The sequence below is a fragment of the Hyla sarda genome, chromosome 12 (assembly GCF_029499605.1).
Source record: "Hyla sarda isolate aHylSar1 chromosome 12, aHylSar1.hap1, whole genome shotgun sequence".
NCBI lineage: Eukaryota > Metazoa > Chordata > Amphibia > Anura > Hylidae > Hyla > Hyla sarda.
In genome coordinates, this window is record NC_079200.1 from 66,913,276 (window position 1) to 67,057,454 (window position 144,179).

The 144,179-nt window shown below is 44.1% G+C and overlaps 2 protein-coding genes, 1 long non-coding RNA gene and 1 other non-coding gene across 7 annotated transcripts in view; 1 reads left to right on the forward strand and 3 right to left on the reverse strand.

Moving 5' to 3' along the window:
• Positions 1-11,449, forward strand: part of UCKL1 (uridine-cytidine kinase 1 like 1) — a 59,753-nt gene extending 48,304 nt beyond the window's left edge. For 2 of the 4 annotated variants that reach the window (XM_056547770.1, XM_056547769.1), the window contains exons 9-15: positions 231-329; positions 786-879; positions 2,750-2,812; positions 3,308-3,430; positions 9,493-9,600; positions 9,709-9,865; positions 11,284-11,449. In XM_056547770.1, coding sequence (XP_056403745.1) covers positions 231-329; positions 786-879; positions 2,750-2,812; positions 3,308-3,430; positions 9,493-9,600; positions 9,709-9,865; positions 11,284-11,354 — 715 coding nt within the window. In that variant the 3' untranslated portion in view covers positions 11,355-11,449. Of the gene's footprint in view, positions 1-230; positions 330-785; positions 880-2,749; positions 2,813-3,307; positions 3,431-4,626; positions 5,535-9,492; positions 9,601-9,708; positions 9,866-11,283 lie in introns of those variants that run through there. The other 2 variants (XR_008849182.1, XM_056547771.1) reach the window with 2 other exon arrangements.
• Positions 11,450-60,816: 49,367 nt separating this feature from the next.
• Positions 60,817-63,230, reverse strand: LOC130296427 (uncharacterized). The gene is made up of 2 exons (XR_008849211.1): positions 61,759-63,230; positions 60,817-61,676 (listed from the first exon to the last, which is right to left on the reverse strand). It is a non-coding gene; the product is annotated as an uncharacterized LOC130296427 (long non-coding RNA).
• Positions 63,231-64,446: 1,216 nt separating this feature from the next.
• On the reverse strand, positions 64,447-110,721 carry DNAJC5 (DnaJ heat shock protein family (Hsp40) member C5). The gene is made up of 5 exons (XM_056548449.1): positions 110,575-110,721; positions 75,666-75,781; positions 72,419-72,632; positions 68,508-68,679; positions 64,447-66,553 (listed from the first exon to the last, which is right to left on the reverse strand). The coding sequence occupies exons 2-5, from the start codon at positions 75,770-75,772 to the stop codon at positions 66,447-66,449; spliced, it is 600 nt and encodes a 199-aa protein (XP_056404424.1). The 5' UTR covers positions 75,773-75,781; positions 110,575-110,721; the 3' UTR covers positions 64,447-66,446.
• A 33,192-nt stretch (positions 110,722-143,913) lies between these two features.
• TRNAE-CUC (transfer RNA glutamic acid (anticodon CUC)) lies at positions 143,914-143,985 on the reverse strand. The gene has a single exon. It is a non-coding gene; the product is annotated as a tRNA-Glu (tRNA).
• Positions 143,986-144,179: the final 194 nt, after the last annotated feature.

A 144,179-nucleotide genomic window follows, 5' to 3' on the forward strand; every position in this document is an offset into this window, starting at 1 on the left:
TTGTAGACAGGTCATTGGTGTAAGACTGTGATACATCAGCTGAGACTCTTCCTATTCAGTTGCTTCCATGTAAGCAATGGGGCCTTGCATGTATTGAGGAGCGTGTTGCCTACTACTGAATGAGGGGTGGCTTGCTTGGCATGGTGGATGGCAGGCTTGGCACTAATACACACATACAGGTAGACTTCTAGATGTCTCTCATCTCATTTTGTTTCTTCTTCTGACACTAGGGCTGCCCTGGCCTCCGCCCATCAATCGCAGCCACTGCCTAGGACACTCTGCGTCTTGAAGGAAACTCCTCAAGTAAGCGTCATGCACACCATTATAAGGTAGGTAATAGCAATTTAGGGTTGCGAGATTCTGTTCCTTCACTTTCTTTGATCACTAGTAAAGTGGACTTTTTGTTTTAACTGGACTGCATTGAAACCCTCACGGACAAGGAGAGATTCTTTGGGTGTTGGGATTTACTCCCTTTACATTTGTTTATTTAAAAAAAAAATAAAAGGACCATTATTTTTCCTTGACATTGTCAATTACTCTAGAATTGTATTTCTTGTGTATTTTCAGTTTTTTCACTGACCTATTATTTGTACTGCTTTTATTGGTGATTAATCAGAGTAGGTAATACGTCTTAATCTGCCACTCAGTACTCAGTTTACCTTCTCTCTTTTAATGGGGAATGTTTCCCTAAATATGAAGGGTGCCCATTCAGAACATACCAGGGGATAGATCAGAATACTCATGTATCTCTAGTCTGGTTCACATCCTCACGTGTCATCTTTCAGGAACAAGGAAACAAGCCGGGACGAATTCATCTTCTATTCTCGTCGGCTCATGAGGCTTCTGATAGAACATGCACTTTCCTTTCTTCCATTCAGGGTGAGTGAACTCTGAAGAATCAGTAGAAGAGAATCATATAAAATAGAACTACTTAGAACTCACATCTGCCCATCCACCATTTATCTGCCTGTAACAAATAACTAAGCTAAGCACCTATTGGGGGAATGCTCTGAATAGATTAAAGGGGTTAACAAGGAAAAAGCTTTTTATATATCAACTGACTCCAGAAAGTTAAACAGATTTGTAAATTATTTCTATAAAAAAATCTTAATCCTTTCAGTACTTATGAACTGCTGAAGTTGAGTTGTTCTTTTCTGTCTAGGTGCTCTCTGATGACACCTGTCTCGGGAACTGTCCAGAGTAGAAGCAAATCCCCATAGCAATCCCTCTTCTACTCTGTGCAGTTCCTGAGACAAGCAGAGATGTCAGCAGAGAGCACTGTTGCCAGACAGAAAAGAACAACTCAACCTCAGCAGCTGATAATTAATGGAAGGATTAAGATTTTTTAATAGAAGTAATTTACAAATCTGTTTAACTTTCTGGATCCAGTTGATTTTAATTGTATTACTTTTATGTGAAAATAGCAAAAAAAATCCTCTGGGTTGAGATCAAAGGAAAAGAATGTGGTAGTTCATTAAAAACTATTTGTTCTCTTTTTTTTTTTTTTTTTTTTTACTGATGCTGAAATCGCTCAGGTGGTGGCACCTTTTAGAGAAACCACTTTGTACCTTAGAAGGGGGTTGGGGGGATCTCTGGGTCGACTGCAAGTTGGGGAGATTTATTATTAATTATCCAAATCTAGGATAGGGAGCTGGAAAGTGGACTTGGTTGGTGGTTGTTTTGTGGCTTTAAGGGGGAGGGCACAGTTTTTGGTCGCAGTTCTTTTTCTACTGCTTTTCAACCCACCTATGTTCTGGGACTACTAGTATATAGGGTACATGAGAAGGGGGATACAAGTTTTGAATTGTGATCTGGACAATTGTCTTCATGCCGGGGATTGTCCCGGCTCATGTTTCTAATGTAAAAATTTTTTTAAAATTTAATGAAATATTCTTTAAAAAAAAAAAAAAATTATAATAATTTATTAGCAATTATAAGATCTTAGATATGATCTTTCTTAGAACACATATATAGCATGTTTGGGGGTCAAGATGTCAACATTAGCCACAGGGCCCTTGTGGTTATAGAGAAAGCACAACCAGACAAATGAAAACTAAAAAGGATGCATATTAAACATACAAGTAAAATGTACAAATCCAAATAGTCTTCACAGTGTGAAAAAAAGTATGCATTAAAATCAGGTGTCGATGTATAATCAGCAAGATCAATAGGTTTGTATATCCATATGATCATCAAGGGTTAAATCCATACAATTCAATATTACGTCACTAGTTTATAAATACAGTTCATGCAAATAGTAGCAGAGTTAATACACAGTTGTTACTGTAATTAAGATTGTTTCCATAGTAGATGTGCTTAGTAATTAAGTTCATGGGGTTAATTGAAATAGAGGTTAGATTAGATGTCCATGGCCTGTTTCTGAACGGGTTGTGCCGCTTCCTCCTCATCCAAGGGAAGTTCTGGCATGTCATCAGAACTGCAATGCTTTCCGTGCCGGTGTTCAGTAGTATATTCTAGCGTGTCCCTGCACCTGCCTAGTGTGCATTGGAGGATGCTGGATCTAAAAGGCAGCCAGACGGTAAGGGGTGATACCTGATCGGGCTGCACATTTGAAAACCCAGTTGTTGTTTGTATCTTTCAGCTTGCACTTAAAAGTAGAATTGATTGTTTTATGAAATGCGCTTTAAGGCTACCTGGACCCTTCCTCACTGACTGCTGGATAAATTATTGGTGGAGCTTAACCTTTATATATTGCACTTCAAAGTTTTTATTGTTGCTCTTTCCATAGAGTTGCACTGTGCAGACCCCACAAGAACATGACTACCATGGAAAGACCTATGATGGCAAGAGGGTGAGTTAGGATGATAAAAGGCTGTGTTTATAAACACCTAGGGTGATCAGAACAGCCCTCTTTCAATCTGTTTATGAGTAATCTTTTGGGAGCACATGAAAGTCCCCTCCAGATCACAAGCTACTAATACGGACATATTTCTAGGTCTGTAGTATGGGAGCAAGATCTGCAAATCTGATGACCCAGACGGACGACTGTCAGCGTGGGTCATCAGACATGCCATAATACTGAAAAAAATCTACCACTTCTTTTTGCGATAGTGGCATATGTTGAGTCTATCTCTGGGCTTATCGCTATGCTCTACAAACACTTTTTGCATTTCTTTCTCAAAGCCTTCCCAATAATGGTTAAAGCTAAGTGAGAGTGAGACCTAGGTTCTCTTAGAGGAAACATGGAAGGAAATGCGGAGTTACCTACCTTTACTGTCCTTAGTAAAAGTATCCAGCTTGTGATGTGCACATTATCTCCAGTTGAGTTATCTCTTTTCTCATATAGATAACTGGAGTTTCTATACTAAGAGCTGGAGAGACTATGGAACCTGCGCTTAGAGCCGTATGTAAAGACGTGAGGATTGGAACCATTCTCATCCAGACCAACCCCAGCACTGGTGAGCCAGAGGTGAGAGATTGTGTCACCACCCTGGGTTAAAAAAAATGGGGGCAAGATTAAGAAAAAACTCCAAACAGGAGATCACGGGGGGGGGGGGGGGGTGCAGCGCTAGGAACCCCCACATAAATAGCAGGAGAGGGAAAAAAATAATTCGGGGGTGCACATGACGGAAAAAAACAGCAAGTGATACAAAAAAGGTAGAAAAAAATGTAAATGGCACTCACCCTAAAACTTCATCTTTATTAAATCACATACAAATTCGACATCCTGACAGAGAGAGTAGGTTTGGGAAGCCACAGCAGCAGCACTGCACGGTAAGGATTCAGGCAACTATCACTATAATTACTATAATACTGCCCTTATGTACAAGAATATAACTACTATAATACTGCCCCCTATGTACAAGAATATAACTGCTATAATACTGCTCCTATGTACAAGAATATAACTACTATAATACTGCCTCCTATGTACAAGAATATAACTACTATAATACTGCCTCCTATGTGCAAGAATATAACTACTATATACTGCCTTCTATGTACAAGAATATAAATACTATAATACTGCCTCCTATGTACAAGAATATAAATACTATAATACTGCCCTTATGTACAAGAATATAACTACTATAATACCCCCCCTATGTACAAGAATATAACTGCTATAATACTGCTCCTATGTACAAGAATATAACTACTATAATACTCCCCCTATGTACAAGAATTGAACTACTATAATACTGCCTCCTATGTACAAGAATTTAGCTACTATAATACTGCTCCTATGTTCAAGAATATAAATACTATAATACTGCCCTTATGTACAAGTATATGACTACTATAATACCCCCCCTATGTACAAGAATATAACTGCTATAATACTGCTCCTGTGTACAAGAATATAACTACTATAATACTCCCCCTATGTACAAGAATAGAACTACTATAATACTGCCTCCTATGTACAAGAATTTAGCTACTATAATACTGCTCCTATGTTCAAGAATATAACTATTATAATATTGCCCTCTATGTACAAGAATATACAGGGACAGCGCCACCTATGGGCCAGGTAGGCATCCACCTATAGCGCACAGTGGATGAGGGTGCTGCAGCTGATCATCACAGCTGCGCACCCGTAAGTCCAAAACGTCCTGCTTGTTGTTGTAACATGCTTGTTAACACCATAACATCCCTCAATAGCTGCATAGAGCTGAGCCGGGATGTCAACATAGAGATCACATGACCTGCCCCCCCAATCCCCTCAGAGCCTGAAGCAGGAGTCCAGGGGAGTACTGAACTCACCAGCTCCTTGTGGCAGCAGACAGCATGGAGGAAGAAGCAGAGGAAACTTGACCTGTAGTTCTGGAATTGTGGAGCTCCTGATAAGGATTTCTTGTCTGTAGGGGGAGAGTTAAACCACTTTTTCTCTGCCCTTCATAATATTTTACTCTGAAGCACACACTCCTCTTGTTTCAGTTTGAGTCAGGCTCTTGAATACAATGACAGCAGTGTACACTGATACTGCACACTACAACTGTCCTTACACAGTACATTATCCCAGTTTTTGCAACCAGTGTGCATCCAGCTGTTGCAAAACTACTACTCCAAGCATGTTGGGAGTTGTAGCTTTACAACAGCACTACCCCAATGCATTATCCCCCTTCTCACTGCAGCATTATGCATTTTTCTTTATCTAAGAGCCCGTGACCCCGCGTCATATCGGGTTGGTCCCGGCGGCTAACGGACCCGTGGCTAATACCAGACATCTCAGATCATGGTGATGTCCGGTATTAACCACTTAGAAGCGGCGATCAAAGTTGATCGCCGCATCTAAAATGGGAAAAAACACATCCCGGCAGCTCAGTCCGGCTGATTGGGACCACTGTGGTGAAACCGCGGTGTCCCGATCAGCTGAGGACACATGAGGAGGGTCCCTACCTTTCTCCTCGGCGTCCGATCGGCGATTGATTGCTCCAAGCCTTAGATCCAGGCTTGAGCAATCGACCTCCGAAAAGCCTGATCAATGCAATGCTATGGGCATAGCATTGATCAGTGCCTGCAATCAATATAATGCATGTTATAGTCCCCTATAGAGGCTATAACAGTGCAAAAAAAAAAAGTTAATAAAGATGATTTAACCCCTTCCCTAATAAAAGTTAGAATTTTGTTGCACAATTATTTATTTATTTATTTTTTTTTTTTGGGGGGGGGGGGGGTGTTCACTGTCGATTTTTGGGTAAAATAACTTAAAAAGGAGTCATTGTCCCCGTTCCTCCAGGGGGACATTTTCGTGGTTTCTATTCCAATCTTTTTGTAGTCTCCAAGAGGGGCGGTTCTGTGCGGCCATTCTTGGATCTCAAGCGTCTCAACCGTCATCTTCTCATCCGATACTTCTGAATGGAATCTCTCCGTTCAGTAGTGGCATCCATGGAACAAGGGGAGTTTCTTTCTTCGGTTGACATCAAGGATGCCTACCTCCATGTTCCAATATTTCCCGTCCATCAGCGGTACCTCCGCTTTGCGGTTCCGGAGGGGCATTTTCATTTCGTAGCCCTCCCCTTTGGTCTGGCCACTGCTCCTCGGGTCTTTACCAAGATCCTTGTGCCAGTGATAGCCCTGTTGCGGTTGAGAGGAGTCTCAGTGATCCCTTACCTGGACGACCTTCTCATCAAGGCTCCCACCAGTGTCCAGACTCTGGAGAATGTGGATCTCACTCTCCAGACCTTGGATCGCTTCGGGTGGATGGTCAACCAGGACAAGTCTGTCCTCTCTCCCACCCAGTCTCTGATCTTCTTAGGACTTCAAATCAACACGGCCTCTGCCCGGATTTGCCTTCCGCTGGACAAATGTCTGACTCTCCTGTCAGGAGTCCGCTCCCTTCGGGCCCAGGTCCCAGTTTCCATCCGCATTTGCATGGAAGTCTTGGGTCGGATGGTAGCGGCCATGGAGGCCGTACCTTTTGCCAAGTTTCATTACCGCCCCCTTCAACTGGCGATTCTCTCTCGATGGGACAGATCTCCTCTGTCTCTCGATCGCAAGATTTCTCTCCCTCAACGGATCCGTCAGTCTCTGCTCTGGTGGTTCCGCTCCCCCTTTCTTCTTCAGGGGCGATCATTTCTTCCCCTCCACTGGCAGGTGGTTACAACAGATGCCAGTCTGTCGGGCTGGGGCGGTGTGTTCAGGGACTGGACAGTTCAAGGCCTCTGGTCTCCCCGGGAAACCCTTCTTCCGATAAACATCTTGGAACTGAGGGCGATTCTTCTTTGCCTTCTTCATTGGAAGTCCCTGCTTCAGAACCGCCCTGTCCGCATCCAGTCGGACAACGCCACGGTCGTAGCTTACATCAATCGGCAAGGCGGCACTCGCAGCTCGGCAGCCATGGCCGAGGTGACAAAGATTCTCCTCTGGGCGGAAAACAAGGTTCCGGACATTTCAGCAATTCACATTCCGGGTGTGCTCAACTGGGAAGCAGACTTCCTCAGCCGACCCTGGCGAGTGGTCTCTACATCCAGAGGTCTTCGCGTAGATCTGTGACCTCTGGGGCATTCCAGATGTGGACCTCTTTGCATCTCGGCACAATCGGAAGATTCTTCCATTTGTTTCAAAGTTCCGGGACCCTCTGGCTCTAGCCGTGGAGGCCCTAGTGATTCCTTGGGCGGGGTTTACCCTGCCCTATCTGTTCCCTCCCCTTCCGCTCCTTCCCAGGGTTCTGAGGAAGCTCAAAGCAGAGGGCGTTCCCACCATACTGGTAGCTCCAGATTGGCCCCGAAGGACGTGGTACGCCGACCTAGTCAGGCTCCTGGACGACGCTCCGTTGCGCCTTCCACTTCGTCCGGACCTGCTGTCTCAGGGTCCTCTTTGCCACCCCAATTTACAGTCGCTGCATTTGACGGCGTGGCGGTTAAGACCGCGGTTTTGCGAGCCTGCGGTTTCTCTTCCCAAGTCATTCACACCATGCTCAGGGCTCGTAAGCCCTCCTCGGCGAAAATTTACCACCGTACCTTGCGGTCATATTTTCGTTGGTGTGAAGGTCTTGTCTCCTGTTATTTCTTCCGTTCCCCTTCTTCTCTCCTTCTTGCAGTCAAGATTGGAACAGGGGTTGTCTCTCAATTCCCTTAAGGGTCAAGTTTCGTCCCTTTCTATTCTTTTTCAGCGTCCTCTGGCTTCTAATTCTCATGTCCGGACCTTCCTTCAAGGAGTGGCGCACGCTGCCCCTCCTTATCTGTCACCACCTCCCCCTTGGGACTTAAACCTGGTTCTGGGTGTCCTCCAAGGTGCCCCCTTTGAACCCCTTAGGGAGGTGTCCCTGCGCCTCCTTTCTTGGAAAGTGGCATTTCTTGTTGCTATCACCTCCATTCGGAGTGTGTCTGAATTGGCAGCTCTCTCCTGCCGTTCTCTGTTTCCGGTGATTCACCAGGACAAGGTTGTCTTCCGGCCAGATCCTTCCTTTTTGCCTAAGGTCGTTTCGGCCTTTCATCTCAATGAGGACATTGTCCTTCCGTTCTTTTGTCCCGCTCCTTCTCATCCTAAGGAGCGTTTGCTCCACATACTGGATGTGGTTCGGGCTGTTAGGTCCTACCTCTCTATCACCTCTTCCTTTCGTCAGTGCGATTCCTTTTTTCGTCCTTACAGAAGGTCATCGTAAGGAACAAATGAATAAGAAATAAAGTTCTCTCAGCTCACCTCCTCCACGGTCTGCAAGGACTCGAGCCCGGCCTGAAGTTTTAAGGTACACAAAGGGTGTTTATATAAGTCTTCTTGAAGTAAGTGCTCCTCCCTCTTGAACTTAGCATTTAAGATTTTGAGGAACACACAGGTGGTGTGGTGATCAAGAACGCGCATGCGTTCGAAACGCGTCCATAGGAGCAGTTTGCTGACCAGGTGAAGGTGCATGGTGTGTGCTCTGTATTTTTAAAGAACAAGTGCAATAAAGGATCTAAGTTTTTAAGGGACTGCTGGACTACCTTTCTTCATTTACTCATCGTAAGGGACAACCTGCTTCCAAGGCCACCATTTCTCGGTGGATCCGGTCTGCCATTTCGGAAGCCTATCGCTGTAGCGGGAAGATCCCTCCCTTCAGGGTTTTGGCTCATTCTACATGTTCTGTTGGTTCATCCTGGGCTCTTCAGAACAAAGCCTCGGCCTCGCAGATTTGCAAAGCGGCTACCTGGTCGTCTTTGCACACTTTCTCGAGGTTCTACCGGGTTCATACCTTCGCATCGGCTGATGCTAGTCTGGGCCGTAAAGTGCTGCAGGTGGCAGTGGAACAGCCGTCTGCCTGACTGATTATCTGCCCACCCAAGGGACGGCTTTGGTACGTCCCATGGTCTGTGTCCCCCAATGGAGCCGATCGTAAAATCTCTTTCTTGAAGGATCCATTGGGGGACACAGCTCCCGCCCTTTTTGGGTTCCTCTTTGGTTCTCTGTCCGAGGGTGTGTTCAGTTATACTTCTGGTTCTTGGACAGTTCGTGTTTTTTCCTTGACCTGTCGGTCCTCTCCTATTGCTCTGGAACTAAAACTGATTAGCTCAGGGACTGGAGGCGAGTATATCCTGCTGGAAGGAGCCGACTTTTTTAGTTGCCATAGTGTCAAACCTCCTGGTGACAGCAGCATACACCCATGGTCTGTGTCCCCCAATGGATCCTTCGAGAAAGAGATTTTACGGTAAGCATTAAAAAATCTCCTTTTTTGGGTGACACCTACATACTGCAGCCAACACACTAGCATGTCGTGACAGACATTTTGGAATGTCTACAGAGCGATGTGACCCTCATTTTTTTTGCATTATGATCTGTAGTTTTTCTCTGAACCATTTTAGGGTAAATTAGAGTTTTTGTTAGGTTTTTTTTATTCTACGTTTAGTAGAGGTTGAATAAAATTTTTACTTTTCATTTTTTTACCCAAGGGGTGGCAAAATTAGGTTTTGCCTAGGGTGCCAAAAATCCTTGCACCAGCCCTGAGAATATAACTACTATAATACTGCTTCCTAAGGACAATAATATGAGTACTGTAGGTAGGGTAGGAGAACGTGTTTTATCTGGTTTGTCTTTTTTTTTTTTTCTCAGCTGCATTACCTCAGACTCCCGAAGGATATCAGTGAGGACCATGTTATTCTGATGGATTGTACTGTGTCCACTGGTGCAGCAGCCATGATGGCCGTTCGCGTTCTGCTGGTAAGTGAATGGGAATGTTAGATCCTATAACTATTGCTATAACTATATACCTCCTATAAGATTAGTGACTTGCAATCTCATTCCTTCCATTATATCTCCCCTTGACAGGACCATGAGGTTCCAGAGGACAAGATCTTCCTGCTGTCGCTGCTCATGGCAGAGCTAGGGGTGCACTCCGTGGCCTATGCTTTCCCCCATGTACGTATCCTAACCACAGCAGTGGACAAGAAAGTTAATGACATGTTCCGGATCATCCCTGGGATTGGTAAGTCCTGCAGGATAAGTCTACTGTTGTCATTAATATTGTAATTTTATCTATGTCTGAGATATGCATTAGGATAACTGCAAAAAGGTAATCTGATGTATACTGTGGTGTAAGTGCTGTAGGCATATTCCCTAGAATAGACGGAGTATAGTCTACTAGTGACTACTTTGGACTGTTTCCGGAGTATGTTCTTTGTCAATGAGCCAGCTATACCTTTAGGTCAGTATGTCCATCTCAGAAAAGTGAAGTGAATGGGGTCATTGATGTATGCCATATGAACAGTCCCGGGATATAACGCGGGGTCACGCGGTGACCCCACGTCATATCGGGTCGGTCCCGGCGGCCATCAATGGTCGGGACCTACGGCGAATACCGGACATCACTGATCATGGTGATGCCCGGTATTAACCCTTCAGACGCGGCGATCAAAGTTGATCACCGCATCTGAAGTGAAAGTAAAACCTTTCCGACAGCTCAGTCAGGCTGATCCGATCCGGACCACCGCGGTGTCCCGATCAGCTGTACGGACTCGAGGAGGATCCCTACCTTGCCTCCTCCTTGTCTGATCGTCTATTCACTGCTCCATGCCTGAGATCCAGGCAGGAGCAGTAGAGCGCCGTTAGCACTGATCAATGCAATGCTGTGACATACCATTAATCAGTTTATTGAATCAGTGTAATGCATGTTATAGTCCCCTATGGGGATCTAGAACTATGCAAAAAAAAGTTTAAAAAAAAATAGTTAATAAATGTCATTTAACCCCTTCCCTAATAAGTTTAAATCACCCCCCTTTTCCCATAAAAAAAAAACTATGTAAATAAATATAAACATATGTGGTATCGCCGCGTGTGTAAATGTCCGAACTATAAAAATATATCATTGACGTACACGTAAAAAAATTCCAAAATAGCGTATTTTTGGTCACTTTTTATACCATAAAGAATTAATAAAAAGCAATCAAAAAGTCCTATCAAAACAAAAATGGTACCAATAAAAACTTCAGATCAAGGCGCAAAAAATTAGCTCTCATACATCCCCATATGCAGAAAAATAAAAAAAGTTATAGGGGTCAGAATAGGACTTTTTTAAACGTATTAATTTCCGTGCGTGCAGTAATGATTTTTTTTCCAGAAGTAAGACAAAATCAAACCTATATAAGTAGGGTATCATTTTAATCGTTTCGACCTACAGAATAAAGATAAGGTGTCATTTTTACGGAAAAATGTACTGCGTAGAAACGTAAGCCCCCAAAATTTACAAAATGAGTCTGTGGGGAAATTAGTCCTTAAGGGGCTATTCTTGGGCTAATTGGGTCCCCAGAAGATCCCCCCCCCCAAACAAACATCAAACTTTTATGGCTTAGTTTGTGAAAGTTTCTATGTATCATTTCCCAAATAACATTTCTTCTTTCTGTGCAGGTAATTTTGGGGATCGCTATTTTGGGACAGATGCCCCAGCAGATTGGAGCGATGAGGATGATCCTGTCTGATAGGTCCTTACCTTCCTTATTCTTCTCATCATTGTTCCTTATTTAGCGCCGTGGACTAAATCCTATTTTTTTTAAGTAATTAAAAAAAAAAATCTGACAAACCTCAGTTATCTGTCTGATTATTTTGGGAGGAGTTATTGACGTGTGGCCAGTGCAGTGCAGGAATCATGCAGTGCAAATTACCGTACAGCTGGCAGTGTGGGGACTGTGTAGTGTGGATGAAACAGACGGTACTAAATGTGTGCATGAAGGTAAAGAAAAAACTCAGCAACTCACCACTGCTGCAACAACGAAAGGCTTTATTCCAGAGCTTGGTTCATGGCACACATTGTGGCAAGGGAGGGGAAGGAAAGAGGCAGGGGGGGTACCTGTGGAAGAGCGCAGTTTCGTGCCTTGCTGGCACTTCAAGTCCTGCAGAGGCTTGATCCAAGCTCACCTGCTAGTGAACTAGGTGATACCAGGGCGGGGCCACATACCGGTATACAAACAAATAACAATAGCAAAAGATAAATCTATACAAAACATCATAAAAAGTCATTGAAACCTGATTTTATAAGCTTTATATCTGATTCATTATGTTTCATTCTCACCCATAACACCTTCCAGTTCCAGTACGGATGGTATCTGCAGGAGACCGGCACGGCAATGGGCACGCTGGTCTCCTGAACGTATGCCAATCTGTTCCTTGCATCCTTCGGAGGAAGATGGGTATTTTCAGAGTGTAATCCATATGTCCGCCACATAAAATCTTTTTTACGTTACATGGATGACGTTTTTGTGGTGTGGAAAGGCTCGGAAGACTTCTTCAAAGAATTTATATAATACCTGAATGTGAGTAACAAAGAAAACATGCTGTTTACATACAGTTATGGAGATGTTTTAGAATTTTTAGATATCCAGATCTCAATGGTTAATAACAACATCATTACCTCTAATTTTCGCAAGAATACAGCTAAGGCCCATTTCACACTACAGGTATCATCCTGTAAAAAACCTCCGTTATTACTCCAAGCAAAAAAGTCCTGAAAACGGCCGTCAAAAAATCCCATTCATGTCAATAGGATTTTTTGAACATCCTTTTGCATTAGGCATGTCCATTTTTACTAATGTCAGTTATTTTTTTCTGGCACAAAAGACGTTGCATGCACAAATTTTAGGCCCGGCGAAAAAAAATTGTGAAAAAACGGACATTCAAATTTAACATTATTTAAGTCTATGGGAACCGGATGTTCAAAAAAACATCCGTTATCGTTAGTTATTGTCAGGTTTTTTAACATCCATTTTTTGTACTGAGCATGCTCAGTGCAGTTTTACAAAAAAGGGTTTAAAACCTGATTTTAAAAAAACTGATGTATCTGGTAAAAACGGATGATAACTGATTAACAACATCAGGTTTTTTAAGAAAAAATCTTTTATTACCAGTTATTACATCCTTTTTTTTTCATCCCTTATTGTAAAATAACGGCAGTAAAAAAGCAGGATGATACCTGTAGTGTGAAAGGGGCCTAAAAATGCCCTTTTACAGTATTCTAGCTCCCACCCTCCACAGTGTAAAAACGCTATTCCCTACTCACAATTCCTCAGACTCAAACGTAACAATTCAGATGAAACTAAATATTTAGAACAAGTAAACTACCTCAAAAATAGACTCAGAGCTAGGGGTTACCCCAATGAGATTATTAATAAAGCCTTTGATAAAGCTGAAAAAGTGGATCGTACTACTCTTCTCTCCCATAAACTAAAACGAAATCTCTTCAGGATAATACACGCTTCATGTTCTCTTTTTCTAATCCCAATCTGAACCAGACTATCAGAACTGCTATTCTCAAGAGCTGGTTCATTCTGGAATCTGACCCCCGATCTCAAAGATATAGCGAAAACTAAGCCAATCATTGCTTACAGAAAAAACTTCACACTAGGGGACAAATTAAAATCTACGACCCCGAACAAAGATAGGACAACATGAAAACTGGTTAACCAAGACAGCCCCAAAAACCTTGTGGACACTGTTCATTCTGTTCGTTAAATACCAATAGTAGAGTGACATGCATTGGCGGCCACGAACAGTTTATTACTTACCTGATTACTTGCCGCACCACTTACGTGGTCTACGCCCTCATTTGTCCCTGTGGACTCTTATATAGGGAAGACTAAGGCTCAGTTTCCACTTTTTTTTCTGGCAGTTTTTGGATATCTGCCACTGCAGTTTTTGAGCCAAAGTCAGAAGTGGATCCATAAGGGAGAAGTATAAGTCCTTCCTTTATATGTCCTATTCCTTTTGAATACATTTCTGGCTTTGGCTTAAAAACTGCAGTGGCTGTATTCCAAAAACTACCAGAAAAAAACCCAAGTGGAAACTTAGTCTAAAAGATGTTTATTTATGAGGATTAGAGAACATATACGCTCCATCGTCACAGGACACGGAGCGCCAAGATTTATAGCCCACATAAAGGAAATCCACGGGGGGAATGGCCTGTGTATCAGGTTTGCCGGACTGGAAACAGTTAAGATTCCGATACGGGGAGGGGATAGATACCGTATGCTGTTGCAAAAGGAATCTTTGTGGATTATGAAGCTGAACGCCTTGTTTTGTACATATTTATCTTTTGCTATTGTTACGTGTTTGTATACCAATATGTGGCCCCGCTTGTTGGATCAAGCGTCCGCGTGGCTTGAAGAAGTGCCAGCAAGGCACAAAACTGCGCTGTTCCACAGGTACCCCCTGCCTCTTTCCTTCCCCTCCCTTGCCACGATGTGTGCCATGAGCCAAGCTCTGGGATAAAGCCTTTCGTTGTTGCAGCAGTGGTGAGTTGCCGAGTTTTTTCTTTACCTTCATGCACCTGTATATGGACTCTGCTATGCTCTGAGCACCGTCAGGCTGCTTTTTCCAAGATCCGGTTTGCAATACTTCCAAGACTTACATGCAGGAATAGAGGTTCAGTAGCGCTAGTCTACATTTTTCTTCACGAACGTGGTACTAAATGTGTGCGGTGTACATGACAATGGTGCAGGAAGTGTGTGGGTGGTTGATAGTCGAGCTTACAGTGTAATGTCTGTGAATGAAGCTGGCAGTGTGCGGTCCATGCAGTGTAGAGCAGTGTTTCCCAACCAGGGTGCCTCCAGCTGTTTCAAAACTACAACTCCCAGCATGCCCGGGAGTTGTAGTTTTGAAACAGCTGGAGGCACCCTGGTTGGGAAACAATGGTGTAGAGTCTTTGGAACGTGGGAGACAATAATGCTGGCAGTGTAATTTTAATGCAGTGTGGGGTGAAAATGGATCCTGTGGGCTGAGGATGAGAATAGAATCTGAATGAAGCTGGCAGGGCGCAGTCCATTCAATGTTGGAATCGGCATTGTGTGCTCCATGCAGTGTAGAGTCGGGAGTGTGGGCGACAATACTGCTGGCACTGTAATTTTGATGCAATATGAGTGAGAATGGAGCTGTCATTGTGGTATGTTTTCAGTGTAGATAAGAATGGCGCTGGCAGATTGATTTAGTGCAGTATGGGTGAGAAAAGAGCTGGCAGGGTACAGTCTGTGCAGTGTGAATGAGAATGAAGCTGCCAGTGTGATTTTGGTGCATTGTGGTTGAAACTAGATCTGGCAGTGAGGGGTCTGTGTAGCATAGAGAGAATGGAGCTGTTAGTTTGGTATGTTTACAGTGTACATAAGAATGAAACTGGCAGTGTGGTTGTGGTACAGTGTGGGCTACAATGGAGCTGGCAGGGTGATTTCAGTGTGGGGTCTGTGCAGCATACATGAGAGTGGATCTAGCAGTGTAGGATCAGTGCAGCATACATGAGAATGGATCTAGCAGTGTGGGGTCTGTGCAGCATATATGAGAGTGGATCTAGCAGTGTGGGGTCTGTGCAGCATTCATGAGAGTGGATCTAGCAGTGTGGGGTCTGTGCAGCATACATGAGAGTGGATCTAGCAGTGTAGGATCAGTGCAGCATACATGAGAATGGATCTAGCAGTGTGGGGTCTGTGCAGCATACATGAGAGTGGATCTAGCAGTGTGGGGTCTGTGCAGCATACATGAGAGTGGATCTGGCAGTGTGGGGTCTGTGCAGCATTCATGAGAGTGGATCTAGCAGTGTGGGGTCTGTGCAGCATACATGAGAATGGATCTAGCAGTGTGGGGTTTGTGCAGCATTCATGAGAATGGATCTAGCAGTGTGGGGTCTGTGCAGCATATATGAGAGTGGATCTAGCAGTGTGGGGTCTGTGCAGCATTCATGAGAGTGGATCTAGCAGTGTGGGGTCTGTGCAGCATACATGAGAGTGGATCTAGCAGTGTAGGATCAGTGCAGCATACATGAGAATGGATCTAGCAGTGTGGGGTCTGTGCAGCATACATGAGAGTGGATCTAGCAGTGTGGGGTCTGTGCAGCATACATGAGAGTGGATCTGGCAGTGTGGGGTCTGTGCAGCATTCATGAGAGTGGATCTAGCAGTGTGGGGTCTGTGCAGCATACATGAGAATGGATCTAGCAGTGTGGGGTTTGTGCAGCATTCATGAGAATGGATCTAGCAGTGTGGGGTCTGTGCAGCATATATGAGAGTGGATCTAGCAGTGTGGGGTCTGTGCAGCATTCATGAGAGTGGATCTAGGAGTGTGGGGTCTGTGCAGCATACATGAGAGTGGATCTAGCAGTGTGGGGTCTGTGCAGCATACATGAGAGTGGTTCTGGCAGTGTGGGGTCTGTGCAGCATTCATGAGAGTGGATCTAGCAGTGGGGTCTGTGCAGCATACATGAGAGTGGATCTAGCAGTGTGGAGTCTGTGCAGCATTCATGAGAGTGGATCTAGCAGTGTGGGGTCTGTGCAGCACACATGAGAGTGGATCTAGCAGTGTGGAGTCTGTGCAGCATACATGAGAGTGGATCTAGCAGTGTGGGGTCTGTGCAGCATACATGAAAATAGATTTGGCAGTGTGGGATCTGTGCAGCATACATGAGTGGATCTAGCAGTGTAGGATCTGTGCAGCATACATGAGAGTGGATCTAGCAGTGTGGAGTCTGTGCAGCATACATGAGAGTGGATCTAGCAGTGTAGGATCTGTGCAGCATACATGAGAGTGGATCTAGCAGTGGGGTCTGTGCAGCATACATGAGAGTGGATCTAGCAGTGTGGGGTCTGTGCAGCATACATGAGAGTGGATCTAGCAGTGTGGGGTCTGTGCAGCATACATGAAAATAGATTTGGCAGTGTGGGATCTGTGCAGCATACATGAGTGGATCTGGCAGTGTGGGGTCTGTGCAGCATACATGAGAGTGGATCTAGCAGTGTAGGATCTGTGCAGCATACATGAGAGTGGATCTAGCAGTGTGGAGTCTGTGCAGCAAACATGAGAGTGGATCTAGCAGTGTAGGATCTGTGCAGCATACATGAGAGTGGATCTAGCAGTGTGGGGTCTGTGCAGCATACATGAGAGTGGATCTGGCAGTGTGGGGTCTGTGCAGCATTCATGAGAGTGGATCTAGCAGTGGGGTCTGTGCAGCATACATGAGAGTGGATCTAGCAGTGTGGAGTCTGTGCAGCATACATGAGAGTGGATCTAGCAGTGTGGGGTCTGTGCAGCATACATGAGAGTGGATCTAGCAGTGTGGGGTCTGTGCAGCATACATGAAAATAGATTTGGCAGTGTGGGATCTGTGCAGCATACATGAGTGGATCTGGCAGTGTGGGGTCTGTGCAGCATACATGAGAGTGGATCTAGCAGTGTAGGATCTGTGCAGCATACATGAGAGTGGATCTAGCAGTGTGGAGTCTGTGCAGCATACATGAGAGTGGATCTAGCAGTGTAGGATCTGTGCAGCATACATGAGAGTGGATCTAGCAGTGGGGTCTGTGCAGCATACATGAGAGTGGATCTAGCAGTGTGGAGTCTGTGCAGCATACATGAGAGTGGATCTAGCAGTGTGGGGTCTGTGCAGCATACATGAGTGGATCTAGCAGTGTGGGGTCTGTGCAGCATACATGAAAATAGATTTGGCAGTGTGGGATCTGTGCAGCATACATGAGTGGATCTGGCAGTGTGGGGTCTGTGCAGCATACATGAGAGTGGATCTAGCAGTGTAGGATCTGTGCAGCATACATGAGAGTGGATCTAGCAGTGTGGAGTCTGTGCAGCATACATGAGAGTGGATCTAGCAGTGTAGGATCTGTGCAGCATACATGAGAGTGGATCTAGCAGTGTGGGGTCTGTGCAGCATACATGAGTGGATCTAGCAGTGTGGGGTCTGTGCAGCATACATGAGAGTGGATCTAGCAGTGTGGGGTCTGTGCAGCATACATGAGTGGATCTGGCAGTGTGGGGTCTGTGCAGCATACATGAGAGTGGATCTAGCAGTGTAGGATCAGTGCAGCATACATGAGAATGGATCTAGCAGTGTGGGGTCTGTGCAGCATACATGAGAGTGGATCTAGCAGTGTGGGGTCTGTGCAGCATACATGAGAGTGGATCTGGCAGTGTGGGGTCTGTGCAGCATTCATGAGAGTGGGTCTAGCAGTGTGGGGTCTGTGCAGCATACATGAGAATGGATCTAGCAGTGTGGGGTTTGTGCAGCATTCATGAGAATGGATCTAGCAGTGTGGGGTCTGTGCAGCATATATGAGAGTGGATCTAGCAGTGTGGGGTCTGTGCAGCATTCATGAGAGTGGATCTAGCAGTGTGGGGTCTGTGCAGCATACATGAGAGTGGATCTAGCAGTGTAGGATCAGTGCAGCATACATGAGAATGGATCTAGCAGTGTGGGGTCTGTGCAGCATACATGAGAGTGGATCTAGCAGTGTGGGGTCTGTGCAGCATACATGAGAGTGGATCTGGCAGTGTGGGGTCTGTGCAGCATTCATGAGAGTGGATCTAGCAGTGGGGTCTGTGCAGCATACATGAGAGTGGATCTAGCAGTGTGGAGTCTGTGCAGCATTCATGAGAGTGGATCTAGCAGTGTGGGGTCTGTGCAGCACACATGAGAGTGGATCTAGCAGTGTGGAGTCTGTGCAGCATACATGAGAGTGGATCTAGCAGTGTGGGGTCTGTGCAGCATACATGAAAATAGATTTGGCAGTGTGGGATCTGTGCAGCATACATGAGTGGATCTAGCAGTGTAGGATCTGTGCAGCATACATGAGAGTGGATCTAGCAGTGTGGAGTCTGTGCAGCATACATGAGAGTGGATCTAGCAGTGTAGGATCTGTGCAGCATACATGAGAGTCGATCTAGCAGTGGGGTCTGTGCAGCATACATGAGAGTGGATCTAGCAGTGTGGAGTCTGTGCAGCATACATGAGAGTGGATCTAGCAGTGTGGGGTCTGTGCAGCATACATGAGAGTGGATCTAGCAGTGTGGGGTCTGTGCAGCATACATGAAAATAGATTTGGCAGTGTGGGATCTGTGCAGCATACATGAGTGGATCTGGCAGTGTGGGGTCTGTGCAGCATACATGAGAGTGGATCTAGCAGTGTAGGATCTGTGCAGCATACATGAGAGTGGATCTAGCAGTGTGGAGTCTGTGCAGCAAACATGAGAGTGGATCTAGCAGTGTAGGATCTGTGCAGCATACATGAGAGTGGATCTAGCAGTGTGGGGTCTGTGCAGCATACATGAGAGTGGATCTGGCAGTGTGGGGTCTGTGCAGCATTCATGAGAGTGGATCTAGCAGTGGGGTCTGTGCAGCATACATGAGAGTGGATCTAGCAGTGTGGAGTCTGTGCAGCATACATGAGAGTGGATCTAGCAGTGTGGGGTCTGTGCAGCATACATGAGAGTGGATCTAGCAGTGTGGGGTCTGTGCAGCATACATGAAAATAGATTTGGCAGTGTGGGATCTGTGCAGCATACATGAGTGGATCTGGCAGTGTGGGGTCTGTGCAGCATACATGAGAGTGGATCTAGCAGTGTAGGATCTGTGCAGCATACATGAGAGTGGATCTAGCAGTGTGGAGTCTGTGCAGCATACATGAGAGTGGATCTAGCAGTGTAGGATCTGTGCAGCATACATGAGAGTGGATCTAGCAGTGGGGTCTGTGCAGCATACATGAGAGTGGATCTAGCAGTGTGGAGTCTGTGCAGCATACATGAGAGTGGATCTAGCAGTGTGGGGTCTGTGCAGCATACATGAAAATAGATTTGGCAGTGTGGGATCTGTGCAGCATACATGAGTGGATCTGGCAGTGTGGGGTCTGTGCAGCATACATGAGAGTGGATCTAGCAGTGTAGGATCTGTGCAGCATACATGAGAGTGGATCTAGCAGTGTGGAGTCTGTGCAGCATACATGAGAGTGGATCTAACAGTGTAGGATCTGTGCAGCATACATGAGAGTGGATCTAGCAGTGTGGGGTCTGTGCAGCATACATGAGAGTGGATCTAGCAGTGTGGGGTCTGTGCAGCATACATGAGAGTGGATCTAGCAGTGTGGGGTCTGTGCAGCATACATGAGAGTGGATCTAGCAGTGTGGGTCCAGTGCAGCATACATGAGAATGGATCTAGCAGTGTGGAGTCTGTGCAGCATACATGAGAGTGGATCTAGCAGTGTGGAGTCTGTGCAGCATACATGAGAGTGGATCTAGCAGTGTGGGGTCTGTGCAGCATACATGAGAGTGGATCTAGCAGTGTGGGGCCAGTGCAGCATACATGAGAATGGATCTAGCAGTGTGGAGTCTGTGCAGCATTCATGAGAGTGGATCTAGCAGTGTGGGGTCTGTGCAGCACACATGAGAGTGGATCTAGCAGTGTGGAGTCTGTGCAGCATACATGAGAGTGGATCTGGCAGTGTGGGATCTGTGCAGCATACATGAGAGTGGATCTGGCAGTGTGGGGTCTGTGCAGCATACATGAGAGTGGATCTAGCAGTGTGGGGTCTGTGCAGCATACATGAGTGGATCTAGCAGTGTGGGGTCTGTGCAGCATACATGAGAGTGGATCTAGCAGTGTGGGTCCAGTGCAGCATACATGAGAATGGATCTAGCAGTGTGGAGTCTGTGCAGCATACATGAGAGTGGATCTAGCAGTGTGGGGTCTGTGCAGCATACATGAGAATGGATCTAGCAGTGTGGAGTCTGTGCAGCATACATGAGAGTGGATCTAGCAGTGTGGGGCCAGTGCAGCATACATGAGAATGGATCTAGCAGTGTGGGGTCTGTGCAGCATACATGAGAGTGGATCTAGCAGTGTGGGGTCTGTGCAGCATACATGAGAGTGGATCTAGCAGTGTGGGGTCTGTGCAGCATACATGAGAGTGGATCTAGCAGTGTGGAGTCTGTGCAGCATACATGAGAGTGGATCTAGCAGTGAGGGGTCTGTGCAGCATACATGAGAGTGGATCTAGCAGTGAGGGGTCTGTGCAGCATACATGAGAGTGGATCTAGCAGTGAGGGGTCTGTGCAGCATACATGAGAGTGGATCTAGCAGTGTGGAGTCTGTGCAGCATTCATGAGAGTGGATCTAGCAGTGTGGGGTCTGTGCAGCATACATGAGAGTGGATCTAGCAGTGAGGGGTCTGTGCAGCATACATGAGAGTGGATCTAGCAGTGAGGGGTCTGTGCAGCATACATGAGAGTGGATCTAGCAGTGTGGAGTCTGTGCAGCATTCATGAGAGTGGATCTAGCAGTGTGGAGTCTGTGCAGCATACATGAGAGTGGATCTAGCAGTGTGGGGTCTGTGCAGCATACATGAAAATAGATTTGGCAGTGTGGGATCTGTGCAGCATACATGAGTGGATCTGGCAGTGTGGGGTCTGTGCAGCATACATGAGAGTGGATCTAGCAGTGTAGGATCTGTGCAGCATACATGAGAGTGGATCTAGCAGTGTGGAGTCTGTGCAGCATACATGAGAGTGGATTTAACAGTGTAGGATCTGTGCAGCATACATGAGAGTGGATCTAGCAGTGTGGGGTCTGTGCAGCATACATGAGAGTGGATCTAGCAGTGTGGGGTCTGTGCAGCATACATGAGAGTGGATCTAGCAGTGTGGGGTCTGTGCAGCATACATGAGAGTGGATCTAGCAGTGTGGGTCCAGTGCAGCATACATGAGAATGGATCTAGCAGTGTGGAGTCTGTGCAGCATACATGAGAGTGGATCTAGCAGTGTGGAGTCTGTGCAGCATACATGAGAGTGGATCTAGCAGTGTGGGGTCTGTGCAGCATACATGAGAGTGGATCTAGCAGTGTGGGGCCAGTGCAGCATACATGAGAATGGATCTAGCAGTGTGGAGTCTGTGCAGCATTCATGAGAGTGGATCTAGCAGTGTGGGGTCTGTGCAGCACACATGAGAGTGGATCTAGCAGTGTGGAGTCTGTGCAGCATACATGAGAGTGGATCTGGCAGTGTGGGATCTGTGCAGCATACATGAGAGTGGATCTGGCAGTGTGGGGTCTGTGCAGCATACATGAGAGTGGATCTAGCAGTGTGGGGTCCGTGCAGCATACATGAGTGGATCTAGCAGTGTGGGGTCTGTGCAGCATACATGAGAGTGGATCTAGCAGTGTGGGTCCAGTGCAGCATACATGAGAATGGATCTAGCAGTGTGGAGTCTGTGCAGCATACATGAGAGTGGATCTAGCAGTGTGGGGTCTGTGCAGCATACATGAGAATGGATCTAGCAGTGTGGAGTCTGTGCAGCATACATGAGAGTGGATCTAGCAGTGTGGGGCCAGTGCAGCATACATGAGAATGGATCTAGCAGTGTGGGGTCTGTGCAGCATACATGAGAGTGGATCTAGCAGTGTGGGGTCTGTGCAGCATACATGAGAGTGGATCTAGCAGTGTGGGGTCTGTGCAGCATACATGAGAGTGGATCTAGCAGTGTGGAGTCTGTGCAGCATACATGAGAGTGGATCTAGCAGTGAGGGGTCTGTGCAGCATACATGAGAGTGGATCTAGCAGTGAGGGGTCTGTGCAGCATACATGAGAGTGGATCTAGCAGTGAGGGGTCTGTGCAGCATACATGAGAGTGGATCTAGCAGTGTGGAGTCTGTGCAGCATTCATGAGAGTGGATCTAGCAGTGTGGGGTCTGTGCAGCATACATGAGAGTGGATCTAGCAGTGAGGGGTCTGTGCAGCATACATGAGAGTGGATCTAGCAGTGAGGGGTCTGTGCAGCATACATGAGAGTGGATCTAGCAGTGTGGAGTCTGTGCAGCATTCATGAGAGTGGATCTAGCAGTGTGGGGTCTGTGCAGCATACATGAGAGTGGATCTAGCAGTGAGGGGTCTGTGTTTCTTCTGCGTGGAGACATTTGTGCACTGACCTTTACACTGCCCCCCATTTGACTGCTCCTTTCTGTTTGTATTTGTGAGCTGTAGTGTGTTAGGAGATGCCAGCCTGCAGCTTTGTGATTACAGCCTCTATGTATAGAGATGGTTACTGTGCCCACACTGCAAAAGAGGGAGACACTCCGGGAACATGAAGATGAGGAACCGGGGAAGAAGCATCACTCTCCAGGTGAGGATTCTGGTGCAGTTTTTGCTGCAGCTAAAGTAAGTGCATTCAGACTAAGGGGGCAGATACTTTAGAATAACTTGAAGTAATCCAGTAATAATAAGAGACAACTCTTAAATGATGGGTCATCATCTCATCTGACATTCTACATGTCACCTACATTTTTAGTATGGTAACATAGTTTAGGAGAGGGGGGGGGGGGGTAGTCTGAACTCTCAGACATTGCCGATATGGCTTCAGCTGCTGCTTCTGTCCAGTTGACAGGAACCCCCCCCCCCCCCTCCCTCCTTCCCCCCTGACCATACACAGGAAGCCCTGAATAGCAGAACGGGTAGTAGCCAATAATACTGCACCCATTCTGAGATGGGGGGTGGAGGTGTATTGGGTGAGACTATTAGTTCTGACTGAGATCTTCTATATTGACGATGGGACCTGTAGTGCACCTGCCAGGTGAGTGATGTCCTCCTGCATCATACGAATATGCATTGTAGATTAGATAAACAGGGTTATACATAAAGTTTATTGAAACAAGCACTATCCCACCTGGGCCATCCTGTAGGCTTCAGTATGACCATTTACTTTGCTTGCTTCAATAAACTTGCTGAAAAACTCGGAGAGCTCCTTTAATCGAGACTTTACTGTTCATAAGGGACTTTGTAGAAGTGACAGGTCTTCAAACCATAGCCGGGCTCCAGCTGTTATGACAGTACAAATCCCCGCATGCCCGGACAGTACTGAGTTCTATGCTATGAGTTGTAGTTCAGAAACAGAGCAACATTGTAAACGGATTCAAGAATTGTAACTGATAAAGAATTTAACTAGGCAATAAAGACATGAAAAAACATATCAGCACTCACTGCAGGGTACCCAACTCGATGCTCCTCATACCGGGACAAACTGTAGACTCTGGCGGCAGAATAGCATGGCGCTCAGAGGCGAACTACCGGTGTTTTCGCACACTTAGTGCTTCATCCGGCCTTAGGCCTCTGTGCCCTAGTTCGCCTCTGAGCGCCATGCTATTCTGCCACCCGAGTCCACGGTTTGTCCTAGTCTGAGGAGCATCGAGATGGGTACCCTGCGGTGAGTGCGGACATGTTTTTTCAAGTCTTTATTGCCTAGTTCATTGATTTGCTGCAATCTATTATATCCTAGCACCCCCACCAACTCATACACTGGATAGGAAGACTGTTCATCTAGCCCTGAGTCTCCCATCTGTGAATTCTACTGAATGATGCTGAGCGGTGCCGTCTCCAATGGCTACAACATTTATTCCGTCACCACTTCTATGATCTTTGCTGGTCGAACCTCTGCTACTATTGTTTCCAGTCTATGTACTCCTATATGATGGGAACACTGAGCTAGTTTTAGAAAAGGTTACACATATGTCCCTGTGTAAACAGGTGATGTGCAGCCAATAATGATGATGGGCAGTATAAATGAGAATGCATAACTTATCGAGCATTGTGAACGCTTTGTAAACTCGTGTACTGCCGTTAGTCGGCCCATGTAAAAGAGCCCTACCACATTGTCGGGACAAAAGAAAGATTTGTGCTGCTGATGTACATTATCTAGATTGGAAACAATTGTAGCAAACTCTATAGCTGTATAAATAATGTAAACAGTAATATTCCAGATGATCAGCCGTCTGATGTGCTTGCTTACTACCTATCCTTGCTCACGATCCAGATGTTCCTTTTTACATCATTCGTATCAAAATCACAAGTCTCAAGATGATTTAAAAAAAAATCATTAGTATCTTGAGGGTACGTTCACACGGAAAATCCGCCTCAAGCCCCATAGAAGTCAGTAGGGACTGTGGCGGATTTTCCGCAGCGTAAATTCCGCCGCGGAAAATCTGCTGCGGACAGCCGAGAAGAGCCCGCCCACTTTCAAATACGCAACGGAAAACCCGCTAAAAAATCTGCGCGTGAGACATATTTTTTAGCTTTTTAACTTTTGGTTGAAGTCATGAATCCACGAGGATCCAGAGCGGCTGTAACAGGAAGGCTGATCCTAATATGATCTGTCTCCCTGGTGGCCAATCTCGATCCTTATGGACCATGGGAAATGTATAGAACACAGATACCCTAGGGGAATCCGAAATAAGTGTCCTAGCCAGTTTTTCAGTGTTTATCGGGATTGGCTTCCCTGTTACAGCCGCTCTCGATCCTTGTGGATTCATACCTTCAACCAGGAGTTAAAAAGCTAAAAAGAGGTCTTCAAGATACTAATGATTTTTTAAATCATCTTGAGAATTGTGATTTTGAAGGTACCACGTTCCCCTGTATGATAGACATGCAGAGTTTATATACTAATATTCCGCAGAATGAAGGTATGCAATGTATACATGAACTGTTATCCAGAAATAGTAGAAAATTAAGTTTTCTTATGACGTTGTTGGATTATGCTTTGTCTAAAAATTGTAGATTTGATAATGAGTTCTATCTCCAAATTATGGGGTCTTCTGTCGCACCCAGTTTGGCTAATGCCTTTATGGTAAATAAATTAAAAAAACTGTGTGTTTGGGAAAATAGGTTTGGAAGAATCAACAACGTGGTTACGGTATGTGGATGATAGTTTTCCTTCTATGGAAAAAAGATGAACCATCGCTTTTGTCATTTGTGGATCAGTTAAATAATTGTCACGATACGACTAAATTTACACTGTCTTATATCCCTGATATTACACACATTTTTAGATGTAGAAATTCAAAAAAATGAAGGAAGTTTTGTTACTACACTTCATAACAAATCAACAGATAAAACAATATGTTACGTTGATCTAGGTTTCATTCCTCCACAGTATTCTAAGGGCTACCGAAAAGTCAGTTTATCCGGGCCCATAGAATTGCAAGTACAGATAATGAATATCAAAAATAAAGAAAAGATTATTGAAAAATTTGTGTCTAAAGGATATAAAAGTATTCTAAAGTAGGGGAAGAAATTGGAAAGACAAGTAGAGAAGGGTTTAAAAAAAAAAGCAAGACGGATCGCATAATGTACACAGGGAGATATGACAAAAGATCTAAAATAGTGCAGCAGACAATCAAAAAATATTGGAAATGATTAGCAACAGACCCAAAGTATGGTTCTTTGTTCAAAAGTCCTCCAATATATGCATATAAGAAAGTGAAAACAATCGGTAAACATTTGACTTGGAGCGATGTAGTAATTAAAAAGAAAGATAAACATTTCTTGCTACAAATAGTAAAGGTACATTCCCATGTCTTTCATGTTTTCATTGTAACGGAATTATTAAAGGTGAAGTAATACATCATCCTAGTAGGGGGGAATAAAATTAAAGTGAAGGGATTCCACACTTGTCTGAGCTCCAATGAGCTATTGAAGTGCCCGTGTGGCAAAGGGTATGTTGGCCAAACCGCACGTAGTATTAAGATTGGAATAGGTGAGCACAAATCTTTAATTAGATGGTATTCACATTGTGAGCTTGGAACAAGTGGGCAATGGGGGAAATTTATCAAAACCTGTGCAGAGGAAAAGTTGCCCATAGCAACCAATCAGATCGCTTCTTTCATTTTTAAAAGGGCCTGTGCAAAATTAAAGAAGTCATCTAATTGGTTGCTATTGGCAACTGGGCAACTTTTCCTCTGCACAGGTTTTGATAAATCTCCCCTAATATGGTAAAACAAGCGTGGCACGTCATTTTAAGCAATGCGGTAACAAAGTATCTGATCTAAGAGGGCAAATAATAGGAGAGGTAGCTGTTAATAGAAGTAAGGAAAGAAATAGGAAAAATCTTCTACGTCGTGAGGCATATTGGATCACAGAACTCGAAACGCTGGACTTGAGAGTATTAAATGAAATGTGTAGTTATAAAGTATTTTTATAATTGTGTTGTAGTAATTGGTGTAGGCATAGGAATTAACATTTTAGGTAGAAGTCTTCAGCACGACTATGCATGACTAAGGGGGGTTTCCCCTAAAAACGTAGCGCGGCAGGTTGTTTGTAACATCTGACCAGAGAAAAAATGTACATCTTGGCATTTAAATGAAGTCATGTAAAGTATCATCACGAGAAACAAAAATATTGAAATAAAGGATTTATGAAAATCGAATCTACCGATGTCCCTGAATAATGTTTTTATCGACACTATTGTTTATGCTTACTAGCTGAGTACACGGCAATGCCCGGTCTTTCCTTCCTAATACTTGTTGGGGAGGAAAATCAATAAAGTAGGAAGCTTTTGACTTCATATCCCTTCCTCATATATTGTTGTCATATCCCAACCCCATATCCCGTCCTCATATCTCAACTTCCTATCCCGACCTTATATCCCATCCTCATATCCCGACATCATATCCCGACCTTATGTCCCATCCTCATATCTTGTCCTCAGGTGGGACTGATTTGTGATGAAGATATTGTAAGCTGAAAATAGAAGGGGGCGTAGCTTTGTGGGACTGGGCGTGATTTGCAAGCCAGACCGATGCACAAAAAGGGTAGAGAATTAAAGGGGTGTGGCTTAACAGTGGGCGTGTCTTTGTGAGATAGGGTGTGGCTTGCAAGCCAGACTGACACATTCACCAGGAGATGCAGAGCGGAGCTTGTGGAGTAAGGTACTGAAAGTCCCATATACTTGCATGGGACTTGAAACAAAAAACCCATCTTTTATATAAGGGGGTAGTTAAGAGTTAAATTAACTATCCTATATTCTAAGTGGACATATAAATAACATGTGACAAAGTATTATCGAAATATCTCCAGCCATTTGGACGTTATGCAGTAACATATATTTCCCATAGACTTGTATGGGACTTTAAACAAAAACCCCGACAAATGGGAGTGAGTAAGGGTTAAATTACCTATCCTATGTTTGTTGCTGACATATAAGCAACATGTGGCCAAGTTTCATGTTAATATCTTTAGCCGTTTGGACGTGATGCTGGAACACACATACGTACATACTCACACACATTGAGTTTTACACATACACAAATATATATATATATATCACTTGCCTAACCAACGGTGCAGCCCAGGTACACATGTATATAAGATTGTCTAAAAAGGTTTGGATGGAACCTTGTACCTGTTTGCTAAATGTATGAACAAAACGGAAAGAAGTGTGGAGCAGTGGTAACATATGTATTACTAAAATAAATGTGTATTTATTTATTTTATTTTTTATATGTATGTACATTTAGTTTTTCCTTTTGCATTAAAATAGAAAAAAAATTGTCTATAAAAAAATGTATATACCATCTATGAGATCTGTGATAATATTCTATCTATGCTCTGTTACATGTACATGTGAGCCATCTACTTTTTATCCTGTGATAATTCTTGCAAATTAATAGAAAATAATTTAAAATATGCTTATAGCTAAATTTAGAGAACAAAAACATTTTAAATCTAATTTTAGCAGACTTGAGGAAAAAAAATAATAATTAAAAAAAGACAAAGATGTTAGATAATTTTTAGATATTTTCAAATTACAGAAAAATGTTGGATCATTTTGTAAAGATTCTAAAAATACAGAAACAGCTTTTGATAATTTTGTAAAAATATGAAATTATTCTAAATTTATATAGGAATGTAACAATCTACAAAATTATCCAGCATGTTATTGTAATTTAGGAATCTTTACAAAATTATCCAAATTTTTTTCAGAAATTTAAGAGAAATATTTAAACTACAACCACAATTTGGATTATTTTGTAGAATTTCATACACCCTGGTAACTGGGGGCATAAATTCAGACTGAGCACAGCCATTTTGGATAGTCAGCGGGAGTGCCCGTGGGGGCCACATGTGCGGCTACTTACAAGAATTCTGGCATTCAATTTTGGCATGTAGCATTTTTAACTTTTAGCAAATTTGGAAAGTGACTATAAAAATGGGTAAAAATTGTGCAATGTTTGGGGGCAAATCTACATGTTCTCATAGATGGTTTAGATTTCCTTACTGCCCGATAAAAGGGTGCCAGATTTATTAAAGGGGTATTTCCATCTTAAAAAGTGATGACATCACTAGAATATGTTGTCACCTCATGATTAATGGGGATTTAACCTCTAGGAGGGGCCACCATTGATCCCAAGAATGAAAGTGAATAGGGCCAAGTGTGAGGAAGATAGGGGACTGCAAAGCAGAATTAGTGCTATGGTCCGTAAATTCTCATGTTCAGTGGGGGTCCCAGAGGATGAACCCCCACCGATCATAAATAATGTGATTGTATAGTCTAGTTCTAGGCTATAAATTTTTTTCAGATATAAATACCCCTATAGATGCAAATATCTTTACTTGTCTTAAAATGGTTGTAAACCTGGTCCATAGATTTTTATGACAGGAAGGTCATTAGAACTGTAAAAGAAATTGTATGTGTTTTATGTAAATCTTTGGTTGTGTTTTTTTTTTCTGAACATTTAGTTGTTCTTTAACCTGATTAATAACAGGCTTCTTCACAATTTTTTAGGGGTGCCCCTTGTCCCCACCTCTTGAGACAGAGGTCAATACCCCTGACCAATTATATTTTGCCAATCCAAGGGAATCATGGATGCATTTGAGAAATTTCTTGCGGCTTTAGGATTTAGTATCAACTTTGCGACTCCATGCCGACACCTTTGCAGTATATCCCTTCTCTTTTGAGTGAATGCCACGTCCTGTTGTTCCACATAACATTCATAAATTAAATATGCAAGCCCTTATTACCTCTGTTATTCAAGAGATACAATCTTGAAAGGTATAAACTTGTAAGGCAGGTGACGGCAATCAGGCACTACAACAATGCATGCAGACAGCTAGCGTGAATGAATGGCAGTCCCGTGGTATAGTGGGGCTGCTCAGCTTTAAAAGGTGAAACTATTTTCAGATGCAAAAATGAGTAAATATGAAATAAAGTTGCACTCACCCACTTAATAGTATGAGCCAAAAATGAATCTTTATTCCAGTGTCCGTACAGCAAAGGCCATGGTAAAGCTGGAACTGCGGGGAGCAAGAGCCGTAGCCCTGAGGTGCACTAGTTGTCTAGTGGTACACTCCCTGCACCTGAGGGCTACGGCTCTTGCTCCCCGCAGTTCCAGCTTTACCATGGCCTTTGCTGTACGGACACTGGAATAAAGATTCATTTTTGGCTCATACTATTGAGTGGGTGAGTGCAGCTTTATTTCATATTTACTCATTTTTGCACAATCTTGAAAGGCCCTATGTCTATCCTTTGTGGGTAAATAGCATTAAATAAAAATAAGTTATTTTCATGAAACTCTTAAAGGGGTACTCCACTGGCCAGCGTTAGGAACATTTAGCTCCGAACACTGTGTCTGAGCTGCGGGGTAGGCCACGCCCCCCTCGTGGTGTCACACCCCCTCAATGCAAGTGTATGGGAGGGGGTGTGACGGCCACCACGCCCCCTCCCATAGACTTGCAATGAGGGGCGTGACCTGACGTCTCAAGGGGGCGTGGCGCACACAGTGTTCGGAACTAAATGTTCCAAACACTGGCCAGTGGAGTACCCCTTTAAAATGCCCATACATCTTAGATTAAAGTTGGCCAAACTCGTACCGGTAGGTTTGGCTGTTATAGGTGTATAGCGCCCTCCTGAATCCAGGATTGTTTTTTGGATTTCACCTCCCTGAATCTTTTATTCTCTTTTCTACAACCTTTATTTTTACTCCAGTCATCACCAAATATTTTCAAAAAATAAATTTAAACAAAATCTTTAGAAAATGTATTTTGGGCTCAGACTATTAAGTATTTGTTTAATTATAAATAAAAGTTCTTGGGTGGTCCAAATTTTTATATAAAACAAAGTAAGTCCTAAAGTGATCTACAATAGAATAGTGTGGGGGGGGGGGGGGAGAGAAAAGGTAGAGTGAAGTGGTATAAAATGATGAAGAATGAGATTAGACCAGATAAAATGAATGAAATAGATATTTAATTAATAAAAAAAAATAACATACAAATAAAATAAGCTAATATGGGAGAAAGTGACACAGGGCCCTTGTGACAAATAGCTAAAGGACCAATAAGATGTACAAAAAAAAAGTGAAAAAAAAATATATAAAAAAAAATATATATATATATATATTATATATATATATATATATATATATATATATATATATATATATATATATATATATAAAATAAGGCACAGTACTTGTGATGATGATGTTCCTGTAAAAAAAAGAGAGCAAATTCCAAGTATCTAGTAGTTTGCAGGGGATATGCGTCCTGTGAAAGCAAAAACATTGTGATCTGGTGTACAAATATTAACAGTCCCGTACATATAAAGTTCTCAGTTAGCTCCTAATTTAGCTTTTTGCGAAATGAATAATCCCATTTAATAGCAACTACAAGAAAATAGAAAGGATTATTAACAAACACTGACATTTTCTTCAGAACAACAAAGCGATTGGTCCAACTTTACCCCAAAAAAAAATCAATCGTGTACTCCAGAGCCCCCAATCTGGGAATAAAAGTGGCTTCCTCCATAAAAAACCCAGTAAATGAGAAGACCAAAAATTGGTTATGCCTGGAAGGTTTCTTCCGCTGCGGAGTATGTAACAACCGTAAGACCATGCACTTCCCCAGGAAGATCATTTAAAAAAATTTCCACAGCGAACAATTTTGAATGGGAAATCTCCAAGTTTTTATCCTGTAACAGTAAAGGAGTAATATACAGTTTAGAATGCCCATGCAAAAACCAGTACATTGGCATGACAAAAAGACACTTGAAAACAAAAATAGCGGAGCACATCTACAATATGGTATTCAAAGAGAAGAGAAGAAATAGGCAACTCACCATCTCAGCTGGTATGTTCTTCTTTATTGAAGCATACTCACGTTACAATATAACAGAGGGAGAGGGTAGTGGGGGGATAGTGATGTGCGACCGAGCTCCTGTTTCGCACACTAAATGTGCTTCCTCCGGCCGAATGGCCGGAGGAAGCACACTTAGTGTGCGAAACAGGAGCTCGGTCGCACATCACTATCCCCCCACTACCCTCTCCCTCTGTTATATTGTAACGTGAGTATGCTTCAATAAAGAAGAACATACCAGCTGAGATGGTGAGTTGCCAATTTCTTCTCTTCTCTTTCAATACCATATGAAAATCTCATTGTATCAGAGCAGCACCCAGCTACACCGACTCATATCCAACACGTTAGTTTCCCCCACAAGCGCAGTGCCGTGCTACTTCTTGTATGAACACATCTACAATATCAAGAAGGGATTGATGAAACACCCATTAACAGCGCATTTCTTAAGATGTCACAACAAAGAACCATCAGGTCTGAAATTTACAGCGATACAAACAGTCAAGAAAAGCTGGAGAGGAGGAGATTGTACAACACAATTGTCAAGAGCTGAGACAAGGAAAATTTATGATCTCGAGAGCATCGAGCCCAAAGGTCTCAACGCAGGGTGTGAACTGTTTGGATTGTTATAATATCCAGAGGGTTTCTCTAGTCACGCCAGGTATGGAGCCAGGATGTTATCGGCGCCCATACGTGCCCAGACTCTGAACCCCTTTGGCCCACTCAGTCACACCTGACTTTTTATCAGACCTTAAAGGGTACCTCTCATCAAAAAAACTTTTGATATATTATAGATTAATGTATGCAGAATAACTTTACAATTGCATGTTATTAAAAAATATGCTTCTTTCTATTTAATTTTCCACTTTGAAGAAATGACCACTAGGGGTCTCCCTACCAGTCCCGGCAGCAAGCATTTCAGACTCATGCTGGAGTCCTAAACACTACGAGCTGCCAATCTGCTTTGTTCACAAAGGAGAACACTCAGAGCTGCCAGCCTGCTTTGTTCACAGCCTGTTTGGCTGTGAACAAAGCAGGCTGGCAGCTCTGAGTGTTTAGGACTCCAGCATGAGTCAGAAATGCTTGCTGACAGGACTGATCGGGAAAAATACAATAGAAAGAAGCATATTTTTCATTAACATGCTATTGGAAAGTTATTCAACATTCATTCATCTAAAATATATCAAAAGTTTATTTGATGAGAGGTACCCTTTAAAACAACTATTCCTGATCTTTTTTATTATGATGTTGCATTATTTTCAGGTTTTATCACCTTCACTATTATTATTACGATGTTTCATCACTTTCAGGTTATTTCATGTTATTTATTCTGGTGAAGAAGTCCCACCATCACCGATATACAATTGGTTTAATCTCTATTATATATTTCTATCTAATCACTTATCTGTGATACCACTAGACCAAGATTCCCTATATTATCTATTTTTCATTCTATCCATCCATTTATATTTATTTTGTATAGATTTCTTTTCTCAATTTTTTCCCGTTTAATCTCACATTGCAGCAAACCCTTTGCTGTGCTCAGATGTCCCTTTCCTCTATTTCCTCCATTTTCCCCTCCTTTCCCTCACTCCACCCCACCTTTTGTGTCTTTCTCTCTCCTTCCCCAATCCTACATTCCTAATTTCCTCTATTTCCTAATTAGACCTAAGACAATTGCATCATATAAAAGGACCACTTCCCCATCAGAAACTAGCTACTGAAGAAAGGAGTAGTCTCCTGAAACGCGTCTAGCCATCTTACCCCCCAGGATTCTACCATAGATCACTAACTGTCCTACAAAGATCGATACTCGCCTAATGCCTAAAGAAACGGACACTACTGGCCATTATTCAGATTTTGCGCTTCTTATGCCCTGAGCGCACTCAGCAGCTTTCAGCAGTACACAGGATCGGATCCAGACCAGCAAGGACGCCGGACCCGCTCAACGCTGCGAACGCGCTCCTGTCTTCATGCGCTCGCTGAGTGTGACGACTTAAGTTGCCTTAATAGCAGCCGCCCCGCTCAGCTAGAAGTGCCGACAGCAGTGCGAGCACAGAAGATATTGTGCCAGCTGGTTCAGGTGAGAGGGACATAGTCCCACCGCTTTCCTCCACAGGAATACATCCACATTAATGCTCAGCAGGAGCTAATTGAGAACTTTATATCTTCTGCAGGAGTTTTTCACATACCAGTGAACGTATCCATGCATAAATGAACTCTGATACATAGGACTTTCTTCCATCTGGTTTATATACATATATCTATATACAGTGGTCCCTCAACATACGATAGTAATCAGTTCCAAATGAACCATCGTTTGTTGAAACCAGCGCATGTTGAGGGATCTGTGCAATGTAAAGTATAGGTCAGTGGTCTACAACCTGCGGACCTCCAGATGTTGCAAAACTACAACACCCAGCATGCCCGAACAGCCAACGGCTGTCCGGGCATGCTGGGTGTTGTAGTTTTGCAACATCTGGAGGTCCGCAGGTTGCAGACCACTGTTAGAGGAAGCTGTACTCACCTGTCCCCACCGCTCCGGACCGTCATCGCTTATCACCGCTGCCCGGGATGTCGCCCTCCATCGCTGTTGCCGCGTCCCCGAGGTGTCCCCGACGCCCCGGCAAGGCTTCTGCTTCCCCGTCATCCGTGCTCTCCGTCGCCGCTATCACGTCGCTACGCACGCCGCTCCTATTGGATGATGGGACGGCGCAGCGACGTGATGACGACGATGGAGAGCGCCGACGATGCAGGGGATCCCGAAGAGGACGCGCCGGAGCCCCGAAGACATGTAAGTGATTGTCAGCGGACCACGCGGGGCACAGTAAACGGCTATCCGGCAGCGCAGACTGCTTCAGCTGCCACCGGATAGCCGTTTATGCGATGGCCCCGACATACAAAAGCATCGTATGTTGATGCTGCCTTCAACATGCGATGGCCTCTGAGAGGCCATCGCATGTTGAAATTATCGTATGTCGGGGCCATCGTAGGTCGAGGGGTCACTGTGTGTGTATGTATACTCTTTTTTTTTTTTTTTTTTTTTTTTACATCTTATTGGTCCTTTAGCTATTTGTGGATTCGCAAGGGCCCTGCTTCACCTCCGCCCATATAGCTTATTTTATTTGTATGTTATTTTTTCATTAATGAAATATCTATTCTATTCATTTTATCTTATCTCATTCTCCATCACTCTACCTCCCCCCCCCCCCCCTTTTGATCTGGTAGCGCTTTTTTGGTCTAATGTTCAAAGCTGAGGACACTCTAGAAAACTGAGCTGGACCCGTACAACTCTGTCCTACTCCCACTCAGAGGTAACCGTCATTTTCTAGACTGCAAGGAAATAGCTTTAGAAGGAAATAACTGCAAATTTATATGTGACCTTTTATCTGATGCGTTCCATCCGCTGACATTTGATAAGGCTTCCGCCAAATTTACATTTTGATGGAAAATAATTCTACACACTTGCAAATTAGACATTACATTTGCTGTCCAATGACACCAGAGACCGTTTTCTTAATCTGATTTCCATGAACAAACCCCTTCCTATTTGCCAGGTCTAGGAATTTTTGAATTACCATCTTTTTCGGACCAGGATTATTTAGTGGACACATAAATAAGGTATTACCAAAAAACAGCTATAAGACTATGGTGCTTATGTTTCATAGGGAATAAAGAACACCCTTGGCTAAGGCCAAAATGTCCCCTGTAGGAATGTCACTCACTTACTGTTGTTTTTTCATTGTCACATTGGGAACGCTCTACAATTCAAGAGGTATGGCATAGAGTGTCACAACATCTCAAAGACACTTATAATTCTCGCCCCCCCCCCCCCCCTTTTTTCCAGAGTGGGCCATCTGTAAAGTGGTATTCCGGTACATTATTTATATGTAGCTGGGGCTGGCATAAAAACAGGAGCTGCAGGGGACTGAGGTAGGTCAAGATCACATTTTTATTTGCCAGCCCCGGCAATATACAGTGGAAATAAAAAGTATGCACACCCCTTGTTATAATGCCAGGTTCTTGTGATGTTTAAGAAGGAGACAAAGATAAATCATGTCACAACTTTTTCCACCTTTAGGGTTCATGTGAACAATCCCTTAGGGTACGTTCACACGTGCCCATTTGCTGCTGCAGATTTTACTGAAGTCAATGGTCGGTAAAATCTGCTAAAGCAGATCTGCAGCAGAAAATACTCATGTGTGAACGCACCCTTAATGTGAACAATTTAATTGCAAAACAAACTGAAATCTTTGAGGAGGAAAGGAAAAAAAAAAAGAGCCTATTACCTGGTTGCATAAGTGTGCACACCCTTAAAGGGGTCCCTGCTTCTCAGCATTTGAAACAAAGTGTTCCGAACGCAGGAGACGGTGCCAGGAGCTTGTGATGTCATAGCCCCGCCCCCTCAATGCAAGTCTATGGGAGGGGGTGTGACGGCTTTCAACAATGGGATCCCTCTGATGCGTTGGAGGGGGGGGGGTAGGGTTTATCAAAACCTGTGTGGAGAAATAATGGGGCAATTAGATTCGCCGGCCTTTAAAAAAAAAAAAATAGAAAATCTGGTTGCTATTGGCAACTGGTTAAACTTTTCCTCGGCGCAGGCTTTGATAAATGTTCCTCCATGTCTATTGCTCTAAAATTCAACAAAGCAAATGTCAGGAAAGTCCTACTAGAACAGCTGAACTGTATTTGGGATTATTCAGAGTCACTTTAAATGATGGCAGGTGTGTATTGACTTCTATTTAACTTGAGTTGGAATGTGATTGGTTAATTCTGAACAAAGTCACATTCCCAGTTTTAGGAGGGTGTGCACACTTATGCAACCAGGTTATAGTGTTATTTATAATTTTTTTCTTTCCCCCTCAGAGAATTCAGTTTGTTTTGAAATGATATTGTTCATGTTATAGGTCACATTAAAGATTAGCTTTGTCTAATTCTTTAACATCACAAGAACTTGGCTTTTTATAGGGGGGTGTACTCAAGTGCATTTTTTATGTTTGGGTGGCTGCCACCTGCAAAGGTGCTGTACATGTATGGGCTCAAACTATCTCTTTTATTTTCCCCACTGTATGGGAGTGTTTCCCAACCAGGGTGCCTCCAGCTGTTGCAAAACTACAACTCCCAGCATGCCCAGACAGCCTTTGGCTATATTCACACATTCAGGTTCTTAATCACAATTTTTTGGAATACAAAACCAGGAACATATCATAAATAGGGGGCACTTATAAAGAAAAGACTGAGACTACTCCTCTTATTAGCTCCATTCTTGGCTTTGTATTTTATAGTTACATAGTTCATGAGACTGAAAAAAGACCAGAGTCCATCAAGTTCAACCTATAACCCTAATGAGTCCCTGCTGAGTTGATCCAAGGGAAGGCAAAAAACCCTCATACTAGAGGTAAAAACTCCTTCCCGACTCCAAATATGACATCAGAATAAATCCCTGGATCAACGTTCTGTCCCTATAAATCTAGTATACATAACCAGCAATGTTATTATTCTCCAAAAATGCATCCAGTCCCCTTTTAAATTCTTTTACAGAGTTCCCCATGACCACCTCCTCAGGCAGAGAATTCCACAGTCTCACTGCTCTTACAGTAAAGAACCCCCATCTGTGCTGGTGTAGAAACCTTCTTTCCTCTAGACGTAGAGGATGCCCCCTTGTTATAGATACAGTCCTGGGTATAAATAGATCATGGGAGAGATCTCTGATATATTTGTACATAGTTATTAGGTCTCCCCTAAGCCTTCTTTTTTCTAAACTAAATAACCCTAATTCTGATAATCTTTCTGGGTACTGTAGTCCTCCCATTCCCCGTATTACCCTGGTTGCCCGTCTTTGAACCCTCTCCAGCTCCACTATATCTTTCTTGTACACTGGTGCCCAGTATTGTACACAGTATTCTATATTTCCTTGTTGTGGGCATCAATGCCTCTATTGCACCCCATAATTTTATTTGCCTTGGCAGCAACTGCCCGACACTGGTCACTACAGCTAAATTTACTATTAACTAAGACTCCTAAATCCTTTTCCACGTCAGTCGTCCCAAGTGTGCTCCCATTTAATACATAATCCCAGCCAGGATTTTTCCTCCCCATGTGCATAACCTTACATTTATCAGTGTTGAACCTCATCTGCCACTTCCCAGCCCAAGCCTCCAACCTATCCAGATCCATTTGTAACAGTGCCCTGTCCTCTATTGTGTTTACCACTTTACAGAGTTTAGTATCATCTGCAAAGATTGCTACTTTACTATTCATCCCCTCTACAAGGTCATTAATAAATATATTATAATTGCACTAAAAAAATCTAAACATGTTAACCCCCTTAGTGACAGTCACACATTTTATGGTAACCAATTATAGGCTCTGTCTTTATTAGAGAGTTTATATACTTGTCTATGACTGTCCAATAATCCAGAATATTTGATAACCTGGCTACTATTTTATTTATTTCAAAAGAGTTTTTACAATATATGTTATGTTTGTTTTTATTTTAATAAATTAATTAAAAGGAATTTATTTGTGGTTGGAAAAAAGGTCTTGCTTTGCAACATTTACATGGACGTGGCTAAACTAATACCAAACACAACCATGAACAAAAGTGGTGCTGTTTTTGAGGGAGAAGACCTTTTTTTTTGTCTAATGCTGATAACCTCACATTTAATGACTACTTACTTTCCTCTGGCTTCATTTCTAGAAAAGACCCTGTGCTATCCCCTTGGCCTCCTCCCTGCCTCTGCAGACCACCACTACCTGAGAGATGTCCCCAGGACTGTCTGACCTGAGAATGGAGGGAAATTACGGTCAATCTCAGGTCTGTCAGCCCAAGGAACATATCTTCTGAGCAGCAAGAACTAAGGCTTCAGATCACAGAGGAAGATCTGAAGACAAGCAGAAGAATCCTGTTCTGTAATTGAATGCCTGGATATAGGGAAGAATTCATGATTGGTCTTACTCTGTTTTTTTAAGATGTTCTCTCATTTTTGTGCAATTCAACAAATGATTAGTCCAATGGGCCTTACCTGTTGTAGTGGTAGCCGATGTATCAAATTAGATAATTTAATATTATTGAAATATTTGCTCAATCTCACTCCAGGCCAGACCACACTTGCTTATATAAGCTATTTATTAAGAATGTGCATGTTTTTGATACATTTGGGGAAGTACACATAGGCAAATTACAGGAAAAATACCTTGATTTACACCTACTATGAAAGGCAACCCTGATCTGTGCACTTTGTTTGGTCAGTTTTACACCACTATACATTGTGGAGCACAAAAATGGAGCCTGCCAATAAGATGTTTACTGCCGTAAAAAAGACCGAACATAGTCACACGTATACTCTGTTTGGTCTGTAGAAAACTATGGCAATGTCATGGGCACAACAAGGTAAATATCATAAAACAGTTTTAATAGTTTCCATTCCTGACATACATCAGCAGCGTACAGCCAAATGTATAGTGAACAGCCCCTAACACGTATGAATCTGGAGTAGTGGAGGGGGATCGTCTACACAGGTTTTCAGCCACTAGATTTAAATAATATCCTTTCATTCAATTACAGCAAATGCTGACATTTGGGGGAATTGGATTACAAAGTGTGATTCACAGTGTTGCTTTTTATGACACCTTAAATGTTTGTTTCCCTGTAAATTTGTCCATTCTCACCATTCCTCAACCTTGACACCCTTTATTTTCTCACCTAGTCTCCCTGACAGCGTATCATTCACCATTGGTTTAGGAATGGACTAGTTTGCTTTTTATGGCTTTATTAATCCAGTCATGAGAGAACTTCTTAGATTGGACTATGGCTTCCAAGTCATCCCTACGCACCTTTATATAAAGGGTACCAGTGTAAACTCATGCTGCTCTGGTACCGCACCCCTTACTTTATTCAAAAATTGAATCCAGCCTATCCAAATGTTTGCTGGAGGTGCAGCTCAACCCTAAGCTCCTTATTTTACAATTACTGGGACTTCCCCAGTATAGTCGTTTACAAATCTCTGATTGCAGATGTCCTTGGCAGCACTCCTATGCATCCCTTAAAGTTCAATGTCCCTTTAAGGGCATAGTAAACCCAGAGCAGAGCTACTTTTCTGTATATTGACTGCGGCCAAGTGCCTTATTGTGCCCCACTGGAAACAGGTTCATCCTCCTCCTCCCATGATCTTGTTTCCAGAATCAAGGACTTCTGGAATTTGGAATACCTTATGACCAGTCTTAACTCCCTATCCACGTTTTACTTCATCTTGGAGCCCTGGGATGATTATTGGTGCTCCTTACCCAAATTTCTCTCGCAGTCCCTCTCCCACCCTGGATGGATTTTTCCCTCTTGTCCCTTTTTGCCTCTTTCTGTCCTTTTTTTCTTTCTTCCCTCTCTTCATTCTTTGCTCTCTCCTTCTCTTTTTTTATTTATTTTGTTCCTGCACAGGAATTGTACACAACATTAGACCTTGTGTACTAGATTTCTAGATTACATTGTTCTCTTACTTTATAGGCCCTCTAGTCAGGGTTGGTATGTTTCTGTCTTTAGTTATTTTGTTTCTCTTTTTAAGTTTATAGCAAAAATCGAATAAACATTAAAAACACCATGAACATTCTGCAAATTAAAAGATGCAAATATATATATTCTATATTACATCAGGTGGCATTAGGTAGTATTCATAATAGTATACAAAAATGTATTCGATTATGTGATGTTTTAACTAAGGAATTATTTCTGTATTAGTAAAATGAATATGATGACTTTTTTTTACACTCGCATGTTCTTGTAGACCCATTTTTTTTAGTTTTTACAAGGGGTAAAAGGTGAGAAAGCCCCCCAAAATTTGTAACCCCATTTCTCTCGAGAAAGGGAATACCTCATATGTAGATGTAAAGTGTTCGGCGGGCGCAGTAGAAGGCTCAGAAGGGAAGGAGCAACAATGGGATTTTGGAGAATGGGTTTTTGGGGACATGTCACATCTAGGAAGCCCCTGTGGTGCCAGAACAGTAAAAAAAATAAAAATAAATAAACAACATGGAATACTATTTTGGAAACGAAACCCCTCAAGGCACGTAAAAAGAGGTCCAGTAAGCCTTAACACCCCACAGGTGTTTGACGCCTTTTCGGTAAAGTCGGATGTGTAGAAGAATTTATTTTTTTATACTAGAATGTAGTTCTTTTCCCAAATTTACCATTTTTACAAGGGATAATAGGAGAAAATGGCCCCCAAAATTTGTAACCCCATTTCTTCTGAGTATGGAAATACCCCATGTGTGGACGTAAAGTGCTCTGCGGTTGCACTACAATGCTCAGAAGAGAAGGAATTTTGCTGGAATCTGTGTCGGCGGCCTTGAGCGTTTACAGAGCTCCCATGGTGCCAGAACAGTGGAAACCTCCTTAAGTGCAATCATTTTGAAAATTACACCCCAATTATGTTTCCAGAATGATGACCCAGAGCATAGTCAAAAGAAAGAATAATGCCCACCCCAAACCCTATGCTCTGAATCATCATTCTGGGAATGTGATGTGTGTGTCCGTCCCTAACGTGTTGCCTTAAATGCGCACCCCACTGAGGTGGAGAGAGAGCGCTGCGCATTGGAGACAACATAAAAAGACCCCCATGCTAGTGACTCATGACCAATTTTTGGCTCATAAGAGGTCTTATGAGGTTGTTTTTTTTATGAAAGGGTTTTTTGGGCAATTTTGTGGTTTATGGGGTTAAAATTTGGAATGTACTCTCGACTGGCACATTGGGGTCACATTATGGGAAATTAAAATTAATAGGGAAAATGTAGTACTCCATGGAAATGTGATACTTCCTGAAGCAGTTTTTAATGCAGAGACCCGGAAGACCGGGGCAAGTGTCACATTGAGTGGTGGTGTCCTTCCGTATCCCCCTTCTGTGACACACACTGCATTTTTTCTGGGATCGTCCCTTCCTTCCAGTGTGGGGGACCTCACCTGGAAAGTGCTGGCCTGGGACGATCCTGGCACCTAGATTTCCAGTTCCTTGGGAACTCCGTCCTCCTTATTTCCGGTCGTAAAAATCAGGGCTTTTAGGACTTCTTGGAACTGAAGGAATGTCCATGTTGCCAGCATACTGGGACAGTTCAAAAGCGTTGTACATGGCAACCTGGACCATGTAGACCAAAACTTTTTTGTACCATGCCTGGGTTTTCTGCATGGCGTGATATGGCTTGAGGACTCGATCAGAGAGATCAACTCCCCCCATATACCTATTGTAGTCCAGAATACAATCAGGCTTGAGGACCATTGTTGTGGTACCTCACACAGGGATGCTGGTTTAAAAGTTGTCCACATAAAGGTGGTAACACTTATCTAGCAATGGGTGCACAAGGTCCCAAACGATTTTCCCGCTAACACCCAGAGTGGGGGGGGGGCATTCTAGGGGTTCAATACGGGAATCTCGGCCCTTGTATACTCTAAACTTGTAAGTGTATCCTGAGGTACTCTTGCAAAGTTTGTAGAGTTTCACGCCATACCTCGCCCGTTTAGTGGGAATGTACTGGCGGAAGCTGTGTCTCTTCTTAAAACTGATAAGAGACTCATCAACAGAGAGCTCCCTTTGGGGGACGTAGGCCTCCAAAATTTGGCCCCAAAATGATCGATGACCGGCCATGTCTTGTACAGGCGGGGGGAGGACATGCTGCATTATCAGCGTAATGCAGGCATTTCCTTATGGCCTCAAACCGTCCCCGTGTCATAGCCATACCGAAGAGTGGGGTCTGGTAGAGGATGTCCCCGCTCCAGTACTGCCTGACACTGTTTTTTTTTGACTAGGCCCATATGCAGCACGAGGCCCCCAAATTTGCTAATTTCGGCAGCATTGATGGCGTACAATTCATTGGGCCTAGCCAAAAGCGAATCTGGGTGGTGGGCGATGAACTGTTTGGTGTACATCTGCTCCACCATTAGATTCACAAAGTTGTCACTGAAATAATAACTACAAAAGTGTATTTCGGTGTATCCGACTATGTCAATCTGGATTCCTGATTTGCCAACAAACTTGTGTGGGGGTTTGGGGTTCGGTCATTGTTTAAAGTGTGTGTGTGTGTGCTTGGTGTAAACTTTATAACTGTGTGTGATTTAGAGATCACAGTCATATTATCACAAAAAAAAATGCTGCAGCCCAAAAAAACTTATATTTACGTCCGTGCCCGGCTCCCGATCTGTGAAGCGCCCTCAGAAGCTGAGCTCGCTTCGTATCTGCAGGGTCCCGGTTGCTATCAGCAACCAGGACGCACGGCTAATACCGGACATCGCCGATCGGGCTGATGTCCGGTATTAACCCTTTAGACGCTGCAATCAAAGTTGATTGCGGTGTCTAAAAGGGGAGAAATCCATACCGGCTAGCTGTTCGGGACCCCCGCCCGCGGTGAAATTGCGGCATCCAGAACAGCTGAGGACAGTGGGAGGTGCCTTACCTTCTTCCCAGCTGTCTGATCGGCATTTGATTGTTCCAAGCCTGGAATCCAGGCTTGAGCAATCAAGTGCAGAAAACACTGATCAATGCATTCCTATGGGAATGCATTGAACAGTGACTGCAATCAGTGTATGCAATGTTACAGCCCCTAGAGGGGGCTATAACACTGCATAAAAAAAAGTTAATAAATGTGATTTAACCCCTTCCCTAATAAAAATCAGAATCACCCCCCTTTTCCCATTTAAAAAAAAAAAAGTGTAAATAAAAATAAAAACAAACTTATGTGGTATTTTTTTCCGTTTCGCCGTAGCTTTTTGGGTAAAATGACTGATGTCATTACAAAGTAGAATTGGTGGCGCAAAAAAAAAAAAGCCATCATATGGATTTTTAGGTGCAAAAATGAAAGGGTTATGATTATTAAAATGTAAGGAGGAAAACACGAAAGTGCAAAATCTGGGTGAAATCCGAGTGTGCAGCGTGACCACAGGGCCGCGTGACATCACGCCCGCCCCCTCAATGCACGTCTATGGGAGGGGTGTGACTGGCTTTGATAAATTAGGCACCTACCCTTGGTTGAGTTGAAATACTCATCGTAAACTTGTGTAGTCTCACCAGCTACTCTCCCTCCTCTACCCCCCACTCTCCATAGACTTATGTGGGCAGCATATAACTGATCCCTCAGTGCCTCCTAGGGCAGGTAGGTGATGCAGGAAAGGAGCTAAATAACTAAATGTTTTTACATTTGCTAGAACTATTGAGGTATATGAAGTAAATTAGTCTGTCAGTGTTTATTTAAAGGGGTACTCCGGAGAGAAATTAAGTTTTTAAATGAACTGGTGCCAGAAAGTTATGCAGATTTGTAAATGTAAAATCTTAAAAAGGTTGTCCAAGATTATATAAATGCTGGTTCTTTTTTGCAAAAACAGCACTACTCTTGTCCACAGGTTATGTGTAGTACAGCAGCTCATTACTTTTCACTTCAAGTGAGTTAAGCTGTAATACCAGACACAACCTTTGGACAGGAATAGTGCCGTTTTTTCAAGAAGCAGTGTTTTTTTTTTAATCCTGAACAATCTCTTTAAGTCTTAAAGTACTTATAAGCTGCTGTATGCTCCACACAAAGTTGTGTGCTTCTTCCCAGTCATACAACATCCACAGATTCACCTCGGTCCAATCTATAACTGACCTCCTCATAAAAGCTCATCAGATCAGTCTGACAGAACCGATCCTGCATAAACTTAGGCTGGGTCCACACTACGTTTTGTCCTAGCCGTATGCGCTTTTACAACCGGACCTAAAACCGTGGTTGACCACAGTTTTAGGTCCGGTTGTAAAAGCGCATACGGCGCAAAAATGAGCCGACCGGACCGAACGTTTCACTCCGGTCGGCTCATTGAAGTGAATGGCATACGGGAGCGCATACGGTCACATACGGGAGCGCGAGCTTTTAGCTCCCCCCTGCCGTATGCGCTCCCGTATGGGACAAAACGTAGTGTGGACCCAGCCTTATCCCCTATCCGCAGGGGATCCTCCGAAGATAGCCGAACGGCTCTACCATAGAAATATATGAAGGGGGTGTGGTGGCCTCCAGTTTGGGTGGGGGTCGTCCATGGGAGAGCCAGGGCTCCATACAAGAGATCGCTGGGGGCCCCCAGCGCTCAGACCCCCTGAGATCTAAAACTTATCCCCTATCCTATACGTTTTTTTTTTTTTTTGCACGAGACTACTCTTTACTACTCCTAAACTTCCAGGCCTATGGTTTCCAGGATCCTCTTTTGCATATCGGTACCATTTTTGCTCTCTGCTGCCACCTCTTTCCATGTCAGGAACTGTCCAGAACAGAAGAGGTTTGCTATGGGAATTTGCTCCTGCTCTGAACAGTTCCTGACATGGACAGAGGTGGCAGCAGAGAGCACTGTGGTCAGACTGGAAAGAGCTACACAACTTCCTCTGTAGCATACGCTGCTGGTAAGTACTGGAAGGATTAAGATTTTTAATCTCTTAAGGACGCAGGGTGTACCTGTGCGCCTGGTCCCGGTACATAACGCGGGGTCACTCCGTAACTCCGTCACGGTCAGTCCCGGTGGCTAATGAAAGTCTCGGACCCTGGGCCGCACGCTATTAACCCTTTAGACGCAGCGTTCAAAGTTGATAGTCGTGTCTAAAATGAAAGTGAAAGTTTCCCGGCAGCTCAGTCGGGCTGAAATCGCGATGTCCCGATCTTCTAGAATGCGAGCGGAGGTTGCCTTACCTGCCTCCGTCGTGTCCAATCGGCGATTGATTGCTCCAAGCCTGAGATCCAGGCTTGAGCAATCGACCGCCGATAACACTGATCATCTCCATGTTAATGCATGAGGCTGATCAGTGTATAAGATCGGTATTTGTGCATTGCTATAGCCACTAGAGGGGGCTATAACACTGCAAAAAAAAAAAAAAAAAAGTGTGAAAAAAAGTTAATAAAGATCATTGAGCCCCTTCCCTAATAAAAGCAGGAATCACCCCCCTTTTCCTCATTTAAAAAAAAAAAAAACCAAAAAACTGTGTAAATAAAAATAAACATATGTGGTATCGCCGCGAGTAGAAATGTCTGAAATATACAAAATATGTTGTTAATTACACCACAATACAAAAATGGTACCAATAAAAACTTCAGATCTAATTCCTATTTGCCCTCTCTTGTCCACCAAGACCAGGTGGGATTTATCCCAGGCCGACAAGCCCCAGATAATATTAGGAAGATCTTGAACCTTATCAACTATTCAGATGTAACTAAAACTCCCATGCTTGCCCTAGCGCTAGATATAGAAAAGGCCTTTGATACTGTCTCGTGGCCCTACCTGTTTCAGGTGCTGTCGAAATTTGGCATTTCTGGTCCCTTTGTTAGCATGTTGCGTAGCATTTATTCGGCCCCAACGGCCTACTTGAAGCTGCCCTCCACTTCACCCTCATCTATATCTATAGGGAGGGGAACGCGCCAGGGATGCCCCCTCTCACCGGCGCTTTTTGCGCTCGTGATGGAGCCCTTGGCGGTTGCTATTAGAGACAATGTTGACATTAAGGGCCTTGTGGTGGGTTCGATGGAATATAAAACTAGTCTATTTGCAGATGACCTTTTCCTGACGTTAACGTATCCTTTAGTTACTTTACCTAATTTACTCACTCTCTTGGATAGGTTTGCTGGGCTGTCAGGGTTGAAGGTGAATGTGGCTAAATCGGAGGTTATGTATTGCAATGTCCCACCTATGACACGTCAATTGATTTCATTAAATTTTGGGTTTCATGATTCCTCCCAGGGCCTGTCCTATCTAGGTGTTAATCTTACTACATCCCTTAAAACTTTATATGCGGCGAACTATCCTCCACTATTTCGCTCTATTAGAGCGGATCTCACTAAGTGGACAGTACCCCATATCTCGTGGATAGGTCGCATAAATGTATACAAAATGGTTATTCTTCCACGCATCCTGTATTTGTTCTGCTCCCTTCCCATCCCGGTAGTGAAAAAAGACATATGCTCTCTTCAACACACTATTTCCCATTATATCTGGAATGGTAGACGACCCTGCATTAATAAGACTGTTATGCATTATCATAAAAGGGTGGGTGGTCTATCGGTTCCCAACCTGCTGAATTATTACTATGCTGCTCGCCTAGCCCAATTGGCCCTAACACACGCCACACAGAATGCCCCTAGATGGGTGGGGTTGGAGGCATCCCTTATCTCTCCCTACTCTTTTTCCGCCTTGATGTGGTCCTCTTGTCCTGTCTCAGCTCTTCTCTCCTCTTTGGCGCAAATCACTCTGTTTTCCTTGTCTCTTTAGCGTCTGGTCCGCTTCAAATTCTGTCTACAGTCCCCTATACCTCCCCTCCTCCCCTTTCTTTCTAATCCCTCTTTTCAACCTGGCATTTCCTCCGCCTTATATTCCTGGTGGCGCTCTGCTAAACTAACTAAATTATCTGACCTGCTGGTGGGTAAACAATTGATCACCATAACACAACTCTGCTCTATACATACACTCCCGCCTGGGGAATATTTCCTGGCCCTTCAAATTCTATCATATTACTCCTCGTTGGGACCTAAGGGCTTTAAGGTGAACACTACATTCTATGAAGCAGCCTTGCTTTATGGTCCTACGTTGCCAGGCATGCTTTCTCGCATTTATGCTCATCTAAATGCCCCCCCTACTGATGCTAAACTGCGCTTCATGGTAGCCTGGGAACGTGACCTACGTGTGACCCTATCTTTGCCCCAATGGCATGCTTGTTGCACGGCTATTAGTAAGGGTAGTTGGCAGGTCTCCTTAATGGAGACATCTATTAAAATCCTACATAGAGTCTATATGGTCCCCTCTAGATTGCACACACTTTACCCATCGGTGTCTCCTCTTTGCTTCAGGGGATGTCAGACTAATGGTTCTATGCATCATATTTGGTGGCGCTGCCCTACGGTAGCACAATTGTGGAGAAGGGTTCATACGGTCCTGGTAGATTTATTTGGTGAACGCATGCCCAGTTCCCCATCTTTTTGTCTTTTAAGCAACAGACCCAGTAGGATGCCATTCCGCACCTTTCGAATGGCTCAATTCATTCTTATGGCTACCAGGATACATATTGCGGCCCAATGGAAATCCCCATTATTGTCATTTCAGAAGGTTATCGATAGAGTTAACTTTATTATGCTTTGTGAAAAACTGTCTGCCATTCGTGAGAACAGGGTAGAATATTTTGATAAATTATGGGAAGAATGGCAGGCCTCTTCTTATTGCCCACCTATACAGAATTGCCGTTCTCTCTATTGAACTGGGGGGCGGGGAATTTTCCTAGGTATTATATGTGCTTGAAGCGACTGTTTGGGACGACCGATCCTGCCATTAACTTGTATCTGTATTGTTTCCATGCATATGTGATATATTCTTTCTGTGCGAAACAACGAGATGATGTAACCTCCATGTTCTCTGTTTTATCTGTTATTATGTGATTTTATGCCTGAAGAGGCATTTTACTATTTAACTTTTGCCTTTTGTACTGCTATCATTATTCTTTTCAATAAAAGATTCTTGGTTTGACTGTTAAAAACTTCAGATCACTATATAAAAAAATTAGCCCTCATACCGCCCCGTACGCGAAAAAATAAAAAAAAGTTATAGGGGTCAGAAGATGACAATTTTAAACGTATTAATTTTCCTGCATGTAGTTATGATTTTTTTCAAAAGTACGACAAAATCAAACCTATATAAGTAGGGTATCATTTTAACCGTATGGACCTACAGAATAAGGATCAGGTGTCATTTTTACCGAAGCCCCCAAAATTACAAAATGGCATTTTTTCTTCCATTTTGTCGGACAATAAAAAAATTTTCCGTTTCGCCTTGGATTTTTTGGTAAGGTGACTAATGTCACTTCAAAGTATAATTGGTGGCACAAAAAAATGAGCCATAATATGGAATTTTAGGTGCAAAATTGAAAGCGTTACGATTTTTAGAAGGTGATGAGGAAAAAATGAAAATGGAAAAACGGTTAAATAGAAATTATTTACAAATTTGTATAATTTTCACCAGTTTTCCCTTCTGAAATACCCCTTTAAGGATAGATGCAGGAGAGAACCAGGCATGTTATATTCAGAGTTCCACATTTTACATTAATTGCATTATAAAATTCACAGCGTAATTCTTTCGTGCCCTAGTAAGCAAATCCGAAGCATGCCCTCAAATCAATATAAAAAAATGTGTTATGTGTATATCCGGTTTTAGAGACCCAGGTCCCACGTCATTTTGGCTTTCTGTCAGAGGTATACGTCAAGGGGACTCCTGATATACACTTTCTGCATTGTATCCCAATATATACTGTGTGACATTTGCCCTCTCCCAGAAGACAGCTGTGATGATGTAGCTATTAATATATAGACTGTTTACTCAGAGCTCAGCCAGGGAAGCCTGTACATTTTTCTCTCCTCCATCCGTAATGTCGCTCAGACACCAAAATAATAATTTAACCAAGACAAAGTTTTATTAGGATTAACTTCATCTTCTCAGATTGTGCCTGCCTCATACTCCTCATTATATCAGATGCCACCTTTGCAGATCAATAGGCACCTTTACCCACAAGTCTTGAAATGGGTAGTGGAAGCTGAGATGACAGGGTCATAAGAGACAGCTCATTCTATAGGACAGTGTTTCCCAACCAGGGTGCCTCCAGCTGTTGCAAAACTACAACTCCCAGTATGCCCAGACAGCCTTTGGCTAAATTCACACATTCAGGTTTTTAATCACAATTTTTTGGAATACAAAACCAGGAACATATAAATAGGGGGCACTTATAAAGAAAAGACTGAGACTACTCCTCTTTTCAGCTCCAACAAGGGGGCATCCATACATTTACAGGAAAGAAGGTTTCTACACCAGCAGAGATGGGGTTCTTTACTGTAAGAGCAGTGAGACTGTGGAATTCTCTCCCGGAGGAGGTGGTCATGGTGACCTCTGTAAAAGAGATCAAAAGGGGTCTGGATGCATTTATAGAGAATAATAACATAACAGGTTATGTATACTAGATTTATAGGGACAGAACCTTGATCCAGGGATTTATTCTGATGCCATATTTGAAGTCGGGAAGGAATTTTTACCTCTAGTATGAGGGTTTTTTGCCTTCCTCTGGATCAACTCAGTAGGGACACATTAGGGATATAGGTTGAACTTTATGGACTCTTTTTTTTTTTTTCAACCTTATGAACTATGTTACTATATAATCTGGGCACCTGACACCCACTTACAATGCAGTTCTAGTTCTTGGCTTAAAGGAGTTATCCAGGAATAGAAAAACAGAGCTAATTTCGTTCAAAAACCACTCCACATCTGTCTCTAGATTGGGTGTGGTTCTATGGCTCACTTTCATTTAAGTTAATGGAGCCAAGTTGCAATACCACACACAATCTGGGGACAGATGGGGAGCAGTTTCTCAAATAAATTAGCTCTGTTTTTATATTCCTGGATATCCCCTTTAAATACATTTTATATGGCTGCCACATTGTCCTCAAAGCTCCTGGTACCTGTAGAACAGTATCTATAAAGTGCAGACTATTTGATACTATAGTAAATTATGAAAATAATGCAAACGTGTCAGCACCTTCCTTCTACATCAGCCTTTGCAACAAGACGTCTGTCACCTACTTCAGCACCCTGGACAGCTTCAATATGGTTATCTGTGTTCCCATCCAGTGCTGATGCTCCTGGGCCCTGGAGTCGCTCATGTTCACTCTATGTAATTCAGCAGTAAAAGGATGAACAACAGTGACTGGAGAGGGGCCGGAGGCTGGTAAGATAGGAAGATACTATGCATGTTACCCATTAGTGAATCTGATTCTGGAGATAACTGGGCATCATTTACAGTACAGTCTATTACAAATCTATTATAGGTTTTCATATAGAATAAATCTACTTTCCATAGTCATTGGGGAAATTTCTCAAAACCTGTGCAAAAGAAAAGTGGAGCAGTTGCCCATGGCAACCAATCACATCACTTCTTCAGATGCCTTTAAAAAAAAATACATAAAAATAAAATATATGTAGCTGATAGCTATGGGCAACTACTGTTTTTCCTCTGCACGGGTTTTTATAAATCTGCCCCACTGTTTACAGACATTATTAATCCTGTACTGATCCTGAGTTATATCCTGTATTATACTCCAGAGCTGTACTCACTATTCTGCTGGTGAGGTCACTGTGTACATACATTACATTACTTATACTGTACTGATCCTGAGTTATATCCTGTATTATACTCCAGAGCTGTACTCACTATTCTGCTGGTGGGGTCACTGTGTACATACATTACATTACTTATCCTGTACTGATCCTGAGTTATATCCTGTATTATACTCCAGAGCTGTACTCACTATTCTGCTGGTGGATTCACTGTGTACATACATTACATTACTTATCCTGTATTATACTCCAGAGCTGTACTCACTATTCTGCTGGTGAGGGTCACTGTGTACATACATTACATTACTTATACTGTACTGATCCTGAGTTATATCCTGTATTATACTCCAGAGCTGTACTCACTATTCTGCTGGTGAGGTCACTGTGTACATACATTACATTACTTATCCTGTACTGATCCTGAGTTATATATCCTGTATTATACTCCAGAGCTGTACTCACTATTCTGCTGGTGGATTCACTGTGTACATACATTACATTACTTATCCTGTATTATACTCCAGAGCTGTACTCACTATTCTGCTGGTGGAGTAACTGTATACATACATTACATTACTTATCCTGTACTGATCCTGAGTTATATCCTGTATTATACTCCAGAGCTGTACTCACTATTCTGCTGGTGTAGTCACTGTGTACATACATTACATTACTTATCCTGTACTGATCCTGAGTTATATCCTGTATTATACTCCAGAGCTGTACTTACTATTCTGCTGGTGTAGTCACTGTATGCATACATTACATTACTTATACTGAACTGATCTGGAGTTACATCCTGTATTATACTCCAGAGCTGCACTCACTATTCTGCTGGTGTAGTCACTGTGTACATCCATTACATTACTTATCCTGAGCTACATCCTGCTACTAGACACTGTTCCATGCTGGGAATTGTAGTACCTGTACTAATGGACAGATCGCAGCGGTTGTAACTCCTGACACCCGTTGCTATCGTCCTTTACAGTCGGGAGAAGCTCGCAGCACGGCCGCACTTCTCCGCTCCCCTGCCAGGCATTGTAATCCTCTGTAATGTGAAGTTCTCTTCACATCACAGATTCATATTTGGCACAGAGTTGTGATTGGCCGGATGGTTCCGGCCAATCACAACTCTCATCGGCATATATGAATCTGTGATGTGAAGAGAACTTCACATTACAGAGGATTACAATGCCGGGCAGGGGAGCGGAGAAGGGAGGCCGTGCTGCGAGCTTCTCCCGACTGTAAAGGACGATCACAATGGGTGTCAGAAGTGACACCCACTGCCATCTGTCTATGAATGCAGATACTACAACTACCAGCATTGAGCAGTGTGTGCTCCATGTCGGAAGCAGTAGTACCTGCATTCACTTCTGACACCCGTTAAGGTCTTCCTTTATCTTTCTGAGATGCGGAGTGGCTGCGCTCCGTATCTCGGCTGATTCACATCACTGATTGATATATGCCGCTCAGAGCAGTAATTGACTGACACCATCCGGCCAATCACCGCTCTGAATGGCAAATGTGAATAGAAATTCACATCACTGATTCATATCGCTGGCTGGAGTTCATAGCTTAGATGCGGAGCGCAGAAGAGAGCAGCTCCGACTCTCAGCAATATAAAGGACAGTCGCAACAGGTGTCAGGAGTGACACCCACGGCAATCTGTCCTTGGAACAGTGTGTTCCATGCTAGGAGTAGTACCTACATAATGTATAAAATTAAGAGAATAAAGTTTAAACAAGTAGTTATCACAAACAATTTTATACAATACATAATTTTTTTTACAATTACATGGCTCCTATATATTATTATTGTCAGCTACATTTTTATGTACCGGCCCGCTTACATAAATTGGTCCCTGAATAAAAATTGCGTAATAAAAAAATATAAATTTCATTTCCTAGAATTTGTTCCATCCCTACTGCATAATTTTTACCTATTTTTTCTTGGTACCCAACAAAATAAAAACAATAAAAAGAAACTTCCAAAAAGGGGCCAAAAATGAAATTTCCACACAAAGATAAAAACACCAGAAAAAAAAAATGCTGAGAAAATCAGTGACAGTTTTCTGATATTTTTTTGCCTAAAAAAACGCAAGATAAGACAACAAATCTCAGTGGGAACCTCGCCTGAGTGTGTTTTCTATCTTTTTGTGTGAAATGTTGTGTCAGATGTCAGTGACTTCACTCTATTTAAGGGAATGCACAAGATTGAAAAACAAAAGAGAAAATTCAGATTTTTTTTTGTTAAGATGAATCACACCCAGAGCTGCATTCACAATTCTGCTGTTAATTTCTCAGCACTCAGATTCCAGGTTCTCAAATGCTTTAATATTTACGGTACAGAAAATGTTTGTTTATACAGTGGTCCCTCAAGTTACAATATGAATTAGTTCCAGGACGGCTATTGTAAGTTGAAACCATTGTATGTTAAGAACATAACTATGGAAACCTTGAAATTGATTCTAAAGCTCCAAAATGTCATCCAAAAATAGGAAAAAGTAAAGATTTAAAAAAAAAAAAAAAATATCTGATCAGCAACTTTTTCTTGCTAAACATTTCCAGCAATGTAACCACATGATCTGGCTAAACTTATTAGTAAAGAGGATGGGTTGGTCTGAAATCATGAACCTATGTCTTTTTCAGGGATTGCAGTGTAGAAGTTGCAGACAATTGTGGTGCAAGTCAGGAACACCAGTTAGGAACACAATAGTAAATAAGGAGCACTGTGTACATACATTACTGATGGTAAGTTACATCCAGGATCATACTCCAGAGCAGACATCCATGATGAGGAGATCAGCTCACACAAGTACTGTATATGTAAGATGCATCTCCATAAGAGTCTTCCACGCCAGGCAGCAGAGCAGAACATGCAATCCAGCTAAGATGACCAAGAGTCTTCTAATAATTTCAGTCGAAAGAAGGATTTTTTTCCCATTTGTTTTACACTTGTAGCATCTGTTGTGAAAAATGTTTATTAAATATTCGCCCTGTCCATGCCAAAAACACCTACACATCACATGCTCAGCAGACAGGATAGAATTTATAGAGTAAAGGAACTGGCAGATTCATATCAAGCTCTTACACTATACTGGGGAAAAAATAAATAAATAAATATATATATATATATATATATATATATATATATATATATATATATATATATGGGTGCACTACTGTGGTAGATGTAAACAATACATTGGCTATCCCTCAACACTGATGTTAAAATTGAGACATTCGCCAGTGTATCCTTATATGAAGGACACACCAGAGCCCGCACACCAACGCCAAGGTTTCTCAAATTGGTGCGAGACCTAACGCTAATCCTACCTGTGCTTGATAAGCATAACAGGGGCCAGTGGGCAATTACGGCAGCATTCGGTTGACTCACAACTTCCTCCCAGATACCCTCCAGCGTGACGGAGCACACACATACAATGGGAGGAGGGAGGCAAGCTGCAAGCCCCACCTGAGTTGGCTAATATGGGTGCCTGGCCTCACAGGTGCTACCTTAATGCTGCCTTGTAGATATTCAAGGCGCATTAATTTTGGAGTTTACACACCTCCAAATATAAAATTTAAACAAACAACAAAAAACGTGGTCTCAAATGGCTGGAGGTGCTCAACCCCAAATGCGGTTGTGCATTTATACTGGGGGAGCAGATACTGGGGTGTAGATGAATATCTACAAGGCAGCATTAAGGTAGCACCTGTGAGGCCAGGCACCCATATTAGCCAACTCAGGTGGGGCTTGCAGCTTGCCTCCCTCCTCCCATTGTATGTGTGTGCTCAGTCACGCTGGAGGGTATCTGGGAGGAAGTTGTGAGTCAACCGAATGCTGCCGTAATTGCCCACTGGCCCCTGTTTTGCTTATCAAGCACAGGTAGGATTAGCGTTAGGTCTCGCACCAATTTGAGAAACCTTGGCGTTGGTGCGCGGGCTCTGGTGTGTCCTTCATATAAGGATACACTGGCGAATGTCTCAATTTTAACATCAGTGTTGAGGGATAGCCAATGTATTGTTTACATCTACCACAGTAGTGCACCCATATTCCTGTATTGTATTCTAATTGTTACACATCCACACCGTTTATCTGGTGTAGGATTCTATTGTGGCACTTGTAGTCCGCTGCAGGCATCCTCCATTGTATGCATTTTTATGCTGGGGATCGCCCTTAGCAACGGACTACAAGGGCAGGATCTGCTCCCCCAGTATAAATGCACAACCGCATTTGGGGTTGAGCACCTCCAGCCATTTGAGACCACGTTTTTTGTTGTTTGTTTATATATATATATATATATATATATATATATATATATATATATATATATATATATATATATTAGCTGAGTACCCAGCTTTGCCTGGTTTTTCCTTCCTAATCCTTGTTGGGGAGGAAAATCAACAAAGGAGGAAGCTTTTGACTTCATATCCCATCCTTATATATTGTTGTTAAATCCCATCCCCATATCCCGTCCTCCTATCTCAACCTTATATCCCGTCATCATATCTCGACCTCATATCCCATCCTCATATCCCGACCTCCTATCCTGACCTCATATCCCAACCTGTCTTTGTGAGATAGGGTGTGGCTTGCAAGCCGGACCGACACATTCACAGGAGATGCAGAGCGGAACTTGTGTAGCAAGGTACTGGAAGTGCCATATACTTGCATGGGACTTGAAACATAAAACCCATCTTTTTATATAAGGATGTAGGTATGGGTTAATTTAACTATCATGTTTTTATTTAACACATAAGTAATATGTGTACCAGGTATTGAAATATCTCCATCCGTACGGAAGTTATGTGGAAAGATACATTTCCTATTGATTTGCATGGGACTTCAAAGAAAAACCCCGACCCTCACATATGTGGGTAGTTAAGGGTTAAATTAACTAACCTATATTTTAAGTGGATATATAAGTTTTATCAAAATATCTCCAGCCGTTTGGAAGTTATGCAGTAACATATATTTCCCATAGACTTTTATGGGACTTTAACCCCTTAAGGACCAGGCCATTTTACACCTTAGGACCGGAGCGTTTTTTTGAACATCTGACCACTGTCACTTTAAACATTAATAACTCTGGAATGCTTTTACCTATCATTCTGATTCCGAGATAGTTTTTTCGTGACATATTCTACTTTATGTTATTGGTAAAATTTTGTCGATACTTGCATCGTTTCTTAGTGAAAAATTCCCAAATTTTGGGGGGCTTTTTTTTCCCTTTTACCTCTTGTCAAAATGAAAAGTATAGGGCAACACCAGCGTTAGTGTAAAAAATTTATTTTTTTACACTAACATGCTGTTGTAGACCCCAACTTCACCTTTTCATAAGGGGTTAAAGGAGAAAAAGCCCCCCAAAATTTGTAACACAATTTCTCCCGAGTACGGCGATACCCCATATGTGACCCTAAACTGTTGCCTTGAAATACAACAGGGCTCCAAAGTGAGAGCGCCATGCGCATTTGAGGCCTAAATTAGGGATTTGCATAGGGGTGGACATAGGTATTCTGCGCCAGTGATTCCCAAACAGGGTGCCTCCAGCTGTTGCAAAACTCCCAGCATGCTTGGACAGTCAACGGCTGTCCGGCAATACTGGGAGTTGTTGTTTTGCAACAGCTGGAGGCTCCATTTTGGAAACAGTGGCATACCGGACGTTTTTCATTTTTATTGGGAGGGGGGCTGTGTAGGTGTATGTGTATATGTAGTGTTTTTTACTTTTTATTTTGTGTTAGTGTAGTGTAGTGTTTTTAGGGTACAGTCACACGGGGGGGGGGGGGATTACAGCGAGTTCCCGCTGCGAGTTTGAGCTGCCGCGCAAAATTTGCTGCATCGCAAACTTGCAGCCTGATACTCACTGTAAGCCCCCTGCCCATGTGAATGTATCCTGTACATTCACAGGGGGGGGGGACCTCCAGCTGTTGCAAAACTACAACTCCCAGCATGCACAGTTTATCAGTGCATGCTGGTAGTTATAGTTTTGCAACAGCTGGAGGCACACGGGTTGGGAAACACTGAGTTAGGAAACAGACAATGTTTCCCAACCAGTGTGCCTCCAGTTGTTGCAAAACCACAACTCCCAAACATTCTCAGGCATGCTGGAAGTAGTAGTTCGGCAACATCTTTAGAGCCAGATGTTGCCGAACTACAACTCCCAGCATGCTGGGAGTTGTAGTTTTGCAACATCTGGAGGATTACAGTTTGCAGACCACTAATACAGTGGTTCCCAATCTGTGCCCTTCCAGATGTTGCAAAACTACAACTCCCAGTATGCCAAAACTGTCCAGGCATGCTGGGAGTTGTAGTTCTGCAACATCTGAAGGGCCAGATGTTACAGAACTACAACTCCCAGCATGCCTGGACAGTAAGGGCATGCTGAGGATGTGTATTTTTGCAACATCTGGAAGGGCACAGTGGTTTCCAAACTGTGGACCTCCAGATGTTGCAAAACTGCAACTCCCAGAATGCCCAGACGCCAAGGGCTGTCTGGGCATTCTGGGAGTTGTAGTTTACAGGGTCCCATTACAGCAATGCATGTCGCTTTACGGCGACGTGCATTGCTGTAAAGGGCCTAACCGCGGCTGAAGATCTACTCACCTGTCGCCGCCGCCATCTTCCTCGCCGGGATCCGGGCCTTCAGGGACAAGGTAAGTACCGGGGCCGGTCCCCAGCACTCCCCCGTCCCCCGCCGCGTCCTCCGGTCTTCCTCCCGTCCTCTCCGGACTTCAAGGGGCCGGGCAGGACGGGAGGAAGTAACCGTTTAAGGGTTAAATCACCTATCCTGTGTTTGTTGTTGACATATAAGTAACATGTGTGCCAAGTTTCATGTTAACATGTTTAGCCATTTGGATGTGATGCTGGAGCATACACACACACATAAAATATATATATTATGATATATACAGTCATGAGCGTAAATGTTTACACCCCTGAAATTTTTCTAGAAAATGAAGTATTTCTCACAGAAAAGGATTGCAGTAACACATGTTTTGCTATACACATGTTTATTCCCTTTGTGTGTATTGGAACTAAACCAAAAAAGGGAGGAAAAAAAGCAAATTGGACATAATGTCACATTAAACTCAAAAATTATTGGCACCCTTTCAAAATTGAGGAAAAATAAGATCGTTTCAAGCATGCGACGCTCCTTTAACCCCTTCCCGCTTTGGCGATTTTTCATTTTTGCACTTTTGCTTTTCCTCCTCACCTTCTAAAAATCATAACCCTTTCAATTTTCCACCTAAAAATCCATATGATGGCTTGTGGTGAAATTATGAATGATATTACAAAGTAAAATTGTTGGCACAAAGAACAAAATCTACGGCAAAATCAGAAAAAAAAATTATTTGTGGGGCAAAATTGAAAAAAAAAAAAAAAGCCATTTTGTGATTTTAAGTGGCTTGTTTCTACGCAGTGCAGTTTTCAGTAAAAATTACACCTAATATTTATTCTGTAGGTCCATTTGGTCCGAAGGATACCCAATTTATATAGGTTTGATTTTATTTTACTACAAAAAAAATAAAAAAATAAAAAACACACTACATGCACCAAAATTAATAAGTTGAAAAATGTCCTCTTCTGACTCCTATAACTTTTTTTATTTTTCCGTTTGAGGGGCAGAATGAGGGCTAATTTTTGGTGTCGTGATCTGGTTTTTATCATGTTTAGATCAGACTTTGATCACATTTTATTCATTTTTATCGTATAAGTGACCAAAAATACGCTTTTTTGGACTTGGAATTTTTTTTACGTGTACGCCATTGACCGTGCGGTTTAATTAATGATATATTTTTATAGTTCGGACATTTACGCACGTGGCGAGACCATGTTTATTTTCATTTACTTTTTTTTATGGGAAAAGGGGGGTGATTCAAACTTTTATTAGGGAAGGGGTTAAATCACATTTATTAACACTTTATTTTCAATGTTCTAGCTCCCATAGGGGACTATAACATTGCACACGCTGATTTCCCACACTGATCACTGCCATGCAATAGCATGGCATTGATCAGTGTTGTCACTGCTCGACTGCTCCTGCCTGGATCTCAGGCACGGAGCAGTAATTCGGCAATCGGACAGCAAGGAGGCAGGTAGGGATGCTCCTTGCGTCCTGCAAGCTGATCGGGAGACCGCAATTTCACTGCGGCGGTCCAGAACAGCACCACTGAGCTCATCGGCAATGTATACTTTCGTTTCAGACGCGGCAATAAAGTTTGATCACCGTGTCTAAAGGGTTAATGCCGGACATCAGGCGATGTCCGGCATTAGCCGTGGGTCCTCGTTGCCTACAGCAACCGGGATCCACCGGGTATGATGCGCGCTCACCTGCTGAGCGCGCGTCATACCTCGGGAGCTGCAGATTGACGTTGATGAACATCCATTTGCGACAAGGGGTTAAACTCACCTGGGGCAAGTAACAGGTGTGGGCAATACAAAAATCACACCTGAAAGCAGATAAAAAGGAGAGGAATTCACTTAGTCTTTGCATTGTGTGTATGTGTGAGCTACACCAAGCATGGACAACAGAAAGAGGAGAAGAGAACTGTCTGAGGAAAATTGTGGAAAAATATCAACAGTCTCAAGGTTACAAGTCCATCTCCAGAGATCTAGATTTGCCTTTGTCCACAGTGTGCAATATTATCAAGAAGTTTGCAACCCATGGCACTGTAGCTAATATCCCTGGGCATGGACGGAAGAGAAAAATTTATGAAAGGTGTCAACGCAGTATAGCCCGGATGATTGATAAGCAGCCCCAAACAAGTTCCAAAGATATTCAAGCTGTCCTGCAGGCTCAGGGAGCATCAGTGTCAGTGCGAACTATCCGTCGACAATGAAATGAAATGCTATGGCAGGAGACCCAGGAGGACCCCACTGCTGACACAGACATAGAAAAGAAAGACTACATTTTGCCAAAATGAACTTGAGTAAACCAAAATCCTTCTGGGAAAACATCTTGTGGACAGATGAGACCAAGATAGAGCTTCTTGGTAAAGCACATCATTCTACTGTTTACCGAAAACGCAATGAGGCCTACAAAAGAAAAGAACACAGTACCTACAGTGAAATATGGTGGAGGTTCAATGATGGTTTGGGCTTGTTTTGCTGCCTCTGGCACTGGGTGCCTTGAATCATGAAATCTGAGGATTACCAATGGATTTTGGGTCACACTGTACAGCCCAGTGTCAGAAAGCTGGGTTTGTGTCAGAGATCTTGGGTCTTCCAGCAGGACAGTGACCCCAAACATACATCAAAAAGCACCCAGAAATGAATGGCAAAAAAGCGCTGCAGAGCTCTGAAGTGGCCAGTAATGAGTCCAGATCTAAATCCCATTGAACATCTGTGGAAAGATCTAATTGCTGTTGGGAAAAGGCGCCTTCCAATAAGAGAGACCTTGCAAAGGAAGAGTGGCCCAAAATTCCGGCTGAGAGGTGTAAGTAGCTTATTGATGGTTCTAGTAAAGCGACTGATTTCAGTTTTCAATTTTTTCCAAAAGGGTGTGCAACCAAATAGTAAGTTAAGGGTGCCAATAAATTTGTCCAGCCCATTTTTGGAGTTTGGTGTGACATTATGTCCGATTTGCTTTTTTTCCTCCTTTTTTTTGTTTAGTTCCAATACACACAAAGGGAATAAACATGTTTATAGCAAAACATGTGTTACTGCAATTCTTTTCTGTGAGAAATAATTCATTTTCTTGAAAAATTTCAGGGGTGCCAACATTTACAGCCATAACTGTATATATATATCTTGATATACAAGAATATATCTATTATACTGTTCCCTGGGTAAAGGAATATAACTACTATATACTGCCACCTACGTACAAGAATATAACTACTATAATAATGTCTCCTATGTACAAGACTATATCTACTATAATACTGCTCTTATGTACAATAGTATAACTACTAATACTGCTTCTATGTACAAGAATATAACTTCTAAAACACTGCCTCCTATAAGAATATGACTACTATAATACTGTCCTATGTACAAGAATATGTTATAATACTCCCCTTATGTACAATAATATAACTACTATAATACTGCCTCCTATAACTAATAGCATAAAATGAGAACAGAGGAAAGTAAACAACAGACTCCAAAGAGAGGTTCCTGCACCAAAACATTTATTTTACAGTAGTGGTTCAGATAACTTAACATCTGTCTGGCTTTGTTTCACGTTAGGTAATATTCAAACATACATAATGACATGCTACAAACAAAATATGAATTTTCTCCTCTGCAAATGTTCAGAGGGACCTCAGCGTCACCCCGACCCCAACCCAGTAACCCCCCCCCCCTCAGATACTAGACACAGATTCCGGGACCCCAACACTGGCAACGTTTACTCCTGGCAGGTAGAGGACAGCGGAAACATATCATATATTACTACATGAGAAGCAGAAGATATTTGTTTGGCTTCATAAGAGGCTCCTGCGGATCTGTGCATGATACGGATTATAGAATCTCACAGGTCAGTGTACAGGAGGTCATTTTCAGTTTGAGTGTTGAATCACACCCAGAGCTGCATTCACAATTCTCTTGCTAATTTCTCCGCACTCAGATTCCAGGTTCTCAAATCCTTTAGCATTTACTGTACAGAGAATGTTTATACAGTGGTCCCTCAAGTTACAATATGAATCACTTCCAGGACAGCCATTGTAAGTTGAAACCATTGTATGTTGAGAACATAACTGTGGAAACCTGGTAATTGGTTCTAAAGCCCCAAAATGTCATCAAAAATTGGAAAAAGTGAGGAATAAGTAGATAACTAATACAGATAAAGCAAATCCTTACATATAAAAGTAAGAAAGATCTGCTGGAAGCTGTAAATCACTGTCTATGTAGAGGACGGGAGCTTCTTCAGGGTCCTGTACAGTACACACAATGGCCCAGATTTATCAAACTGTATGAAAGAAAAAAAAATAGAATGATTTTCCCACAGTAACCAATCACAGCTCAGCTAACAAGCTCTGGTAAAATGAAAGCTGAGCTGTGATTGGTTGCTGTGGGAAAATTCCTCTATTTTTTCTCTCACACAGTTTGTTAAATCTGGGCCAATGTCCCAAAAAAGTAAAATGGAACCAGCCTCACCTGGTGCAGCTAACCAAAGGAGCAGCTAACCCTGGCACAGGTAAAGAGTACAGAACATGTAATACCACCCTGTACTGTAGTGGGCGCTACCAGTCAGTGCATGCACTTCAGTAATACAAGTGATATACCAGGTGAAATGCCCGTTCTGATTGGTCAGATCTTCAAGCCATTGACATGTTTTACAGATTTGGACTGTCCATAGCATTGTATGTCGAGTTGTATGCTGAAAATATTGTAGTTTGAGGACATTGTAAGTTTAGGGGTTAACTGTATAGGTATTTATATTTATATCTAGTTAAGAGTTGCCCCATCCTTCAGTGCACATTATAGGCTGTCTCTATCATTGAAAAAAGAATCACATAACAGAAACACACAACTGCAATATGCAAAAATGCTAGAGGCTCACAGAATCGTATCATGGCATATTAAAATGCACTGTATTAAAATGCATTAAAACTAAGAACCACAATAAAAATGGTGATGCACACAAGCTGGTGGGTGCTGGATGCAAATGTATCAAAATAGGAAGCTTACTGCTGCTCCCAGCAAAGAAGTCCCAACATGTTTCTCCTATACCACATACATTAAACCAAGCCACAAATAATAAAGGGACAAGAACAAAGACACAAAATGAATGTAATGATGTAAAGAGATACTAAAGTATTGGGTACTGTATACCAAGCACAGTCACACATATGGCACAAGGCTATGCATGAGTGGCTTTTATAGCGCCTATTAGTAACCAATATCTACATACTTCTTTACATAATACTTGCCTTTTTATCTGTTCATTTCCCTTAGTATGTGTCTTAAGTTATATATGTAGCCTGTGCTTGTGCTATTCCAGCCTTGGCCCCCTGATTAACCTTCTAACTGCATAGGGGAAACCTGTTGGGACCTCGCTTTACTGGGAATGTTTTGGTGATTCGCTTTGGGTGACAGCATCTCATCATATATTGGCACCCACCACCTTGTGTTTCTCACTTAAGAGTTGGACCTTTTTGTTGTTGTGATACTTTATATAGTTTTAAAAGGGAATCTGTCATTAGCGTAACCCTCACCTGTTGGTACAGGCTTGTAGTGTGCGTGACACTGATGAAAATTATACTTCTGACAGGGAGATCCTTGACGCCGTTCGCCCATTAACTTCCTTATTTGGGCGGCAGACTTGGTGCTCCAGAAGGACGCTGACATCCCAATTGCTGCTTCTTCAGGCCTGCTCGCAGCTGGGCCAACTGAGGAAGCTGTAGTGTATTTGTCAGTGTGCTCCTGGAGGGCCGTCCATGCACCAAGCATGCCGCCCGAATGAAAAGGGTAGTGGGCAAATAAGGGAACAGATCGTCTCGTGTTAAAGGGGTACTCCGGTGGAAAGGTTTTTTTTTTTTTTTTTTTAAATCAACTGGTGCCAGAAAGTTAAACAGATTTGTAAATGACTTCTATAAAAAAAAATCTTAATACTTCCAGTACTTTTTAGCAGCTGTATGCTACAGAGGAAATTCTATACTTTTTGAATTTCTTTTTTGTCTTGCCCACAGTGCTCTCTTGCTGACACCTGTTGCCCGTAACAGGAACTGTTCAAAGCAGGAGAAAATCCCCATTGCAAACCTATGCTGCTCTGGACAGTTCCTGACACAGGCAGAAGGTGTCAGCAGAGAGCACTGTGGACAAGACAAAAAAGAAATTCAAAAAGTATAGAATTTCCTCTGTAGCATACAGCTGCTAAAAAGTACTGAAAGGGTAAAGATTTTTTAATAGAAGTCATTTACTAATCTTTAACTTTCTGGCACCAGTTGATTTAAAAAAATAAAATGTTTTCCACCAGAGTACCCCTTTAAGTATCATTATCATCAGTGTCAGCCGCACTATAAGCCTTTACAAACAACTTTGTGCAAATGACAGATTCCCTTTAATGCATATTTAATACAGGCTTCATTTTAATATACATTATAGGCTGCCAGCTAAGTTTAAGGGTATGTTCATACAGCTGAATTTTCCATTGGAGAAATCCACTTGGGAATGTGTATCAGACATCCAAGGCTTACCCTAGGATTTCTATGCAGGTTTTTAGTTTGCAAGCCATGGATTTGCTGCCATTGTGCACATACATTTGCCTCAAATAGTGAGGCTAACTGGAAACCTGGTTACAAATGCTATGTGGAAACATGCCAATAAGTGACATGATGCTTATTTATTTCTCACCCATGGATTTTCAAGTCCACGATGGATAAATCCATGCCGTGAACATGATAGCACAGATTCCAATTAAAGATAACATTACAAATTGCCTAGAATTAATGCAGATTTCTGCACAGAATGGATGTGGATCCCCAGAAATCCGAGCCAATTTCTATGTGTGAACATGCACTAAGGTTATGTTAGCACAACAGATTTTTCTTTAGGGCACATGCCTGGATTTCTGATGTAGATTTGATACTTTCAATGGGACTACCTTGCATCTGGGTGACCCTTTTTTTTGGTCATGATTATTTCAGACAATCCCAATGTAGATAGATCCCAAAGGCACCTGGAAGAATTCTGAATGCAGCTTTAACTGTGACTGGAAGAGACACCAATACGGTAAAAGTAAAAGTTAGTGCAACTAAATCAAACTAACAGCAGCGTCACCATTTGGTGGGAAAATATAGTAATCTGTTCATAATTTACATGTATCCCAGATAGATGTGCCAGGACAAGAGATTTTGCAGACAGCAGCGGCATCTAGTGGTGAGTAGATATAACTGCAGTCACTACTCTGTATCACAGAAGCACCCCTTCTCTATGCAAACGACTACTGTGCCAGACAAATTAGCCTGTCCCGACAGTCTGAAGTTGCCCAGTCATACATTACATTGGCTTTGTTTACACTCTGCAAGTAAAGACACAAGAAAATTATCACATATCGTCACAAACATATCTACAGCACTAAGGCTTAGACTGGCACCTTCTCCAGACCCATGGTACAAGTGGCTTGTGCTGCACTCATCCTGGCTGGTATACACATAGAAGTGCCTACAAAAAGGCATGAGTACTATAGGATACGCTGCATCAGAGATATGGTCGGATGCACATAGATCTATCTGCATTACGGCCATGAGTGCAAGGAGAGCTCTCCAGTTCTCAAACTAGTCCATGGTGGTACCAGAAAACATAAAGGAAGTTTATATTGTTCCCAAAACAGAGACAGTCCGAGTGGTGATAAGGGTGATGGAGGAGGCTCCATTGTGCAGCGCCGCTGTTGTGAGATTGTCACTGCGCGCAAGCGCTAGGACCCATGACAAACCGTTGGGGGGGGGCACCTTACATCTCTTTGGCTTAGTGACAAGTACTCTCCCAGCACCAGACACACGCACACCATACAGCACTGTGACACTATATACAGATAAATACAGCGCTGCAAAGTACTACTGACATTATATACAAATAAATATGGCGCTGGCATCCTAACACCAGCAAAATGCAGGGGGTTGAGTATGAAGTCACTGCACAGTTTAGTGGGAGAAGGCTGCAAGGACACCAAGCACCCCCATGTCATAGACTTACCCCACTCCCACCTCCCTTTCTGATGTTAACGGAAATCACTGTCCCCTATTAACTTTATATTAAAAGAAGAGAACTCCTAATAATGGGGATAGGATCACTTACATAAGACATGTAAAAGCATGGGAAGAATGTTCTATAATGCACTCGCTGGGGGCTTCAGTATGACTAGACCGCTGTTCTCTAACCTGTGACTCTCCAGCTGTCATGGAAATATGGAAGTTGTACTTTTGCAACAGCTGGAGAGCCCCAGCTATGGGAACAATGGGCTGTAATGGAGTCAAAAACTAAGCAGTTCCACCTACAGGTCAGACTGGTCTATTGCACCTCAAAATGTAATAATTCTCAAAGTGCAATTTTACTGAAATGTCCAGCAAGGTTTGTAAAAAGCATTAAAAAAAACATTTAGAAAATAATGTTCTTTTTTTCCCCTCTCTCTTGAATAAGTGTATATAGTCAAGCCAATTCCACTGAAGAAATTACCGTACATCATGACAGCAGCAGAAACATCCTTTTCTGTAAAACACCTTCTATGCCAGGAGGGAGATGCTGATTGGGCATCCCTATCACTCACACACCTGTAGCACACATTCACACTACAATAAGATGCAAACAGAGTTAAAACTCATCTTGGGGGGGGGGGGGGGGGACAGGAAAAGGAACACAGAAAGTTATCTGTAATAAAAGATTACTTCCTGCCACTGTCACACTAACGCATACCGAGTACATGACAGAAGGGGGCGGGTTGGATTCGGCACACGATCAGAGATGGAGGGTAACAATGGGTTAAGAAGAAAGGGGGTGCGGAAGTAACTGGTCCCCATACAAAAATATACCCATTAAAAACTAGACATAAACAAAAAGTAAAAATAAATTAAAAAGATTTGATCATGAAAAGGAAGGTGGAGGATGGGGAGGTGGAAAGGTGAGTGGTGAGCATGCGCTTTACTCCCCGGATGTTCAATCACCGCACCAAGGGGACAAGATAATAGCTGGTCAGATGAGGGGCTGGGGGTATGATTACACAGAGGGCTGTAGGATGAGATCAGTTCTCCCCCTCCTCTCTAATCCTAGTGACCTAAGGATCCTGAACGCGCTCAGTTGAATCCGCTGTCGGTGCGGTAGCTGGCATGGGAGTCGCTGGTAAGCTGTGTGGTCTCCGTGGCTGAGCTGGGTTGTACCACCACTGGGATGTCAGCAGTATCTGAAATAAAAAAAAAAAGGGACATTTAGGGTATTTATGATGTCAATGGAGATACAACCACAGGATCTTTTCTGCTGTGTATGCCTCTAAGCATCAGATTGGGAGCAAATTAACTTGGCTTGAAAAATGGTTTCTTAACCCCTTAACGACCAAGCGTTTTCCGTTTTCTAACTTTCGTTTTTTCCTCCTTACATTTCAAAAATCATAACCTTTCAATTTTACACCCAAAAATCCATATGAAGGCTTTTTTTGCACCACCCATTCTACTTTGTAATGACATCGGTCATTTTACCCAAAAATCGACGGCAAAAATTTTTTTTATTAAATCTGTGCGACAAAATTGAAGGAAAAACTGAATTTTGTAACTTTTAGTGGCTTCCATTTCTATGTAGTACATTTTTCGGTAAACTTGTCACCTTATCTTTATTCTGTAGGACCATACGATTAAAATGATATCCTATTTATATAGGGTTTATTTTGTCGTACTTCTGGAAAAAATCATAGCTACATGCACGAAAATTTATATGCTTAAAATTGTCATCTTCTGACCCCTATAACTTTTTAATTTTTCCACGAATTGGGCGGTATGAGGACTCATTGTTTGCGCCGTGATCAGAAGTTTTTATCAGTACCATATTTGTTCTGATCAGACTTTTTGATCGCTTTTATAAAAAATTTTTATGGTATAACAAGTGACCAAAATACACTATGGAATTTTTTTGTGCATACACCATTGCCCTACGATTTAATTAACAATATATTTTTATGGTTCTGACATTTGCGCATGTGGCGATACCACATATGTGATTCAGATTTTTATTAGGGAAGGGGATAAATCATATTTATTAACTTTTTATTTTTACTTTTTTTATGCAGCGTTATAGCCCCCTCTAGGGGCTGTAACATTGCATACACTGATTGCAGACACTGTTCAATGCACTGCCATAGGAATGCATTGATCAGTGTTTTCTGCGCTCGATTGCTCAAGCCTGGATTTCAGGCTTGGAGCAATCAAACGCCGATCGACAGCCGGGAAGAAGGTAAGACACTTCCCACTGTCCTCCCTCTGTTCGGAATGCCGATTTCACCGCGGTGGTCCCAAACAGCTCCGCTGAGCTAGCCGGTATGGATTTCTCCCATTTTAAATGCCGCAATCAATTTTGATCGCAGTGTCTAAAGGGTTAATACCAGACATCAGTCCGATTGGCGATGTCCAGTATTAGCCGCGGGTCCCAGTTGCTGATAGCAACCGGGACCACCGCGGATACGAAGCATGCTCAGCTTCTGAGCGCGCTTCAAAGATCATGAGCCGGTCACGATCGTAAATATACGCCCGTGGTCGTTAAGGGGTTATCCTGCTGATTAGCTGTGTAACGAGGCAGTGGCACTGCATCTTCTTCAATAGGTACTTCTTCTGCCAGGCCATTCGTACTTGTAATCACTGTACTGGTATCCCGTTTAGTACCTTACATTGCCGTTACAAATAGTACCGCATCTCCAAACATCTAATCCGTGAGGGGTAACCCCGCTGCTCTAATATTTTCTAATAATAACATTGCCAATCTTTAGGACAGACTATCCGTTTGTAAAGGGTGGATAGCCCTTTAACCCTTTCCAGGCTGACAATTATACAGTTTCCGGTTATTGGATTTGATGTAGAAATGTGAAACAATCTGCACAAAGTAGCAATTCTGTGTCAGGAATCAATAGTCATTAGAAATGACCTGCATGCATGATGTGCACAGGACAGGTGGTAGGTCCACACTTTGCAGCAGAATACAGCGCAGAGCTGCACTGATCCTGCTGCAAGATATGCATTTTAGCCCATTATGTAGATATGAACAAACTTGTCCCTGGATGTTACATGATAAACCTGCGGCCACATGGATTGGGGGGGGGGGGGGGGGGGGTGATTCTACCACTACATCTCAAGCCAGCCTTTTGCATCACTCACCTCTTTCGTCAGACTGCATTTGTGCCTCTAGGTCCTCGGGTGACACATAAAAGTCTGTCTCCTCCCCTTCAGGGGGCCGTGGTTTACACTTTCCACAACAGCAATTACAGCAACAGCAGAGACAGCAGCAGCAGTAACATCCAGTGATCAGACCACAGAACATGAAGAGAGCCTGAGGAGACAAGGTAGAGTTACACCCAGCAGCACAGACTGTGTAAGGTCCAGGGATTCCCCTATACAGACAGCTAAATGTATAGATCCAGGGTAGAAAAGGAGAGTTCTATACAGCAGCACAGACTATGTAAGGACAGGAGACTGCACCTATACATAGCTCTTAATACAAAGAGAACATTATGGACTCAAACTATACATGGCACACATATATATATATATATATATATATATATATATATATGGAGCCTGAGGAAAAAAGGGACAATTATACACAGCAGCACAGAGTATGTAAGGACTGAGGTCACCAGCCATACAGAGAGCTCAATATATAGAACCTGTGTAGATAAGGTGAAGTTATACACAGAACTCATAGTATGTAAAGGCTGGAGACTGCAATTATACAAACTCCCAATACAAAGTACCTGCGACCATCATGGCTTTAAATGTCTCAATATACAGAGCCTGGCAGACCATGGCCTCCAGCTATATGTGCTCGATACATAGACCCTGGGGGGGATTATACCTTCCAGATATACACTGCTCAAAAAAAGATAAAGGGAACACTTAAACAACACAATGTAACTCCAAGTCAATGACACTTCTGTGAAATCCCACTGTCCACTCAGGAAGCAACACTGATTGACAATCAATTTCACAAGCTGTTGTGCAAATGGAACAGACAACAGGTGGAAATTATAGGCAATTAGCAAGACATCCCCAATAAGAGTGGTTCTGTAGGTGGTGACCACAGGCCACTTCTCAGTTTCTATGCTTCCTGGCTGATGTTTTGGTCACTTTTGAATGCTGGCGGTGCTTTCACTCTAGTGGTAGCATGAGACAGAGTCTACAACCCACACAAGTGGCTCAGGTAGTGCAGCTCATCCAGGATGGCACATCACTGCGAGCTGTGGCAAGAAGGTTTGCGGTGTCTGTCAGCGTAGTGTCCAGAGCATGGAGGCGCTACCCGGAGACTGGCCAGTACATCAGGAGACGTGGAGGAGGCCATAGGAGGGCAACAACCCAGCAGCAGGACCGCTACCTCTGCCTTTGTGCAAGGAGGAGCAGGGGGAGCACTGCCAGAGCCCTGCAAAATGACCTCCAGCAGCCCACAATTGTGCATGTGTCCACTCAAACGGTCAGAAACAGACTCCATGAGGGTTGTATGAGGGCCCGATGTCCATAGGTGGGGGTTGTGCTTACAGCCCAACACCGTGCAGGACATTTGACATTTGCCAGAGAACACCAAGATTGGCAAATTTAAAACATTTCTAAATTAGGGCATTTCTTTGGGGGGCCGCACAGCCCACCATGTGCTTGCCAGAAGTAACCTGACTGCCATTAGGTACAGAGATCCTCAGACCCCTTGTGAGACCATATGCTGATGCGGTTGGCCCTGGGTTCCTCCTAATGCAAGACAATGCTAGACCTCATGTGGCTGCAGTGTGTCAGCAGTTCCTGCAAGAGGAAGGCATTGATGCTATGGACTGGCCCGCCATTTCCCCAGACCTGAATCCGATTGAGCACATCTGGGACATCATGTCTCACTCCATCCACCAACACCACGTTGCACCACAGACTGTCCAGGAGTTGGCGGATGCTTTAGTCCAGGTTTGGGAGGACATCCCTCAGGAGACCATCCACCACCTCATCAGGAGCATGCCCAGGCATTGTAGGGAGGTCATACGGGCACGTGGAGGCCACACACACTACTGAGCCTCATTTTGACTTGTTTTAAGGACATTACATAAAGTTGGATCAGCCTGTAGTGTGGTTTTCCACTTTGATTTTGAATGACTCCATATCCAGACCTCCATGGGTTGATAAATTTGATTACCATTGATAATTTTTGTGTGATTTTGTTGTCAGCTCATTCAACTATGTAAAGAAGAAAGTATTTCATACGATTAGTTCATGCAGATCTAGAATGTGTTATCTTAGTGTTCCCTTTATTTTTGTGAGCAGTGTACAGAGTGCTCAAGTATAGAGCCTGGGGGATCATGGCCATACATTGTGCTCAATATATAGAACCTGGGGGATCATGACCTCCAGCTATACATTGTGCTCAATATATAGAGCCTTGGGGGGGTGGGGGGGGGGGATCATCGCCTCCAGATAAACATGGTGTTCAATATATAGAGCCTGGGGGGATCGTAGCCTCCAGCTATACATTGTGCTCAATATATAGAGCCTGGGGGGGGGGGGGGGATTATCGCCTCCAGATATACATGGTGTTCAATATATAGAGCCTGGGGGGATCATAGCCTCCAGCTATACATTGTGCTCAATATATAGAGCCTGGGGGGGTCATAGCCTCCAGCTATACATTGTGCTCAATATATAGAGCCTGGGGGGGATCATAGCCTCCAGCTATACATTGTGTTCAATATATAGAGCCTGGGGGGATCATAGTCTCCAGCTATACATGGTGTTCAATATATAGAGCCGGGGGGGGGGGGGGGGGATCATAGCCTCCAGCTATACATTGTGCTCAATATATAGAACCTGGGGGATTATCACCTCCAGCTATACATTGTGTTCAATATATAGAGCCTGGGGGGATCATAGCCTCCAGCTATACATTGTGTTCAATATAGAGAGCCTGGGGGGGATCATAGCCTCCAGCTATACATTGTGTTCAATATATAGAGCCTGGGGGGATCATAGCCTCCAGCTATACATGGTGTTCAATATATAGAGCCAGGGGGGGGATCATAGCCTCCAGCTATACATGGTGTTCAATATATAGAGCCAGGGGGGGGATCATAGCCTCCAGCTATACATTGTGCTCAATATATAGAACCTGGGGGATCATAGCCTCCAGCTATACATGGTGTTCAATATATAGAGCCTGGGGGATCATAGCCTCCAGCTATACATTGTGCTCAATATATAGAGCCTGGGGGATCATGGCCTCCAGCTATACATGGTGTTCAATATATAGGGGGAATCATGGACATCAGCTATATACAGTGCTTTATGCAAGGAGGCTGAGGGGTTATGGACAACATCTATACATAGTGCTCAATGCCAGTCATGTGCAATATAATCAAAACCACAAACAAAACCATGAAGTGCTTTGACTAAAACCCAAGCACAAGGGGGCTGCTAATGTGAACGAATGCACCTAGGCATGCTCTGGCGTTATGTCCTTTTAGAAAAACCTTCTTAAAGGTTTTTTATATATCAACTGGCTCTGGAAAGTTAAACAGATTTGTAAATTACTTCTATTAAAAAATCTTAATCCTTCCAATAGTTATTAGCTTCTGAAGTTTTCTGTCTAACTGCTCAATGATGATGTCACGTCACGGGAGCTGTGCATGATGGGAGAATATCCCCATAGGAGCTGGACAGCTCCCGGGACGTGAGTCAGCAGAAAGCATTTAGACAGAAATCAGCAACTTAACTTCAGAAGCTAATAACTATTGGAAGGATTAAGATTTTTTAATAGAAGTAATTTACAAATCTGTTTAACTTTCCGGAGCCAGTTGATATATAAAAAAAAGTTTTTGCCTGGAATACCCCTTTAATGAAAATTCACAAAAAAAAAATCACTGTGCCAAAGAACAGCAAAAAAAAAAAAACAAAAAAAAAAAAATAACACAACGGGGTAAAACGATTCATAAATTCCCCCATGGATTCCAGCCATAAGTTGCACCTAAAGTAGAGAAAGCAAACTGCAGTTACCTCTAATAAAGACAAATAACCTCACTTCTGCCGTTCTCCACCCTACCACTTACCTTCGCCCACCAGCTCGACAGCACAAAGTACGTGTTGACATTCTCTTCCCCAAACTGTTCGGCCACATAGAGGCCAAGTGACCCGTACTTGTCGTATATATTCCTCTTCGTGGAGTCTGTTAGTATACCATGTGCATTGTTGATCTCCTTAAATTTCTCTGAGGCTTCTGGATTATCTGGGTTTTTATCTGGATGGTATTTCAGTGCTAGTTTCCTGCAAGAAAGAACCTATGAAAACATTGTGACCTGCCTTCCTATACATGACAGAGTATCAATTTCTCTGCAATTGTATAATGTTTGCTGTAAGTGAATTGAACTTTTTTTTACATTCATAACACCCCGATAGAAGACTGTTTTAATGCAATTTTGGCTAGTCTTTTCATAGATGATTCACTGTATTGGGTCAGGATGGGTGTGTAAACAGCGTGGAAACAGGAATGTTGTCATTCACTAACAGCAAGCAGACATCTTTAATATGATACGGAATGGAGACATATAGGCCCAGATTTATCAAACTGTGTGAGAGAAAAAAATAGAGTGATTTTCCCACAGCAACCAATCACAGCTCAGGTTTCACTTTACCAGAGCTTGTTAGCTGAGCTGTGATTGGTCGCTGTGGAAAAATCATTCTATTTTTTCTCTCTCACAGAGTTGGATAAATCTGGGCTAACGACTCAGATTTACTAAAACTGTCTAATACTTAGAATGCGCCAGAATAATCGAAGTAGCTCTGACGATAAATCTCTGTCGCAATCTTAGACAGTGTAAGTTAATACCAACTATTAGTTGGCTTAAACTTTACCAAAATATTGGGCCTCATTTACTAAGAATGTGAGTTTACTTGTGTGAAATGTTTCCAACTTGTAGGATTCCTCTCTATTTACTATGGGGATCACAAAATTACAAGTCGGGAACATTTTCTGACCAGCTTTTTCTGGGGGGGAAAATTCCAGCCATTTATTCACAGCATTTTCTGTGAATTCAATAGTAAGTAGGTCGGTTTGTGAAACCATGCCCCCTTTGGGCTCGCCATGCCCCTTTTTTGGCTTTTCACAATGCAACGTCTGGTTAGTTGGATTTTCCTGGTGCACACTGTCGCATAATGGCTAAGACATCTCAGACACTATGCACCAAAATAAGGCTGGGTTCACACTACGTTTTGTAGTTACGGTTCCTGTATACGGCTGGGAGGAGGAGGGCGGGGCTAAATCGCGGCGCCCGCACTCAGCCGTATAGGAGAACCGTATTTAATGCATGTCTATGAGCCGACCGGAGTGAACCGCAGCCTTTGGTCGGCTTCGTTTTCGGCCGTATGCGGTTTCCCGACCGTAGGCAAAAACGTGGTGGACCAGGTTTTTGCCTGTGGTCGGGAAACCGCATACGGCCAAAAAAGCAGCCGACCGGAGGCTGCGGTTCACTCCGGTCAGCTCATAGATATGCATTAAATACGGTTCCCCTATACGGCTGAGTGCGGGCGCCGTGATTAAGCCCCGCCCCCTCCTCCCAGCCATATACGGGAACCGTAAGTACAAAACGTAGTGTGAACCCACCCTAACTTGGAAAAAGCCAACAAAAACAAGTGGGTTTAGCTCAGTAAATGAGGGCCATTGTGCCAGAATTCTGGCATTATTTTTTGGCACACAGTGTTGCATTTTAAAGGGGTTTTACACCGGGTAGGGTGTTGTGTTTCAAAGCTATGCCCATTGTGTGGGATATAACAAAACAAATAATAGTGCCTCCGGTGTCCTGTTCCGGTTCCCTGCATTGATTGTTTCCCTGAGTTGCAGCGTGGCATGTCGAGCCCGGGAAGCACCCGAGCCAAGTGTGTCATACTGCTGCTCCGCCAATCCCTGCCACAACAATGTCCCGCCTCAGACAGTGACTCACTCATCTGCAGTAGAACACACCGCAGTTTTGTAATATACTGTTGCTTGATATATAGATTCTGTTAGTCCTGTAATGTTCCACATTTCTGAAGAATGTTCGCAGTGTGGTCGGAGATTTACCCTGCCATTAGAGGATCCCACTACCATAAGGGTGGACTTAGTCTGTACAATGTTTAGGTAGGTGGTACATGTCACAGTAACATCCACATGATGCCAGAACCCAAGGTTTCCAGCAGAACATTGCCTAGAGCAGTGTTTCCCAACCAGGGTGACTCCAGCTGTCGCAAAACTACAACTCCCAGCATGCCCGGACAGCCTTTGGCTGTCCGGGCATGCTGGGATTTGTAGTTTTGCAACAGCTGGAGGCACTCTGGTTGGGAAACATTGCCCTAGAGCATCACACTGCCTCTTCCCATAGTTCATCTTAGCTCCAACTCTTTCTAAGGTAAGGTGAATGCACCCAGTTGTTCATGTAATGGATCTCCATTGCTCTCTTGCTCATTGTAGACCCCATCAGTTGTGGACAGAGGTCAGTATGGGCACTCTGAGCGGTCTGCGGCTACACATCAAGTTATGATACCCTTTGTGATCTGACACCTCTCTACCATAGCCAGCAAAAATGGATTCAGCAATCTGCTTCACAGCACCTATTCTGAGGAATTGGACCACAATCCTCTACCCCCAGAAGCATCAATGAGCCTTAAGCGCCCTGTCTCCGGTTTTCCTTCCTTAAAGGGGTACTCCGCCCCTAGACATCTTATCTCCTATCCAATGGATAGGGGGATAAGATGTCAGACCCCCGGGATCATCGGCGGCACTGCGCTATCATTACTGCACAGAGCGAGTTCGCTCTGTGCGTAATGACGGGCGATACGTAATGACGGACGCAGCAGCATGACGTCATGGCTCCGCCCCTTTAATGCAAGTCTATGGTAGGGGGCGTGACGACCGCACGTATTGAGGGGGCGGAGCCGTGACGTAACGATGCTCCGGCCCCTGTATTGCCCGCCATTACGCAGAGAGCGAACTCGCTCTGTGCTGTAATGATAGCGGGGTGCCGCAGCGGCGATCCCGGGGGTCCCCAGCAGCAGGACCCCGGCGATCTGACATCTTATCCCCCATCCTTTGGATAGGGGATAAGATGTCTAGGTGTGGAGTACCCCTTTAAAGCACTTTTGGTTGAAAATAACCACTACATACTGAGAACACCCTAAAAGACCAGCTGTTGCTCTGACCCAGTTTTCTCGTCTAGATACCACAATTCGCCCGCTGTCATCATAACTTGACCATTTTCCCCCCCACTTCTAGAACATTGACTTCAAGAACTGCCTGGTCATAGTGGGTCAATTAGTCTTACTCACCGGTAACATCTTTTGATGTCATCAGATGTGGCATTCTTGTCCAGTCCTAGAACATGATACAAGGATTCTCCAGAGGTAGAGAGGGAGCGCTGCCGTTGGTCCGCCATCTTATGTCACTAAACAGAGGAGACATTTTAGTGATAATAATGCACATGGCTAAATATTCTCCAAACAATGACATCCCATAATGTTATGCCCTGCCTGTATGTCGGAAACAACTCAACTGCTAAAGAAGATTCACTAACTTGAAATGAAACTTGTTGGAAATGTCTATTTTTCCTATTTAACAAAGAACAATGTTTATGTCCAGCATGTCTGACCGGTGCTGTCAACATTCCTGAGGAAATAGTACAATGTAAGCCAAACATGACTGCCATCCTCCACGAAGAGCAACATACCTGTTCATAGGTATTGTAGCTAACTCTATTGGAGTGAATGAGCTGCAATACCAGAAACAACCTGTAAGTAACAGTGATGCTGTTCTTCCCTTCATTGACTTTTAGTATCACTAATCCTTCACTACGGGGCAAAGCTATGTCCAGGGCTTGAAGGGCAAGGATAGGGTTAGATTTAGCATAGAGTAGACTTTACAGCTAAAGGTTTCGATTACACGGTCGGATTTGATCGCATCACATTTCCCGCTGCAAGTTTGAATGGGGACAGGCTCTCAGCAGCAGATATTTCAGTCAATGGGGTCTGTGGCAGATTTTCCACAGCAGAAATTCCGCTGCCAAAGATCTGCACAGAGAGCCGCCCACCCCCCATTCAAAGTCGCAGCAGGAAGCACACCGAGTTTACAATCAAATTGTGAATGAGCCCTAAGGCTATGTGCACAATGAGGAATTGACGAGGAATCATTTCAATCTGAATATTCAGAAAATATGCCACCTTCTGCTTAGTGCCTTGGCACGGAAATAGCAAGAAAATACAGAATTTGACATGGAATTTGAAGGGGAAAAATCGGAGGAGGATCAGGAAATGCTGTGGAGGAAGTTTAGCCACTTTGGGGTTTGATTTGCATGAAAATTCTGCATCAATTCCGCTCAAAACTCCTACTGACTTCAATGGGCTTTTACCCGCAGATTTCGCCATAAGAATGGACATGTTTAATCTTCTGGTGGAATAGGATTCTGCAGCAAAATTTCATCTATGGAAATTCCTCAGTGTGAACAGCGCAACACTAAAGTCAATGGAACGTTCATTAAAAGCGGAATTGGATCTGAACATAATTCTACGGATAATTTGCACCTGAATGGAAGGGGGTCCGCTGTGCTGGGGGAGAGAATCCTGGAAGGGGTGGCAGAGTATTTAAACTAGGTGAGTGGGGGGAGGATAATAAAGCAAAGAAAGCAGACAGTGGGATGGATAGGTTAGAGAGGGGTCAGGACATAATGGTGGGTGGAGAGGAGTCCTGTGGGGGGAGGTTAAGAGCAGTGGATAAGGAGATCCATGCGTTACAAACCAGCTGTAAAAATAAATGTAGCCCGAAAAATTGTAATCCCAATAATTCAAAAAATTCCATTAGCCCCAATAACTCAATAACTACAATAAGCCGCATTAACTCAAAAAATACCATTAGCCCCAATAACTTAAATAAGAACGTTAGACCCAATAACGCAAAAAATCCCATTAGCCCCAATAACTTAAATAATAACATTAGACGCAATAACTCAAAAAATCCCATTAGCCCCAATAACTTAAATTGTACAATTAGCCCTTATAACTCAGAAAATAACATTAACCCCAATAACTCAGAAAATCCCATTAGTGAGACTATATGTGTAAAACTTAATGGAAATGTAAAGTGTATGTTCACAAATGCCAGAAGCCTAGCAAATAAAATGGGGGAGCTTGAGGCCTTGATACTGGAGGAACATATTGATATTGTTGGGGTCACTGAGACATGGCTGGACTCCTCGCATGACTGGGCTGTCAATCTGCAGGGGTTTACATTGTTTCGCAAGGATAGAATGAACAGAAAAGGTGGTGGAGTCTGTCTGTATGTAAGAAGTGGTATGAAAGTCAGTGTGAACGATGCCATAGTGTGTGATGATTCTGAGGATGTGGAATCATTGTGGGTAGAATTACAAAAGGAGGGAAATACTGAAAAAATAATATTTGGGGTAATCTACAGACCCCCTAATATCACTGAAGAGATAGAAGGTCGGCTTCATAAACAAATAGAGAGGGCCGCCCGGGCAGGTACAGTGGTAATAATGGGAGATTTTAACTATCCAGATATAGATTGGGGCCGGGGGTTGGCTAAAACTACAAAGGGGCGACAATTCCTAAATTTATTGCAGGATAATTTTATGGGCCAGTTTGTGGAGGACCCAACAAGAAGTGATGCCTTGTTGGATCTGATCATTTCCAACAACGCAGAGCTGGTTGGTAATGTAACTGTGCGGGAAAACCTTGGTAATAGCGACCATAATATAGTTACTTTTGACTTAAAATGTAGAAAACAAAGACAGGCGGGGAAGGCAAAAACATATAACTTTAAAAAGACAAATTTCCCTGGGCTGAGGGCTGCACTACAGGACATAGACTGGGGGGAGGTGTTCTCAAATACTGATACAGAAGGTAAATGGGACATCTTTAACCCCTTAAGGACCAATACAAATAAACCTGTACGCCCCTGAAAGACCAGGCCTGTTTTTTCAAATCGGGGATGTCTGTCTTTATTAGAGAATAACTCTGGTAACGTTTTGCCAATCACGATAATTCTGACATTGTTTTCTTGTCACAAGTTGTCCTTCATGTACATAGTAAAAGTAAGCCGATATCATTTGTAGGTTTTTTTTTTTTACAATGCAAAAAATCATGAAATTTTTTTAAAAAATTACGATTTTTTGCTATTTTAACACTAATAGGTTGCATATATTTATACATACTGACCAAATAGTTTATGAAACTTATACTTTCAGATGTCTACTTTATTTTGACATCATTTTTTTGTTTTTAATTAACATTTTAAATTCGTTAGAAGCCTAACAATTTAACTTGAAATTTAGAAAATTTAGAAAATTTGAAAAGTGCATCTTTTTTTGTGTGCTATGCAAGGTTTGCAGAAATTAAAATGTAGTAGAACATAGGAACACCCCCCCAAATGACCCCATTTTAAAAACTAGACCCCTCAAGGTATTCGCTAGGGGGTACAGTGAGTATTTTAACACCATAGTTTTTTGGCAGGAATTATTACAAAGTCAGTGTTAAAAATTCGAAATTTGCAATTTTTCACAAATGCATCATTTGGGGGGCATATTTTTTGTACATCACTTCTGATATTGAAAGAAATGCACCCTATATTTTATTTAGCTGCTTGTCCCACGTTCGGAAATACCCCCGCTTTGGCCATATATGGTTCCTTGGCCGCGTGGTAGGACTCAGAAGGAGAGGAGCGCCATTTGGCTTTCAGGGCAGAACAGTACCCCCACCCCCACAAGTGACCCCATTTATATACCGCACCCCTACAAGTTATTGGCTGGACCAGGGACCTCTCTGATTGGTCCTTGGTCGGCTGGCAGTACAACACATCTGTCTGTGACAGTTAAGGCTCCTGATGCATATATCCGCCATGTTGGGGGAATAAGCACCCGCTCATGGCGAATATATCCATCACTGCTGCGGCTGGGTAGCTCAGTGTGTCCGCTCATGACTGCTGGCGGGAAATCCGCCGCTATGAGTGGACAAACAAAGCTTCCCAGCCGCAGCAGGGAGCTCATTACTGTGACTGCTGCATAATGTGTAGGATCACGTGGCAGACATCCGCAGCATATTACATGCTGGGGATGTCCGCCAATGCGATCCTACACATTATGCATTTTTTTAAATTAGATTCATTTAATAAATGTATTTTTAATATATATATATATATATATATATATATATATATATATAAATAATATATATATAAATTATATATATATTTTTTTTTTTTTTTTTTTTTTTTTATTAATTTTTTTTACACTTTTATTACATTTTTATTTATTTTTACACTTTTATTTTATTTATTTATTTTTACACTTTTTAATGCTTTGGAATACTTAGTATTCCAAAGCATTGCAGTTATATGCTGCCTGCCAGTTTTCACTAGCAGGCAGCATATTAGGACGTGCCTCTGGCATGTCCTTTCAGGCAATACCCAGGGCAGACCTGGGGGTCTTTGTAGGACCCCCGGCTGCCCAGGTATGCAGCAGCACCCCGCGATCGCGCTGCGGGGTGCTGCAGAGGAGACAGAGGGAGCCCCCTCCCTCTGTCAGAACTCCTTACAGCGCGCGGTCACTTCTGACCGCGGCTGTAAGGGTTAAACTGCCGGGAGTGAAGTAAACTTCACTCCCGGCAGTGCGGCAGGTCCCGGCCAGCCGCGGCCACACACAGCACCCCGCGATCGCGATGCGGGGTGCTGCAGGAGTGACAGAGGAAGCTCCCTCCCTCTGTCATAACACGTACAGCCCGCGGTCACTTCCGACCGCGGCTGTAAGGGTTAAAACTGCCGGGACCGAAGTTTACTTCGGTCCTGGCAGTGCAGCAGGGTCCCGGCTGTGTAATACAGCCGAGTCCCTGCCGCGATCTCGTGGGTGCACTGGGCAACACCCACGAGAAGAATGGACAAGTATAGACGTCCAGGTGCGGGAACGCCCGCCAACCTGGACGTCTATTCTCGTCCATGGTCGTTATCGGGTTAAATCAACTCTAAACTATACAGCTAAATATATACCAAAGGGGAACAAATTTAAACGATTAAAACTAAATCCTACATGGCTGACAAATGATGTCAAAAGAGCAATAAACAACAAAAAAAATAGCCTTCAAAAAATTCAAATCTGATGGGTCAGCGATAACATTTAAACAGTACAAAGAGCTTAATAAAATCTGTAAAAATGTAATAAAAACAGCAAAAATACAAAATGAGAGACAGGTGGCCAAAGAAAGCAAAACTAATCCTAAATATTTTTTTAGATATACAAATACAAAAAATACAAAAAGGACAGAGCATGTAGGACCCCTTAATAATGATAATGGGGAGGTTGTCACGGGCAATAAAGAGAAGGCGGAGCTACTGAATGGGTTCTTTAGTTCTGTATACACTATGGAAGAAGGAGCTGACATTGGACAGGTCAGTGCTGGTAACACATCATGTAATGTACTGAACTGGCTTAATGTAGAGATGGTACAAGGTAAGTTAAGTAAAGTAAATGTAAGTAAATCTCCATGGCCGGATGGACTACACCCAAGAGTTCTTAGAGAGGTAAGTTCAATAATATCTGTACCCTTGTTCATGATATTTAGAGATTCTCTGGTGTCTGGTATTGTGCCAAGGGACTGGCGCAAGGCGAATGTGGTACCAATCTTCAAGAAGGGCTCTAGGTCTTCGCCAGGCAATTATAGACCGGTAAGTCTAACGTGCATTGTGGGTAAATAGTTTGAAGGACTTATAAGGGATTACATACAGGAATACAAAGGGGATAATTGTATTATAAGTGATAGCCAGCATGGGTTTACTAAGGATAGAATTTGTCAAACCAATCTAATTTGCTTTTATGAAGAGGTGAGTAGAAGCCTTGACAGAGGAATGGCTGTGGATATAGGGGGAGATTTATCAAAACCTTTGCAGAGGCAAAGTTGCCCATAGCAACCAATCAGATCGCTTCTTTCATTTTTCACAGGCCTTGTTAGGAATGTAAGAAGCAAGCTGATTGGTTGCTGTGGGCAACTGGGCAACTTTGACTCTGCACAGGTTTTGATAAATCTCCCCCATAGTGTTTCTGGATTTTGCTAAAGCATTTGATACTGTCCCTCACAGACATCTGACAGGTAAGTTAAGGTCCTTGGGCTTGGAAACTTTAGTTTGTAACTGGATTGAACACTGGCTCATGGATCGTACCCAGAGAGTGGTGGTCAATGATTCGTACTCTGATTGGTCCCCGGTTATTAGTGGTGTACCCCAAGGTTCTGTACTGGGCCCGCTGTTGTTTAATTTATTTATCAATGATATAGAGGATGGTATTAACAGCTCTGTTTCTATCTTTGCAGATGACACCAAGCTTTGTAGCGGTACAGTCTATAGAGGATGTGCATAAGTTACAAGATGACTTGGATAGACTAAGTGTCTGGGCATCCACTTGGCAAATGAGGTTCAATGTGGATAAATGTAAAGTTATGCATCTGGGTACTAATAACCTGCATGCATCGTATGTCTTAGGGGGGATTAAACTGGCAGAGTCACTGGTAGAGAAGGATCTGGGTGTACTTGTAGATCACAGACTACAGAATAGCATGCAATGTCAGGCTGCTGCTTCCAAAGCCGGCAGGATATTGTCATGTATCAAAAGAGGCATGGACTCAAGGGACAGGGACATAATATTCCCCCTTTATAAATCATTGGTACGGCCTCACCTGGAATATGCTGTACAGTTTTGGTCACCTGTCCATAAAAGGGACACTGCGGAGTTGGAAAGGGTGCAGAGACGCGCGACTAAACTAATATGGGGCATGGAACATCTTAGCTATGAGGAGCGATTAAAGGAGTTACAATTGTCTAGTCTTGAGAAGAGACGTTTAAGGGGGGATATGATAAACGTATATAAGTATATTAATGGCCCATACAAAAAATATGGAGAAAAACTGTTCCAGGTTAAACCCCCCCCCCCCCCCCCCCCAAAGGACGAGGGGGCACTCCCTCCGTCTGGAGAAGAAAAGGTTTAGTCTAAAGGGGCGACCCGCCTTCTTTAACGTGAGGACTGTGAATTTATGGAACGGTCTACCTCAGGAACTGGTCACAGCAGGAACAATTAACAGCTTTAAAACAGGGTTAGATACATTCCTGGAACAAAATAACATTAATGCTTATGCAGAAATATAAAACTACATCCCTTCCCCTTATCCCCTTACACCCTTCCCTTCAATTCCCTGGTTGGACTTGATGGACGTATGTCTTTTTTCAACCATACTAACTATGTAACTATGAACATGAGCCGAATTATGCAAGTAGATTCCTCGCCAATTACGCCAAAGTGTAAAACATCTGTCTCTCCAGCTGCTGCAAAACTACAACTCTCATTGTACCCTGCCAGATGGTGCATGCTGGGGGTTGTCACTGTACAGCAGCTGGAGTTCCATAGATTGGAGGTAATACAATAGAAGGGTTTGTTGTAAATGCAAACATTCAAGGCAGCAATAAAAGCTAAAGCCCTGGCTGATCAATAGATGGCCATCACTGTTGTTACGGAAATGCAAGATGTAAAGAAGCAGGCGTTGGCAAATAAGCAGTGACAAGGAGTCTGTCAGAGGGACAAATGTCCTCACAGAGTTAAATCCCCTGGGGAAGAGTCCTTTCTAATACACTGATCACCCCTCCTCCCCACCATCTGCTGCTCAATGCATCATCATCTATGGGGCCCTAGGTGTGAGGACGCCATCACAGATTAAAAGCAGGCGGTGAACACAAATCTCCGCATTATCAGGGATACAGTAGTTCTCTGTTTATTATAGAAACCCTTCAATCCATGGGAGAGGCTCTGGGATCGACTATCACAGACTGTGGAGTCTTCCCTTGCTTCAAATAAATACGGCATTCTGCAGCGCAGTGCGATCACAGAGACTCATTTTACTACATAACGTACAACTGCTTAATATTGTACAAATGTATCCAGGAGGAAAGCAAGTACCAGAGAACCATACAGGTCAATGCTACCAGAGAACCATACAGGTCAATGCTACCAGAGAACCATACAGGTCAATGCTACCAGAGAACCATACAGGTCAATGCTACCAGAGAACCATACAGGTCAATGCTACCAGAGAACCATAGAGGTCAATGCTACCAGAGAACCATACAGGTCAATGCTACCAGAGAACCATACAGGTCAATGCTACCAGAGAACCATACAGGTCAATGCTACCAGAGAACCATACAGGTCAATGCTACCAGAGAACCATACAGGTCAATGCTACCAGAGAACCATACAGGTCAATGCTACCAGAGAACCATACAGGTCAATGCTACCAGAGAACCATACAGGTCAATGCTACCAGAGAACCATACAGGTCAATGCTACCAGAGAACCATACAGGTCAATGCTACCAGAGAACCATACAGGTCAATGCTACCAGAGAACCATACAGGTCAATGCTACCAGAGAACCATACAGGTCAATGCTACCAGAGAACCATACAGGTCAATGCTACCAGAGAACCATACAGGTCAATGCTACCAGAGAACCATACAGGTCAATGCTAATGGCTGCCGCTCTTGTTGGAGCTGAGGTAAGAAGCAACATGGCTCCTGCAACTCCACTCAATACCTACTTCACGTAACCCAATATGCCGCCTTTCCAACATTTACTAGGGTCTAGGAAGATGAGATATGGGGGGGGGGGGGGGGTTGATGGGTAGAACTTCTCATCTGTCCCTCTGCTGCCTGAGACATAAAGGGTACGCTGTGGTCACCAGTGACTTTATATTTTATTAACATAACTGCACAAGGTGAAAAAAAAAATCAAGAATAACCTTTTTTTTAACTGCAGAAAATCTGCCATTATGTTACAGGCGGCACAGGGACAGAAAACAACAACAACAAAAAACTCTCTACAGCACTTTTTCCCAACTGTGGTGCCTCCAGCTGTTGCAAAACTACAACTCCCAGCATGCCCGGACAGCCAAAGGCTGTCCGGGCATGCTGGGAGTTGTAGTTTTGCAACAGCTGGAGGCACCCCGGTTGGGAAACACTGTTCTACAGGGTTAACAACTGCTTCTCATATCTCAGCTTCCTGGACTACTGTTGGCTTTTCCAGCTGACCGGTATTCCTTCTAACCCCATACACATCCACGTGTTAGGTATGGGGCACTGCTAAACCCCATGGCATTGGCTTATCCTTCCTGAGAAATAAAGGATCGGGTATGATGAAAACTAGAGATGAACGAACTTACAGTAAATTTGATTCGTCACAAACTTCTCAGCTCGGTGGTTGCTGACTTTTCCTGCGTAAATTAGTTCAGCTTTCAGGTGCTCCCGTGGGCTGGAAAAGGTGAATACAGTCCTAGGAAAGAGTCTCCTAGGACTGTATCCACCTTTTCCAGCCCACGGGAGCACCTGAAAGTTGAACTAATTTATGCAGGAAAAGTCATCAACTGCCGAGCCGAGAAGTTCGTGACTAATCGAATTTACTGTAAGTTCGTTCATCTCTAATGAAAACCAATAACCTGATCCTTTTCTCTGCAGAATCTGCCATCTGAGGGAGAGTAAGGACATTCCTATATATATCAGACAGTAATTGGGTTCAGCTGACATTATTTAAAGGGGTACTCTGCTGGAAATCATTTTTTTTTTTTTTTTTTAAATGAACTGGTGCCAGAAAGTTAAAAAGATTTGTAAATTACTTCTATAAAAAAATATCTTAATCCTTCCAGTACTTATCAGCTGTGGTATGCTCCAGATGAGATTATTTTCTTTTTGAATTTCCTTTCTGTCTGACCACAGTGCTCTCTGCTGACACCTCTGTCCATTTTAGGAGCTGTCCAGAGTAGAAGCAAATCTCCATAGCAAACCTCTACTGCTCCAGACAGTTGCTAAAATGGACAGAGATGTCAGCAGAGAGCACTGGTCAGACAGAAAGGAAATTCAAAACGAAAAGAATTTCCTGTGGAGCATACAGAAGCCTATAAGTACTAGAAGGATTAAAGGGGTACTCCACCCCTAGACATCTTCTTCCCTATCCAAAGGATAGGGGATAAGATGTCTGATGGCGGGGGTCCCAACGCTGGGGACCCCCACATTCTACCATGCGGCACCCACCTGTAATGGCTTCCGGAACTGCTGGAGGCCCTCAGGCTAATACCATCCCGACCACGAGAACTGAAGATTGTGACGTCACGACTCCGCCCCCGTGTGACATCACACCCGCCCCCTCAATGCAAGTCTATGGGAGGAGGCGAGACTGCACTGCTTTATCACTCCATGGATGCAAGGAGAAAATGCTGGGAGGGATCCTATTCCAGAAAAGTCCAATGTATAAAAATGCATTAACTACCAAAGTAAAAAAAAACTGGAATATTTATTGCAACCGCATAAGTAAGGCTGGGTCCACACTACGTTTTGTCCCATACGGGAGCGCATACGGCAGGGGAGAGCTAAAAGCTCGCGCTCCCGTATGTCACCGTATGCGCTCCCGTATGTCATTCATTTCAATGAGCCGACCGGAGTGAAACGTTCGGTCCGGTCGGCTCATTTTTGTGCCGTATGCGCTTTTACAACCGGACCTAAAACCGTGGTTGACCACGGTTTTAGGTCCGGTTGTAAAAGCGCATACGGCGCAAAAATGAGCCGACCGGACCGAACGTTTCACTCCGGTCGGCTCATTGAAATGAATGACATACGGGAGCGCATACGGTTACATACGGGAGCGCGAGCTTTTAGCTCCCTCCTGCCGTATGCGTTCCCGTATGGGACAAAACGTAGTGTGGACCCAGCCTAACAACGTTTCGACCCAAAAAGGTATAGTGTGGGTGGATTGAGAAAGACCAAAGCTACATGTTTGCATTAAAAACAATGTCACTGGAGCATTTTTATATATTATGTGACAATGGGAAAGGAAATACTAGGATTAACTAAAAGGAACAATTCTACAGGTACAGGCTCTACAAGGCCTGATGTTACAGAAAGAAGAGACTCCTCATAAATTAGGCTTCTCCATCATCTGGCTCTTCTAGATATTGGCACTGCATTGCTCTCTCTCACCAGTCAATGAGGAAAGCTAGATTTACTATGGTGATTAAAAAGAGACCCAAATCGAACAATCTACCCCCTCCACAGGGGAAAGCGATCTATTGTCATCTGCCATTTCAGGGTCAGGAGAGACCATGTCTAATGAAAGACAAGACGTGACGATACTCCCTGCCCCCCATGACCCTCTACTTTACATCACATATCTGAGAAACCTTTACATCCATATGTGGGAGTGATCCCCTCTAACTACACTCCTGGACTATAAGGCTAGGACACTGCAGAATCTCTGGGCAGAATTTCTGCCAGAGATCGAGCCGGCAGCACTAGGACCACATGGACTACATTGCCGTTCCCCATAGATGGCAATGCATTTTCTGCGCATATCTCACAAAAGATCCCCCCAGAAATGCATTGCAGTCTATGGGGGCAGCAATACAGTCTGCTCGGTCCTAGCACCGCCGGCTCACTCTCCGGCAGAAATTCTGCAGTGTGAACCCAGCCTAATATATACTAGTATTTTGCAGAGTCAGAAACAGAATTTACAGGGAATTGGCTGACATCAGCTGAAACAATGACATGAGTGTGTAAAACAAGACATAAAATGCGGAAGCAGCCCCCCATAAAAATCAATGATCTCTGTGAGCAACTGCAGGGCCATCAGCCGCCTATGAAAGAGGCAAAAGCTAGGTCATTAACCCCTCCGCTGCCAAATAACACACACACACACACAGCAATGATACAAATAAAAAGGTTGCTGGGTTCTAAAAGGATCGGCTGATATTAGTCATATATGATCTGTATGTCTCTGGAGGCTATATCAGTGTTGGAGCAATATAAGAAAAGCAGCTGATCAGTTGTTATCACAGTCCTCCCACAATGCCTACTATCCACCTACAACACTCCTGCCAGTTCCCTGCTCAGAGCTGTTGCAGAACATCTCATTTCATAGCAGACTATTACACAGTTAGGTTGCAGCACCTGCTAGTCATTCCATGCCCGCTCCTCTGCCTGTGGCATTGCTTAGCATGTAAACACACCTCATTCTTCTATAACTATCCTAAATATATATATATATATATATATATATATATATATATATATATATATATGCAAACGTTTAGGGTATGTTCACACTGAGGAATTGGAGAGGAATTTCCACGAGTAATCTGCTTGCTTTTTCCTCTCCAATTCATTCAGCAGTGAAAATCCCCCATAGAGCTGTGCAGAATTTCTGCACCTCAGTTCACAATGAGGAATTTCCTCAAGCAGAATTCTGACGAGGAAGTCTGTTCCGCTTGAAGAAAGAACATGTTCTTTCTTTCAGGCGGAATCAGCATCATTCTCCCATAGAGATCAATGTTAATTTTTTTTTTTTCAGTCAATCATTTCCACGTGGAATTTCCGCATGAAAAAAAAAAAAAAAAAAAAGAGGATAATATATATATTATACTCTTCTCCTCCTCCGCTTGAAATTTTCATTTCCGCGTGTGGAATTCCGCTCGAATTCCGCGCAAAATCTCTGTGAGTTCTTGTGAAAAACTAACAATATTTTGAGGCAGAAAATTTCTGCTTGATTTCCGCCCCAATTCCTCAGTGTGAACATACCCTTATGCACCACTGACATCTATTAATCCAATAAAACTATATCTATATCTATATATATCTATATATATATATAATGTAGGGGCTGGTCAGAGGAGGTAGTGACATCACTCCAGGGGTGGGGCTACAGCTCAGAGATAAGATCCAATCACACCTCCTGTCTCAGGAGAGAGGGGGTAGTTAGGAAGCAGGAGATACTACCCCACTAAATAGGGGTAAACCAGGCAAAAGCACACTGATGCCAGCACAACTTATGATAACACTATGGTAGTAAGTAACATACCTTGGGGAAATAGCCTTATTTAAACAGAGTTTTCGGATGTTTACCATAAATCACTTCAGAATCAATAAGTCAAAGAAAAAAAAAATCAATATAGTATATTTTCCTCTTTGCTCATGTCAGACGTCCTCTTGTGTCCAGACTATGAAGGATTATTCTTGGATCACAGTGGCCTGGTGTTAATGTTGTTCATGTTCTACATCTGCCTACAGGGTGCCCTTATTGTCCAAATTATCACCACTAAAAAGTGTTCCATCGTGTTAAGAGATAGTGGAGGAGCTGAAAGGGAAGTCTGTATTGTTGCTGAACATCCCTAAATTAACGGACCAAAACCTAAGATTTAGAAGAAGTGGTGGCACTAGTGAATGGACACTATATTTGTCACATTTCTATCCCTCCTCCCCACCATTGAGAATTCCCCTGACGAATCATGCAATTTGCATCGGGAAACATGTTGGGACAGAAAGGAGGTGTGACAAAACTGGGCAAGTCACATCTTGAGCATAGATACGTTACATTTATGAACTAGGCTTAGGATTGATGGAGGAGATTTATCAATACATGTGCAGAGGAAAAGTTGCCCAGTTGCCCATAGCAACCAATCAGATCGCTTCTTTCATTTTGCAGAGGCCTTGTTAAAAATGAAAGACGAAATCTGATTGGCTGCTAAGGGCAACTTTGCAACTTTTCCTCTGCACAGGCTTTGAGAAATCTCCCCCATATCTGTTAAAGGGGTATTCCAGGAAAAAACTTTTTTATATATATCAACTGGCTCCAGAAAGTTAAACAGATTTGTAAATTACTTCTATTAAAAAATCTTAATCCTTTCAGTACTTATGAGCTTCTGAAGTTAAGGTTGTTCTTTTCTGTTTAAGTCCTCTCTGATGACACCTGTCTCAGGAAACACCCAGTTTAGAAGCAAATCCCCATAGCAAACCTCTTCTAAACTGGGCGTTTCCCGAGACACTTGTCATCAGAGAGGATTTAGACAGAAAAGAACAACCTTAACTTCAGAAGCTCATAAGTACTGAAAGGATTTAGATTTTTTAACAGAAGTAATTTACAAATCTGTTTAACTTTCTGGAGCCAGTTGATATATATATATATATATATATATATATATATATATATATATATATATAAAAAGTTTTTTCCTGGAATACCCCTTTAACACAAAGGAACACTTTTTAGCAGTAATAACTTAGGAAATAGGGGTAGATGTAAAATAAGAACAACATAACCACCAAGCCACTGTGATCCAAGACTAATCGTTCATGTCCTGGACACAAAAGGTTCAATCATCTTGCATGCAAAATAATTGTTGCGTCGACAGCCTGGCCAAGTAACTACTTACAGACAGCTTCCAGGTCACCATAGGAGAATTCATTACATTTACATGGCATAAAACAAAGACAAACAAGTGAGGCTTTGTTCACACTTGCATTAGAGGAGAGATATATGCAGTAAACCAGTGTTTTCCAATCAGGGTGCCTCCAGCTGTTGCAAAACTACAACTCCCAGCATGCCCGGACAGCCAAAGGCTGTCCGGGCATGATGGGAGTTGTAGTTTTGCAACAGCTGGAAGCAGCCTGGTTGGGAAACACTGCAGTAAACTGTTGCTTTCAAAACAATAAAACTTTAACAGTCGCCACTGTGAGTCAATGGACTCCACATTGGCTGTGCCGTGGCTACAGATATGAACAGAGCCTATTAAATATATATGAAGAAGAATCTTGATTTTTTCCATCACTTCAAGTCTGTTACCCAACTTTCCACAAGCCCTGAAACGTGACATCAGTCGCCAAATGTAAAATGTCCTCAACGTACAATAGTAAATCTAAATCTAGCTGGCTCAGGGAAATGGTGATTAAACCAAATTAAGAAAGCGATCAATAGTTTCAGCCTTCTATTAAAATCCTGTGGACATAATACAGGACAGGTCTCCGCTTCACTCGTTTTATTGCACAGCAGTGAGCCAGCTTTCTCCTGCCAATATCTCTCTGTGACGCCACGTTGCCTTAAGGGCTGGAGTGGCAAAAGCAAGCGCTGAGCTGGATATCCATCACCCAAGAGCTACGGCTTACTGAAGGGTTCTGTTAGCGGAAGGAGGATAGTACAGTCATGCTGCTGTTCTCCCGTGAGGATAGGGTTAACACAGGGATGACACATCAGTGCTTATGTTTGTTAAAGGAGTTGGGTGGACAGCTGTATGCAAGTCATGTGATGGAACAGAAAGCGTTAATGCAAACTTTTTTTTTTTTTAAGTCTCGGTTTTCGGTTACACAAAAGAATGGTGAATGACTTATGAAGTGGAGCAGCAGCAGCGTGTTGTGCCACCTAGTAGATGGGATTAGGGTAGACAGATGTGAAATTTTAGGTCTAAACGGCGCAGGCAGTGGACAGGGTGCAAGTCCACAGAACGCAGGTGGCAGAGAGCGAAAGGCCTATACAGCGCAGATTATGGATGGTGTACAGGTCTACACAGCGCATGTGGTGAAAGGGGTACAGGTCTACACAGCGCATGTGGTGAAAGGGGTACAGGTCTACACAGCGCATGTGGTGAAAGGGGTACAGGTCTACACAGCGCATGTGGTGAAAGGGGTACAGGTCTACACAGCGCATGTGGTGAAAGGGGTACAGGTCTACACAGCGCATGTGGTGAAAGGGGTACAGGTCTACACAGCGCATGTGGTGAAAGGGGTACAGGTCTACACAGCGCATGTGGTGAAAGGGGTACAGGTCTACACAGCGCATGTGGTGAAAGGGGTACAGGTCTACACAGCGCATGTGGTGAAAGGGGTACAGGTCTACACAGCGCATGTGGTGAAAGGGGTACAGGTCTACACAGCGCATGTGGTGAAAGGGGTACAGGTCTACACAGCGCATGTGGTGAAAGGGGTACAGGTCTACACAGCGCATGTGGTGAAAGGGGTACAGGTCTACACAGCGCAGGTGGTGAAAGGGGTACAGGTCTACACAGCGCAGGTGGTGAAAGGGGTACAGGTCTACACAGCGCAGGTGGTGAAAGGGGTACAGGTCTACACAGCGCAGGTGGTGAAAGGGGTACAGGTCTACACAGCGCAGGTGGTGAAAGGGGTACAGGTCTACACAGCGCAGGTGGTGAAAGGGGTACAGGTCTACACAGCGCAGGTGGTGAAAGGGGTACAGGTCTACACAGCGCAGGTGGTGAAAGGGGTACAGGTCTACACAGCGCAGGTGGTGAAAGGGGTACAGGTCTACACAGCGCAGGTGGTGAAAGGGGTACAGGTCTACACAGCGCAGGTGGTGAAAGGGGTACAGGTCTACACAGCGCATGTGGTGAAAGGGGTACAGGTCTACACAGCGCATGTGGTGAAAGGGGTACAGGTCTACACAGCGCAGGTGGTGAAAGGGGTACAGGTCTACACAGCGCAGGTGGTGAAAGGGGTACAGGTCTACACAGCGCAGGTGGTGAAAGGGGTACAGGTCTACACAGCGCAGGTGGTGAAAGGGGTACAGGTCTACACAGCGCAGGTGGTGAAAGGGGTACAGGTCTACACAGCGCAGGTGGTGAAAGGGGTACAGGTCTACACAGCGCAGGTGGTGAAAGGGGTACAGGTCTACACAGCGCAGGTGGTGAAAGGGGTACAGGTCTACACAGCGCAGGTGGTGAAAGGGGTACAGGTCTACACAGCGCAGGTGGTGAAAGGGGTACAGGTCTACACAACGCATGTGGTGAAAGGGGTACAGGTCTACACAGCGCATGTGGTGAAAGGGGTACAGGTCTACACAACGCATGTGGTGAAAGGGGTACAGGTCTACACAGCGCAGGTGGTGAAAGGGGTACAGGTCTACACAATACATGTGGTGAAAGGGGTACAGGTCTACACAACGCATGTGGTGAAAGGGGTACAGGTAGTGGAGAGTCTAAATAGATAAATAGAGGTTAAGGAAAGGATATAGACACACAAGGCTACTATAACACATAAATTAATACAATTAAGGCACTAGAGTGTGAATAAAGGATCAGTATATAAATACCTTCAGCAGAGACCGTATAGATGCTGCTGCAATAGTAAAATGAACTATTCAACCATCCTTATGGTATCCAGACACACAAACAAGAAAAACAAGATTCTAAATGAAAACAGTGACATTTCCTGCAGGTTTACATTCCATGTCCATTGCTCCAAGAACAGGTTTTATCTTCAAGAAAATGTAGAGGAAAGATGAAGGCAGAGGGCCACCTCTTTATCATTTTATCACCTAAGGATTTCATCATACTTTAAGAGCTAATCCAGGTGGCTCCATAGACGCAACAAAAACCCACATTTATGTTACCATTTTCCTCTTCTCAGTATCCTCCAATTAGCCAATGCATAGAAACAACCCTTACCATGTTTATTTTGCATTTCCAGGTGACATGTAAAAGAGTATTCCCGTGTCAAACTGATGGCATATAGCGAGTATATTATTGGAGGGGGTTTAATACCTGGGACCCAAACATAAGATTGCTGTTGACTGACAGCTATTTTTATTAATCCCTGAATATTACCTCAACACTTGGATCAACCAAGTTTTAATGTCTTCTGAATGGAGAGAGGAGGTAGGCCACTGCCAGACTCCTCTGCCAGCAACTTATCTCCCCCAAAACAAAAGGAACGATAATGAATGAAGAGGCCACAGTGCTTATTTGGCACTATATTTCCTCCATTGCATAGCAGCTTTTTGCCTTTCAGTTACACAAGGAAGGTGCAGAACAATTCTATTCCGGTGAATGGGACTGGATAAAGTTGGTAAGATGCATCAGCATTACAGCCCGTTCATTCTCAGCATTTGTGGAGGTCCAACCAGCAATCTTGACATGATGGAATTACTGGCTATCACCCAGCATTTCTTATCTGTGTAGGCAAACTTAAAGGGGTACTCCGGTGAAAACCTTTTTTCTTTTAAATCAACTGGTGGCAGAAAGTTAAACATATTTGTAAATTACTTCTATAAAAAAATCTTAATCCTTCCAGTACTTCTTAGCTGCTAAATGCTACAGAGGAAATTCCTTTCTTTTTGGAACACTGATAACATCACGAGCACAGTGCTCTCTGCTGACATCTCTGTCCATTTTAGAAACCGTGCATAGCAGATGTATGCTAAGGGCAGCATGGTGGCTCAGTGGTTAGCACTGCTGCCTTGCAGTGCTGGGGACTTGGGTTCAAATCCCACTAAGGACAACAATAAATAAAGAGAGAACTGTGCTTGTGATGTCATCAGAGAGCATTCCAAAAAGAATTTCCTCTGTAGTATTCAGCAGCTATTAAGTACAGGAAGGATTAAGATTTTTTAATAGAAGTAATTTACAAATATGTTTAACTTTCTGCCACCAGTTGATTTAAAAGAAAAAAGGTTTTCACCGGAGTACCCCTTTAAAGGGTACTCTGCTGTTAGACACTTAGGGAACACTAAGATAACACATCCTAGATCTGAATGAATGAGCTAATCGTATGAAATACTTTCATCTTTACATCGTTGAATGTGCTGACAACAAAATCACACAAATTATCAATGGAAATCAAATTTATCAACCCATGGAGGTCTGGATATGGAGTCACACTCAAAATCAAAGTGGAAAACCACACTACAGGCTGATCCAACTTTATGTAATGTCCTTAAAACAAGTCATAATGATGCTCAGTAGTGTGTGTGGCCTCCACGTGCCCGTATGACCTCCCTACAATGCCTGGGCATGCTCCTGATGAGGTGGCGGATGGTCTCCTGAGGGATGTCCTCCCAGACCTGGACTAAAGCATCCACCAACTCCTGGACAGTCTGTGGTGCAACATGGCGTTGGTGGAGGGAGCAAGACATGATGTCCCAGAAGTGCTCAATCGGATTCAGGTCCGGGGAACGGGTCGGCCAGTCCATAGCATCAATGCCTTGCTCTTGCCGGAACTTACATTAGGAGGAACCCAGGGCCAACCGCACAAGGGGTCTGAGGATCTCATTTCGGTACCTAATGGCAGTCAGACTACCTCTGGCAAGCACATGGAGGCCCTCCGCCCCCAAAGAAATGCCACCCCCCACCATTACTGGCCCACCGCCAAACTGGTCCTGCTGGAAGATGTTGCAGGCCGCAGAACATTCTTCACGGACTCTTCAGACTGTCACGTCTGTCACATATGGTCAGTGTGAACCTACTTTTATCTGTGAAAAGCACAGGGCAAATTTGCCAATATTGGCACGTTTTCTGGCACATGCCAAACCTCCTGCACAGAGTTGGGCTGTAAGCAAAACCCCCACCTGTGGACATTGGGCCCTCATACCACCTTCATTGAGTCTGTCTGTGACCGTTTGAGTGGACACATGCACATTTGTGGCCTGCTGGAGGTCATTTTCCAGGGGTCTGGCAGTGCTCCTCCTTACACAAAGGCGGAGGTAGTGGTCCTGCTGCTGGGTTGTTGGCCTCCTCCACAGAAAACCTTCTTGCTACAGCTCGCATTGATGTGCCATCCTGGATGAGCTGCACTACCCGAGCCACTTGAGTGGGTTGTAGACTCCGTCTCATGCTACCACTAGAGTGAAAGCACCGCCAGCATTCAAAAGTGGCCAAATCATCAGCGAGGAAGCATAGGAACTGAAAAGTGGTCTGTGGTCAACACCTGCAGAACCACTTGGGGGTGTTATTGGGGGTGTCTTGCTAATTGCCTACAATTTCCACCTGTTGTCTGTTCCATTTGCACAACAGCATGTGAAATTGATTGTCAATCAGTGTTGCTTCCTGAGTGGACAGTGTGATTTCACAGAAGTGTCATTGACTTGGAGTTACATTGGGGGATATTTATCAAAGTTGTCTATGTCCCGCATCAATATAGACCAAACTACAGAGGGTTAGGCTGGTCTATTGTGCGCCTAATTTATCAAATGGCGCACGGCTCTTGATAAATTCTGTGCACGGACTTCAGGATCTATGCTTTAGACTGTATTTAAACCTGCTCCAACATGGTCTGACATTTCAGCGTACTTTCAGCCGATGCGACTTGTCGCTGAAAAGTCGCTTTTGATAAATTCAGCACCAATGCATTTTTCCCGTCTAAAATAGTCTAGAATGCATCATGTTCTAAAAATCCTCTAAAGCAAAAGTCGCAGAAAAGTCACACATAGACTGCGACTTTCTGTGCAACAAATTTAGACAGGAAAAACCAGTCTAAATCCTTTGATATATCTCCCCATTGTGTTGTTTAAGTGTTCCCTTTATCTTTTTTGAGCAGTGTATAGAGATAAAAAAATTAATAATTTTTTTTTATTAATAATAATAATTATATATATATATTATTTTTTTTAATATATTTAAGGACAGTACAACATATTGACTGCCTGTGGGATAAAGCAAAGATCCCTATTCATATCACATCAGGGCAACAGATCAATAATCAGATCAGTGTACGTTGAGGAGTATGTCATTTAATCTCTATGTAGGCTCTCTCCAATATTGGGTCCACATGATAGTACTGGGCGGTATGACCAAAAATGTGTATCACAGTATTTTTCAAACTTATGGCGGTTCCACAGTATATATATTTTTTCCACTCATTTCCCCCTTACCACCATACTTACCCCCCTCCCCGAATGAATTATCAGCCGCAGTGCGCTGGGGAACTAATCATGTTAACCGCAGGTGCTGATCTCCTTTTCCTCCTGTAAGCCGCGGCGCTGGAAATGAATGAGTTGTGAGCCGCGGGTGCAGGACGGAGAATGGAAGCCGTCACCTCCCCCTTCAAGCGCTGAAAGCCAGTGGGCCACGGGCGCTGCAGAAGTTCTGATCAAAAGTTCTGCAGCGCCCGCGGCCCACTGGCTTTCAGCGCTTGAAGGGGGAGGTGACGGCTTCCATTCTCAGTCCTGCACCCGCGGCTCACAACTCATTCATTTCCAGCGCCGTGGCTCACAGGAGATAAGCGCCTGCGGGTAACATGATTAGTCCCCCGATGTGGGGACAGCGCTGAGGCTGATAGTTCATTCATTCGGTGGGGGGGGGGGGGGAGGAAAAGCAGGACATCGCCCGCGGGTCATATATGATTAGTTCCCCAGTGCACTGCGGCTGATAATTCATTCATTCGAGGGGGGAGGGTCACAACTGGTATTGTGGTATAGGGAAAAATTCAAACCGTACAGAAAAAACATACCAGTATTCAGTATGAACCGGTATATCGCCCAGCACTACCACATGACATCATCAAGTTTACAGTAAGTCACTGTGCATCTGTCTATGATGTCACTTCCTGTAAGGTGACCCTCTTTCAATAAGATAGATATATAGTCAGGGGGTGGCTCTTCCCATACTACTTATGGTCTTTAGATGATGACTGGGGACACAATGATCTCAGCAGTGCCGGATGCCTGTTAGATCTGATAATGCCTTATTACAAAACAGTGCGAGGTGCATTTATTTAATCCTCTGTAGAAACCCCCTCCCCCACACTGCTGAAATGCGAATCTCACCAACTCTCACACTAACATAGGTGTAAAAACACAACTAAGCAGTTCCCGAGAGGGGATTATTCTAGACATGTCATATTTAAAAGCCATGTATATACTTTTGCAATATTTTTGATTAAGCTTTAGTAGGTACACCCACACATGACATAATTCATGTGTATTTTGCATGTGAACAAAAAACAAAAAAAAACTGCACCATTTAGAGCCCATTCACACTACAGAGCTTCTGGGTAGGATTCTATGGCAGCAGCCTCCCACTGTTTTCAATGGGATTCTGCTGCATAGAGCACACTGCAGAATTTCCGCAGCAGGAACTCCAGCTCTGCAAAAAAGAATAAACATGTTCATTCTTTTAGGAGAATTCTGTATGGACTAAATTGCCGTCAGTGGGGACATGTGGTCATAGTGCCATCTGATTTCGGCAGCACCAGCTACACGCAGAAACTCTGCCAATAGTGGTTATTCCCCACTCACTATTAAAGACATATTTTCTGGGCTGGGAATTTACAGGGCTGTGGGAGGCAAAGCTGTTCAGCCTACAGGTAGGGGGTATAGCCGCCCCAGGGTTTGCCACATGTACCAAAAATGCGTTTGAGTGTCCACAGCATTTCTGCACCAAAATTCACACTTGATCTGTACCACTTTCCACAAGAATTTTGTGAAGATTTATTTCTGCAATGTGTGAATAAAATGAAGGCCTCGTCTACTTTGCTGCCACTGTAGGGTCCCATTTACACTACGGAATTTCCGCCTGAAGATATTCTTGGCAGCTTATCTTTTATGAAAACAAAGAGGGAAATTTATTAAAACCTGTGGTGCCGTTGCCCATAGCAACCAATCAGGTTGTTTCTTTCATTTTTCACAGGTTTCTTTAAAAATGAAAACAGCAAGCTGATTGGTTGTCATGGGCAATTGTACCACTCTACACAGGTTTTGATAAATCTCCCCCAAAGAGTTAAGTCCAACATGCCGATCCCCAGATGGTTGTCTGGTCACAGCAAGTTTCAACAACATTAAAATAATGTGCATGTCCACCTTAGTTAATGCATATGAAACACTAAAATAAAACATTGCTTTCCATTTTGTGTATACAGGTCCTATGCAGACCTATGTGTCTCCATGGTTACAGACTACAAACAAACCCTGATAGTCTGATCCTGTGTTTCTCTATTTATATCTTAAAACAGTGGTCTTCACCTCTAAGCTGTCCATCTGTTGCAAAACTACAACCTACATACAACAGTTACAAGATGACTTGGATAGACTAAGTATCTGGGCATCCACTTGGCAAATGAGGTTCAATGTGGATAAATGTAAAGTTATGCATCTGGGTACTAATAACCTGCATGCATCGTATGTCTTAGGGGGGATTGAACTGGCAGAGTCACTGGTAGAGAAGGATCTGGGTGTACTTGTAGATCACAGACTTCAGAACAGCATGCAATGTATGGCTGCTGCTTCCAAAGCCGGCAGGATATTGTCATGTATAAAAAGAGGCATGGACTCAAGGGACAGGGACATAATACTCCCCCTTTATAAAGCATTGGTACGGCCTCACCTGGAATATGCTGTTCAGTTTTGGTCGCCTGTTCATAAAAGGGACACTGCGGAGTTGGAAAGGGTGCAGAGACGTGCGACTAAACTAATATGGGGCATGGAACATCTTAGCTATGAGGAGCGATTAAAGGAGTTACAATTGTTTAGTCTTGAGAAGAGACGTTTAAGGGGGGATATGATAAACGTATATAAGTATATTAATGGCCCATACAAAAAATATGGAGAAAAACTGTTCCAGGTTAAACCCCCCCAAAGGACGAGGGGGCACTCCCTCCGTCTGGAGAAGAAAAGGTTTAGTCTCAAGGGGCGACACGCCTTCTTTACCGTGAGGACTGTGAATTTATGGAACAGTCTACCTCAGGAACTGGTCACAGCAGGAACAATTAACAGCTTTAAAACAGGATTAGATATATTCCTGGAACAAAATAAGATTAATGCTTATGAAGAAATATAAAATCTCATCCCTTCCCCAATATCGCGCCACACCCCTACCCCTTAATTCCCTGGTTGAACTTGATGGACATATGTCTTTTTTCGACCGTACTAACTATGTAACTATGTAACAGATAAGGGTAGAAGCAGAGGACTGCAAGATCACCCTGCAACATTTGACACTAGGCCAAAAACATAAAAATTACACAACATAAGCCTCAAGCAAAAACATATCAAGCTTTCACTTCTGTAACTCAAACATGTGACCTTACTGTACGTTATAGGCTAACTGATTGCAAGATATGTAATGGGAAACTGGATTTTTAGGAGGGGAAAAAAAATAAAAAACAACAGACAGCCCTGGGTTTTATTGTCCAAGCTTTAAAGAGTTACTCTCATTTGATTAAACTTCTGATATGTTGTCCAGATATGGCAAAAGTTGAGATCATACTGGGTCTAACTAATGAGATCTGCTGCATCCGCAAGTTACAGCCGGAGGACGTGCGCAGCAGCACGCTCTACTCCCTGGCCGGCAGATCTGGCCTTTTCACTCCACAGACTTAGCCGTGAAAGGGTCAGATTTGACTGACAGCTGGAAGTTGGGCCCAATTTAAGCTTTTGCCTTGTCTGGACAACATGTCAAACGTCTAATCAAATGATAGTGATGCTTTAAGTACTGTTAAATTATTCTTTACACGTGTCTTATTTGTATTTCATATACGTTTTCACCTTTTTCTGCTGTTCAGCTCTTTATATTTCTCTCCAAGCAAGGGGTGTGTGACTTATACTCTAGTCTGCCTATACTGTCTGTAGTAAAGACCAGTGCTTCTCAACCTGCCGTACACGCATCTAAGTTGGTACATGCCGCAGGCTGAGGGGGTATGCTGGCTGGGCACTGCAGATTTTAACTAGTTGTCTTAAAAACTGCAGTGGCGGTATTCCAAAAACTGCCAGAAAAAAAAACAAGTGGAAACTTAGCCTAACCAAGAACCCAAATGAGCTCCAAAGATCCTGTGTGCAGATGGGGAAACTTCCAAAAGGTCAACCTCCACTGCAGCACTCCACAATCCTGACTTTATAGCAGAGGGGCCAGAAAGAATCCTCTCTGCAGAAAGGCTATGGTCCGAAGAAAATCTCTGTGCGGACATTCTGCAGACTGCAGGCGCCAGCTATGCATCCCGTGCGGTGTCTGCAGAAAGAATTAACAGGTTCATTCTTTCTGCAGACATGGAAAACGGAATTTCCGTGCCGGAAACATCTGGCACGGAAATTCTGCCATATGCACCGCGCGGCTTAAAGGGGTATTCTGGGCAAAAATATTTTATCCCCTATCCAAAGGATGTCTGATCGCGCATAGAATGCGGGCGCTGAATCTCCAGTTTCGGAAAACTCCAGGTTTCTGGGACTGGGGACGTGCCGACAATAGACATGAATGGAGGGGGCGTGGCGTGACGTCACGTCCCCAGTCCCGGAAACCCGGAGGTTTCCGAAACTAGAGATGCAGTCTCCGCAGAGAATGTGGGTGCTTCAGGAAGATCGCCGGGGTCTCAGCAGCGGGACCCCCGCGATCAGACATCTTATCCCCTATCCTTTGGATAGGGGATAAAATGTTTTTGGCCAGAATACCCCTTTAATTCCGTTCCTTTAATTTAGTTGAATTCAGCGGAATTTCCGTGCAGAATTCTAATGCAGAACTCGGCACAGAAATTCCATGGTGTGAACATAGCCTACAAGACACATATAAGCTGCCTGGAGTTTTCAAAAAACGGCACTGAAAGATTCCCTGTCTGATAAAGGCAAAGTTAACCTTTTTAGACTCAATTCTAAATTGAGATTTTTTTTTTAAACCTGTATAAAAAAAAAAAAGATTGATTCTTTCATTTTTTCAGTGGCTTTTTAAAAATGAAAGAAGCAAACTGATAAACTCCATCACTCTTCCTCTACACAGGTTTTGATAAATGTCTAGAGGAAGCCAGGAACTGCTCATCACCTGCACAAAACCATATCTACAGTGAAGCATGGTGGTGGTAGCATCATGCTGTGTGGGTGTTTACCAGTGGTTGAGGGAAGAGAAACTGGTCTGGGATGAGGAAAAGCTGAATGGAGCAAAGTTCTGAAATGGGGTCTTACCAATCAAGAAGCGCGCAGCAGCCATCTTCTGTCTCCAGCTAAACGCCTGAATTTACTGATGTGGTCTATTGCAGTGGTCTTCAACCTGTGGACCTCCAGATGTTGCAAAACTACAACTCCCAGCATGCCCGGACAGCCAACGGCTGTCCGGGCATGCTGGGAGTTGTAGCTTTGCAACATCTGGAGGTCCGCAGGTTGAAGACCACTGGTCTATTGAGCGCCTCAGTCGGCCAGCTGCAGAGTGAAGCGCGCTGCAATGTGCTTCACTCTGCTATCAATTGGAAGGGGACTCAGCAGTGAAACCTATAAATAATCTTAACCCTGTAAGGACACAGGATGTACAGTAACCCCCCGAACTACGATGGCCCCGACATATGATAAAATCGACATACGATGGCCTCTCGACATACGATGCTTTTATATGTCGGGGCCATCGCATTAACTGCTATCCGACAGTGCAAAATGCTTAAGCTGCTGTCGGATAGCAGTGTAATGTGCCCCAGCAGGTTCACTTACCTATTCCCGATGCTCCGGGTCCACTTCGCGATCCTCCGGTGTCTTGCGCATCTTCTACAGGGTCCGGGCCTTGCTTTCCGGCGTCGTTATTACGTCACTACGCACGCCGCGCCGGCGCAGCAGCGTAATAACGTCACCTGAAAGCGAGGCCCGGACCCTGCAGAAGATGCGCAAGACACCGGAGGATCGCGAAGAAGACACCGGAGCAGCGGGACAGCATCGGGAGCCCCTGGAACAGCATCGGGAGAGGTGAGGACCTGGTCCGGAGCGGCGGGGACAGGTGAGTATAACTTCCTATACTTTACATTGCACGGATCCCTCAACATACGATGGATTCGACAAACGATGGGTCGTTTGGAACGAATTACCATCGTATGTTGAGGGACCACTGTACATGTATGTCCTCTCGCATTGTATGAAGAGTGCACCGGCGCTGAGCATGCTTCATACCTGCTGTTGGCTGTCCGGGCATGCTGGGAGTTGTAGTTTTGCAACATCTGGAGGTCCGCAGATTTAAGACCACTGTATAGGAGGTAATACTCACGTGTCCCCGCCGCTCCGGACCCGTCACCGCTGCCCTGGATGTCGCTCCATCGCTGTCGCCGTGTCCCCGTCGCTCCGGAACGTCTTTGCTGCTGGCCGGGTATCCTTGCTCTCCGTCGCCGCCATCACGTCGTTACGCACGTCGACGCGACGACATGATGACGAGGAAGGAGAGCGCCGGCCACACAGGGGATCCCTGAACGGAGAAGACACCGAGGAGGCAGGTAAGGTCCCTCCCGGTGTCCTGTAAGCAGTAACCCGGCTATTCAGTCGGGCTGTTCGGGACCGCGGCGGTCCCGAACAGCCCGACTGAACAGCAGGGTTAGTGTCACTTTCCCTTCAGACGCGGCGGCCAGCTTTGATCGCCGCGTCTGAAGGGTTAATACAGGGCATCACCACGATCGGTGATGTCCTGTATTAGCCGCGGGTCCGGGCCGTTGATGGCCGCAGGGACCGCCACGACTTTTCCCCCCCCAGTTTTGGGGAAGAAAAAGTGCGTCTTATACGGCGAAAAATACGGTAATTGGGGAGATTTATCAAAACCTGTGCAGAGGGGAAGCTGCCCAGTTGCCCATAGCAACCAGATCGCTTCTTTCATTTTTTTTTTTTCAAATTCAAAAGATATTTTATTAGCAAAGGAGTAGCAAGTGTACATAAAAAGAACCAACAACAGTCTAGCCCGTCGGTCTGGAGAGACCCAAAATACAAGAGGCATAAAGTCAAACTGATACATACTAATATTGGAGTACAAATGCATCAAAACAATGAGCAGAACGCAAAAAGCATACATTGTATAGGGTTCAATTAGATTCTGCTCGAATAACCAGAAAATAAAGGGAGTATGTAGAAAGGCGACTCGCTAGATGCACAAGATGTAAGTAGCAAGGATACAACGGAAAGATAAAATATGAGCAAGAAGAGGATAGACAACAAGACACACAAATACACAAGAGAAAAAGGGTCAAGGAAGAGAGACTGAGGATGTACATAGAAACAGAACACGTAAAAGATAAAGGACAAGAGAACCTCAGGCAGAGACTGCGACCCAGAGTATGTTTCTTTCATTGTTAACAAGGTCTCTGCAAAATGAAAGAAGCGATCTGATTGGTTGCTAAGGGGCAACTGGGCAAATTTTCCTCTGCACAGGTTTTGATAAATCTCCCCCAATGTCTCTTTTTGTTTGTGCTGCTATAATAAACGTTGGAATATTTTTGGCATATCTGAGTGTGCGTTGTTTATGGTGCCTTTTATATATTGTATACGGACTTACATGTTGGCTCAGCACCCCCATTTTTTGTGTATTTATGATAACATTGATCGAAGCTGACCACATGGTCAATGGAGTAAACGTAACAAAATACCAGAGTCCAGAATTGCTAATTTTTGGTCACTAAGCGTACCAGAAAAAAACAATTAATAAAAAGTGATCAAAAATTCCCATCAAAACAATAAAAACTACAGATCATAACACAAAAAAAGCCTCATACAGCTCTGTGTAAGATCAAAAACTATAGGGGTATAGTGTTATAGGGGTCAGAAGAGGACAATTTTAGGCATACTAGTTTTTAGGTTTTTTTCCACAAAAAAAGTGATAACTTTTGAAAAGTAGTAAAATAAAACAAAACCTATATAAATTGGGTATAGTCGTAATACTTTGAACAATGGAAATATTTTCATTTTTACGGAAAAGTGCACTCCGTAGAAATGCCCCTCATATTTTTCTTTTGTTTTTTGGTTTCACTGTAGACTTTGTGGTAAAACGAGTGATGTCATTAACCCCTTTCCAACACATGACATACATGTACGTCATGGCTCTGGTAGGAGGACATGACGTGGGCCCGCGGGTCTGGCCCACGTCACAACAGGGAGATGCCCACTGCTATCAGGAGCAGGCATCTGCCGGTAACGACTGACATTGAAGATCTATACAGATCATGGCATTTAAACATTAAATGCCGCCATTTCCTGGCGTCTAGTGGTCACATCACCCCCTGCAATGTAATCGTGGGGAGACGATGTGTTGCTAGGGAAGCCCAGGGCCTTACTTCTGCTCCTCAGACTTCGCTGGCTAGGGGAATGCTAAAGGCAGCCCTTAACAATCGAGTGCAGAAAACACAGATCAATGTAATGCAATAGCATTACATTGATCTATGTAAGCCATTTGATGATGACTTATGATAGGCCCTTGGGGAGCCAAAATAAAAAGTAAAAAAAAATGTTTTTAAAAATATTTTTCAAAAAATCCCCCAAATAAAAATCACCCGCCTTTTCCAATTTTTTAACTAAAACACTGTAAAAAAATTTTTTAAATAAACATATTTGTTATCGTCATATGCGAAACTGTCCGAAATATTTAAATTGTGAAATTACTGATCCTGTACAGTGAACAGCGTAAAAGCAAAACAATTCTAAACGACAAAATTCGGCATGATCACGTCTAGAGATGAGCGAACTTACAGTAAATTCGTTTCGTCACGAACTTCTCGGCTCGGCAGTTGATGACTTATCCTGCGTAAATTTGTTCAGCCTTCAGGTGCTCCGGTGGGCTGGAAAAGGTGGATACAGTCCTAGGAAAGAGTCTCCTAGGACTGTAGCCACCTTTTCCAGCCCACGGGAGCACCTGAAAGCTGAACTAATTTATGCAGGAAATGTCATCAACTGCCGAGCCGAGAAGTTCTTGACGAATCGAATTTACTGTAAGTTCACTCATCTCTAATCACGTCCCAGAAAAAAACTTTATGGGTCTTGGAATGCAAGGAGGAAAAAAAAAAAAATCTGCTGGGTCATGAAGGAGTTAAAAAGTACAATTGGTGGTGTAAAAATCAAGCTCTCATATGGGTCTGTAGGTGAAAGTGTTTTGGCTATTAGGAAGCAAGGAGGTAAAAAAAACAAGTGACGAATAAATTGCTGTGTCCAGCAAAAACAATTTTTCACTAAATATGCCAAGCCTGAGTGACAAAATAAAAAAATAAAACAAGCCTTCCCCACAGCCACGTTCTCTACTGAACTTTTTTTTCGGAGGTGCAGATGGCACGTCACATTGCCACTGAGCCAAACATTGGTTGAGGCGACATCACAATGTACTGTCTGCAGCTCCAGGAAGCAGAGAACAGGCGTTGTGATAACCACTGCGGGAGCGATGGAGCTTAGTATTTTTAGATTTATCACACAGGCTGGGCATATTTAGAAAAAAAGAAGTGTATGCTGATTAACCCCTTTAACTTATGTCTGTGCTACATGTCAAAAGTTGATAATGACAGTAACGCTATAAGGCTATTTTCACATGCCGGAATTTCCGAGTGGAATTCTGCAGAAATATTTAGCTCAGAGATTCCGCTGCAGCAGAGTCCCATTGATTTCAATGGGAGTCTGATGCATTGTGTATACAGCGGAATTTTCCGATTCCAGCGCCCGCAGGAAGCATAGACTGTGGGGGAAATTTATCAAAACCTGTCCAGAGGAAAAGTTGCATAGCAACCAATCAGATCACTTCTTTCATTTTCCAGAGCCCTTTTCAAAAATGAAAGAAGCGATCTGATTGGTTGCTATGGGCAACTAAGCAGCTTTTCCTCTGGACAGGTTTTGATAAATCTCCCATGTTTATTCTTTCTACGGATTTCTCTGGGAAATGCAGTGCTTTCTATGAGGCGGCACATTTTCGAGTGGTCCTTGCGCCTGCTGGAATATTCAAATGTGTAAGATGTCTGCCTGTGTGTTATGGCCGGACATTCCACACATTTTCGACCATGTAAACATGGCCTAAAAGGGGTACGTGGAAGGTTGAACTCTTTATCTTCAGACTGGCATAGATAGACAGGTTCAGGGTGAGCGGTCAGGTTGCTGGGGCAACCGTACGATGCCAACAACTACCATGCACAAGCCAATTACTCATTTTTCAAACTTGTATATGGAACTTGTTGGGCATCTCAGGTTTGCCTCAGCAATGCTACTGTCCAGTATGGACCGCCAAGACTGAAGAAACAGACAGGAGATCAATTTTACAGTTACTTATTCACGCCACGCCCCCTTCATTCATGTCTATGGGAGGTCACGCCCCCTCCCATAGACATGAATGGAGGGGGCGTGGTGTGACGTCACGTCCCCAGTCCCGGAAACCGTTCCGAAACTGGAGATTCAGTACCCGCATAGAATGCGGGTGCTGCAGGAAGATTGCGGGGGGGGGGGAGGGGGGGGGAGCTCAGCAGTGGGCCCCCCGCGATCAGACATCTTATCCCCTATCCTTTGGATAGGGAATAAAATATTTTTGCCCAGAATAGCCCTTTAACCCCTTAACGACGCAGGATGTAAATGTACATCCTGGTGATGTGGTACTTAACGCACCAGGACATACATTATGTCCTGAGCATAACCGCGGGCATTGGAGCGATGTCGGCATCATGCGCCGCAGGTCCCGGCTGTGGATCGCAGCCAGGGACCCGCCGGTAATGACGGACACCCGCGATCCCGCGGATGTCCGCCGTTAACCCCTCAGATGCCATGATCAATACAGATCACGGAATCTGCAGCATTGCGGTCACTTAACAGGATGATCGGATCGCCTGCAGCGCTGCCGCGGCGATCCGATCATCTTGCACGGCAGACAGAGGTCCCCTCACCTGCCTCCACTGCCTTCCGGGAGTCTTCTGCTCTGATCTGCCTTCCCGCAGAGCAGAAGATGACCGATAACGCTAATCAGTGCTATGTCCTATACATAGCACTGAACAGTATTATCAATCGAATGGTTGCTATAAATAGTCCCCTATGGGGACTATAAGAGTGTAAAAATAAAAAGTAAAAAAAATGTGAAAAACCCCCTCCCCCATTAAAAACGTAAATTGTCCCATTTTCCCTATTTTACCCCCAAAAAGTGTAAAAAAAAATGTTATATACATATTTGGTATCGCCGCGTGCGTAAATATCCGAACTATTAAAATAAAATGTAAATGATCCCATACGGTGAACGGCGTGAACGTAAAAAAATAAAAATTATCCAAAACAGCTGCTTTTTTATAACATTTTATTCCAAAATTTTTTTATAAAAAATGTAATAAAAGTTTTGTATAAGCAAATATGGTATTAATAAAAAGTACAGATCATGGCACAAAAAATTAGCCCTCATACCACCGCTTATACGGAAAAATGAAAAAGTTATAGGTCTTCAAAATAGGGGGATTTTAAACGTGCTAATTTGGTTAAAAGGTTTGCGATTTTTTTTAAGCGCAACAGTAATAGAAAGGTATATAATCATGGGTATCATTTTAATCGTATTGACCCAGAGAATAAAAAAACATGTCATTTTTAGCATAAATTTTACGGCGTGAAAACAAAACCTTCCAAAATTAGCAAAATTGCGGTTTTCTTTTTAATTTCCCACACAAATAGTATTTTTTTGGTTGCGCCATACATTTTATGGTAAAGTGAGTGATGGCATTACAACATACAACTGGTCACGCAAAAAACAAGCCCTTATACTAGTCTGTGGATGAAAATATAAAAGAGTTATGATTTTTTGAAGGGGAGGAGGAAAAAACGAAAGCGTAAAAATAAAATTGTCTGAGTCCTTAAGGTCCAAATGGGCTGAGTCCTTAAGGGGTTAAAGTGTACCTATCGTCATCAAAAACTTTTTATATAATGTAGATAATACCATTATATGTATATTTGTAATATACATTGGTTAAAAAAAAATGTATATATTTTTGCAAGGAAAAATGTTGTCCTTGCAGCTATTGTCTGTATGTCTCTATGAGGAGTCCAAATACAGGAAGTGAGTTTGGGACAAGTAGGACTCTGTACAGACTCCTGGCTTGTCAATCATCCTTAAGTGAGAGTCAGTAGGTTGTCATAGAGCCTCAGCGCACACAGTCCTGCTTAGGGTGCATGCACACCACGTTTTTGCTATACAGTTCCCGTATACAGTTTCAAGTTAAAAACCGTACGGAACCGTATAGAAAACCGTATGCATTGACTTAACATTGTAAACCGTATGCCAAAAGCATCATCCGCTTTAGTCCGTTTTGTGTCTTATACGGTTTTGTCTGTTTTTTTTCCCTGTACCCAAAACTGTAGTCTACCATGTTTTTTGATCCGGGTGAAAAACCATATTAAACCGTATACAGTTTTTTTTTTTTTAAACATGGGAGTCAATGGGAACCGTGCAGAACCGTATGTGCGTACGGTTCCATCTGGTTTGCACCATACGTTTTTTGATTTAGCACAGTTTTTTTTTCTCTTGGAATTTCAATCAAGCAAGAGAAACTTTATTCAAAATGGAGTGAAAAGTCAAAAACATAAGTTTTTTTCTTAAAAAAAAGGATGCAACCGGACATCATTTTTCAAACCGTATACGGGTTGAAATTTGTACACACCTTTTGATACAGTTTCTTCAGGTTTTGAGGAATCAGTTTTCCATCAAAACCCTGATATGGGAACTGCATTGCAAAAACGTGGTGTGCATGCACCCTTATCCTCACTGCAGAGCCCTGCTTGTCCACCCTCACTTCCTGTACTTTAAAGCGTACCTGTCAGATCCAACAACAAAAAAACATTTTTTTTTATGTATCACTCAGTATCTAATCCTGACCATGTAAATCAAATTTGTATGTGTCTAGCACCTTTATTTTTTATTACACTTTTAATTTAGCTCACTAGTCTGAATTCCTCTCAAAGGGAGGGGGTGTGGCCTCACTGTGCAGGTCTCCGCCCCCTCCCTCAGTATGCTGTCTGCTCACATCTCTTCTAGCATTAGCAAAACTACAACTCCCAGCTTGTCCTCTCTGACAGTAGTGGGACACAAGCTGACAGTGGGAGGATTTTTCCTCCAGGTCTGAGCCCTGCGCTCACAGCTGTCAATCAAGAAAGTGTGTCCATGACATAGGTGATGATGCATGGACACAGCAGGACTAGTATGTGTCCAAGCAGGCAGGGGGGGCAGTTTGGCTTTTTCCGTATGAAATAATGAAAATGTTCTAATAAAAGCAATTGTAAAACCTATTGGTTATACATGCTTTACAACATATCAAAAGTTTTTATATCTGACAGTGCCCATTTAAGCGCTATATACAGTGACTAAAACAGTGATTCCTTTCAAACAGGACACTTTGGGCCCCTATTCTTAAAGGGGTACTCCACTGGAAAACATATTTTTTTAAATCAACTGGTGCCAGAATTGTTAATTACTTCTATTAAAAAAATCTTAATCCTTCCAGCACTTATGAGCTGCTGTTATGGTCCACAGGAAGTTCTTTTCTTTATGAATTTCCTTTCTGCCTGACCACAGTGCTCTCTGCTGACACCTGTGTCCATTTTAGGAACTGTCCAGAGTAGGAGCAAATCCCCATAGAAAGGTCTTCTATAGGGATTTGCTCCTGCTCTGGACAGTTCCTAAAATGGACAGAGGTGTCAGCAGAGAGCACTGTGGTCAGGCAGAAAGGAAATTCAAAAAGAACTTCCTGTCGATCATAACAGAAGCTGATAAGTACTGGAAGAATTAAGATTTTTTAATAGAAGTAATTTACAAATCTGTTTAACATTCTGGCACCAGTTGATTTAAAAAAAAATGTTTTCTAGTGGAGTACCCCTTTAATATCACAAAAGGTCTCAGAGATCAGAGCTAGAGATGAGCGAACTTACAGTAAATTCGATTCGTCACAAACTTCTCGGCTCGGCAGTTGATGACTTTTCCTGCATAAATTAGTTCAGCTTTCCGGTGCTCCGGTGGGCTGGAAAAGGTGGATACAGTCCTAGGAAAGAGTATCCTAGGACTGTATCCACCTTTTCCAGCCCACGGGAGTACCGGAAAGCTGAACTAATTTATGCAGGAAAAGTCATCAACTGCCGAGCCGAGAAGTTCGTGACGAATCGAATTTACTGTAAGTTCGCTCATCTCTAATCAGAGCCCCTGCTATCATACACATATCCCAACCCTTTAAGTCAGTGTTTCCCAACCACTGTACCTCCAGCTGTTGCAAAACTACAACTCCCAGCATGCCCGGACAGCCGAAGGCTGTCCGGGCATGCTGGGAGTTGTAGTTTTGCAACAGCTGGAGGCACAGTGGTTGGGAAACATTGCTTTAAGATAGACAAGGTTCAGGACAGACTGCTTAAAACAGAGGGGACAGATGGCTCCCTGAGGTGACATAAGAGATGGGGATTAGCAAAGAATAAGTGTGTGTTGTTATATATATATATATATATATATATATATATATATATTTTTTTTTTCTTTTTATACCTTTAGCAGCTCAACAATAAGTCATTCCAAATACATACAATATTATAAGCAAATTTCCATGTGCATTGGCAGAGCAGTCTCGTGTATAATATATATATATATATATATATATATATATATATATATATATTATACAGTACATAGGACAGATGACATGTACCCTCCCTATACACGTATGGGGGTATACACAGTGCTGGTGTAAGCCGCACTACACATACACACATATGGTTATGAATGACAGTAAGGCCGGGGATATACACTGATGTAAATCAATGGAGATTATGGATGATGCCTATATTTAGCCGCCCCACCCCCCCTCCTCATCCTCCCTCACCACACACTACACCGTATGCCAATCCCCGGTAATCTTCCCTTTTTTTTTTAGCCGCAAGACGCAGCTCAGGCTTTAAGTCCCCGGTTCTCTCACCTCTCCCCGGTGCCGCTCGGTTCGGCTCGGTCACGTCTCGTCAGTCAGACGCAGAGGGGGCGGTGCGTGCGCAGTCCCGGCAGTGACGTCACATAGGACCGCAGCATGCGCGCACTCGGAAGTGAGGGAATCCGGGGACGCGCACTGGGGATCCCGGAGGCGGGAAAAGCAGTGTGAGGGGAGGGAGGTGTGAGTACAGCCATTGCTGAAGGGGAGGAGGCAGGGATTTGTGTAGGATGATGACACAGGTGAAGGGGAGTACCATACACATACAGTTCTGGTATTCCACAAACGGATGTACTAAAACAAGACTAGTTCTCTCAGTGTATAATACGTTTTTCCCTTATGTTCCTCAGTGGCACAATAATGGGGCGTTTCTGCCCCTGAATTTTTAATCAGCAATTAAGAAACCATAACCCCATCAATATAGGTAATACCAACACCAATACGCAGTGTTTTTGTTTTTTTTAATGTCTGGGTGTATCATAGACTACAGAACAGCATACAATGTAAGGCAGCTGCGATATTGTCATGTATCAAAAGAGGCATGGACTTGAGGGACAGGGTCATAATACTACTCCTTTAACCCCTTAAGGACCGATGGTTTTTCTGTTTTTGCATTTTCGTTTTTTCCTCCTTACCTTTAAAAAATCATAACTCTTTCAATTTTGCACCTAAAAATCTATATGATGTCTTATTTTTTGTGACACCAATTCTACTTTGTAATGACATCAGTCATTTTACCCAAAAATCTACAGCGAAACGGAAAAAAAAAATCATTGAGACACAAAATTGAAAAAAAAAAAATCCCCATTTTGTAACTTGGGGGCTTCCGTTTCTACACAGTATATTTTTCGGTAGAAATGACACCTTATCATTATTCTGTAGGTCCATATGGTTAAAATGATCCCCTACTTATATAGGTTTGATTTTGTCGTACTTCTGGGAAAAATCATAACTACATGCTGGAAAATGTACGTTTAAAATTGTCATCTTCTGACCCCTATAACTTTTAAATTTTTCCGTGTATGGGGCGGTATGAGGGCTCTTTTTTTGCGCCGTGATCTGAAGTTTTTAGCGGTACCATTTTTGCATTGATAGGACTTATTGATTGCTTTTTATTCATTTTTTCATTATATAAAAAGTGACCAAAAATGCACTATTTTGGACTTTGGAATTTTTTTGCGCACATTTCTGCACGCGGCGATACCACATATGTTTATTTTTATTGTTATTTACACATTTTATTTTATGGGAAAAGGGGGGTGATTCAAACTTTTATTAGGGAAGGGGTTAAATGATCTTTATTCACTTTTTTTTTTCCACTTTTTTTTTGCAGTGTTATAGGTCCCATAGGACACACTGATCTTTTACACAGATCACTGGTTTCTCATAAGAAACCAGTGATCAATGATTCTGCCGCTTGACTGCTCATGCCTGGATCTCAGGCACTGAGCAGTCATTCGGCGATAGGACAGCGAGGAGGCAGGTAGGGATCCCCCGGCTGTCTTGTAAGCTGTTCGGGATGTCGCCCCCTGTTCGGGAACAGCTCCCTGAGCTAACCGGCATGGTTTCACTTTAGTTGATCGCCGCGGCCCCGTGTTATAGAACGGAAGCAGACTCTGTGTACAGGTATGCCCTGGGTCCTTAAAGGGGTACTCCGCTGCTCAGCGTTTGGAACAAACTGTTCCGAACGCTGGAGTCGACTCTGGGAGCTCGTGATTTCATATCCCTGCCCCTCATGAGGTCACGTCCCGCCCCCTCATTGCAAGTCTATGAGAGGGGGCGTGACAACCATCACGCCCCCTCCCATAGACTTGCATTGAGGGGGTGAGGCGTGATGTCATGAGGGGGCAGGGCTATGACGTCACAAGCTCCCGGCTCCAGTGTTCGGAACAGTTTGTTCCAAACGCTGAGCAGGGGAGTACCCCTGTTTTTGCAATTTAGTTTTTTCCTCCTCACCTTTAAAAATCATAACCCTTTCAATTTTGCACCTACAGACTCATATGATGGCTTGTTTTTTGCGCCACCAATTCTACTTTGTAATGACATCAGTCATTTTACCCAAAAATCTACGGCAAAGCCCCCCCCAAAAAATAATTGTGTGACAAAATTTTAAAAAAGCGCCATTTTGTAAATTACGCTATTTTGGAATGGAATTTTTTCTTTTATAATATATATTTTTTTATTTTCATATTTGTTCTAATACAGATTAACAAAACCAAAAATTTTACCTCCCCGCCCTCCACCCACCTTGCTGCAGTAAAGAGTGAAGAAAAGAAAAAAATTTGTATAAAATTTAAAATGCTAAACCTCTCCTATTTTCCCCTGCTAGTCCTTTCATTTGCATATTTTTTAAAATACATGGATATTTCTGACCAGGCTTTAACATCCGGGGGCCTAGGGGATATCCACCTCCTTGCTATCAGCAGTCTAGCATAAAAGAGATATCTGGTTACCCATAGCCGTCACGCCCCTCCCATAGCCCCTTAACGACGCAGGACGTAAATGTACGTCCTGGTGAGCTGGTACTTAATGCACCAGGACATACATTTACGTCCTATGCATAACCGCGAGCATCGGAGCAATGCTCGCGTCATGCACGGCAGGTCCCGGTTGCTGATAGCAGCCAGGGACCTGCCCGTAATGGTGGACATCCGCAATCGTGCGGATGTCCGCCATTAACCCCTCAGATGCCGTGATCAATACAGATCACGGCATCTGCGGCAGTGCGGAACTTTGAATGAATAATCGGATCGCCCGCAGCGCTGCCGCGGCGATCCAATCATCCAGCATGGCGGCCGGAGGTCCCCTCACATGGGGACCTCACTCTGGCTGTCTCCCGGGGTATTCTGCTCTGGTCTGAGATCGAGCAGACCAGAGCAGAAGATCACCGATAATACTGAGCAGTGCTATGTCCTATGCATAGCACTGAACAGTATTAGCAATCGAATGATTGCTATAAATAGTCCCCTATGGGGACTATGAAAGTGTAAAAATAAAAGTAAAAAAATTTGAAAAAACCGCCTCCCCCAATAAAAACATAAATTGTCCCATTTTCCCTATTTCACCCCCAAAAAGTGTAAAAAAAATATATATACATATATATATTTTATATACATATTTGGTATCACCGCCTGCGTAAATATCCCAACTATTAAAATGTTAATGATACGGTGGCGTGAACATAAAAAAAAAAGTCCAAAATAGCTGCTTTTTTTATAACATTTTATTCCCAACAAAATTAATAAAGTATTAAAAGTTTTATATAAGCAAATATGGTATCAATAAAAAGTACAGATCACGGCGCAAAAAATTAGCCCTCATACCACCGCTTATACGGAAAAATGAAAAAGTTATAGGTCTTCAAAATAGGGAGATTTTAAACGTACTAATTTGGTTAAACAGTTTGCGATTTTTTTAAAGCGCAACAGTAATAGAAAAGTATGTTATCACGGGTATCATTTTAATCATATTGACCCAAAGAATAAAGTACACATGTCATTTTTACCCTAAATTGTACGTGAAAAGAAACCTTCCAAAATTTGCAAAATTGCGATTTTCTTTTTAATTTCCCCACACAAATAGTTTTTTTTTGGTTGCGCCATAGATAGATAGAGTGGTGGCATTACAACAGACAACTAGTCACACAAAAAACAAGCCCTCATACTATTCTGTGGATGAAAATATAAAAGAGTTATGATTTTTTGAAGGCAAGGAGGAAAAAACGAAAATGTAAAAATAAAATTGTCTGAGTCTTTAAGGCCCAAATGGGCTGAGTCCTTAAGGGGATAGACTTGCATTGAGGGGGTGGGGCATGACGTCATGAGGGAGCAGGGCAGCTCCCGACGCCAACTCCAGCATTGAGAACAGTTTGTTCCAAACGCTGAGCAGCGGAGTACCCCTTTAAGGCCAAAATGGGCCTGGTCCTTAAGGGGTTAAAATTGTCATTTTCTGACCCCTATAACTTTTTGTATTTTTCCATATACAGGGATGTATGAGGGCTAATTTTTTGAACCTTGATCTGAAGCATTTCTTTATGGAGACTATAAGGACAAGTAAAACTGTCCTTTTAACCCCTTAACGACGAAGGACGAATATGTACGTCCTCCGCCGGCTCCCGCGATATGCCACGGGGTCACGCGGTGTCCCCACGTCATATCGGGTCGGTCCCGGCGGCTATCAACGGCCGGGACCCACGGCTAATACAGGACATCACCGATCGCGCTGATGCCCTGTATTAACCCTTCAGACGTGGCGATCAAAGCTGACCGCCGCGTCTGAAATGAAAGTGAAAGTAACCCGGACCTGCCTCCTCGGTGTCCGATCGACGAATGACTGCTCCGTGCCTGAGATCCAGGCAGGAGCAGTCAAGCGCCGATAACACTGATCACAGGCGTATTAATACACGCCAGTGATCAGCATGAGAGCAGTGTGTGCAGTGTTATAGGTCCCTATGGGAGCTATAACACTGCAAAACAAAAGTAAAAAAAAAGTGTTAATAAAGGTCATTTAACCCCTTCCCTAATAAAAGTTTGAATCACCCCCCTTTTCCCATAAAAAAAACAAAAAACAGTGTAAATAAAAATAAACATATGTGGTATCACCGCGTGCGTAAATGTCCAAACTATAAAAATATATTGTTAATTAAACCGCATGGTCAATGGCGTATACGTAAAAAAATTCAAAAGTCCAAAAAAGTGTATTTTTGGTCACTTTTTATACCATTAAAAAATGAATAAAAAGTGATCAAAAAGTCTGATCAAAACAAAAATGGTACCAATAAAAACTTCCGATCACGGCGCAAAAAATGAGTCCTCATACCGCCCTGTACGTGGAAAAATAAAAAAGTTATAGGGGTCAAAAGAGGACATTTTTTTTTTTTTCAAATTCAAAAAAGGGTTTTATTGAAAGTGATAAAAGAAGCATTACAAGCAATAGGTGAGTCACAGGATAAACAAACTTATAAAAGAGAAAGGAGTCCGGTGGCCAGGGTAGGCCCAATGGACAGCAGCTAAACAATGCATAAACACATGACATGTCATATATCGAATAAGAACAGCAAGTGGTAAATTCCACAATAAGTAGTGCAACAAGCAGTCAATCAGGAGCAGCATACAACGTCCCAGGCACAAGGGCCAGGGTTATCTAGATAGGTCGGGTATGAGTCCAAATGAGGAACCTGAAATCAACAATAGGTGCGCCAGTGGAAGTACCAAAGAGAAAGAAGGCGAACAGATATAAACGGTGTTGTGTGGGAAACAACAAGAGACAACAGAAAAGGGAAAAGGGCCATGGAAGGAGGAAAAGGTAAGGAGTCAGGTTCTGAGCAGTAAAAGAGGGACATACAGACAAGGGTTGGCAAGAAAAGGAGAGGGGCTGAGAAGAAGAAAAAAGAGGGAGGGGGGGAGGGAACGGGGGAGGGGGGGGGGAGAAAAGGAGCCAGGAACCAGCGGGTGTCACATCAGCATGGAGGCAGGGAGTAGGATTGATACGGGAACCCAATGAGAGGGAAATCACAGGGATCTGCATCTCTGGGAGGAACAAAACTGTACCCATGGGAGCCAAGTGGTCTCAACACGCACAGCGTCATCAGGATGAACCGACATCAATTCCTCCATCTGACGTGAGTTGGCAACTTCTGCCATCCATTCGTCCAACGTAGGGGGGTCAACAGACCGCCACTTTCGGGGTATCACTGCTTTCGCGGCCTGAAGGAGGTGCCTCGCCAGAGACTTCTTGTATTTAGCCTGCGCCATGGAGAACATAAACAGTAGGGCAGCAGCAGGAGTGGGGGGGACACAGATCCCAGTGACTTCTTGAACAACCCGGAGGACCGATTGCCAGAAGGGGACGAGTTTGGAGCAGCTCCACCAGATGTGCGTCATGGTACCCTCCTCCACACCGCATCTCCAACACACACTGGGGACCGAGGGATACCAGCGGTGAAGCATCGCTGGGACACGGTACCAGCGAGTGAGAATTTTGTAGCAAGTCTCCTGGGCTTTGGTGGCCACCACCGCCTTATGGGTCAAAAAGAAGCATTTGGCCCAGGCTTCAGGAGAGAACGACACTCCCAGTTCAGCCTCCCAAGCCGTGCAGTAAGCAGGCACAGCATGCGAGCGCTGGGACTGCAAAAGTTCATAAAGGACGGAGATGGAGTGGCGGGGGTACAACGAGGCCAGGCAAAGGCGCTCAAAGGGCCGCGGGTCCCTATGTAAGTCAAAATGGGCGGGGATGGAGGAATAGAAATGGCGTAACTGCAGATAGGCAAAGGGGGCCCTGGTAGAGGAAGGGTACTCCTCCAACAAAACTTCCAAGGGTTTCAGGTGGCGCGCTGCTAGGACGTGTCTAAAGCGCAAGGGGGCAGACCGAGTAGCCCCAAAAAAGGGGCCAGCAGAGGAGGCTCCAGGTGGGAAGTCAGGATGGTCAGTGACTGGGAGGAGGGGGCCCATGCGGTCAACCAAGCTACTGTTCCCACGCACAGAGTGTAGGGAGGCCAAAGTGTGGCGAGTGGAGTAGGATGTAGGAAAGGCAGTCAGAGAAGCAGGTGACCAGGTCCAGGGGAGGGTGGATAAGGCCTTGGTGCATAGGTCCTGGGCCATGCGTACCCATTGCTTGGATTCGGTGTTGTGCGTCCAGTCAAGGACCCGTGCATGTACACAGGCTAAGAAATATAAACGGCAATCCGGCAGGCCCGCTCCACCCGACAGTTTAGGCCTGGAAAGGAGGAGACGGTTCAAGCGGGGTCTAGCCGATGACCAGACGAACAAACCGAAGCAGCGTTGGAGAGCACGCCAGTAGGAGGAGGGGAGATGAATGGGTACGGTTTGTAGCAGATATAACAGCCTGGGTAAGAGGTTCATTTTTAAAATGCTAATTCTTCCAAACCAGGAAAATTCTCGTCTATCCCAGGCGGCCAGGTCCCGCTTAAATTGCGTGAGAAGAGGAGAAAAGTTAAGAGGGAACAGAAGGGACAGATCGGAGGGCACTTTCATACCCAGGTATGTGATACCCCTGGAGGGCCACGTAAAGGGAAAAGCTGAACGGAGAGAGTCCACTGCATGTCCTGGCAACAAAACATTGAGGGCCTCTGATTTAGAAAGATTAATTTTAAAATTAGACCAGGCACCAAAATCTCGAATTCGAGACATAAGATTAGGTAAGGAGGTAACAGGGTTCGAGAGATAGACCAGGAGATCATCGGCAAAGGCCGAACATTTATATTCCCGGCCTCCGATGGAGATTCCCTTAATGTTGGGATCGGCTCTGATGCCGGCAAGAAGGTGTTCCATCACCAGGACATACAGTAGGGGGGAGAGGGGGCAACCTTGACGAGTGCCGTTGCGTATGGGAAAGGGGTCAGACAGAGAGCCGTTAATCTTCAGGCGGGCTGCGGGGGAACTGTAAAGGGCCAGTACTTTAGAGGTGAAAACAGGGCCAAGGCCGATGTGACGTAGGGTCTGCGCCAGGGAGGACCAGGAAACACGATCGAAAGCCTTCTCGGCGTCAAGGGAGAGTATCATTACAGGCAGTTTAGAAGACTGAGCGTAGTGGATCAGATCAATAGTCTTGATCGTGTTGTCCCTGGCTTCCCTCCCCGGCACAAAGCCGACTTGGTCAAGATGGATTAGGGAAGGGAGAACGAAATTCAGGCGAATCGCCAGCAATTTGGCGTAGATCTTTAGGTCTACATTTAGTAAGGAAATGGGGCGGTAACTACCACAGACCTGGGGGTCTTTTCCGGGTTTGGGGATAACAACTATATGTGCCAGCAAAGAGGCGGGGGGGATAGGGTGCGATGTGGAGATAGAGTTAAAGGCCCGAAGCAGAAGAGGGGAGAGGGCGTCTAGAAGGGTCTTAAAGAATCTAGCCGTGAAGCCATCTGGGCCAGGACTCTTCCCGCCGGGGAGATCACGAACTACTGCGGCTAACTCTTCCGAGGTGAAGGGGGCCTCGAGGGCTTCCACCTCCTCCAGGGGCAGGGACGGGAAAGGCGAGGACTGTGGAGGGGGAGGGTCGGGCGGGTGAGGGAGGTTGTACAGGTCTGAGAAGAAGTCAAGAAAAGAACAAGCAATGTCAGGGGTGGTATGCACCACGTTACCAGTAGGGGAGCGTACGGTCGGGATATGAGTCTGGGCTATTTTAGCGCGCAGCGCCCTGGCCAGCATGCGGCCGCTTTTGTTGCCAAACTCATAGAATCTGCTGCGACCCACCTGTAGCCAGCGACCCCAGGACGCCTCCAGGAGGGGCTTAACCTCTAGCCTAGCAAGCTGCAGTTCTCTGAGGACCGTTGGGGAAAGCGAGCGCTTATGGGAAAGTTCTAGCGAGGAGACTAAGTGAAGGGCTTTCTGAAGGGCAAGGGCTCTACCTCGTTTTAACCGGGAGCCGTGTTTGATGAGGACACCACGCAAAACACATTTGAGCGCCTCCCATTGATAAAAAGGAGCAGTAGAGTCAGCACTATGATCGTCCACAAACGAGGAAACAGTTGTGGTCAGATCAGACATGCACAGGGGGTCTAACAATAGAGATTCAATTTCCAGGACCAGGTGGACCGGGTCAGGGTGGGCAAGCGTAAGGAGCAAAACACCGGAGCATGATTCGACCACAATATGCTTCCAATGGAGGAGGAGCTCGCCCAGGGCAGTGCGCTATGCGGAACTAGGATATGGTCAATGCGACTATAGGACCCGTGCGGGGAGGAGAAAAAACTATAGTCCCTGTCAGTAGGGTGGTGCAAACGCCAGATATCATGCAATTGTAAGAGACCAAAAGCACGCTTCACACGCTTAATGGCGCTATAAGACAGGCTAGAGCGTCCCAGGGAATTATCCAGAGTGGGATCCAGAGTCATGTTCAGGTCCCCGCACAGGACTACAGTCCCCGAGACCATAGGCAACAGCCGGTCAATAAGCTCCACCAAGAAACCGACCTGGCCCTGGTTAGGGGCGTACACATTGACAATTGTAAGCGGGGCGCCCCCGACCGATAGGGTCAGGATGAGATACCTGGCATGCGGATCAAGCACAACGTTAAGGACCTGGTGGGCAAGGGATCGGTGGATGGCAATCGCGACCCCTTTAGTACGGGCCTCCGGGTTGTTGGCGCAAAACCATATTGGGAAATGCCTGTTTTTAAGTGTGGGAGCGTGGGCCGTCTTAAAATGGGTTTCCTGAAAGCAAGCGATATGTACCTTACGTTTATGAAGATGATGTAGAATCTGCGTGCGTTTCGCTGGCGTGTTGAGACCCTTCGCGTTGAAAGAAGCTAGATTGAGATCCGCCATGGGTAGGCACGAAGGAAGGGGGGGCGCTCACCCGCTGGCTCCTTCCTCCAAAAAGATAAGAGAGAAACACAGGGATGAGCAAGAGTAGAGGACTAACTGAGAGAGGGAGAAAGTGAGGGGGGGGGGAGGGAGTCAGAGAGGAACACCAAGAAGGCACGTAGCAGCAGAATATAATCCGCTGCAGCACAGTCTACATAGAAGACGGTCCTAGACCAAGGAAACCTACGTCGGGGAGATATCCCCTGACAGTTTCAACCTACTGGGGTAGCGTGGAATGCAAACAGACAGAAGAGGAGGCCGGAGCCGGCACCCCCCTAGACGCACATGAGGAGTACAAAATGACAAGAAAACCTCTATCAAAGAGTAGGGACTATGATCCAGGGGAGATGGAGAATGGGGAAACAGTACATACAAATGATAGCGTAGGGAGAGAGTACCAAAACAAGGACACAGTTAACAGCGGGGGGGGGGGGGGGGCAGTAGAAGGAAGAGGCTGCAAATGGCACGGTCCTATGGAATGAGAAAACATCATGTTAACAGCATCAAAAACAAGCCTTAAAGGCATACAAGCAATGTGTGATCAAGGCCTAAAGGCAGAAATAAGGCTCAGGTGGCGGGGAAGGGGCCTGGGCCCGCTCGGGAGGGGGCATGGACAGATTCCCATCTGGTGACCAGGCGTTGATGTCTGGAGTCCCGAGGCGGGAGACCCGGCCGGGTCAGTTTGGAAGATGACTGTGGCGACCTGTGCATGGGACGCTTGGGGGCCTGAGGAGCTAGTGTGGGCCAGTCAGCCAAGGAGAGGGGGGGAACGTCCAAGTCCTTAAGAAAACTCGGGAGATCAGCCGGGGAACGTAAGGTGTAGGCCTTGCCATCTTTACGAACCGTGAGGGCAAAGGGGAAGCCCCAACGGTATAACAGGCCCCTTCCTCGGAGCTCCTCCAGCAGGGGACGAAGTGTAGCACGTTGCGCCAGGGTGTGGCGGGATAAATCAGGAAACAGTTGAATCTCCACGTCTTTATAGTAGATCCGGCGGCGGGAGCGTGATTGCTTCATGATGTCCTCTTTGATGGTATAGAAATGTATCCGACAAATAACGTCTCTGGGACGATGATCATCCGGCGAGGGGGGCCGCAGGGCCCTATGGGCTCTGTCGAGCTCAATATGGGTGTCCACGGGCCGGCCTAGTAGGTCATTGAAAATCGTGAGCAGAGCAGGATGCAATTCATCAGGGCCGACCGCCTCAGGCAAGCCCCGTATGCGAATGTTATTCCGCCTGTTGCGGTTTTCAACGTCGTCCAGGTGCTGCTGCAAATGGAAAAGTTGATCACTGTGCTGTTGGACCGTCACCTTGAGAGATTGAATGGCGGCCGAAGAAGAGTCCTGAGCAGAGGAGACAGTGTCCATTCTGGCCGATAACGTGGCAACTGTAGAACGGAGTTGGGCAAACTCCTGCTTGCATTCCGCCACCATTTGTTTAGCCATAGAGGAAAAATCTTCCCTGGTAGGTAAGGAAGAAATCAGAGAGCGCAGGTCGGCCAGTGTCAGTGGTCGGTCAGTCTCCGAGGCTGGAGTGGGGGGGATACAGGAAGCAGACAGTCCCAGGACAGGTGGCAAATCCGTGGGACCCGGAGAGGGGGTCCGGAACTCTGGTGGCGTACCCCGTAGGCTCAGTGGTAGGTCAGCGGGAAGCATGGAGGCCATGGGTGCAGTCCCTACAGATAGTGGCTGGCCACAGAGGAGTGTCAGATCAGTCTCAAGGATGGTGGCTGGGGAGCGGTGAGCTGAGAGACCCCAGGAGGATCCCGAGGACCACTGTGGTGATGAGGAGGTGGACCCTGGTAGGGTAGAGGGGCCCGACTGAGGCACCGCATAGAAGGCCACCAAGGGAGAGGAGCAGGAGCCAGGATGTGGGGGCCAGTCTGTTGGCAGGTGGGGTGGTCCCAAAATCAGTCCCCCCACTGAGGGTGCAGGAGGGCCCACCACCAATGAGGCAGGGGGCTGCTGTGCCCAAGATGGAGACCCCGACGGGACAGGAGTTTTCTGCAGGGGGGGAGAGACCGCAGGGGGGAGCTGATGACCGGCAGTCACTGGCAGGGATGCCGCTGTTTGGTGGCCGGACAGGGGGTCCCCTGGGTCAGTTGGTGGAGAGGGGCACAGTCTCACCTGTCCGGCAGCTGATGGTGCGGCCACGGTCTCTTCGCCGCCCTCGGTGGACTGAGGCGGCGTGGTCCGGGGCGTGCGCGCGGCAGGCGCGGCGCAGACAGCTCCAGGGTCCTTCCAGTGCGGCCTAGAAGAAGGCGCCTCGGCCTGGAGCAGCAGGGCAGCGGCAGCCTCCGGCGACCAGGAGGATGAGGTCGGAGGCCTCCGGACTTCTGAAAGCTCCGGTGAGGTATGTGTCGGGCGCCCAGCCGGGGGAGGAGTGGGCTGGTCTCTAGCAGGGCAGTGCTCCGAGGCTGGCAGGGATGAGGAAGGAGCCGCCATCTTGCCGGGCTGCGCAGGAGGCAGGGAGGCACTTCTTGGAGGCTGAGATCTGGTAAAGTAACCCCGCAAATCCCTCTGAGGAGAGGATGGTCGGGTCCTAGACTGTCTCCGCTGTTTCTTTTTTTGGTTCCCCATAGGTTAGGACAGGGTTTTCGGGCAGAACAGGGGGTTTAGGACCGGAGCTCCGAGAATGCACGTCCTCACGCCGGCATAGCAAACCACGCCCCCCCAAAAGAGGACATTTTTAAACGTATACATTTTCCTGCATGTAGTTATGATTTTTTTCCGAAGTACGACAATATCCAACCTATATAAGTAGGGTACCATTTTAACCGTATGGACCTACAGAATAATAAGTTGTTATTTTTACAGAAATATGCACTGCGTAGAAACAGAAGCCCCCAAAAGTTACAAAATGGCGTTTTTTCTTTGATTTTGTCGCACAATGATTTTTTTTTTCCTGTTTCGTTGTGAATTTTTGGGTAAAATGACTAATGTCACTGCAAAGTAGAATTGGTGACGCAAAAAATAAGCCATAAAATGGATTTTTAGGTGGAAAATTGAAAGGGTTATGATTTTTAAAAGGTAAGGAGGAAAAAACGAAAGTGCAAAACCTGAAAAACCCTGCGTCCTTAAGGGGTTAAAGGAAGATTATATGGCTGCTCTTGATCTCAAAGACACCTATTTTCACATGCCCATTTGTCCATAACACAGAAAATATCTATAGTGGTGAGTATTCTAGGCACAGTGTGTCATCTCCAATTCAAAGTTCTGCCCTTCGGCATAAGTACTACTCCCTTTGTCTTTACAAAGGTGGTTTTGTCAGTTGTGGCAGTCCTCAGGGTCCAGGGGATGAGAATTATCCCTACCTGGACGACTTGCTAATTTTAGCGCAGTCCAGAGATCTGCTGTAACACATCAAGATACCTTTAGATCTGCTAGACCAACTTGGTAAGATAGTCAGTTTATATTGCCGTTATCCTGGGTGCCTAATATTGCCGTTATCCTGGGTGAAGGTAAAAAGTATGTATGGGTATGGGAACAGGCCACCTTGTCGTGTTGTGCAAACCAGAACAACACTGTTTCGTGCTTGTGGTAGTATATTCCGGTGTAAGTGAAGATGGGGGTCACCCGGCAGGGATACCACTTTCTTGAACTTCATGATGGCATGTCCTTGTAAGAACCAGAATGGCTAGTGCTCACGATGGACGCCTCAGGTACCGATTGGGGAGCTTTCATTATTTAGAAGAAAGCTAGTGGAACTTGGAGCCCCGAATAAAAAGCTCTTCAACACTTTTCTCCACTCTTAGTTGGCAAGGTGATCAAAGTCAAGACCAACAATATGGCATCCATTTTCTTCATCAACAAGCAGGGGAGGTACCAGATCAGAAACCCTACTCAAGAAGGTAGGCAAAATCATATTGTGGGCAGAAACCATAGTATCTAGGTTGACAGCTTTGAGGCCTAACAGTTCTAGGGCAGTGGTCTCTTCATCCATAGATTTTCCTTTAGTTGACAGATGTGGAGTCTCCCTCAAGTAGACCTCAGGGCAACGAGAAGCAATGCCATTTATCTGGCGGACAAACCCCTTGCAGTGGATGCAATGTCCATCCAATTAACCTTCAGTTTGGCATGCATATTCTTGCTGACAAGGGCATTAGAACCAGACAGGATTGGTAAAAGCCATCATACCATTTTGGTCAAAAGAGATCCTGGTTTGAGGCATTTACTAGATGCTTCCCTGCCAGACAGAAACTGGTCTCAGGGCACACAGTTCTGTGACAGCCTCAGGTCATTCAACCTGATAGCTTGGAAGTTGATCGCCCCTTATTGATGGTCAAGGGCTTTTGGGTGGGTGTCTAAATAAATAAATCCCTCAACTCCCTCTAATCCTGAAATCCTTGAACTTCTCCAAGAGGGATCTGAAAGGGACTTTCATCCAGTTCTATGAAGGTAGAAGTTCTGGCTCTGTCAGCTTCTCTACAAAGAAGACTTTTAATGAATCAGGAGGTAAAGGTCTATTTCAAATCCATAACCAGGCTTTCTCCGAGGATTATAACACCATTATCTCATTGGCGCTTATCATTCTATTAAAGCACCTTTGTAACCAACCCTTTGCACCTACGGAGGAGGTCAGTCTTACATATCTATTCTTGAAAATGGCTGTTCGTAGCAATTTCTAATGCTGAAAGGGTTGGTGAACCTCAGGCTCTGTCATCCAAGGAGCCATATACTATATTCCTCCTGGAGAGAGTCTTATTGAGGTTACTACGTACTTTCTAACTGAAGGACCCTTCATTTATCATAATATTTATGAAATTGCAGCATCCTGAACAGCTTGCAGGACACGAGGAGGATCCCTACCTGCCTCCTGCGTGTCTGAACGCCGAATGACTGCTCCATGCCTGAGATCCAGGCAGGAGCAGTCGAGCGGCGATAACACTGATCAATGCCATGTTACTGCATGGCAGTGATCAGTGTAGGAAATCAGTGTGTGCAATGTTATAGTCCCCTATGGAAATAAAGTGTTAATAAATGTGATTTAACCCCTTCCCTAATAAAAGTCAGAATCACCCCTCTTTTCCCATAAAAAAAACTATGTAAATAAAAATAAAAACAAACATATGTTATATCGCTGTGTGCGTAAATGTCCGAACTATAAAAATATATTGTTGATTAAACCGCACGGTAAATGGCGTACACATAAAAAAATTCCAAAATAAAAACTTCAGATCACGGCACAAAAAAGTAGCCCTCATACATCCCCATATGCGGAAAAATAAAAAAGTTACAGGGGTCAGAAGAGAACATTTTTAAACGTATAAATTTTCCTGTATGTAGTTATGATTTTTCCCAGAAGTACGACAAAATCATAAAGTGTCATTTTTACTGAAAAAATTTACTGCGTAGAAACGAAAGCCCCCAAAACTAAAAAAAAATAGTTTTTTCTTCAATTTTGTTGCACAATGATTTTTTTTTCCGTCTCGCCGTGAATTTTGGAGTAAAATTACTAATGTCACTGCAAAGTAAAATTGGTGGCACAAAAAATAAGCCATAATATGTATTTTTAGGTGGAAAATTTAAAGCGTTATGATTTTTAAAAAGTAAGGAGGAAAAAAAGAAAATTCAAAAACTGAAAGACCCTGAGTCCTTAACGCCTTAAGGACCCGGAGTTTTTCCGTTTTTGCATTTTTGTTTTTTCCTCCTTAACTTTAAAAAATCATAACTCTTTCAATTTTGCACCTAAAAATCCATATTATGGCTTATTTTTTGCGCCACCAATTTTACTTTGTAATGACATCAGTCACTTTACCCAAAAATCTATGGCAAAACGGGAAAAAAATCATTGGGAGACAAAAAACGCCATTTTGTAACTTTTGGGGGCTTCCGTTTCTACACAGTACATTTTTCGGTAAAAATTACACCTCTTTATTCTGTAGGTCCATACGATTAAAATGATACCCTATTTATATAGGTTTGATTTTGTCGTACTTCTGGAAAAAATCATAACTACATGCAGGAAAATGTATACGTTTAAAATTGTCATCTTCTGACCCCTATAACTTTTTATTTTTCCGCGTATGAGGGCTCATTTTTTGCGCTGTGATCTGAAGTTTTTAGAGGTACCATTTTTGCATTGATAGGACTTATTGGTCGTTTTTTCATGATATAAAAAGTGACCAAAAATGCACTATTTTGAAATTTTTTTGCGCGTTCGCCATTGGCATGCTGCGATACCACAAATGTTTATTTTTATTTACACTGTTTTTTTTTGTTTTTTTTTTATGGGAAAAGGGGGGTGATTTAAACTTTTATTAGGGAAGGTGTTAAATGATCTTTATTCACTTTTTTTTTCTTGTAATGTTATAACTCCCATAGGGAGCTATAACACTGCACACACTGATCTTTTACATTGATCAGTGGTTTCTCATAAGAAACCACTGATCGATGATTCTGCCGCTTGACTGCTCATGCCTGGATCTCAAGCACTGAGCAGTCATTCGGCGATCGGACAGCATGGAGACAGGCAGGGACCCTCCGGCTGTCATTCGCCGCGGCTATCCCGAACAGCTCCCTGAGCTAACCACCATGGTTTTACTTTCACTTTAGACGCGGCGTTCAACTTTGAATGCCGCGTCTAGAGAGTTAATAGCGCGCGGCACCGCGATCAGCGCTGCGCACTATTAGCCACGGGTCCTGGCCGTTGTTAGTGGCCCCGCGTTATAGAACGGGAGCGGACTCATGACGTACTGGTATGTCATGGGTCGTTAAGGGGTTAAAGAGTACCTCTCATAAAAAAAACTTTTATATTCTATAGTTTAATATCTGTAGATTAATTTTCTAATTGGGTTCTATTTAAAAAAAAATGTATGCATTTATGTGTCTAAACTAGGAGTCCCTTTTTTTTTAATGATTTCAGACTCATGCCGGCCTGGCGGCTGAGTCCGAAATCTCATACTCAGCGCAGCTCCCCGCCTGTCAATCAGACAGGCGGGAGCGAGCGCTGTGCTCACATCCCTGCAGGGCGTGCTCCTGACTCAGCTGGCCAGCGGCGTATTCAGGCAAGGAGAGCCGGTGCCTGCTGGCTGAGAGTCAGTTGAGCGAAGCTCTGTAAGATAGAAGAATCATTTATTGTGTTGTACTCTGGGTCTGCCACGTCTGATCGAGGTCTTCAAAAAGCCTTTCATTAGGAATGTAAGTTTTCCCCCATATATATTATGTATATATATGCATAATTTATTTGAATATAATTCATACATACAGCATACAGCAAACTATTTTGGAAACTACACCCCTCAAGGAAAGTAACAAGGGGTACAGTGAGCCTTAACACCCCACAGGTGTTTGACGACTTTTCGTTAAAGTCAGATGTGTAAATGAAAAAAGAATTTTCACTAAAATGCAGTTTTTTCCCCAAATTTTACATTTTTACAAAAGGTAATAGGAGAAATGCCCCCGGAAATGTTTAACCCCATTTCTTCTGAGTATGGAAATACCCCATGTGTGGATATCAAGTGTTCTGCGGGCAAACTACAATGCTCAGAAGAGAAGGAGCACCATTGAGCTTTTGGAGAGAGAATTTGTTTGGAATGGAATCGGGGGCCATGTGCGTTTACAAAGCCCCCATGGTGCCAGAACAGTGGTTCCCTCCCCCCCAACACACACACACACATGTGACACCATTTTGGAAACTACACCCCTCACAGAATTTAATAAGGGGTGCAGTGAGAATTTACTCCCCACTGGCATTTGACAGATCTTTGGAACAGTGGACTGCGCAAATGAAAAATTAGACCCAGACAGCCGTTTGCTGTTTGTGCATGCTGGGATTTGTAGTTTTGCAAGATTTAGAGGGATACAGTTTAGAGACCACTGCATGGTAATCTCAAAACTATACCCCTCTAAATCTTGCAAAACTACAAATCCCAGCATGCCCAAACAGCAAACGGCTGTCTGGGCATGCTGGGAGTTGTAGTTTTGCAACATCTGGAGGGCTACAGATTAGAGACCACTGAACTCACTCCTATCCCTTCAGGGGGATCTGGGGTGTCTTGTACAGCCCCGATCCCCCTTATTTTCCGGGTCACCGGAGACCCGTATGACCTTGAATCGCCGCAGATCGCCGGTCTGAATTGACTGGCGATTTGCGGCGATCGCCGACATGGGGAGGTCTCAGGACCCCCCCCAGGCGTTGGCACCAGATGCCTGCTGAACAGTTCCAGCAGGCATCCCGGTCCGGTCCCCGCCCCGGCAAGCGGCAAGGACTGGAATTCCCACGGGCTTACAGGTACACCCTGAGTCCTTAAGTACCAGGATGTCAGGGCATACTTGTATGCCCTGCGTCCTTAAGGGGTTAAAATTGTCAATTTCTGATCCTTATAACTTTTTTTTTCTGTATACAGGGATGTGTGAGGGTTAATTTTTTTGTGCCGTGATCTATAGTTTTTATTGGTATTTTGTTGTGATGGGACTTTTTAATCACTTTTAATTCTTTTTTTATGGTATACAAAGTGCCCAAAAATACACTATGACAAGGTATATGCCTTGACTGTGCGGTATAATTGACGTTATATTTTTTGGACATTTATACACACAGTGATGTTTATTTTACATTACATAATATTTTTTTTAATTTAATGTGAAAAGGATAGGTGATTCAAACTTTTATTAGGAACGTGGTTAATTCATGTTCATGCCATGGCTGACTAGAGCGCCAATCGGATGGGGAGGAGGCAGGTATGGTCCCAATTCTTCCATGTAAGCAGCTTGGATTAGATTTTTTACATTTTAGACGCTGCAATCAACTTTATTGTGGCATCTAAAGAGTTAAGGCCAGGATCAACTTGATTGGTTATGTCAGGTATTAGCCACCAGAACCATCCTCTATGATGCACACTCAGCTCCTCAGCGCATGTCATAGAAGGGGACAGGCACAGGGCATACATTTACGCCCTGCGTCCTTAACCCATTGAGAACACAGGACATAAATGTACGTCCTGGTGTCCTGGCACTTAACACAACAGGACATACATTTACATCCTGTACATGACGCAAGCACCAGGGCGGTGCTTGCATCATGCACGGCAGGTCCCGGTTGCTATCAGCAAACAGGGACCCGCCGGTAATGTCCAGCAGCGGCAGTGAGGGTGTTTGAATGTTAGCCATGGCAGAATGGAGCAATGGCGTGCCGATAACACTTATCAATACAGGCAGTGTGGGGATCCGATCATCTAACATGGCGGCCCAAGGTCTCGTTACCTGCTTCGACCATCATCCCAGGGTCTTCTTCTCTGGTCTGACATCGAGCAGACCAGAGAAGAAGATTGCCAATAATACTGATCAGTGCTATGCATATGCATAGCACTGTTCAGTATCTGTTATCTATAAATAGTCCCCTTTGGGAACATAAAAAGGGTCTTAAAAATAAAAAAGCACTCCATTTTGTAACTTTTCTACGCAGTGCATTTTTCGGTGAAAATGACACCTTATCTTTATTCTGTAGGTCCATATGATTACAACGATATAGGTTTTATTTTGTTTTACTTCCTTAAAAAATTTGTTGTATGAAAATTGGTATGTTTAAAGATTACACAAATACATTTCTTTGTATGGTATGTTTAAAATTGTCAAATTCTGATCCTTATAACTTTTTTATTTTTCTGTATACAGGGATGTGTGAGGGTTAATTTTTTGCATCATGATCTATTGTTTTTATTGATATTTTGTTGTGATGGGACTTTTTAAGCACTTTTTATCCTTTTTTTATGGATACAGAGTGCTCAAAAATATGCAATTCTTTTTTCTGTAGGTCCATACGATTACAAGGATACCCATTTTATGTAGGTTTTATATTATTTTGCTACTTTAAAAAAAAATTATAAACTACATGCACCAAAATGAGTATGCTTAAAATTGTCCTCTTCTGACCCCTATAACTTTTTAATTTTTCCACATACGGGGCTATGCGGCTTGATCTGTAGTTTTTAGCGATACCATTTTTGTTTTGATGGGACCTTTTGATCGCTTTTTATAAAATTTCTTATGGTATATAAAGTGGCCGAAAATGCACAATTTTGGACTTTGGTATATTTTTATGTGTATGCCCATGCGGTTTAACTAACCTTATATTATAATAGTTTGAACATTTATGCACGTGGTGGTACTACAAGCTCCTCATTCCTGGCATATTTACACTTTATTGTTATTTCATGGTCTTGCTAAAATTTTTACATAGAAAACAATATGACCGCATGATGTAAATGTACCCTAATGAGAAACTAAAGTGATAAAATGAACATTTGTCTTTAACCCCTTTACACAAAATCTGGTACATTTACGTGATGATTAGAGATGACTTCCCACAATATCATGTACATGTACCTGATAACTTTAAACTGTCACAGCGCCGCCGGGCTTTGTGACAGTTTAGTAAGCTCGGCTGTGCTGCACAGCCAGGCTTCCCTGAAGCCAGGCAGGGACCAATTGCAACGGTCCCCGGCCAGTGATCGCTGCTATTGGTCCATCAGTACAGACGGACCAATAGCAGTGATAGTGCGGGGGTCTCCTCCTTCCCCCTCTCCTCCGTCACTTCAGTGTGTGAAGCAATCGGTGGTTAGTGGGGCCCCGTTGGAGGAGGCCACCCGTAGGCACTCAGGATCGGAGCTGCGCTGTCACTGTGACCGCAGTGTCTATTAGGGTTATAGAGGAAAGAAGCTCCCTCTGTCACCGATCGTCACTCTGCAAAGTGAAAGCAGAGCGCTGATGGTTGCCATGGCAACATGAGCAATCAGTCCCTACCTAAGTTAGGGACTGATCTATCCTATGTCTGTCCGTACTGACAGACATAGGCATAATTCAATGGAGTACAGATCTGTACTCCATTTAATTATGTGTATAATAGTAAAAAAAAAAAAAAAAAAAAGTGAAACAAGGGAAAAAAATAAAAAAGGGAAAAAAATACAAAAATTAAATGTGAATATATGTACATAAACCCCCCCAAAAAATTGTCCCCCCAAATACATCAACATGTCCCCCAAAAAAAGAGTCCTCACACAATTGTGTCAGTGAAAAAATAAAAAGTTACAGCTCACAGAATGTGGCGACTTACAAACATGATTTTTTTAAAATAGTTTTTATGCCATAAATAAACTAAAATATTTTTAAAAAGTAGGGATCGACCGATATCGGTTTTTTAGGGCCGATACCGATACAGATAATCGGTGCAGGTTAGGGCCGATAGCCGATAACTTATACCGATATTTCGGTATAAGTTATCGGCTATTTAACCCCCTGCGACACCGCTGCAGATCATTGATTTAAAGCGGGCGCTTTAAATCAATGATCTGCAGTGGCTTTTGCGGGGCCATAGGCCGCCGCCGCCACCACCCGCTTCTCTCCCCTACCTGCCAGGGTGCTCCGGGCCATCCATCCATCGTTCCTGTAGTGTCCGGGGGCGTTCCGGGTGGAGGGTGGTCCGGTCCGGGCTGTCCTTCTTCTCCGGCGGGCCTCTTCTCCACTCCGGGCAGGCTCCGGCCTAGTACGCTGCATAGACGTCGCTGCGCAGTGACGCCCGTGCGCAGCGACGCACCTGACGTCACGGCGTAGCGGCGTCTATGCAGCATACTAGGCCGGAGCCTGCCCGGAGTGGAGAAGAGGCCCGCCGGAGAAGAAGGACAGCCCGGACCGGACCGGACCACCCTCCACCCGGAACGCCCCCGGACACTACATGAAGGAAGGATGGCCTGGACCACCCCCATTACGGGTAAGTTTAATTTTTTTATTCACTCGGAGGGTGGGGGAGGGGCCCGACTGGCATAGCGGTATGGGAAAAAAATCCATACCGGTATACCGCCTAGCATCACGGTGGGGGGTGCGACGCGGTGCGGTGGGTCGGAGGTGCGGTGCGGCGGGTCGAGGGGGTGGCGGTCGCGGTGCGGTGGGGGCGGTGCGGGGCATTATCGGCTTATCGGCAAGATAATTGCCGATACCGATAATGCCCAAAATCGTGATTATCGGCCGATAATATTGGCAATACCGATAATCGATCGATCCCTATTAAAAAGTATATCAATTTGGTATTGCCGTAATCGTATAAACCTGCAGTGTAATGTTAACATGTCAGTTATACCGCAGGAAGACTTAAAAAAAAAAAAACAACAACAACAGCAAAATAGATTTTTTTTTTTATGTATACCAACTCATAAAAAATAAAATAAAAAATTATCAGTGTCATATGTACCCCAGAATGGTACCAATGAAAGTGTCAACTTGTCTCCCAAAAATATTAAGCATCCCAAGGCCCCTGTAATTTTATATGATGCCAAAAAAAATATCCTAAACTAAAAGGATGCCCCAAAATCCCCACAGCATGCCTTCATGTCTGAGGCCTGTGGGAGAAACACATAGCACTCAAAGGCCACATATAGGATATTTCTACGTATGTCAGAATTCGGGGAATAAATATTGAGTTGTATTTCTTTGTAAACACTTACTGTGTAAGGCTGGGTCCACACTACGTTTTGTCCCATACGGGAGCGCATACGGCAGGGGGGAGCTAAAACCTCGCGCTCCCGTATGTTACCGTATGCGCTCCCGTATGTCATTCATTTCAATGAGCCGACCGGAGTGAAACGTTCGGTCCGGTCGGCTCATTTTTGCGCCGTATGCGCTTTTACAACCGGACCTAAAACCGTGGTTGACCACAGTTTTAGGTCCGGTTGTAAAAGCGCATACGGCGCAAAAATGAGCCGACCGGACCGAACGTTTCACTCCGGTCGGCTCATTGAAATGAATGACATACGGGAGCGCATACGGTAACATACGGGAGCGCGAGGTTTTAGCTCCCCCCTGCCGTGTGCGCTCCCGTATGGGAGAAAACGTAGTGTGAACCCAGCCTTACAGAAAAAAAATGGATTAAAATGAAAAATCTGCAAAAAAATTACATTTTAATATTCCGCCTCCACTTTGCTTTTATTTATGTGAAATCAAATGCCTAAAGGGTTTATAAACTTGTTTAATGTCATTCTGATTACTTTATCCCCTTAAGGACTCAGGGTTTTTCCGTTTTTGCACTTTCGTTTTTTCCTCCTTACCTTTTAAAAAGCATAACCCTTTCAATTTTCCACCTGAAAATCCATATTATGGCTTATTTTTTGCGTCGCCAATTCTACTTTGCAGTGACATTAGTAATTTTACCCAAAAATGCACGGCGAAACGGAAAAAAAAATCATTGGGGGCTTCCGTTTCTACGCAGTGCATATTTCGGTAAAAATTACACCTTATCATTATTCTGTAGGTCCATACGGTTAAAATGATACCCTACTTATATAGGTTTGATTTTGTCGCACTTCTGGAAAAAATCATAACTACATGCAGGAAAATGTATACGTTTAAAAATATCATCTTCTGACCCTTATAACTTTTTTATTTTTCCACGTACAGGGTGGTATGAGGACTCATTTTTTGCGCCGTGATCTGAAGTTTTTATCGGTATACCACATATGTTTATTTTTTTATTTTTTTACACTGTTTTATTTTTTTTATGGGAAAAGGGGGGCGATTCAAACTTTTATTAGGGAAGGGGTTAAATGACCTTTATTAACACTTTTTTTTAACTTTTTTTTTGCAGTGTTATAGGTCCCATAGGGACCTATAACACTGCACACACTGATCTTTTACACAGATCATAGGCGTGTATTAACACGCCTGTGATCAGTGTTATCGGCGCTTGACTGCTCCTGCCTGGATCTCAGGCACGGAGCAGTCATTCGTCGATCAGACACCGAGGAGGCAGGTAAGGGCCCTCCCGATGTCCGGTCAGCTGTTCGGGACGCCGCGATTTCACTGCGGCGGTCCCGAACAGCCCGACTGAGCAGCCGGGTCACTTTCACTTTCGCTTTAGAAGCGGCGGTCAGCTTTGACCGCCGCTTCTAAAGGGTTAATACCGCACATCGCCGCGATCGGCGATGTGTGGTATTAGCCGCGGGTCCCGGCCGTTGATGAGCGCCGGGACCGACGCGATATGATGCGGGATATACGTCCTGCGTCGTTAAGGGGTGCAGTTTATAAAATGGGGTGATTTATGGGGGTATCTAACATACAGGCCCCTCAATTCCACTTCAGAACTGAACTGGTCCTTGAAAAATCAGATGTTGCAATTTTCTTAAATCTGTTGCTAAACTTATAAACCTTATAACATTCTAAAAAAGAAAAAGAATGTTTACCAAATGATGGGAACATACAGTAGACATATTGTAGATGTGAATAAACCTAGAAAAATGCAAATTTTTCATTCTTCTCAGAATTTAGTTTTTACAAAAAACGTTAAATATCAAAATTTACCACTAATGTAAAGTACAATATGTCACAGAAAAACAATCTCAGAATCGCTTTCATAAGTAAAAGCGTTTCAAAGTTATTACCAAATAAGTGGACACATGTCAGATTTTGAAAATTTGCATTGGTCATGGGGCGGGGCTATGACATCACGAGCTCCCAGTTTGTTCCAAATGCTGAGCAACAGAGTACCCCTTTAACCCCTTAAGTACCAAGCCCATTTTCACCTTAAGGACCAGAGCGTTTTTTGCACATGTTATACAGTGCGCTTTGGCCAGACACACTGGCCGTGAGCACATCTCCCCGTTGTCTCGTGTTGACGTGTATCTTGATGACATCCTGATCTTCTCTTCCAACTTGGAGGAGCATCGTACTCATGTTCGTCTGGTTCTTCGGCGCCTCCGGAGGAATCATCTCTACGCCTAACTGGAGAAATGCCTATTCGAGAAATCCAGTCTCCCATTTCTTGGTTACATTGTCTCTGATCAAGGCCTGCAGATGGATCCAGAAAAATTGTCTGCAGTTTTGGATTGGCCTTGCTCTACCAGTCTTCGGGCTATTCAACGTTTTCTGGGATTTGCCAACTATTATCATCAGTTCATCCCACATTTCTCTTCTGTGGTCGTTCCAATTGTAGCTCTCACCAGAAAGAACTCTAACCCTAAGTCATGGCCTCCTGAGGCTGAAGAGGCTTTCTCTAGCCTAAAGTCTGCATTTGCTTCAGCTCCCGTGCTTTCAAGACCTGATCTGGAAAGACCTTTTGCTTTGGAGGTTGATGCCTCATCCATAAGAGCTGGTACCATTCTTACCCAGAAGAACTCCAAGTGTAAGACTATAACCTGTGGTTTCTTTTCAAAAACCTTCTTGCCGGCAGAAAGGAACTACTCCATCGGAGATTGAGAACTGTTTGCTATAAAACTCGCCTTAGAGGAGTGGCGACATTTGTTGGAAGAGTCACCTCATCTGATCAGTATCTACTCTGACCACAAGAATCTCCTATAACTTCAGTCTGTTCAGCGTTTGAACCCTCGTCAGGCAAGGTGGTCATTGTTCTTTCCCAGATTTAAATTTCTCTATCGGCTCCATTGGGGGACGCGGACCGTGGGTGTATCTTGCTGTCTCTAGGAGGTGTGACACTATGGTAACAAAAAAAGTCAGCTCCTCCCAGCAGGATATACCCGCCTTCAGGCTCTGAGCTATTCAGTTTAAGCTTAGCTTATTCCCTTTCTTTTCCGTTTTCAGGTGGGGACTCAGGAACTGCGGTTCACTGTTTCCCCATTGCGAGTGAGGGGGCACAGACATTGCGTATATGCGCTGTTAACCCCCCCTCGCCAACGGTCAGCACCTGGGTGGTACCTCATGGGTCTGGGTCCCCCTATGTCTCCGCTTGCCTTGCTCGCGCATAGCAGATAGGCGTGATGCAGGGACCATAAGCTGGCTGAAGACTTCACTGAAGACTCCATTAGGTAAGTTCTTCTGACTGAGGTAAGTACTTTCCCCCCTTGTTTCTCCAAAGGTATGGACTCGCAACCTCTGTAGACCCCCTGTTTTTGGCCCACCTTTGGTTTTATGGGGCTGCATTTTACAGGGGCTGCATCTTTTTATTGGGGGAGCAGTGGCACCTAAGGGGGCATATATTACAGGGCACTTTACTTCTGGGGGCACTTTATTTTACTATGTGTGTGTGCTTGGTACAATACTTCAGCGCCTTATATGCGGCTGTCTGCCGCGGCGCTTCCAGCGCCGACTTAATTTCGTTTTCCCACAGTGCCTTTTCCGCGGCTTATAGCCGGGGCACAGCTTCGAGCCGGGCGCTTCTGTGCCGGCTTACTTTCACTTTCGGCCGGCGTTTAGGCCGCCCGCTCTATTCCCCCGAGCGCTATGCGGACTGGACATGGCGCTCGGGACAAGGAGCGGGCGCCATTACAGTCCTTCTCGGCCGGTCTTAGCTCCGCCCACAGAGCTGGGAACTTCCAGGGGCGCGGAACAGCCCCCAATCAGCGTCGTGGGTGCGATTTTCACAACGTTGGGGGAGTGCCTTACTTCGGGCACGCCCCTCCCTTTCTATTGGCTGGTCTTTTTTTTGTCTCCTTAGCTGCACGTAGTGAGTTCTTACTGCAGCTGACAGGGGACACAGACCAGGGTGAGAGGGCTAGTCCCTCTCTCCATCTCTTTTCCACCACTATGTCCGCTCCCAGAGCTGTTCCTCCCTCTAGTCAGTAACCCGGAACATCAGTAACTTATTATGTTTGTAGCACTGTAATACCAAGATGTCTGGCTCTGCTGAGCCCCCTTGTCCTGCCTGCTCCACTGCTCCCCCAGACCCCCTGGTACCCCCTGATGCCCTTTCGGTCCCGGTGGGTTCCTTCCTGACCCAGTATATGGCTGACTTGACCCAAGTCTCCCGTTCGGTGGCTGAGGCCTTCCGGGTAGTGGTGTCCACCCTGAAGGGGTCTTCCCTGCGCGGGACCTCTGAGAGGGCCCGCTCCTCGTTCATGCTTCACGCTCTTACAAGTGTAATAGGGGTGCCTATTCTGACTCTTCAATTGAGTTTTCAGATAGATGTGGGCGTTCCCCTCGTGGGTCCCGCCCCCCATCATCTGGGCACGAACGTCGCTCCTCCTGAGGATGTTCTCGGATTCGCCGCTCTGCCATGCCAGAGCTGCATACCCGGTCAGGGTCGCGCCCCTCCAGGACTGCCTCCACTCATTCACTTCCCCTGGTGAACTGGTGGACGAGGCTTCTGAGCCAGCATCTTACTCAGAGGACCGCTCGGACTCAATTGCAATGGTGAACTCATTGGTGACAGCCATAAGAGGCACCCTTCATCTAGAGGACCCAGGATCTTCGGATGTCTATCCAGAAGTATCCTTTCATACTATCAAGACAATCCAAGAACGTTATCCATTTGTCAAGGACTTTGTCACTAAGGTGGTTTCCCCTCCCTCAGTGGATCCACCAATCTCCCGGATCTCTAGGGTGACTACAGTGCCTCTGGCAGTTGCCGCTGCCTTCAAGGATCCCACGGACAAGAAGGTAGAATCCTTAGTGAGGTTTGCTTCTGAGGCAGCTGGCTCTTCTCTTCTTCCCATCTTCGCCTCGATATGGGTGTCCAAGGCCCTGTCGGAGTGATGCCAAAAGCTCCATCAGGATATCTTAGCGGGATCCCCCCACCAGAGGATCTATCTGCTCTGGCTCTCCAATGCTCTAAAGCTGGGGACTTTCTGTGCGCAGCTTCCACGTAGTCAGCCCGTTGTTCTGCCTTTGCTGTGGGTCACCTAGCGGCTCTCCGCCGCTTTATGTGGCTTAAAGCTTGGAATGCAGATGCCGCTTCCAAAAGGTCTCTCTCTGAGCTTCCCTTTACAGGTGGCCGTCTTTTTGCCGACCGCCTCGATGAGATTATCTCCGTGGCAACTAGAAGTTAGAGGTCCTTCTTACCTCAAAATAAGGCTCGCCCTTCTTCCCTATGGAAGTCTTTTTTCCTTTCGGTCATTTCGGACCTCTGGTTCCAGCTAAGGGTCCGGGCAGGCGCCCTTGCGGGACAAGAAGGCTCCCTCGTGCCGGGCACGCCCAGCTTGCAAGTCGGACTCCAACCGGTCCGGCTGTTTTGCGCCCAAATCGGGCAATCGCAAGCCCACTTCTGCTGAAGTGAGGCCCCACCCGTGTTTTCTTTTGGGTGGGAGGTCATCTCTTGTTTTCCGAGACATCTGGACTTCACACATTCAGGACTCTGGGGTCAGGGATGTGGTGTCCAATGGTTACAGGATCGAATTTGCCTCCCTTACGAGGGATCGCATTTTTCGATCCTGGGCCCCCCGGTCTCCCCCTCTGGCGAAGCAATTTCGAGCGGCTCTCCAGTCTCTGCTTCTCCAGGGGCTTATCATCCCCGTTCCTCCAGGGGCACGTTTTTCGGGGTTCTATTCAGATTTTTTTGTGGTCCCCAAGATGGACAATTCTGTGCAACCAATCCAACCGTCACCTTCTCATCCACCACTTCAGAATGGAATCTCTCCATTCGGTGGTGGCATACCTGGAACAAGGGGAATTACCTTCATCGGTGGACATCAAGGATGCCTACCTCCACGTGCCAATATTTCCGGACCATCGTCGGTACCTCCGCTTGCGGTTCCGGAGGGGCACTTTCAATTCGTGGCTCTCCCCTTTGGTTTGGCCACAGCTCCTCGGGTCCTTACAAAGATCCTTGCGCCAGTGTTGGGCCTGTTTGGTCAAGGGGAAGCTCGGTGATATCCTATCTGGACGACCCTCTCATCAAGGCTCCGACCAGAGCCCAGACTCTGGAGAATCTGGACGTCACTCTCCACTCTCTGACTCGCTTCGGGTGGATGGTCAACTGGGACAAGTCAGTCTTCTGTCCTACCCAGTCTCTAACCTTCATGGGCCTTCGATTCGACGGCCTCTGCCCACATTTGTCTGGCGCTCTGGTCGGGGGTCCGCCCCCTTCAGACCCAGGTGTCAGTCTCCATCTGCACAGTATGGACTGCCTGGGTCGGGTGGTGGCAACTATGGAGGCCGTACCCTTTGCCCAGTTTCATTACCGCCCCCCTTCAACTGGCGATTCTCTCTCGATGGAACAGGTTTCCTCTGTCCCTCGATCGTCAGATTGTTCTCCCTCGCAGGGTCCGTCAGTCTCTGCTCTGGTGGCTCCGCTCCCCCCTTATTCTCCAAGGGCGGTCCTTTCTTCCCATTCTCTGGCAGGTTGGTACACCGGTTTCCAACCTGTCGGCCTGGGGCGGCATGCTCAGGGATTGGACGGTCCAGGAACTCTGGTCTCCCCTGGAGACCCCCTTTTTCCGATAAACATATTGGAATAACGGGCGATTCTTCTTTGTCTTCTTCATTGGGAGTCCCATCTTCAGTCTTGTCCTGTCCGCATTCAGTCGGACAACGCCACGGCCGTGGCGTACATAATCGACACACATTCCGGGAGTGTTCAACTGGGAAGCGGACTTCCTCAGTCGGTCCTTTGCCGACCCCGGCAAGTGGTCTCTTCATCCGGAGGTCTTCGCGCAGCTCTGCAACCTCTGGGGCCTTCCGGACGTGGACCTCTTCGCGTTCCAGCACAATCGGAAGATCCTTCCGTTTGTGTGCAAGTTCCGGGACTCTCAGGGTCTGGATGTGGACGCCTTAGTGATTCCTTGGGCGGGGTTCGCCCTACCTTATCTGTTCACTCCTCTTCCACTCCTTCCTAGGGTGCTGAGGAAGCTCAAGGCAGAGGACTTCCTCGCCTTTCTGGTAGCTCCAGATTGGCCCCGAAGGTCGTGGTACGCCAACGTAGTCAGGCTCCAGGATGGCGCTCCTCTGCGCCTTCCGCTCCGCCCGGTCCTACTCTCTCGGGGTCCTCTTGCCACCCCAATTTACAGTCGCTGCATTGGTCGGCGTGGCGGTTGAGACCGCGGTTTTGAGGGCCTGCGGGTTCTCTTCCCAAGTCATTCACACCATGCTCTAGGCTCGTAAGCCCTACTCCACGAATTTACCACCGTACTTGGCGGTTATTATTTTTGTTGGTGTGAAGCTCAGTGACCTTCTCGGTTCCCAGTCTCCTCTCTTTTTTTTTTTTTTGCAGTCGGGGTTGGTACTGGGGTGGTCTCTCAGTTCCCTTAAAGGTCAGGTTTCAGCCCCTGGTTTCTATTCTCATGTCCGGACCTTCATGCAAGGTGTGGCGCACGCTGCTCCTCCTTATTGGTCACCTTCTCCCCCTTGGGACTTGAATTTGGTTCTGAGTGCCCTCCAGGGTGAACCCTTTGAGCCCCTTAGAGAGGTGTCTCTCCGCCTCCTTTCTTGGAAAGTGGCGTTTCTTGTTGCTATCACCTCCATCTGGAGGGTGTCTGAATTGGCAGTTCTTTCCTGCCGTTCTCCATTTCTGGCGATCCACCAGTGCCACGCTTCACCTCAGCCACCTGTGTGGTTGAGTTGTGCCAGGGGTAGCAACCTGGGTGCCGCCTCCCGCAGCAACTCCATCCCGCTTTGCGGCGGGCTCTGGAGCACCTTTGACTCCGCTCCCTGGCACGGCCCATTCCATCTGCCACACAGGTCCAGCGGATCTACTACCTCTCCAGCTCCAGACCACCGTGGTACAGCGAATCTACTTCCTCCCGTGTTCCAGTGGACTGAAGTGAGACTAACAGTGCATCTGACCACTGTCACTTTAAGCATTAATAACTCTGGGATGCTTTAACTTATGAATTTGATTTCAAGATTGTTTTTTCTTGACACATTGTACTTTAACATAGTGGTAAATTTTCGCTGATATTTGCATAATTTCTTGGTGAAAAATTCCAAAATTTCATTACAAATTTAAAAATGTTGCATTTTTCTAACTTTGAAACTCTCTGCTTCTAAGAAAAATAGACATACCAAATAAATTATATATTGATTCGCATCATAAAGTGTTTGCATCATAAAGTTGACATGTTTTTACTTTTTGGAAGACATCAGGGGGCTTCAAAGTTCAGCAGCAATTTTCCAATGTTTTCACAAAATTTTCTAAATCGAAATTTTTCAGGGACAAATTCAGTTTTGAAGTGGATTTGAAGGGCCTTCATATTATAAATGTCCCACAAATGACCCCATTATAAAGCCTCTATAGTGCCAGAACAGCAAAAAAAAAAAAAAAAACACATGGCAAACTGATTTGGAAACGACACCCTTCAAGGAACATAACAAGGGGTACAATGAGCCTTAACACCCCACAGGTGTTTGACGACTTTTTGTTAAAGTTGGATGTGTAAATGATTTTTTTTCCACTAAAATGTTGGTTTTCCCCCAAATTTAATTTTTTTACAAGGGGTAATAGGAGAAAATGTCCCCCAAAAAATTTGTAACTCCATCTATTCTGAGTATGGAAATACCCCATGTGTGGACGTCAAGTGCACTGCGGGCGCACTACATGGCACAATATTGCATAATATTTTGGAAACTACACCCCTCAAGGAATGTAACAAGGGGTACAGTGAACCTTAACACCCCACAGGTGTTTTCGCCCAAATTTTACATTTTTACAAGGGCTAATAGGAGAAAATGCCCCCAAAAATGTGTAACACCGTTTCTTCTGAGTATGGAAATACCCCATATGTGGATGTAAAGTGCTCTGCGGGAGAACTACAATGTTCAGAAGAGAAGGAGCGCCATTGGGCTTTTGAAGAAAGAATTTGGTTGCAATGGAAGTCGGGGGCCATGTGTGTTTACAAAGCCCCCCCCCCCGTGGTGCCAGAACAGTGGACCCCCACATGTGACCCTATTTCGGAAACTACGCCCCTCACGGAATGTAATAAGGGGTGCAGTGGCATTTACATCCCACTGGCGTTTGACAGATCTTTGGAACAGTGGGCTGTTCAAAAAAATCTGTCAGACACCAGTGGAGTGTAAATGCTCACTGTACCCCTTGTTACGTTCCGTGAAGGGCGTAGTTTCCAAAATGGGGTCACTTGTGGGGGGTAGGGGTCCACTGTTCTGGCACCATGGGGGCTTTGTTAACGCACATGGCCTTCAATTCCAGACACATTCTCTCTCCAAAAGCCCAATGGCGCTCCTCTTCTGAGCCCTGTAGTTAGCTCGCAGAGCACTTTACATCCACATATGGGGTATTTATATACTTAGAAGAAATGGTGTTACAAATTTTGGGGGGCTTTGTTCCTATTACCCTTTGTGAAAATGAAAAATTTGGGATAACATCAGCATTTTAGTGAAAAAATGTAAAATTTTCATTTCCACATCCAACTTGAGTGAAAATTGTGGGGTGTTTGACGCAAGACAAAAACGCCAGAAAGAACGCCAAAGCATTTTCCTATGTTTGGCGCTTTTTTTCTGGCATTTTTTGCATTTGAGTGGAAATTGCATTTTTTGCCCCTTTGGCATTTTTTGGTACTCAAAAGTGGTTGGGTACCAAAAAAAAAAGGATGAAGTAGTGAATGAAAAAAAAAAGGAATTTAACAAAATTTTTATTTTTTTATATCGAAATTTTTATAAATTTTAAATAAAGTGTGTATTTCATAATATTTTCTCCATTTTCTTTTTAAATTTTTTAGGTAGTACTACTACTCCCAGCATGGAACAGATTGTTCCATGATGGGAGTAGTAGTACCTGTACCAAATAGACATATCGCCCTGGGTGTCAGTCCTGACACCAGATGCAATCGTCCATAATATAGCAGAGATGTGGAGCGGCTCTATACAGCCCTCATATCTCTGCTCTATACTCCGGCCAGTGAAGTGAATAGAACATCACTCATTCATATTTTCCGCCCAGAGTGGGGATTGGCCGGATGGTTGTAGCCAATCACAGCTCTCAGAGGGAAATATGAATGAGTGATGTTCTATTCATATCACTGGCCGGATTATAGTGCAGAGATGTGTGCGCTGTATAGAGCCGCTCTACATCTCTGCAATAGATAGGACGATAATAGCGGATGTCAAGAGTGATACCCACTGTGATCTGTACTTAACTGCAGGTACTACTACTCCCATCATGGAGCATGCTCTGCTCCATGTTGGGAGCTGTAGTACCTACAGTTAAGGAAAGATCACAGCTGATGTCACTCCTGACACCCGCTGTGATCCTCCTGTGTAATGTATAGATGCGGGCGGCCGCTCTTCTATGGTCCCCTGCACTGATGTATATATACACCTATTCATATTTCCTGCAGAGAGCTGTGATTGGCTGGAACCATCTGGCCAATCACAGCTCTCTGCAGGAAATATGAATAGGTGTATATATACAGCAGTGCAGGGGACCATAGAAGAGCGGCCGGCCGCATCTATAAATTATACTGGAGGATCGCACCGGAACCCGGGGCGATCTGTCAATTAGTACAGGTACTACTACTCCCATCATGGAACAGTGTGTTCCATGCTGGGAGTAGTAGTACTACCTAAAAAAATTAAGAAAAAAGTGAAAAACATACACACACTACATTTTTATCATTGTCGGCCACATTTTTAGGTCCCCGCCTGCCCACATAAATAGATCCCTGTTTAAAAATGAATACAAATTTTATGGAAAAGATAAATTTCGTCAGATACACTTTCTTCCTTCACTACTGTATCTTTTTTATTTATTTTTTTAATGGTACCCTACGAAATTTTATTAAAAAAGGTATCTCCATCACTTTTTTGGATCACTAAAGTCCAAAAAAGAATAAAAACCACCTGCAAAAATGCCAAAGTTAAAACCCACATGGCGTTTTTCTTGGGGAAAAAACGCCATTGGCTCAACATGCTGGAACTTTGCCAAACCGCCAAGGAGCTAAAAAAAAAGTGAAAAAACAGCAAAAGGATTAAAAAAACACCAAACTGAAAAACGCAAGTGGAAAAAGAATTTTGCGATTTCTCATTGATTTACAGCTAACATCTGGCCACAGCGTTTTATGGTCGAAAAAACGACTGCGGCAGAATTGGTGTTTTAGAAACTTAGCCTAAAGGGGTTAAAAAAAATATTTATTTGCCTAGGTTTGGTTTCAAGCTCCACAGGCAAATGGTGAATTGTAACTACTTATAAGTCAAAAAATATTTGCTGAGATCAATACATTTACTTCTTTATTTGCAGGGAGCAGGTGTGGTCCCAGTATATATTTACTTAAAGATGTTGGAATGTTGTACTTTCAGTTGTGCTTTCATTACTTCAATTAGCTTCCGTTTACAAGGGAAGATTACAAAAATACATATTTATAATGGTGTACAGTTGACAGACTGATTTTACAAATGCTGAAAAACAATTATTCCCTGACCGGGAATCGAACCCGGGCCGCGGCGGTGAGAGCGCCGAATCCTAACCACTAGACCACCAGGGAAGTTGATGTTTTCAGGAAACCGACAATGTTAAGTGCGTTACTACTGCCCTCTGCAGGTTTTTTTTTAAATATAGGAGAAAAGGGAAACTTAGTAGATGAATTATAATCACATAAATTTAACTGTTATTATATAGACTTTAATATTAATAGAAAGTCATCTATGCACCGTAGGATATAAACCTGTCCTCATCTGT

Bases quoted from the DNA above. Each gene is read 5' to 3' on its own strand.
- DNAJC5 (XM_056548449.1), bottom strand. From the start codon at position 75,772: ATGGCGGACCAACGGCAGCGCTCCCTCTCTACCTCTGGAGAATCCTTG. The intron at 68,680-72,418 runs GTAAGTGGTAGG...TTGTCTCCTCAG, and splicing joins TGTCGAGCTGGTGGGCGAAG to GCTCTCTTCATGTTCTGTGG. The intron at 66,554-68,507 runs GTGAGTGATGCA...TTTTTATTTCAG, and splicing joins AATGCAGTCTGACGAAAGAG to ATACTGCTGACATCCCAGTG.